Genomic DNA, 134,336 nt, shown 5'->3' with positions numbered 1-134,336 from the left:
GGGTTACAGTGGTAAAATATTAACATTGGCTAGAAAACGTTCACATTTCTGTGATTTTTTTCCAGGTCATAACGATTCTAAATTAAGATTAACTTTAAATCAACAAAAAAGAAATGGAGAGTGGTTTTCTATTTAGGACGTTAATTGTTTTTTTCACTCAACAGTATCGATATTCTTTTTAATTTTGTTATAAAATAATTATTCATGTTGGTCCAGACAATGTCACTATAAAAAGTGTACAAAAAATGGATAACATCGCTGAAAGTGGTTTTGAAATAGCACTTGTAAATTATTTACATAGCTTATTCCAGGCATGTTGCTAAATTTTATACATGGAAGCCAATTTAGAGTTGCTGCGATATACACTTCCTGTTTAATATAGCCTATTAATAGTTGTTGAATCTTTTATCTAAAATATGTAATCCATTAATCATGATATTATAAACATCAGGTCTATGTATCTGAACGTTGTCAATATCTACTTTGTAATTCGAATGTAGATAGCTATAATTAACTCGGCAAATTCCTTATGAGATTTAGGAAACTGCCGAATTGTTAATTTACCAGTATAATTTAAGAGACCCGGCAATGAACGAAGACCGTCTTGTTTCTGCCTCATGTCACGGTTATTCGAGATAACATCTGTTTGGCGATAGGCTGCGATGTAGTGGAGTGTAAACGACGTTTACGCACCACTTTATGAAATATCGTTTACTCACCTTTTTACTAATTTCATTTTCGTTTACCCAATGGTTGTTGCGTTCCCAGCGTTGTTCTACGTTATAGATGTTAATATTGATCTAATTTAAAATCACGCCAGCCACTTTGTGAACGTTTTGTGTCCTCATTACATTCGCCTGCGCGCAGTAGCGTTACCTTGCAAGCAGTGCATTCATTCACTGTTATCAAACAGAAAACTCCACCTTCCCACGTGCTCGCCTCAGACGGACGTTAATCGAACTACCTCAGACCTGAGGCCTAATACTACAAAGCGGGATTTGGGTTTAGCAAGGTAACTTCAGGTTGAACTCTGGGTTGTAGGTGTCACGACGGTGGTTCACTTGTTACCGGGTTACATCGCCACGGTAATTTACGATGCACACATAATTTGCTCCAGAGCCGATTATATTCGAGAGAACACGAATAAAAGCTCCGCTTACTGACCAATCAATTCTGGATTGTAAGATTCCGTGGAGCTCAGTGCTCAGTTCCATTTTCACTTAGGGGTGTACTCACTTTTGTTGTCAGCGGTTTAGACATTAATGGTTGTGTGGTGTTATTTTGAGGGGACAGAAAATGTACACTGTTATACAAGCTGTACACTCACTAAATTGTAGCAAAGTGTAATTTCTTCAGTGTTTGTCACATGAAAAAATATACTCAAATATTTATAAAAATGTGTGGGTTGTACTTCGCATAGAATTGATCACCTAGTTGATTGTGGCCTGTGGAATGTTGGTCCCCTCCTCTTCAATGGCTGTACGAAGTTGCTGGATATTGACAGGACCTGGAACACGCTGTCATATACGCCGATCAAGAGCATCCCAAACATGCTCAATGGGTAACATGTCCAGTGAGTATGCTGGCCATGGAAGAACTGGGATGTTTTCAGCTTCCAGGAATTGTGTACAGATCCTTGCAACATGGGGCCGTGCATTATCATGCTGCAATATGAGGTGATGGTTGTGGATGAATGGCACAACAATGGGCCTCAGGATCTCGTCACGGTATCTCTGCATTCAAAATGCCATCTATTAAAATTGCCCCTGTATTCGTTGTCCATAACAAATGCCTGCCCATTTTGTGTTCATAGAGAAAGTCTTAGATCATTGAGTTCAGCTCATAATAAATGGGGGCAAAAACAAAAGTGTTATGTTTATAATTATGTTCAGTGTATATGTTTACAGCTCTGGAAATAAGACAACTGCACCTTTTTCTTTCCTTTCCAAAAAAGTTAAAAAGGAAAGTTTCCAGTGGTCTCAATTTTAACCTTTTCCTAATTTTGTTAATCGCAAGTCATTCCACAGCATCAATGTTGAGATAAAGGAATAACCCTCCTTTTCCTCAGCAACTGTGTTGCTTTTATATACACTCACCTAAAGGATTATTAGGAACACCAAACTAATACTGTGTTTGACCCCCTTTCGCCTTCAGAACTGCCTTAATTCTAAGTGGCATTGATTGAACAAGGTGCTGAAAGCATTCTTTAGAAATGTTGGCCCATATTGATAGGATAACATCTTGCAGTTGATGGAGATTTGTGGGATGCACATCCAGGGCACAAAGCTCCCGTTCCACCACATCCCAAAGATGCTCTATTGGGTTGAGATCTGGTGACTGTGGGGGCCATTTCAGTACAGTGAACTCATTGTCATGTTCAAGAAACCAATTTGAAATGATTCAAGCTTTGTGACCTGATGCATTATCCTGCTGGAAGTAGCCATCAGAGGATGGGTACATGGTGGTCATAAAGGGATGGACATGGTCAGAAACAATGCTCAGGTAGGCCGTGGCATTTAACCAATGCCCAATTGGCACTAAGGGGCCTAAAGTGTGCCAAAAAACATCCCCCACACCATTACACCACCGCCACCAGCCTGCACAGTGGTAACAAGGCATAATGGATCCATGTTCTCATTCTGTTTACGCCAAATTCTGACTCTACCATCTGAATGTCTCAACAGAAATCGAGACTCATCAGACCAGGCAACATTCTTCCAGTCTTCAACTGTCCAATTTTGGTGGTTATTTCAGTCATAGTAGCTCTTCTATCAGCTTGAATCTGTCGGCCCATTCTCCTCTGACCTCTAGCATCAACAAGGCATTTTCACCCACAGGACTGCCGCATACTGGATGTTTTTCCCTTTTCACACCATTCTCTGTAAACCCTAGAAATGGTTGTGCGTGAAAATCCCAGTAACTGAGAAGATTGTGAAATACTCAGACCGGCCTGTCTGGCACCAACAACCATGCCACGCTCAAAATTGCTTAAATCACCTTTCTTTCCCATTCTGACATTCAGTTTGGAGTTCAGGAGATTGTCTTGACCAGGACCGCACCCCTACATGCATTGAAGCAACTGCCATGTGATTGGTTGATTAGATAGTTGCATTAATGAGAAATTGAACAAGGTGTTCCTAATAATCCTTTAGGTGAGTGTATATACACATATAAAAGCAACATAGTTGCTGCTGCCAAAAGCAGGAAGCAAAGCTGGCAATTGCCGACTGTGTAAATGCATAAGTTATGGTTTATCAATATCACTGCCCCATCATTAAAGTACTAGATCTAACTATAATTACAGTTGTGCACTCCATGAAATGTTACTTAGAATAATTCTTATGGCGTAAGACAATTGTTGCCGTATTCTTTCAGTTGCAACCCTGGCAGTGTAAAGCCTCTTTGGAGCAAAAAAGAAAATATGTTTTCACTTGTGTTTAACATCAATGTGCATTTGAAAAGACTCCTTGGTGGGGAGAAAGATCGCTCAACTGTGACACCTGTGCTGTGTGAATATTTCTGTATGCTAAAAAGGAATTACCTTTAATCAGGGACGTCGTTAGGCCTGTTTTAGGGGGGCTTGCGTTTGAGATATCCCCAGAGTGGCTTGATGATATTAAGGTCAGGATACTGTGATGGCCACTCCAGAACCTTCACCTTTTTCTGCTACAACTACAGGAGGGTTAACTTGTGCTTAGGGTCATTGTCGTGCTGGAAAGTCCAAGAGCATCCAATGCGCATCTTTCGTGCAGAAGAATGCAAATTGTCTGCCAGTATTTTCTGATAACATGCTGCATTCATCTTGCCATAAATTATAACAAGATTCCCTTTGCCTTTAGAGCTCACACACACCCAAAACATCAATGAACCCCCACCTTCCATCACAGTGGAGATGCTGTTCTGTTCACTATAGGCCATGTTGACCCCTCTCCAAACATAGCGCTTATGGTTGTGACCATAAAGCTCTCTTTTGGTCTTGTCACCTCAAATTACAGTGCCAGAAGCTGTGTGGCATGTCAAGGTGTTTTTGGGCGTATTGTAACCATGCTTTTCTGTGGCATTGACTCAACCATGCAGCAAGTTTTTGTTCAAGTATCGTTGTCTTGTGCTCCTTGAAACAACCACACCGTCTTTTTCCAGAGCAGGCTGTATTTCTCCTGAGGTTACCTGTGGGTTTTTCTTTGTATCCCGAACAATTTTTCTGGCAGTTTTGGCTGAAATCTTTCTTGGTCTACTTGACCTTGGCTTGGTATCAAGACATCCCTGAATTTTATTGAACAGTACTGACTGGCATTTGCAAGGATTTGGATATCTTTTTATATCCGTTTCCATCTTTATAAAGTTCCATTACCTTGTTAAGCCGGTCTTTTGATCGTTTTTTTTTCTGCTCCCCATGGCTCAATATCTAGCCTGCTCAGTGCATACATGTGAGAGCTAACAAAGTCATTGACTATTTATATACAGACACTAATTGCAATTTAAAAAGCCACAGGTTTGGGAAATTCACCTTTTCCATTTTCACCTGTGTGTGTCAACTTGTGTGTCTGTAACACAAACATTCAAATAAACATTCAAGGGTATGTAAACTTTAGTTCAGGGCCATTTGGGTGATTTGTTATTATTAATGTTTAAAAATGAGCCAAACAACTATGTGATAATAAATGGCTTCATATGATCACTATCCTTGAATAAAATAAAAAGTTTTAATTTTTTGCATGATCAATCATATTTTAAAAATCAATGCCAAAATTTCACAATTTCTGCCAGGATATGCAAACTTACGAGCACAACTGCATATATCTGAAATGATCGTTTGATCCTCTTGAATGAAACATGCGGCTCTGGTAGAAATTTCCATGTTTGCGAAATGTCATATGATGCAAACACCCCCCCTTTATGTGGATGCGCTCATCACTATATTGCGAAAATCTGGGCTTATTTAACAAATTGATAACCACCGGCGTGCAGGACTGCGGTTGTTAAGGCACCTGCACACGGGCCGCGGTGTTGGTGAAGATCTCATAGACTTTCAATTGGAGTAGGACTACGGGTGGCAAAATGCAAGCAGTTTTTTGAGCGGCGACGTGAGTGGTGCTAGATCCCTTGAGCGCTGCCGCTAATAATATTGCACACAGATGAGAATTGTCAAATAATCTGCTTACTTTGACAATTGCATTACCCATTTAAAATGAACACAGAACATTTTTTTTTCCCTTGGTTTTCATTTTTATTTAATTTACAAAAACATACATCTGCAAAGTAAGAACTTTTGTCGCGGTGCAGTTGTCGCTTGTCGCGGTCCGTCTGCATGTACCTTAAGCCTCGATCAGACCTACAGCATCAATGCGCTGCGAAACACTAGAAGTTCATTCAACTCAATTGGAATGCTGCTATTGGCTTGCAGCAGTGCAGAACGTTTGGTCTTGTTTGCTATAAGTGCCAAAAATCTGACATTCACTGTTCGCTACTACTTTCGCCCTGATTCCACGCATACAATTTGAGGCATACGTTGGATAAATCCAACGCAATCCAAACGTTCTGCAACTGATTCTGCACTGCACTGCTGCAAGCCAATCACAGCATTCCAATTGAAATGAATTAACTTCCTGATCTGATCGAGGCTTTAGTGAAACCAGGTAAACCAGGCATGTTGAACTTACTTTCTAGTATAGGCCTCAGGTGGTAAATACAAATGTTTGGCGACGACCAGTGCTGGCAGCTAGTTAGCTAATTCAAGAAAACAACATTTTAACCATCCGTTAACACCTATGTTGTTAATCAAAGATGCAACCAAATCAAAAACCCGGACTCTCTGAAAATCAGTGGTCAAAAGGTAAATAAAGTAGTTGGTTCAGTAGCTAGCCAGACTGCTAATTGTCTCAAGGTAATATCTCAGGTTACATTGATAGATCCTGTATATGCCCCTGGCAACAGTAACTAGTAAACTAGCTAACTAATATAATCCTAAAAAATACTGTACCAACATTTTGGACACCCACTACACTACAGTAGTAGTGTGAAATTGGCGTCCAGTCCAAGTTAGCTGTTTTGGGAGGAATATCCAGATATTAATTTCATGGATTTATCTTTTTATACAGTAGGTATTCCCTATTTCTCAGCTAAGTGTCGAGAGAACGCACTCCTGGTTAGGCAAGGTTCTGGCTTGTCGAGTGAAAACTGTTGTAAAGAATTTGAAAGCCACACACTGGTAGACTATGTTCCAATTCAATAGTTTAATACCAACATATTCCCTATTTATAGACCTGTATGTAAATAAAGGAAATTATAGTTAAAAATAAAATGTTTTGGGTTTTATCAATGATTCTTTGTTTTAACACGATCCTTTGTGGTCCTTTGTGCTCTGGGTTGGATTTTCTTTAAGGACCTCTGCATTTTGCTTGGCTGCAATTTCTTTGTATCTCATTTTATGAGTGTAACTACAAGTTAAAGCATATGTTCATCACTTAACCTCTTAGTCATTGTTTCACTATAAATCCATTGTGTACAAAGTAAAAACAACAGCAACTTGTGTCACTGTCAAATTACTTACTCAAATGTTCGGGATGATTTTCTTGTGTTGCAGAACCAAAAAAAGTCTAGTAGCAAGTGCATTAAGATTCTGCATAGAAAAGAACTTGCTTCACTTTCATGCAACTTAGCGAAAGTTGCCTACCAAAATCTATAATTCACCCTAAACAGGACATCAATTAGAGAGAATTCAACTGTTGCAGATAAGGATCACCACGAGCTGCCAGAACTGCTTCAGTTTGATCTTATGAATTTTTAGAACTACTGGAGGGATCTTATGACTGTGAAGGCCGTAGCATATGATTCGCCTAATTTTCATACTCAACCATTCAGTGACCTTCTGTCATTTTGGGAGAAACAACTCTTATCTGGATAGAAATGTTTTGTCATACGATACAGTTGATCATTCAGTATAACTTAGTAATGACTTTTGGTGACACTTCCCATATTTTCGACAAGTGGACCCAAGCATTACATACGGTTGGGTATCAAGTTCCGGTTCCAAATTGGAACGTGCATTTTGTGCATTTCAGTTCCAACTGTTTGCATTTCCGTCTCGCATTTTACAGTCCATAAAAGTTGCACTAATCTGCCGGCACCTGATACGCTGAGAGTGGAACTTATTTCATATAACTTAGCTAGACAACTTCATGTATCCTTGGGTTGATTCTCTCCATTTTCTAACACAGATGAGCAGACCTTCAACTGACATATTGAAGGTAAAGGAATTATTTTTGACACTTGTCCTCCTCCTTGAAAACGTTACAATTACTCATCTGAGCATACCACTTTCTTCCACATCTCTGTAGTCCAGTGCCTATGGTTTTTTCAAACCATTGAAATCTGCAATTGCCTTTGTAAGGAGGGGTGTACAGCAACCCTACTATAATATTCCTCTGTGTTGTTCTCGAGGGATTGTTCTTGATGACGGTGTGATCACATCCTGCATTGACATTGACCTAGGAAAGAGTTGCTCTTCTGTTTTTACATACATATCACAGTAATGTCTTTCCCATAAATGGAGATGTAACTTTAGTCACTGTTCCTATTCAAACAGTAGCCAGTTGAGAGTAATCTTTGTGACTGAAGCTCCTGCCATCTGTTAATGTGAACCCTCTTTCAAAGTCACTTTCAAAGTATTTATGTTCTTCCAGACACTTATTCTGGTTTGTGTCACCGGTCTGTTGTATAGTAGCAGGCTTGGGTCTTCCTAAAAAAGTGGAATAGTCTGTTTGGGCCATGTATATATTAATTATTCAATTATTTCTGCTATTATAATCCTGTCATAACTATTTTCAACCATAGAGCTTTTAGATACAGGTGCACCCTGCTACTCTCCCAACTCTTCTTACCCATCCCCAGAGAACCCATAGAATGTTAAAATAAAACAGCATTGGAAATCTTTAACTAAAAAGAGGCTTTGACATACACATTAAAAGGGACTGCAGTGGAATTAATATTGAAATCAATGTCTTATTTTCTGCACTAATGTGACAGTGTGTAAAGCTAGCTAATTCAACCTGTCTTAGTTGGAAGACATCTTCAGTTTTTTTTGTTAGCTAGCTAATAACGCATTGATTTAACAATTTGAAAATGTATTTAAATGGTTCTCTCCATCTCCATTTTTGTGTCCATATTAAATGTAAACAAAAACAATTGACAACCTTTGTCTTTAGTTTTTTAGTGGTAAAAACACTGGGCTACATGTTTTATCTCAATTTTGGTTTGACTGTGGCTCAATGGATTGACTTCACCTCCCTTTTAATCACTGGTTCTTTCTCTGATCTTTGTTTGGTGGGAAAAAAATAATAAAAAAAACATCCTCAAGGCATCATAATTGCTCCCATTCAATGGGAAGGTGGAAGAACCACCATCTTCTATGGTATTGTATAACGTGGGTACAAGACCGATTAAAATGTGATGATTCTCCAGCTGTACCATTTGTGATGGCCCAGAGGGTGATCTAGTAATACATTTTGTTTTATTATAAAATATTTTGCAGAATATCACATAGAGAGGTCCTCCTCTCCTTTCTCAGAGATGCCACTGCTTAAAACATAGCATCTGTAAGGTTGGAAGTTCTCTATAAGTCTACAGTTAAATTACAGTCAGGTTGCGAATATCCTCCTCATAGACACTTGTTTCTAGCGAAGTGGGAATCTTACTGCGCAGGGTGTATAAAGTGCAAAGAATCAAGTTATGTTGAAGTTGGAATTTAAAGCACTTGGAGTGCAGGGTATCCCATCTGCTCAACGCTTCATTCCAGTTTCAATGAACTAAGTAGTTTGAGCATAAAAATTGACATGGAACTTACTGTCATATCTGGATTTCAAAAAGCTCTTGGACAGATTAGCTTAGCATCACCATAAATGCTTGTTTGTACCAGATTGTTTTGAAAAAAAACAACAATAAAATGTTGTATGAATTGTTAATAAAGCCCTTATTTGAAACATCCAAACTATGCTTGTAAAAACACTTAGACAACATAAGAAATTTAAGATTTCTTAAGTCTGACAACGTTCTGATAATGTTACGCTCCAATTAGGCGCTCATTGTCTCAGTTCACAAAACCAATGGGCCATTTTCAGTAGGGCCCCCAGTACTACAAAAATCCTTTTGGGTGCATAGAGAATGAATCTGGGGTAGGGCAGTAAGGAAGAGCTTTTTGAGAAGAGCCGACCTCTCAGCTGTTGATGACAGTGGACCCTGTGTTTGCATCGAAGCCTAAAGCGGGAAAACTGGCCCCCCATTTGCTCAGCCTCCTAACAACCAATCAGAGCTAAACAACAATGACTTTGTTCATCTGTTTGGACAACCATTTGAGCTGCAGCTCGTCATTAAATTAACATCACAGCGGGCTCCCGCCCCAGCTCTGGCTTCCCCGTTCATTGTGATTCACTCGAGGGGAAACTCATTCTTTCAGGGGATACCAGGTCAAAAAGCACGGGCGTTACAGTCTCGTCCTCGCCGCCTCTGTGTTGAATAATGGGATCCGCCACCATGCTACTATGCGAAGGCTCGCGGAGTGGACAGTTGAAAAGAGAGCCCTTTAATCCCTGGCAGCCGTGAAAGACAGAGACAGATTTGCTTTTTGTTTTTGATGTGATGCCACTTTCTTAGCATAGAAAGTAGACTCGGGCTTTTGTCAGTGCCAAGGCAGTTTGTCCATGGCAATAGGTTTCTCATTGAAATGGTGATGATAACCCAGCACAAGGCCAAGGCCTGTGTTAGTAGGTTTGGTAAAAAAAAATAAAAAAATAAACACTACAGGGTCTATTTGTCAAAATGTATACAATGTCTATATGTCAAAATGTTACAAAAGTGCCCTCAAGCTGTGGTATGTACAATAATCGTTACCATAGCAATTTCACTATTGAACCGGTTATACACAGTCATCCTTAAGGGGTTAGAATCACACATTGATCCAACAACAGTTGTGTTTTAACTTCCTTCCTTAAAATCATGGCATTTCGCACAGCATGCATCTTAGTGGGCGTGGCTAATACTGGTATGGTGGACGTTAACGCCCTAGTTGGTCCTGGATTCATATTTGTGTGAGATAACACTTAACTTGAGTTGTTCTTGAAGGCCCATGTAGACACTTTTCAGAATAAGCCGTCATGAATTGAAACTGCATCTCAAGCAACAAAATCTGCACTGCAAGCAGAAACCTACTCCAAAACACTTCCAACTAAGACTGGTGGAGTTAACTTCAAAGAACCTGTCAGTGTTGTATTCCTCGAAATAATGTTTTAATTTTCACTATATACATCTCATTTTCAACTGAGCATATTCTTCCTGTTTGCCTTGTTCCAGTTTTGTTCACAATTGTATCAACAATTGATGACATCATTGGCAACTAACAGGGGCTGTGGGTGTGGAGGATACAGAAAATCATCTGCATTGTGCCAGTTAAGTCACCAAATTCCGCTAGCAGTTTTGTCAGCATGCAGTAAAAAAAAAAAAGAAATCAATGCTAGCACGACCAGTGTTTTTCGAGTTTGTTTCGGCTTGCTTTTGTTGGCTGAGATGCACAGTTTTTATTCATGCATTTGGACAATGCTAATAATGCTACTTCCAGGCTGGGACAAATTTGAATTATGGCTTATTGTGAAAAATTACTCTGTGGGCCTTCAAGATAACTTAAAAAGCTATATTTCCTATTCAAACTCATTTATCGTATGTTTTCATGGAAAACAAGGACATTTCTATGTGACCCCAAACTTCTGAACAGTAATTTATGTTTATGTTACTCTCAGCCCCCAAGGGTTGGGCCCAAGGGCTGGGCTTCAGCCGGTAGCACTAATCCCCAGCACTAATCTGGCCTAGCTACTAACATGCAAAATAGAACAAGTTTGACAAGTGGGACAAAAACGCCAGACATACAGATTCAATTAGACTCACATTGATGCAAACACAGTTGGCCTATTTTATTGGCTATTGTTTGGCTACCTCAGAAGACCTCAGAAAGTGGATTCAAATCCAAAGTAACCACCCCATTGCGCTCCATATTCTTTCCGGCACAAGAGCGCTATTCATCACTCACGCTGCATCCTCTTTCAGACACTCTTGCGAGACAACGTCTTCGACGTGTCTGAAACTCCAGGCAATAAGATTAAAGACCGAATGGAGAGACAAGATAAGACTGAACCGAAGTCCAGTGTGTTTGTATAAAGGCTGTTTCGCTTGTGTGACAAATGGCACTTATGTAAACGTGCATGTCTGGGTCGTCTGTAGCAAGAGCAGCCATCAATGTTTTGCCAGTCGTCATAGACCTACAGTAAAATCAGTAGAGTAGAAGCTTTAAAGTCTATGTATCATACTGTCCGGAAAAAGTCGAAAACTCACTAATATGCTATTTTGTGATTACTATATATGAAGTGAAGCAGTAATTGGACCATTTATGTTAGAAACATCTTGTAACTATTCTTAAAAATTGTTAATGGGATGTATATCAAACATGACTCACTAGTTGATTAAACATGACCTGCCAAGGTCATCTTGGTATATATGTCGATTGGGTTCATCAGATTTCTCCAGAGAACAGAACAGATCCACAGCAAACCAAACCCAATATTGTGCTCCTCTTTTTTATTCATTTTCGATCAGAGCATGTGGCTGAATCTACGAATCTGATCAACTTCGTCGTAATTACTGTACATTTAAAAAAGGACACATTACTGTTTTATTTAAAAAAGGACACAGAGATTGAGTTCATAATGAGCGCTAGCGATGTAGCGCATTTGATGTGGGAAATGTGATACGTCAATGTTGATTTAACTGCGATGTAACATCACTCCTCAAAATGTTCACAGCCTTTATATTTCTATGGTTGGTTGAGGTTGTCATTTTGTTTTTCCTAAATGTCAGAATACAATGGACACAGACTACTGTTTATGAAGCAAAGGCTTATTGAAAGAGAAGACTAATTTGTTGTTTGAAACAAAATAAAAAATCTAAACTCTGCAACATTGCTTATCTTGATATACAGTGGTTATAAAAAGTCTACACACCCCTGTTAAATGCCAGGTTTTTGTGTGATGTAAAAGAATGAGACAAAGATTCATGTCAGGACTTTTTCCACTTTTAATGTGCCCTATAATGTGAACAATTCAATTAAAAAACAAACTGAAATCTTGGAGGGGGGAAAATGAAAACTTAAATCCTTACAATAACCTGGTTGGTGTTTCACACCAAGTCAGTTAAACTTCAGGGATATCAATCTGTCCAGTTAAAGAGCATAAGCGATTGTAAATCAATGTCACTTGTTTTGGTGCAAAAGAAAGTGACAACAGGGGCACTGGAGAGACAAAAGCAAGACAACCCCCAGAAAGGGAATGGTTTTGCTGGTGGTGGCCATAGACAATCGCTCACTGCTTATCCTGATTCTTCTTTTGTTTTGCATTTTGCTAGTGTCCTTGTTACTACTGGTAGCATGTGGCGGTACCTGCAGCCTATTCAAGTCCAGCTCCTCCAGAAGGGCACATCCATACATACCGTCGCAAGAAGGTTTGCTGTGTCTCCCAGTACAGTCTCAAGAGTATGGAGGAGATACCAGGAGATGGGCTGTTACACAAGGAGAGCTGGACAGGGCCGTAGAAGGGCATCAACCCAGCAGCTGGACCAGTATCTGCTCCTTTGTGCGAAGAGGAACAGGAGGAGGACTGCCAGAGCCCTACAAAAGGACCTCCAGCAGGCATGTTTCTAACCAAATAAACATGAGGGGCTCGGCATCCTCAAGTGGGACCTGTGCTCAGAGCTCAGCACCGTGCAGCTCGACTGGCATTCGCCAGACAACACCAGTATTAGCAGGTCCGCCACTGGCGCCCCGTTCTCTTCGCAGATGAGAGCTGGTTCACACTGAGCACGTGACAGATGTGAATGAGTCTGGAGATGCGGCGGTGAACGTCATCAACATCATCCAGCGTGACCGGTTTGGCGGTGGGTCAGTGCTGGTGTGTGGAGCCATATCCTTGGAGGGTCGCACAGACCTCCACGTGCAACCAAGAGAGTATATGGTAAAATATATCTCTTTTGCCTACACAGCCTTGTTATGCACTGACCTGGGATGTTAGTTAATACCACAAGACAGTGGCGTCGTTAGGCCTGGGCGTCGGGGGCTATAGCTCCGAATCTCAAATTGACCCAGAAAAATAAATTAAAAGAATTGCCCCTGATCTATTTATCTATAATTCTGATCGTATATTATGACAATGTAGACGGGAACATCGAAATGTTCTGCATGTACAATCAAAAACCTGTACTTTCTGTTCCGGGCGGGGCGGGGGTGGGCTAAGCCCCAAATGTATTGTGATCCTAGTGATGCCACCCCTTTTCGGATGAAAATCGAGTTTGTAACGATAGGATATGAATCGTTCTTTATGTTGATTTCTAGCTAGTTGTGTTTATAGTTAGTAAAATTTATGTTGGTGGAGTTCAGATTCAGAGGCAGGCCAGCAGTGCAATGCATGGTGCATTTCTGTTGTAACTGATTAACATACAGTGCCCAAGTATATACGGTTAAATATGAGTTTGAACACAAACACCTCAGACAAAACTTTTGTATACCATTTTATCTCTGTTTGCAAAATTGACAATCTCATATCTTACAAACAAAAAGAAGATGGGAGTTGAAAATATGGACAAGACACTGAGAATGGCAGTTATTGCAGAACTAACACGCATTACCACAAAACCACAAATTACACTATTAATAATAGCTAGGCAGCCAATGCTACTGAATTACATAATAGGATGCACTAAAGATATTTCAGGGGTGAGCAAGTTGTAATGTATCTGACAGGTTTTATTTCCGGTATTTTCTGCTTTGTCCAGGTTGATCATGAGTCGTGTCATTCCCTTAAGTAAATCCTTGTGCACACCACGTCATCAGCTCCGAAGGTCTAAGGAAAATCAAACACACATTCCAATAAACCGACATGCCAAGGAACTCAACATTAAGCTCACCTTATTTATAAGGTTCAGTCCTCAAGTTAAGCTTACACATCTCTTTCCACTACATCAAACACTGCTATGGATGGGAGACATCGTAGGTCGTTATTCTGATGAGTGCCCACAGAAAAAAGGTCAATATTGTCAGGGTCCATTTTTGGCTTATTGTGACCAGATATTTTCCGTCCCCTCTTTTTTTGAAGCAGAGTGGGATAGCTGTGCTAATTGTGAGACATGACCTTAATTGTGAGGCATAGCCTTAATTATGACAAATAGCCCCTAAAACTGATTTTAATCACAATCAATTAAATGGAGCGTGCCTATCTTATGATGTGAAAGACAAACTAATATAATATCTTCCTTTGTCTTGCTGTTAATTTCAACTTCAGTCTGTGTGCTTGCTTAAATTCAATGGTTAAGCCTTCGATTTGAGAGTAGGCTGTTTTGTGTTTTTCAATAAATTCCTGCATATATTTTTTGTCTGACTTACCGTCCAAAATACTCTGTCTGGGTGTATGTTTGATGATGGATAACAACTCTGTTCCTCATGTTGAACTTGGATTCCAAGGTGAATTTTAATCAGGATATCAGTATTATTCTGGTGTGATTTGTGTTCTCAATTTTCAACATATGCACACTGGGGTTTCATTTGCTGCACTGGTGGTGGCTGCTAAGTTTCTTTCTTAAGAGGATATACTTAAAAAAGCTGTTATTATTTAAACCCACATCCTTCAACACATTAACACTTTCATTATCCTTTGGACGTGAAAGAAACAGGCAAACTAATTAGTTGGAATAAATGTTGCAACCCAGTAGTTTGAAAACCATACTTGATGAACTGAAATCATCTGAATGGGATTATTTGAATGGGATTATTTGGGAAACAACATTTAAGTTTGAAGAGCAGTGACTGTGTCACTAGCAGCCATCTGGATAGAGCTGCTTTAACTTCAATAAGATCAATGGGATCCATTAGCGCTGCATTGGACTGCCACCAGCTGGAGGTCAGGTGTCCAACATCACTAACCTAGTGGAAGAAAATCCATATGCTCCTTCCCTATTGTCAGTTTTATGAGCAATGCTTTGCCACCAGTATCGTGACTCATCACCAAAGGAAGAGCAGGCATGTAAGAGGATGGGTTCCATTTTTCATAACGTTGTTGAGCACACATTTTCCACTTGCATTCATCAGTATTCCATCAGTGTACATTGTATTGATCCAACAATCTTCTCATTTTATTTTTATGCCTTGGACTTCAGATGAAATAATACCTTTATTTTATAAGGATAAGGTACTACCTTACTAAAATATACACTCCTCAGATTATCCTTTTATATAAGTCTGAAAGATCTCATCAGGAGGCCTTCACGCTACAATATTACTGTAGAAAGAAAATGTTGATGAAGAATTTGCAACATACTGTAGTTATGCTACAATATTTCTTGTGAGCATATTGAGCACTACTATGAGTATTATTAGAATCCTCACCAGTATCAGCTCATCCCCATTCAGTTCTCTTGTCCAATACGTCTTGGGCCCATCTCCATCCACCAGTGTCTGCTTGCACACCATCTTGTTCTCGGTCTCCCAGACTGCAAGACTCTGTGGGGCCATAGGAAGGCATTGAGGGAGTTCTTAGTTGGAGTGCCCTTAAAAACATGCTCAAAACCTGGACAGAAATGTTCTCTCCGCATCATAAAATAGACTATAAGAATTAGAACACTTGTGTATGAAGACAATATGTTGTTATTCCCTTGTTTATCTCATCAGTCATTATGTACAGTACATTGGACACAAGCTGCTTCGATCTCTTTGCTGCAACAGCTTTATCCTCTTCTTGAACCCCCCTTATCTTAGCCTGGGGCGCATATGGGAAAAGCTCAAATTAAATACATTTAGGCTACATGAATTTGGAGCTAAAAAGCCATTTTCCTCAGTGGTCCTTGAAAAGTATTTTAAATTGTGTTAGCCATTTTGAAAGCTTCCCTACTTTCTTGCAATTTTACAATTACAACAAATATATTTATTGTTCATTTTTTCTGCAATTACTGAGTCCAAATATCCCAATTGACTTCAGTTATTGCAATTTTACTACATTTGTGATCAGTTTTTGTGATACAGACGCTTTCATTTCCCACCATGTAAGTTGTCTACTGCATTTGCCTTCATTGCACATCTACACATTTCACTGGTAATATACATATACTGTATGTAATACTAGTAAATTCTCTGCCCTCCTCTATTTGATTTATGGCACATTTAATATTGCCATTTCTACTGCATTTGCATCTACACATTCCACTGGTAATATACATACAGTGGATATAAAAAGTCTACACACCCCTGTGAAAATGCTAGGTTTTTGTGATGTAAAAGAATGAGACAAAGAGAAATCATGTCAGAACATTTTCCACCTTTAATGTGACCAATAATGTGAACTTCTGTCAAGTATCAAGTTTCTTTGCAGGGTCTTGACAGCCACAATCCTGCATGGTTTGTCTAGAACGTGCCATGTCAATTCAAACACTATGGAAATGATTATGCAAGTCTAGTGTTTTTATTCTTTCTGGTAATGTCAACAAGCCCTTAGTAACACTTTTTCTCAAATTATCAAACTATTAAAGGTTTTTTTACAACCAAATTATGAATTACAAAGAAATTCATTCATTCTAATTGCTGGTAAATATAGCTCTTTTCAGTTTAACTCCAAGGACATCTCTTGAACAAAGCTGATAATGTGCTCCTAGCTGTTCTCTATGCTGTTTGATCTTGTCCCCAGCAGATTATGCTGCAGTTCTTAGTCTGTGAGACCCAAATGTTAATCACCATATCAAAGGTGGTGAAAGCGATCAGAGCCTGCTGGGTCCATAGACAGACTATCCAGAGTTGAACAGTAGAGCTCCGCTGCGCTCTGGGGTTTTTCTCAAGCTCTTTCCTTTCTATTAAGTCAATTTGCTACGGCCCCATTCTCCGCTATCATCCGTCTCTGGCATTGACTCAGATGGATTTGTTTTTTCTTTCCCTTCTACCTCTCCCTCTCTCCGTTCCTCTCTCCGTTTTCATTCTCCTGGGCTCTCTCCCTCTCCGTTCTCATTCTCCTGGGCTCTGTAGCTCTCTTTCTCTCCCCTTTCCTGTCCATTCCTCTTCCGGGGAGTTGGTTTGACTGCGTCGTGCCTTTTCTGTATCGTTTAACAAGCTGGTCGACTGAGAGATTGGCTGGCTTTGGATAAGAGCCATTCTGTAAGTATTGCCTCTGAGCAAATAAAATGTGAGTACAATTTTAACTAATAATAAGGCCAGTAATCTTTAAGGCCATTTGAGCTTTTCCATTGCAGACAAATTGTGGATCATATTGATCCTGTGTGTTGTCAACATTAGATTATAAGTATCTGAGTAAAAAGCATTTTGTCATGATGATGTCCATGGCTTGCTACAGATAGGGTGGAAAAACATACAATGAATTCCCGTTTTTCCCAGAAATGTTGGTTTCAGAAAAAAGAAATCCCTGTCTACTTATTCTGCTGATTCCAGGAATCCTTCAAATAGGTTGTCGGGGGGGAAACGGTTCCCATAATTTTGTTGCCCTGGCTGCAGAGCTCTGCCCTGTCTTTTCCTCGCTACAGGCAAGTTCCAAGATCTCTGCTGTCTGTGGATGACGTATCGTCCATCAAAGGAGAGCTGTGAGCACGGCTGTCCCTGCCACAGCCACCCTATCAGCTCAAATAACACAGGCCCATGAAGCCACCACTGCAATGCAGCCATTTCACCCAACTCTCAACATTGATGTGGCTTCAATGAACCAGCTCACTTTGGATGCTCTTATATGTCAACAAGGATCCCTTTTTTGTTGTTTTAATGGACTATCTTTTCTAACGAGAGGAAGGAAACTGCAGTCTTTTATGGCACACAGATCTCCCAATCACCCTGCACGTAGCATGCCCTGTGGCAGGTGAGTAATTCTAAAAGTCGGTCTCTATAGCAACCAGCCGGGCCAAAAGACTCAATTTGTCAACGTCTGTTTGCTGTGAAGTGCAGTGTTCTCCTCGCGGTGTGGCTCTACGGGAGAACCGTTAATATATTTACCAAGGTTTGCATCAATGAAGCGACACCAGGTATTCAACTAATAAAGTGTGTAAATGAAGTATGAGCATGTACATGGCTGTGGATGCAATCTTTTGTGTTTCTACAGCATCAATGGCCAAACTGAAGAAATTTGTGTCAATGTTAATGTAATTTGTTAGCCATCTTTTTAAACTGTGGACGTTTTTAGTCTCAGTGCTAAATGTTCTTTATCACTTTCTCCCTTCTGGCAGAAATGAGATGGCCCCTGTAAGTGAGAAGGGCCCTCCTGATCCCCTCAAATCCCCCGATTAGAGAGCTCTTTTAACCTTGTGCCAGTGTGAAGCAGCCCTCATCGTTGTGCCTCATGCAGATTAGTTTGTAATCCCTTCATCACCCGCTCCCTCCACCCCATCAAATCTTGCAGCCTTGGCCAGGCCCAGGCCTATGGTCCCTGCCACAAGACAAGCCTGGACAATGTCTAATTAAGGACTGAACCTACTATGAAGCTGAGCAGAAGCCGACCAAGGAAATATACTTACTGTGGTATATACTTATTCTGGGGAATAACTGGAACACAGCCTGAGCAAGCTGATCTTAATTTGTTTTACCTTTGAGTTCTGGGGTTCCCATGGCATCCTGAGAGAGACATAGTCAAAGAGCTCTGTAAATAATGTAGATGTTTTTTATTATTTTTGTAATAGTTTTTTTGTTTTACATTAGTTTTAGTGGGTTTGGCTTAAGTATGGTTTGATCATTACATCCTGTGGTCTTGACTCTAAGAGTTGTAGGATTGTGATTAAAAATGTGTTAGCAAGCTGCCATGGCACTGTTTGAACAAAAGAGAATAAAGGTGAGTAAAAGCAACAACAGAAGTGAATAAGCAATTCTGACCATGATCATTTAATGAGCTTCTCTTTAAATGATTGTGGCTGCTCTTGAGTAGCATCACTTAAGTTGGAGGGAAGGAGTGGCTGTCTAGCTCACCAACCATCTACAAAGCTGGACATAGCCAATGGGGATGTGTGCCGAGGCTCAAAATGGCAGCCAAAGAGATGTCTGGGTCTATCCACTATGCTTGAGGGCACAGACTATAGGGGCTATTCTGTCTCTTACGGTCCAACAATGAACAAGAAAATATCCTGCACAGGCTATGAAACTCAGTGCCAAATTCTGATTCTAAAACCAATTAGTTACAGACCACTGATTCAGTCGGTGAAGAAGTATTGTTAGACATTCATTAATATCATGAGGGTGAATATGTAGGTTCGCATGTATTTTTAAGGAATTTTTTACCCTGATGAATAATGATTTATGCATGTTTTCCTTTTTCCATTTGCAATCATCTCACCACTAAGAATGGTTCCAACTGCACACTATTTTCATAAGAATGTTTGTGGTATTTTCACTGGGAAATGACTGTTATTCTTTTCTTTCTTACATGAAGTGGAATCTGTAAGTGTCCAAGAGATGTCTGCTTTGGTTGTCTGTTACCGCTCTGTAAATGTGTCTTTTCTAAAACTGATGACATAGAGTAGCATACCCAGAAGGAAATTAGCTGGGTAGTTAGTGGTGAACACTCTTAGCATTTAAATATGTGACATGCTCTGAGACCTTGAAGTATCCTCTGCTGTAAATGCAACAAGTTACCTTATGGCAAGAGTGAAATAATCAGTCAGACATTTTAAAATACACTTTCCTGCAATTCCTGCACTTTTACATACCTTTCTGCTCATTTGACAACATAAAAGGCAGTCAGAAAAACATTTTGGACATTTCCCAACCAGTTGCAGCTAAGATCAATTCATCCCATAATTTTGTGTAGAACAGCACATAGAATGTTTGGAACCTTGATAAATTAACAAAAAAGGCAATGAAATAAGTAATCATTGTTAATTAGCTTGAACTTACACAAAAGAAATCCAGATATTTATATTTTAGATTTGTTTCTTTTGGAACTACAAAATTTGGTAGAATTTTGGAGTGAATACCACCACCATGCCAACAAGTTGTCTGGACAAGTCGCCAAATAACATAGACTCTCATAAAAACATAAATGTCACCACCTTGGAACCAGGTTCTTCTGGAAAGATGAAAGAATGTCCAAATAGCTTGTTGACACCAAAATAAGAAATTGGAAGAAATGAGTCTTCACAATAGGCAAGCTGTAAATCAATACATGTAAATACATATTACACTACATGGGTTTGGAGGACTGTTCTATAATATCCCCTTATCACTCACCTTATAATCCACCCTACTGCCCCTAACATGACAATAACTTCCATCTGGCTCAGATAGACTCTTCTAAATTAGTAAAATAAACATTTTTAAAAAGAAAGTATAAGAATTTCAGTGTAGCCTATACAGTAGGTATTTCAGCTGGGTAGCTAGCTTGTTGATATTTACCATCCATATTCCTTAAATGGATGTCTGAGGCACAAAGTCAAATTCACAATTTGGTAACGTCGATATACGACACTAGATGCCTTAGTATTCATACTGGGTTCTGTGACCACACTCAAATTCAGTACTGGCAGTTTGTTCCACTCTCATGGAAAATTCCCAGATTTTTAAGGGTGTTTTCTTGGGGTGTTCTGATCTTGTCTTACTCTTATCCTTAACTGTCACACATAATAATTGTATTCGGATATAGTAATGATCGGAAAAAACTTTTAAATATCGGTAATGCCTATAGGCCTAACTCATCTAGTGAATTATTGCTCTGTCACTCAGAGCGCTTATCAGTGATGTTCCTTTCTTACTCAAAATGTTGATGGAATAAAATTATCCAGTCAACTCAAATGGCCATATATTAACAAAACGTGCTAATAAGTTAATGGATTTAGTCTACTTTTTGTTTGGCCACAGTAACTGTTGAACTTTCAGAGGGGCAAAACATTTATTTTCTAATTCCCAGCTCATTGCCACATTTGGAAAATCGCCGTTTACTTTTACATTTTTAATGTTATTTTCTAATAATACATCTTCCAGAAAAAAAAAAAATTCTGGGGTTAGTAATAAAATTATTCAAGCTTTGATTTAATTAGCACACATCAAACTAAGTAGACACCGGTTGAACAACATGAAATAGTGAAAAAAAACGTAATATGATGATATCAGATAGCTGACTTTAGTTGTCATTAATTCACATATCTGGAGAAAAAGTTGAACCCTGAGAAAGTGAAGAATTGAAGCTGAACAAGTGTGGGTGATTGGGAAGTCACGGCGATGCAGAACAGCTTGAACCCTGCACTATAATCCCTTGGGTATTTTTTACTCAAATGTTTCTACTAAGTGTAACTCAAAGTAATTAAAATGTTCATCATGACTTAAAATGTGTGTGATACTGACTTTACTCTATTTTCCAATAAAGAATTTCCAGAATGCTCTGCTTCAACTTGATATTATAGAATTATTTATTATCTTTGTTTTGCATGTACTTTTTACATGAACTGATTAATTAATCTTAGCTGCACAAACATCAAACACATACATTTTTCTAAAGTAATACAATCATGTAGTATTTTGCACCCTCTAATGAAATTATTGTTATAATTAAATCACAAAGCCATCTTCCTTTCAGTACCTCAGCTAAATGCCAATATATTTCTCACAAGTAAGATAGCAATATACCATTTCCTGAAGTACAATACTGTCCAAATAATGCTTAAGAGGGTGTAGAAACACAATCTGTTCCAATGCTGCTTTATACAGACAGAGGGTTTTTAAGTTATCAACAAAATTTGGGACACCTGTAGGAATTGTCAGCATCAACTTTCAAGGCTTAATTTACTTCCATTGCTGCTGATCAGCTGTAAGTTGTTATCCCATTACCTGTTCCCTGAAATGTACATTATTTTTCAGTATTTGATAACCTAAACTCTTTTAAACTCTGTCAGTTTACCACTTACCTTTGTGCCATTTCAGGAAATTCACTAGACTAGGACTACTTAAATATTTATAAAAATCTGAAAAAATGGGGGTGTTCAAATCTTTTGACCATCGTTTAACTATCCCTAAAGAATTAAATTCTGCAAACGTTTATGAACATAAACATATAAATGCTACTGATTGCCTTCATTCCTTTTTGTTCTGTGAACCTATCCAGGTTTACAGGGCATATTTGTTGGTAAGAAAACAATGTATACCGCAAGAGCATGTGTTATTTATCAGGGACGTCACCAGACGTTGGGGCTCAAGCAGATCAACACAGGGCTAGGGAGTAGGCCTTCGGGTGTCCTCTGCTGATTTGTCATACAACCCTGCGCAATTTAATCAGTGCAAAACAAAACAAAAAATGTAATCAGTGCATGCCATAAAAATAAAACGGAGTGTCTATTTGCACCCGGGTAAGAATCGCCACACTGAGGCTAATCTGCTATTTACACTAGTGATGTGCAATTCGCGAACAATTCGTTCGTTTTGAACCAATTTTTTTAGTGACTCGGGACTTTTTTCTAGTGACACGTTCAATTGTATTATTCATTCTAACGTTTGATACCGGATTACACCATGATCATTTGCTTCATACCCGGTTCTCATGCTCAGTTCTCCGATCAACTTATGTGTGCATTCGCAGAGAAAAATAGATCAAGACAGGAACAACATAAAGACATTTTAACACACTATAATTATTAATTTAGTTATTTGCTTCCATCACTAATTTACAGCCACCCAAATAAATGACGTAACGGATAGCTACGTGCATCAACGGTTGCGTAACATAAGTTGATAGCTACGTACATCAGTTGTCACAGAAGGCACGGCTTCTGCTGCATTTCATTGTACTGTATTTGTTCAATGAAGTTGAATCTAAACTAAAAAAATATATATACCAAAGTTGGTCGCTACGTGCCTCAACAGTTGCAGGTGCCAGAGGAGGATTCAATCAAAAAAAGGTAGGCTACATTAAACACAAAATATAAACTTTAACAAAGGTTAGCCAGCAATGATGACAGTTTTCAAAATCTTTATCCAATCAATATGACATTATAAGGACTGTGAAATAAATAATCGTATTATAGCCATATTTGGCACATATCCTTAACAATACTTGTTTAATCCAAGTACTCGACACATCTTTAGTGCTTTCTCACAACAGCTGTTTTCAAACCTTCACTGGTTTTCAATGGGATTTAGATTGGGACCCATTGCTGGACATTTCAGAACAGTCCAGTATTTTGTCTTGAATCATTCCTGGGTGTGTTTGGGGTCATTGTCTTCTATGACCTTTGAAAGAGGCCCAGCTTTCTGAAACTGGGTTCCACATTGCATTCCAAAATACCTTGATATTTTCCTGATTTCATGATGCCATGCACACTTTCCACAGTGACTGAGGCAGCAAAGCAATCCCAAAAACGTCACAGGACCTCCTGAATGTTTGGTTGAGCTATAATTTAGTCTCATGTGTCTTCAGGAGATTCTCCTGTATGAATGTGGCATGTTCAGGTATGTTTTGACGAATTGCACTCAGGCTTTGTTAAGTCTTTCTGTCAGCCGTAGAGTTCTCTTGAATCTTCTACCATCTAGTCGCCTTTCATTGAGTTGGTGGCAGGTGGGGAGAGTTGATACAATCGTACTTTGTGTCTGAAAGTCAACATTAATCTGTGTATCAGTTTTGAGATGCTTCATCCACCATTTAATCACTCCTTTGGAATCCCCCATCAAGGTGTCACTTGCAGCCCCGTCCTGGAAGGTTGGCTACACTGGCGTGGTCCTTAAACCGCTGGATAACATTACGAATGGTGGGAACAGGAACACCAAGGACTCTGGAGATGGACTTGTGGCCTGATTGTCCGTACTTGGCTCAAACTCATATCTTATCTCAGACAATTCTCTGTTTTTCTTTCTTCATGCTTATTGCGGTACACAAACTGACACAAAATATGAGAGAGTAATTTTTTCTATTCAAACTGGTTGATTGAGTGGATCTCATATTGCAGGTCAGTACTGTACACCATTTAGTTAGCTGTAGTTTATGGATAGTTAGCTAGTTTGTTTAGTTTGTTATTTATTCTAGCACAAAAAAAAAGAATGCCTTTTAGGCAGAGACCGGGCTGCATCTGGATGCCTCTCTGCTGATTGCGCAACCAGCAGGTGGGGTCTGCAGACAGAGTCAGGGAGAGGCTGAATATGGAGGTGAAAACCTCCACTAGCTGGTCAGCGCACCCCCTGAGGACACAGCCTGGAATGCAGTCTGGCCCAGGTGACTTCCGAGGGTTCACTCTTTGAAAAGCTCTCCTCACGTCAGCCGTGGCTAGCGTCAGAGGACGGTTGTCCTGGTCATCAGCAGGCCTTCCAAAATGAATGGTTTTGGTTGCCTCAGACTGTGCATAGAAGGTGTTGAGCTCGTCGGGGAGAGAGGCAGCAGGCTGGGAATCATTGCTGTTTCTTTTATAGTCAGTGATTTGTCGCAGTCCACACCACATGCATCTCGAGTCAGAGCTGTTGTAGTTAGACTCCAAATTATTCCTGTAGTCTCTTTTTCCATATCTGTTAGCCATATCTGGACCTTCTCAAAGCCTCCAGGTCCCCAGAATTATAGGCAGAGGCCCGTGCTCTGAGCTTAGCACAGACATTACCATTAACCCAGAGTTTTTGGTTGGGGAAAGTCCTAACATTTACCCTCCGTCCAACATCATCGATTCATTTGGAGATATACTGAGACAGAGTATGTGTATTCATCAATGACCCCATCGGCTGCATCACAGAACATCTGCCAATCTGTTGTTTCAAAGCAGTCCTGGAGAGTGGGAATGGATTCCTTATTCCAGTGATGAACAACCAGAAAAAACAGTTTGTCCTGTTTTAGACGTTGTCTGTAGGTTGGGAGGAGAAGAATGGAGGTGTCATCTGCCTTACCAAAGTCTGGACGGGTGAGGGGTTTGGAGCTGCTCTGTATTTGTGAATAACAATGTTCAAGAGTCTGATCCCCACAGATAAGAAAGTTAATGTGCTGGTAATGTTTCAGCAAAACTTTCCTCATAATAGCCCTATTGAAGTCATCAACAACAATAAGCTGCCTCAGGGTGAGCGTCCTCTAGTCCATTAGTTACTCCATATGGGTCCTCCAGCGCACATGTTTTATTAGCCTGCAGGGGTATGTAATGTAGACTGCTGTGATAATAGCGGAGCTGAATTCCTGCAGCAGGTAGAAGGGCCGTGCTTTTATAGTTAGGAGCTCCGTGTCTGGTGAATAGTGTTTTGAAATGACTGCAACATCCGAACCCCAGCAAGAGTTCCCATAATGTAGACCCCTCGTCCTTTACATTTACCTGACTCTGAAGTTTGTCCTGTTGGTAGATGTTAAAACCAGCTGGTGTAATGGCCAAGCCCGGCGCCATACCAGGTCTCAAGAAACGCCAGCACACAGCAGTTCCCAATTTCCCACTGGAAGTTAATTCAAGCGTGTAGTTTGTCCATTTTATTGTTCAGGGATTGAACATTTGCGAATAAAATGCTTGGTAATGGCAGATTGCAGTATCTTGTCTGAGATCTACATAGGATACTGGCACGTTTGCCTCTCTTCTTCCTTTTTCGTCAGCATATTGGTTAACAAATCAGCGGCAGGACAAAGAAATCACAGCAAGTGTTCCGGTAGGTAGTACCAAAGTGACAGACTGAAAGGCAATGTTTGGTTAGGCTTATAACCTTTGTTCTTTGAAGGAGGGAACTAGGTTCAACTCTTCTAGGGCCTCACACTGTTTGAGTCGCGGTGAAGTGCTGTTCTGAAATTAGTGAATACAGTTGTAACTGTAGCATGGGAGGTGGGGCTCCTGGCCATGACACACCTTTAGCTCCTTATCGATTGTATCTGTTTTCAGATGTGATTGTATTTGTTTTCAGATGTGATTGTATTTGTTTTCAGAGCGCAGTCAGTGGAATTGATACAGAACCCAAGAGCTGTTATGAATACTTCCAAAGAAAGTATTTCTATGATTGTAAATGCCATTTTCAATCAGATGAGCAACACCATTGTATTCCTTCTATTTTTAAGGCTTTCCTACTCAGTGTTCACATAGCGTTATCGTATCCAAGGAACTGTGAGGGGGATTCTTCCCCCAAAGAGCTTTGAAAGAGGCCTCATCTGTCTCATCTGTCAGTGTAATAATGAGCATGAGACCAATTAGTCAGCCTTGTAAATGAATACGTATTTCATGAAAATGTTCCTCCGAGGTAACGTTAGACAGCTCCAAAAGGCAGCAGTGGGCCGCGGAATGCACAAGTATACACACACTTCAAAGCAGTCTTATTTTTTGCCGAACCGAATAAGCGGAGCCGGCTAAGAAGAGCAAATGTCTCTTACTGACTGAATGACTGACAGACCGACTACCCCTTGTTAAATAGCGTAGTGGTTAGAGAAGGGTACTAGTGAACTATAGGTCCAGAGTTCGTATCTCGGCGAAGCAAAGTACGCATTATGAATTATTCCGTGTTGGTGAAAACTTTGCTGGCTGAAACTGTGTACGGTTAGATTGCGACTGTTTCTGGCATGGAATAATTCATCTTCAATCTCGCTAGCAATTGCTCAATTCTTATGATTATTCCTAGGCACTTAGTAGATACTGGTAAGCCTATTACTGGCTAATAAGCTGTTAAAACGGCCAGTGGCAAAAGCAATACAGTTCATAGACGCTATGGTGGAGGTAAATTTAATAAGAAACGTTAGTCAGTTTAACACAATCCTCAATGGAGTCTAGACTGCTGAAACGTGTCATCCCGTGGCGTAGTGGTTAAAGACAGTACCTCTTATGTGGAAGGCCTAAGTTCGAATCTATTGAGAGCAACGACATTTATTAATTATTTCTGGTAGATTCCCCGATTCTCTCGTCTTTTCACTTGATGAAAAGGTTAGTTATCGTCGCCTTCATTGATAGTTATTGTATAAATGTCATTCATGAATGAAAGGAAAAAGTATGTTGTTTTGCAGTGAAAGAAAAAAATATGTTCTTATGCCATGAAATGAAATAGCTTTGGCAGACTCGCTAGCAATTGCTCAATTATTATGACTAATCCAGTAATAAGTAATAAGTTAGTAGATACCGGTAAAGCTTATTACTGCCTAATACGCTGTTAAAACGGCCAGTGACAAATGCAATACATAGCCGCTATTTGTGGTGGAGGTAAACTTGGTAAGAAACATTAGTCAGTTTAACTGTATTTCATTCACAAATGGCCAATTAACTATTAAAACAGCCAGTGGCAAAAGAGGATTTGTTTAGGATTGAGACAAGAAGCTATACTGACACCCAGTGAATGTTCAGCTCTGTGGTGTCGTGGTTAATGACACAGCGTTTCTTGTGGGGGACCCAGGTTCGAATCTCGAGGTGGCAGCGTTTTCTATTGTGGGCCGGCTGAATTAGGCTTGCCTGGTTTCTTGTTTTTTAACCAATTGTATTTAATCCACCAATGCCCCCCCACACCCCAAACCTCACTCTCAGGTAACCCCAGAGCTTTTCCCAGTGTCCTCTGTAGCTAACAAATGTGCCCCTCCCGTTCACCAACCCAAATCCATCCCATCACTGAAAGCACCCCCCACCACTCACCAATCCACAGCACTAATCTGGTAATCACCCAACACAATCGCCACTTCTCTCATGGATTGTGCTTTAAGCTGTTTGGCACTATACTCAAGTTTTCATGGAGCTGGGAGTCAAGAAGGGTTATTGACTGTTTAAACCTTATCTGTTGTGGTAACCCATACACATTTCTTTAACTCTACTCAAACACAGATTTTTATAAATAACAAATATGCAGGCAATGATTTCTGTGAACAGTCAGTAATAACAATGTATTCAATTGCTTGGATTTGGCACTGTGTTCAGAGTTCACATTTTTTAACAATATTATAAACGCAACACTTTTGTTTTTGCCCCCATTTATCATGAGCTGAACTCAATGATCTAAGACTTTCTCAATGTAAACAAAAGGCCTATTTCTCTCAAATGCTCTTCACAAATCTGGCTAAATCTGTGTGAGTGAGCATTTCTCCTTTGCCGAGATAATCCATCCACCTCACAGGTGTGGCATGTATTTTCATACTTTCATGTAATGTATGAGTTGTCAGACAGTATTTTGACAGCACTATAATAACTACACATAATAAAAAATGTATAGTTTAATAGCTTATTAATCACAAATTAATAATGTTATTCACCTAATTTTCCAGTCATTTATAAACAATGTCTATAGTGTTTAATAATAAATAAATTAAATTACATGGATGAGATGTTTAATAAAGATTATAATTAAATATTTACTATAAGTTAACTTTTTGTGTGGCATCATCCAAAATGTTGGCTATTTATACTTCACAAATCCTTTATACATGCCATTGGAAGCCTTTTCAGCAGAATCTGATGTCTTTAAAGTTGCAAAATATTAATTGTCAGTAGGCACACGTATAACATATTTTTAAGAAAACAGAATAATATAACATATTTTGAAGAAAACAGTTGATTACAAAATATATGTTTGTAACAGTGTAATATGAAACTATGCTCAATAAAATACACTTTTTAAAGACTCCACTTTTATACCAAAACCAAAGTCATGTTTAACCCAGAACAAAATTCCTGTGTTATTAAGTAAACTGTGTGATTACCTTCCATTCATGTTAGAAATGGGCAGTTCTAGTACCAAAGCTGAGGTCCTGTTGTTCCGTGAAGGATGGTTGTAATGCAAAAAATTATTACCAGCCTGGTTTACCTATTTTCAAGAAATCTATAATCCAGAATGCCATACAGGTTGGGTCAGGGTACAAAATGTGTGAACAGAAACATTTATACCAAACGTTTTTCATTGTGAGCGGTCCGTCTGGGATCAAGCCTTAATCTCAAATGGAAACTATTTCAAAATGTAGGTTGTGAACTTCTATGATTTTTTACTTAAACCTTGCAAAGCCCACCCGACTGGTAAATCATTATGGTTTATACACTTGCCTTTGTGACAAGAAAGATTTCTCTGAAATAGGTAAACTAGGGGGTTGTCAAAAGAAATCCAAGAATGCTGGAGCGGTGCAGGAACAGTTCAGTGCTACAAATCTCTCAGAGCATTGAGACTACTCTTTCTGGGGTCCACACAAAACATGCTGTTTATGCACAAACTCAGTCCACAATAGAATGACAAGTCAATACAATTCTTATGAGCAAGCAAGAATATCTGAACATAACATTTTGCTGAACAATCCCCTTAATTTGTATTTGTTACAACCTTTTCAAGGCCCAGTAAAGGTGCTGCCAAAAAAGCCATGTGTTAGAAGACTGAACCACTTAATGCATTGGACATGTAACATAATGTAACTCACATATCAATAGTAATGAAGAAATGAGAATCCACTAAAGATAAAGGGCCGGTTTCTCAGACACAGATTAAATCTAGTCTAGAACTAAAAAACAAGCTCAATGGAGTTTTCAGTTGAACTTGATTTATTAGTCATAGACTAGGCTTAATCCGTGTCTGTGAAACCAGTCCAAAGTGTTTTACCAGCAGTTGTGGGTAAGCCATTCGCAAGGTTGACACGTTTTTGAGGTTGACGACATCAGAGAAATATTTACATATTCACATTACAACAATCCTCAAGTCCTTGTAACAGGGATTTCATGGCAAATGTAATCAAAAATTTCTTAATCAAATGTTCTATATATTCCTTTAACATCCTGTCTTGTGTGCTCGTTGTTGAACCACTGGTATGTTCTAAGATGTTTTGAGACCATGAGATGCTGCTGGAATGGCTTTCAATAGCATTTACAACTTTCTGAGAGAAATTACACTGGTCACTCAAACATTGATAACATGTTTATAAAATATAGTCCACACTTCAGACGAGGCCACAATAAAATGCATAACTATTGATTAGTAAAAACATTTGAATGGTAAAATGATTACTAAATAATGAATAAACTATTTACCAATCATTTACTAATGCTTTATTGTGCATAGTTATTTTTAAATGCAGACAGTATTTCTATATCTTGTGGATTAGATATAGTCAATGAAGCTGTTAGACTGAACAAGAAGTTGCTTCAAGAACAATTTTTATTTAGCTAAGTGTAATAGTCCAAAATCAATGGAATACTCAGTCATTATGGACTTCATGTCATATTGTTGTATTGGAATCCTTGACGTGATGGTGCATTACAACACTTACCTTGACCACAGTTTGGAAAACACCCTTTCCACAATACCTTGCATTTTCTGCCATCCACCGTTTCCTCGTCAAACTCCTGGCCAATGATGAAGTTGATCTCGGTGGTGCGGACGCTGGTGGAGGTCTTGATGTAAAACTGCTCCCCGTCCTGACGGATCTCCACGTGGGGCTTGGAGGCAGCGGCCCCAGCCACCTTCCTCAGCATGGCGTTCACGCCTGAACAGCCACAGAACCGCAGAGGGAGACAGGATGGAAGAGGTAGGGGGGGGTGAGTTTGGCCTGATTCAGACAGACAGACACCCCCACCACCTAGATCCGTCTGGGCAACATTTACCCCAAGCACAGGTCTTCGACCTGACCCCTAACTCACCCCCAACCCCGCCTCACTACTCTGGCGTCTCTGGACTTTCTCTTGTGTTAGATAGTGGGAATATTTTTTCCCCCTGTGGCTAACCACAAGAGGAATAGCTTTTAAACAGCAATTGAAGATGGTAAAACAAAATAGTAAAGCATTGTTCTTCTGGAAATTGCTCTGTGTTTTCCAGAGACCCTGATTGTTTGCCAAAAACGATGTGTATTACAGAACATAAATAACATCATGTCAATCTTTGGGTGGAAAGAATGACAAATAAGACATGCTTGTGACTATGGGAGTTGTGTTAACCTATCTGTTGCTGAAAACATTTTGGCAATGCGTTGTGGGTGAAATTAAGTATTTGGCTTGATTTCACCTAGAATAAACAAGAACTCTTGCAAAAGGGTCATATTTCAGTTGGTTTTCTGATCATCTAGAGGCCGACAGTGTTGAAGCAGTGACTGTCCTGCATGGCAGTGTCAGAGGATGACACTCCGTCTGTCCACCCAACTCCATTGTGTTACCCTTCCTGCATAAGGACATGCCTGCCAGGACATGCTGGTCACTCCCTTTACTACCCATCTCATATCATGCCCAAAATGGCTACCGATACAGAAACACTTTGCATTGTTGGCTATCCAAGGAGAAAGATTCCCAGTCTTTCACCTCTCTCGAGCTATCCTCAAAATGCATGGATCGTGAAGGGCTTTAAGAGTCCTTTTAGCGCCTTGTCTACAGATAATTTAAAAGGAGGCCTGAACTTACCAAATATATGCAACCAGCAATACCATGAATCGAGCCCTAGGACAAGGGATATAGCACATGCTCGACACAAAATTATATTGCTAAGCTATTGCAGAATTGCTGCATATTCTTTCCATGTTGCCATAGTCCAAGTTAACAGATGATTATAGGGATATTGATGGAAACAGGTTGGTTGGTGTCAGAATCCATATTAGGCTGATGCACAGATGACCAAGTACTTCTGCAAGATGGAACGAATGATCTGCTGGGGCAGATGTGGTTAATGTGGGCATGACTTGATGAAGCGCTGAACAGATCCCTTGCAATCCCTCTGTACCATACCATCTTAACCCGGAGTAATGCTACTCAATAAGGTCCTTCATGAACTGGAATGGCATTTGCGTCCCTAAGGTTTGCCACTATGGAAAACACTTCAAAATGGCAAATAGTTACACTGCATTATACATTGTTTGGGACCATTAATAATGTACAATGCATTTTTTAAATGCCTCTGTTACCCTTATTTGATTTATTTACTGATTTATTTATTTTTACAGGTAAAAAGCAATTTGGGTTACCTAACTTTCTCATCAACAGGAATACAGATTACTCCTTTGCCGGTTCAGCGTTTTACCAATTAGATGTTCCAACTGCTACTCTGAGTTTCCGTGATGTATTGAAGATCCTATTTTTCTATTATTTTGAATTTTAGTAAGTGAACCAAAGTATTTATCATATTGTATTGTTCAATACAAAAAGCCCCTATGACAAAGATATACAAGGATCTTGAAAATGTCCTCTAGTGACAGACGGTTATTTAGGGAGGGTTCCATATTATACCAAATAATTAGCTATTCACGCACATTTATTATGTCATATATTTGGTGCTTTTTAAATCCACTAGTATGTCACTTGGTGTTACTTAATTTATATTAAGGCAAATAATATTACAAGCAAAATTATGAATGATATTCCATACAAAAATGTATTGTAAAGGACCAGTAACATTACTTTACCATCTGTGTCCACTTTGAGAAATTCTCAAAAACCTTACATTTCTCATAGTTTTTAAAATTATTTATTTAGATGGCCATTGTTACTGTTTCTACTAGTGGCACAGTGCTTTCCTAATGCCAAAAAGTATTATAAACTCTGTGGCCTCAGGGGGTCTAAGCCAGTGCATCTGGTGCAAATGTTCTGCTGCAGCACTGAATCTGTCCCAGTGCTCTTCTAGTAAAAATGTAGTCTCTATCAGAAATAAAGCATAAGATGCACCAAACAAAATTACAATAATTATTTCTGTTTATGCAACCATATTGATTTATGTTAATATTTCATCACAACATGAGTCCAAATACATTGAAATTAATGTATACATTATAAAAAATATAAATTTTCTCTGAAATGCAGAAATCCCACTGCTATTGAAGAATGAACCCGTTGAACTGGGATTTGTTGGGCTGATGGACAAGGAAATTAGAATCAATGCTGATCAGTTCACTGAGTTTGTTTGGTAAAGACTAAACAAGGTCAATATATCATGGGTTACATTTTAAAAATGACTTAGTCAACCAGGAGACATCATAGTGGTCCATTTCAACTCTGGTAATTAATTTACAATTTATAGACTGAACTGTAATACAATTTGTTCTAATTCAAACAAATTGGGTAGAGGGAAATAATTATTTCTGTTTTGGACAGTAATGGCTAAAAGGTTTCTCCTTGAGCCAGTCGGTTACCTTTGGCTTCTTAAATTGTTTAATGGTGCTCTCTCCTCTGAACAAGCACACCCAAACAACCCGTAGGGAATATTATCAGCCAAAACCACAAAATATGGCTTAAGTGGCAAGGTAGTTACAGTCAGGACGCTGAGACCTATTTTAAAGCCTCTTGATTAGCAAGGAACAAAAGCAAGTGTATGAAAAGAAAATGCACAAATGACAGAACGGAAAAGATAGGGCTTCATAAACGGCACAGACACTGCATGCCCTACTTAAACATAAATTAATAACGCTTTTCACATGCAGCCGACGGTAACAGGACAATGTATGCTGTATGCTGTGCATCATTGGCGTCCAACAGACAATGTTCTACACGTCTTGTAACTGAGATCTTTCCCACTGGCGCTTGCTGTATGTTCTCCCTCTCTCCCTCCTCTTTGAGATGAGGAAGGACAATGCCATATTGTTGGACGTGAAGCAATCCACGCCAAGGAGAATGAAAGCTGTTCCTTATTGCACATGATGGATGGTAGGCTAAAGGCTCTTGCAGGGAATTACAGTGCAGGCTTTTGAAAAATGACAGGGAAAAAAACCGAGATGAGGGTGGAAAAAAACAGCAAGAAGGGGCTTACCAAGGGCTTTGAGAAGTTCGTCAAAATTTTCACTGCTCTTCATTTTCCAGGTGCCGGCAAAGTTGGGCATTTCTGCTGACAGTAAGGCTGTGCCTGCAAAAGAAGCTGCTCCGCGTTTTGCTCTTCTTATACCTTCTATCTCTCACTCCCTTCCTCACCGTCCTCTTATCCTTTCTTTTTCACTCTCTTCTCCAAGCACAACCAATCTGTCTCAACCTTTTTTCTTTTCTTTCTCTTCCCTTGTGTATCTCCCAATTTGTAAGATTCACCCTCCTCTTTGCCAATAAAGCCAATTTATCTTCAACCTTTCTTTTAGTGTCTGCTTTTTAGTCTCACTAGTATCTGTCTCGCTCGCCCTTTCTTTCTCTAGGGTCGGCTTTGACCTTGTCTCTGCCACTAGTTATAGCAAGTGTCTTTAATCTGACTCACTATTGGCCCCTCCCCCTGGAAGCCCTACCCCATTATTAAAACAAGACATTTCACACAATCTGTTCTGAGATCAGACAGAATACAGCACATTTGTCTTTGCCTAACCTAGATTGGATTCAGAACTGGAAGGATCAACCTTTGTAATATTTAATGTTTAATAATATATATTTGAAGTATTCATTTTTTAAATAACCTTGTATGGGGCATTTTAATGTCTGATACTTACAGATTATTAAAATTTAGATTGATGGGGTTTTAGTTTTTCATGGCCACTAAATGCTTCAGGCAAACTTTTCTGATGTGGTTGACCTACTGTTGTATGGTTCGAAATGGTATCTGTGGTTTTCAGCTTGTGGTCCACAGTCCACTGGTGGTCTATGTTGGTACTGTAGGTGATCTGTAATTTCTGTAAAGATGGTTTAATAAAAAAAAAAAATGTCTTCCAAAATAATTGCAGTAGCTATAGTAAGCACTTTCACATACATTTGAGCCACCCTTTGCTGGACTCCCAGAAGCTGTTCTTATGCTGAAACCCAGATTTGAACAACATGGCTGCAATCAAGCTCTATTGACTGAGATTTCGTTGTCCCCAAAACAGAAAAGATGGGGACTGCTGCTTTATCTCATCCTATCTTATTTGATAATATATCACAAATCCATCCACTTTCATGATTGTCCATTTCACTCTTAGGATTGTCTTTATCTTTTGTAGAACACTAAGGGAACATCACATCAAGTGTGAGGGTATCATACTGAAACACATTGTTCAAGTCTCAAATATTGTTTTATGTACACATTGTTATGAGGAAAGTGTGTGCCATTTTTATCTTACTAGTAAAGACTTCCATTAAGTAAGTAACACTCAGCTCAAAGGTTTTTCAAACACAATTTGTACAGTAATTAAAATTAAACTGATGTGCTTTTTCTTATTAGTTAAGACTTTTGTGAAATAATTCAAGTGAAACATCTCAGCTAGAAAGTTAAACGTACACTTTTGGATTAAACACTTTGGGATTAATAGTTTTTTGGGGGATTAATAGTTTTCATTTCTTACCCAGTTTGGCACAACGTGCCTCCCAACTTTAAATCCCATAATCAGGCTAAAACGCTTGTATTTTTTTTAACAGCTTAGTGCAGCAAAAGAGAAACTCACCCATCATTTTCACAACACAAACTTTTGTTTTAAATGACTTAATTATCAATGAGCCCCAAATGGCAGAGAATATGGGGAGAATTTGCGCTTGTTTTTAACTTCATGTTTCCAGTTATTTGTTATAACGATGTTTGATTGAAAAAACCTTAGGGTTTTGTAATAAATAAAAAATATGGAGGTAGAGATCAGAGAGTTTAGATCCTCACAGTATGGGCCCCCTAAGCCAGCCATCGCAGGCACCAGATGAGCATTCTTGTGACTCCAAAGCACTGGGCTCTGTCAAGAGCTTCATGCCAGAAAAGTCTGATCAGGCCTGCCAGCCTAGGTGATTAGAGAATAAGTAGGAAATATAAATAGATCATAAAATTAAAATGTCACACAAACAAACACACAATTACATTTTTTGGGGGAGATATAGCTGTATAACACGTTGATGGATTTAAAGAATATGTTGAGCAATTTAATGTTTCCCTAAACAAACAATGAAAATGTACATACTTTCTTATATTTTGTGCAGAGCTGTTTGATTATGCACATGTATAAAATGTATATTTATGAAACACAAAATTAATACACCTCAAACACTATTCCACAATATAAGATGTTTTTAATATAACAGATATTTTAGTTGAGTGAAATGAAATCGGTTCAGTTAGATTACAAAAAAAAAAGAGTGAAAGAGTAAAGGAAGTATAAAGGCAAGGTTGGATTTTTTTTTCTATGTGTGTGGACCCAGTGTTCTCTTTTGACCTAAAACAGGAATATAAAAGTAATGTGTAATTTTAGTAGGACACAGTTTTACCCATGCCTTTCTCAAATGAATGCAAACCTATTAACATCAGCCACATTTAAATGAATAACCTCTGTTATCAGCACTTCCCTTTTAGCATATTGCAGTTAATGCAAGACATCAAGTAATTATAGACCATCATTTCCCAAAGTTGAACATAATGAGTCTTTTGGATGCGCCCAATGACTCCAGTAATGAGGTGAAACCAGATCTGGGAACAAAGACCTGAGGTAGAGATGTAGAGAATACATAGCTTTTGAGGAGAGAATGTTCCCTGTAAAAACATTTAAAGTGCACTTGATTAAGAAAAACTCTGGTCTGGAAGTAAACACTTATAAGAAGAGCATAGCAACAATGACGCACTTCCATTAACAAGTGCTGCTAAGATGAATAAGCTTGAGAGCCTTCTGAACGTAATGCATGTTCACACTGTACCTTAGCCTAGGGCTAACAACAATGTAGTGCGTAAAGACCTATAGAGGACAAGAACCCAAATAAAATGGACATCTGCACACCCGTATGCACACAAGCACACTGAATTGCAAAAATGGGAGAGAGGTTATTCACTGGATTCCTATGTGAACTGTACTAAGGACAACATAAACAGAATAAATACCCACCAAACCCTGCAAGCACTGTTTTTATCATAAAATATTTAGTAGTACCTACTACACATGAAATTGGAACTGAATTACCATAAGTGCAAAACAACATTGCAATTTGTTTTTGTTCTACACCAATTATTGGAATTTATGTGAATTTTGTTATGTATCTGGCCTTGAAGGAACAGAATGCTTATAAGACCAAATTTGCATTGTTGTTTGATACTAGTTGATACTTTGCTCAGGCATTTAAAGCCCATGCGCATGTTATGGCTTGAATTCTAGCTTGAGGTTGAAAACAATGGTATTGCAACTATCCAAGCCTTTGATATTTGCCTCTATCTTTGATGATGTTGAATATTTCTACGAAACAATATTACTATTGTTACTGTGCTGACAACTATATCATTCATATCATGTGTCATGTGAAAATATCATGCTATACCTGGATTATTGCGCCATTGTCATTTTCTTGGGTTGGAGGACCCGGATGAACATATAAGTACCCATACACTGCACACTCAACTACAAGAATTTGATAAACTGACGATTTTGCAAGTTTTCCTATTTACAAAGCATGTAGAAGTCTGTAATTGTTATCATAGGTTCTCTTCAATTGTGAGTGACGGAATCTAAAAAATCCAGAAAATCACATTGTATGATTTTTAAGTAATTCATTTGCATTTTATTGCATGACATAATTATTTGATACATCAGAAAAGCAGAACTTAATATTTGGTACAGAAACCTTTGTTTGCAATTACAGAGATCATACGTTTCCTACAGTTCTTGACCAGGTTTGCACACACTGCAGCAGGGATTTTGGCCCACTCCTCCATACAGACCTTCTCCAGATCCTTCAGGTGTCTGGGCTGTCGCTGGGCAATACGGACTTTCAGCTCCCTCCAAAGATTTTCTATTGGGTTCAGTTCTGGAGACTGGCTAGGCCACTCCAGGACCTTGAGATGCTTCTTATGGAGCCACTCCTTAGTTGCCCTGGCTGTGTGTTTCGGGTCGTTGACATGCTGGAAGACCCAGCCACGACCCATCTTCAATGCTCTTACTGAGGGAAGGAGGTTGTTGGACAAGATCTGATCTCGCGATACATGGCCCCATCCATCCTCCCCTCAATACAGTGCAGTCATCCTGTCCCCTGTGCAGAAAAGCATCCCCAAAGAATGATGTTTCCACCTCCATGCTTCACTGTTTGAATGGTGTTCTTGGGGTTGGGGTCCTCATCCTTCTTCTTCCTCCAAACACGGCGAGTGGAGTTTAGACCAAAAAGCTTTTTTTTTGTCTCATCAGACCACATGACCTTCTCCAATTCCTCTTCTGGATCATCCAGATGGTCATTGGCAAACTTCAGACGGGCCTGGACATGCACTGGCTTGCAGTTAATACAAGTAATGAGTGGAGAACAGGAGGGCTTCTTAAAGAAAAACTTACAGGTCTGTGAGAGCCGGAATTCCTACTGGTTGGTAGGTGATCAAATACTTATGTCATGCAATAAAATGCAAATTAATTATTTAAAATTCATACAATGTGATTTTCTGGATTTTTATTTTAGATTCCGTCTCAGTTGAAGTGTACCTATGATAAAAATGACAGACCTCTACATGTTTGTAAGTAGGAAAATCTGCAAAATCGGCAGTGTATCAAATACTTGTTCTCCCCACTGTAAGTACACATACACTGCACATTCAACTACAGTTTAAACTGAACATGTAAGTACACAAACACTGCACATCCAGCTACAGTATAAACTGAACATATAAGTACACATACACTGCACATCCAACTACAGTTTAAACTGAACATATGAGTAAACAAACACTGCACATCCAGCTACAGTTTAAACTGAGAAACTCACCCCTGTCAAACAAGAAACAAGCATTCAAAATGGTAAAGCATTCATCATTATATGGCAGTTTTATTTTACTATCACTGGAGCCAGACGCACTGCTTGCCTAATCTTTTCAAATTCACCATCATCACTGTACAGGGAAAAACTCCAAGTCATGGAAAGAAATGCAAATGTGTCTGGAAATGACATTAAGCTCAACTATTCTGTCATGGTTAGTTAAGTGGCACAGCCAAACAGCAGAGGCTCACAGAATACTGCAAGCCTTTTCTGAAAAAGTAGTTTGGGTTACTGGAGGTAAACACAGACAAAGTAATACAAATGTCATGTGTTTGTGGCTAATGAGCTAGCAAAAATGAATACTTGTAACATGTTGTGTGTGCCATTCTTTGGGTGCTAATCAACAAAACATTACATGAATATAGTAGCTTACAAGTCAGTATTCTTCTGAGCAAGTGCATTTTTCATTATGCATACAAGTTTGATATTGAATGATTTTTTTTGTCTGGGATGGTTGCATTTTACAAATTGTTCTAGATAGAAATCTGTTAAGGTTGAATGACTCATTTTATATCCACACTGGAAATGTGACAAGATCATTTAAAATTTAACTATCAGGGGAAAAAAATAACAATTCTCTGGTATGGAAGCATATTAGATACTTAACTCTTCTGACCAATAAAACGTGAGGTCTGAGAGAGGAGAAACTTTTAATCTTTGTTTCCCGAGGAACCGAGACAGCATAGGCTTTGACACGCCTTATTTCTGTTTGGGCAGTTCAGTCCTCTCCTGCTCGACTGTTTACTAGTCACAGGTAACAGCGTGTCATTAAGTTGCCTATCTCGGTTCTTATGCTGTGTGTAAAAACGCGTAGGGGAACTTTCAACCAGCATGCTTTGCGATTTGTTGTCATGGCGGTTTGCTGAAGGTAGCTAGCTAGGAAAACGTTTTTCATGTAGCTGTACTTTTTATTGATGTGTTGAGGTAAATCTAATGTATAATATATGGCACATTTTTGCATTATCAAGTTGTTCTAGCTAGTTTAACATATTAGTGTATTTTTGTCTGTAATGTAGTTACTAGTGTAGCTATCGGCTTTACAACTGTACATACTAGGGTAGCGTCAATTCACAATAGCTAAGTTAGCTAGATTGCTGCTGCAGCTATTAGCTTGTTTGGTTTGCTAGATGGAAAATACTAAACGTTGGTTAATGTTATTCGTTTACATTATTAACTTTTAGGACTTGGACGTTAAAGCCGCTTGCAAGATATAAAGAATAACCATGACCACTCAAGTAAGTAATATACTTTACTAAGATAACGTTACTGGCCGCGTAACTAACATTATCTTGTTACTGTAGCTTACTAGTTATGTCTACAACAAACAGCGGGTAATGTGACGCGTTGCTAAACTAGAAACAATTTGGGATTCGAAAACATCGGAGGTTATGTGGAAGCCAGGAGTTAAATTAAATGTGAACTAAGCAGATAGTACGTAGCGCTGAACCTTCTGCATGGAAATCTGTGTAAGAGAAAAACTATATCTTAGTTATATAGCAATAACGTACAATAAACTAAATTGAGAAGGAAAAAAACATTGCTGTGGAATCGCATGATCTACAACAGGCCTACGTTTGGAATGTCAGTTTATTTTTGTTATTGGTCAATTCCTTGCTAAAATGTTCTCCTTCACAAGGTTATGGCCATATCTACAATCAACAGGTTGTTTTTGGTTGAGTTGTTGTAGCATTATGACACCTGGGTTTGAATCCTGCTCACAGAGTGTGGTGCAATTGGCCAGCACTGTCCACATTTTAGTGGTTAGTTATATTGTTGCCTTGTGGCTTGGGCAGATTTGAAGATTGGAGAGTCCTTTCCCTCCGGCTTATAAGGACTATGGTATAGACTTGCTGATTGACCAAGCAGCTTATTAAGAACCAATATGGCATCAGATGTGCTTCAGGGAACAGACATCTTGACATCTACTTTTTCTGCTGGGAGTGGCGTTGATGAGGCAGGGCCTTAATTGCATATGGGGATAAAAAAACAGGATGAAAGTTAGTTGTAGTTTCTGGGGTGTATTCGTTCCGACAAAACGTTTTATTTTCAATATGTCACATTCAATAATTAATGCACACATTGTAATGTTATGCATAATGGTTTGAGAAAGCAACTTGTGAACAATCCACTAACTATGTGCCAATTTATTTTCTTTCCAGTACAGTATTCTGTTCAAGCAAGAACATGGTGAGTATTTTCTAACAAGTCTTCAATATTAGCCTCTCCTTGTTCAAGATTCACTGCCAATTCACATATGTTTGGGTGGCGCTTTGCCCACAGCACACGACGATGCCATCTGGACTGCTGCGTGGGGCAGAAGTGAGAGAGATGGTTTGGAGACCATAGTCACTGGCTCTCTGGATGACATGGTGAAAGTCTGGAAATGGTAATGATGTGTTTATTGTGTTTAATTGAGTCAGTACAGTTAACTACAACAGCCCCCTGCCCAAACAAATACTCATAAAATGCCAGAAAGTACATGGGTATAAATTGGTATCACAGATTGTAGCTGAGCTACCACCTTTTTAAAGTTGACCGATCAAATAATTTAGGTATATAGTTTTGTCGTTTTTATGTAGAATTGCCAGATATTAGCTTATAACCACATGGTCACTAAATTATAGGCTAACTCAATAAAAACAATTATGATGGAAAAGAGAAGCCCTGGAGGGAAGGGGTTGGAAACCCTGTACTAGATGTCAGCCATTAATTGCTGTCTGTCTGTCTTCACTCAGGTCAGATGAGAAGCTGGAGCTGCAGTGGACCCTGGAGGGCCACCAGCTAGGTGTAGTCTCAGTGGACGTCAGTCCAAATGGAGCAATCGCAGCCTCAAGTTCCCTTGACGCCCACATCCGCCTTTGGGACTTGGAGTCCGGGAAACAAATCAAGTCCATGGACGCAGGCCCGGGTAGGACATCATGATTTTGACCCTGTCCCCAGCCACCCTGGGACATGTAGGGTTGATGTTGAAACACTGATCTGTTGAGGTTCAGCAGGTCTCAGTTAGTCATGCTGCCATTTTAAACAAACATGCCTCAACGATTGACCACAATTACAAACCTACAGCCAAAGCTATTGATGGGAACAACATCTGGCCCTTTGGGAATTTTGTTTAGCTGTTGACTTTGTGTAATTAAGGACCAGTGGCACAGGAGTTACATCATACATCTGTTATAAAGTCTTCTGCGTTGGCTGTCGCTGTGTCTTTTCACTGTAGTTACCTCAAAAGGTTTTACCCTTGATTACCTTTCCCTCTCCATTAATTCAAACCGCTTGAGAAACACAGTAGCACACACTAGTGTCCTGGTTTTTACTTTTATGAACTTCAAATATAATAATATACTGAGCAAATGTTAAGGTTTGAATCCTCAATGTTCTCAATGGTTTTACTGAGTTACAGTTTCTATTATGAAATCAGTCAATTATAATACATTTGTCCCAATTTATGGATTTCACATGAGAAATACAGAACAAGGAACCAACACTTCACATTTTATATTGCGTTTATGTTTTTGTTCAGTGTACCATGTTCTACAAAGTTAGCTAGCCCAGTATGTTTTTTCCCCTGATATATATTTTTAAACAGCTTTTTTAAGTGTTTTTTTTTTTTGTCTCATTCTAGTTGACGCCTGGACAGTAGCCTTCTCCCCAGACTCCAAGTACATTGCCACAGGAAGTCATCTGGGAAAAGTCAACATCTTTGGGGTTGAAAGCGGCAAGAAAGAGTACTCCTTAGACACCAGAGGGAAATTCATTCTAAGCATAGCTTATGTAAGAAACTATGTTGTGCTTATTAAGTGTTTGCTAGTTTCAACAATGGGTGTGAACGTTTTAGTATTTAAACAACGCCAAGCTAATTAATGTTACACATAAAATTATGACCATAGTACACTTATTACAAAACTGTCACTAACAGATGCCCATCATCAGGGGGGTTGCGGTTGGTGGGTGTCCCTTTGGTTGATTCCTGGCAATGTGGGTGGATTGATTTCCTGCCTGTTGGGCTCTGTCCGGGGCCTCCCCCGGGTAGGGCCACAGTGTCACCAGACCCCCCCGTCTCAGTTCCAAGGTCTTACGCTGCTATATTATTGTGCTGGGGGATATGAGGAATGCACTTTCTAACTTTTCTCAGTCTCCTCCAGTTTTACATTTTAGGAGGACATGAGGTCCTGGTCCACACCTGCGGAGTACCTGGTTTGGGGGGCCCTTTGCTGTCCCTGTCCTTGTCCACCTGGTCATACTTTTGACCTAGTCTAGAATCAAATAGACTCTGGATTTAGCCCAGAGAAATGTATTTATTATTCCAATTGGACTCCTAATATCTCACCCTGCACAGCCAGAAGAGGACTGGTCACCCCTCTGAGCCTGGGTCCTCTCTAGGTTTCTTCCTAAAATTCGGCCTTCTTAGGGAGTTTTTCCTAGCCACTGAAATCCAACACTACTGTTGTTTGCTCCTTGGGGTTTAAGGCCGGGTGTCTCTGTAAAGCATTCCCAGGGGAGTAAGAGGGAGAGAGGCTGGGAATCAGCAGAGCCTGATTGACAACTGGATTCTGTACAACACGTCACCTCATGTCCTTCCTTCACCAAACAAAACTGTAATAGTATTAGCTGGTTTAGGGTGGGAGGATAGTAATGCGATTGACAAAAACAAGTTTGAGGAAACTACAAGTCAATGCAAACTGATAGACAGATCGATGCAAATATTTAAATGGGGAAAATATCAGGCACTGATAGGTAAACTTTTGTAGACAGAAATTTGAAACTCTCACTTAAAATATTAACTATAGATATTTTCTGGTCGTTTATGCTAGTAGAACAATAAAAATCTTGCATGTGGCCCATTTAACTGTTAGTCAAGTAATCTGTCCATCTGATTTTAACTTTTAGTTCTGTAGTTTTAGTTCTTATATTGATTTCCCAGATATCTCCTAATTGTCACATGAAGGCTGCAGCATGAGTTTAGTCTGGTGCCCATTTGATGTTATAATTTGGACAAAAACATCCTACATGCGGCGATTCATGTGGAGAAAAAATTATAATTCTTATTGGTTTTACCTGTTTTAGTAGATCGGTTCTGCTTACCAATTAAAATTCTTGTTAGATTCTAGTCCCAATGCAGATTAAACCATTCAAACATTTTACATTGTAATGCAATGGTCTTTTGACATGTACTGTATCTTACTGGCATTCCTACTTTTGGCATAGAGCTCATAGCAGTGTATTTTTATTCAGCTTCCCAAAAACTCAGGAGTCATGCAGAAAGGCAAGACATTTGTTGAGAGCCATGGCAAGCGTTAAATAAAATGTTAGTGAGGAGCCAGGTGTGCAGAGACCATTTCTGTCCAGACCGTTTGACCCCGTCCCACCAGGTAGCCATTGAATTAGCCAGGTGTGCAGAGACCATTTCTGTCCAGACCGTTTGACCCCGTCCCACCAGGTAGCCATTGAATTAGCCAGGTGTGCAGAGACCATTTCTGTCCAGACCGTTTGACCCCGTCCCACCAGGTAGCCATTGAATTAGCCAGGTGTGCAGAGACCATTTCTGTCCAGACCGTTTGACCCCGTCCCACCAGGTAGCCATTGAATTAGCCAGGTGTGCAGAGACCATTTCTGTCCAGACCGTTTGACCCCGTCCCACCAGGTGGATCTTAGTGATTTGAGCTGTAGCCTCTCTCCCTCTTACTCCCCTGGGAATCAGCAGAGCCTGATTGGACATCTAGTTTGTGCTAATCTCAAAGCTTGTTAAGAAGGAACGTTAATGAGGGTAAAGTGCACATCCATGGCATCGGCTGAACTGTCGGAAGAAGCAATAAAGCAAAAAGATATCTGCATTTTCTTATAGTCATTGGCTGTTATTGGGGTTCATATATTAGTGGGTGACTATCATGATACGCAACTTAGAAATCATGTAATTGTAAAAGTACAAAAAAAGAGTAAAATACAATGTAGACTGTATAGCTCAAAACCAGCTTCATGGCTATCAGAAATCTAGGTCTGCTTCAATTTGGTTTGACTTTTCCTATTATCTTCTCCCCCCAGAGTCCAGACGGAAAGTACTTGGCCAGTGGAGCTATAGATGGAATCATTAATATCTTTGACATTGCCACTGGGAAACTACTCCATACGCTGGAAGGTATGTTGTCTTTGTTTCTTTTCTCTCTCCCTCCCTTAATTCTTTGGGCCTCTCTGTGTACCTCATTGTTTTGCTACATGAGTCAAATTGCTGAGCATAATGTCACTTGTCTTTGGGTTGATTAGGTTTAGATCTCACAAGGCATTATATCTCCAGGGTATGTGTTCATTTATCAGACCTGTGTTCTCTCCTCTCTCTCTTTCTATAGGTCACGCTATGCCTATTAGATCACTGACGTTCTCGCCAGACTCGCAGCTCTTGGTCACTGCCTCAGATGATGGCTACATCAAGATTTACGACGTGTAAGTTCACTGGGGGTTAAAAGTGAAACAGCAGTCACATGATCTCTCCATTCAAATGGCCACGCTCCTTCAAAAACACCTTAAAGAGGGATCTCCCCTAAAAGTGTCTCAGACCACCACCAAACACAATCCCAATTCATATGAGGTTCAGGTGTGCAGCAGGTCGTTTGGGGGAGTGATTGCACTGCTCCGTTTCAATGGGCTTAAATGTGATGTCATTGTTTTACTCTTTTAAACCAATAATTGGTTTCCAAGATGGAACTTTTCCTGTGGAAGGAGATTTCAGATGGATGATCATGTGACTGCTTTCCCCTATTAAAAGCCACCTGACCCCAATGCGGTCTAGTTTAGACTCATTTTTGGCCACAGTGGCATTGAATGACTATTAAGTCGTCTTATATCTGGTCTGAATTGCCTTAATTTGAAGGCATTAATGCATACATTCAATGAATTTGTTGATCTTTGGGGCTTTTTTTCTGAGATCCAAGTGAAATGTCAAAGCATGTTCAGCACCCTGCTGACTTCCACCCTAGAATCACCCCAAGGTCTGCCAGACCTTTTCAGATGTCAACAGTTGTCAGAAGGCAAGCCAGGTCCCCATTCACACCTTTAGGTTCTGCTGTTGCTATCACGTTTCTTTTTTGGAAGACAAAGAACTGCAAACCATTACTATAGCCAGATAAACAGCCTATGTAGCTGTTGGTAGAGCCTGTGGTTTCCAACACCAGGGTTGTGGGTTTGAATCCCACGGGGAGGCAGGTTTGAAAATATATTCACTCACTTTTGTTGTGGATGAATTCATTTGCCATATGACTTAAATGGTAGAATGTAGAAGAAAAGTTCATGCAGCAGCCACTGGTGGTGCCAGGTAGCTAGTTATTAACTCATGGAAATCTTTTTTTTTACAGGCAGCATGCCAACTTGGCAGGCACTCTGAGTGGTCACGCGTCCTGGGTCCTCAATGTGGCCTTCTCCCCCGACAACACACACTTTGTGTCCAGGTACTACCGGCGTTTCCATGTAAACAGTCATTGTTTATGTTAAAGGGATAGTTCAACAATTTTGGGATTTGCCTCATTTTTACTCATCTGTAATGGCATCAGGGTGGCCCTGCTGACTGAGGGGTGAATGAATGTTCCCTTTTTTTGGTCTTTTATAGTCAGACCCCAGATTATTTGTTGTCATTTGTTAACAGATGACAAGTTTTAACTCGAACAACATAACCATTATTGTTCTGTCTACATTTCTTTCATCAGTCCAGTCATGAGAGATCTGTTAGTTTAAAGTATGTTGGCCCCCCCCCCCCCACACACACACTAGAAACGACAGGTTTGAATCCAAGAAGAGGTGTTAGATTTATTTTCTGGGAGGATGACATTATTTTTTGCCTTTGCTCTTGTCAGCTCATCAGACAAAAGTGTTAAGGTTTGGGATGCCAGCTCCAGGGCTTGTGTCAACACTTTTTTCGACCATCAAGACCAGGTGAGAACATTTACTTTCAATGGCCAATGGATTTTTTTGTATTTTTTAATCCTGTTGTCTCGTAGCTGTTTTAAACATGCGGTATGAGACTTGCTATTAGCAATTAATTTAACTTAATTTTGGGCTGAATGTACAGTATGTTCTTTATGTGCATAATCTACAAGAATAACTGCTTTTTTAATATCACATCAAATCACATTTTAAAAAGTAAGACTGTGTCCTCGTTAGTCTCACCAGTTACAGAATGGTTGCCATATTGAATCAGAGTCTGTAAATTGTAAAATAATATAAAGAAAGTAACTTTTTGTTTTTGAAGAAGACCATTAACTTGAATTCAGACAATGGCATTATTGTAATTCCTTTATGATAGTCTTGCTGGAATCTTTTTTTCTTTTTTAATTAGGTGTTACGTTTTAAGACCCTCCCCCCACAGGCCAGTTGGTGTTGCTGTGTTTGTTTGTCACTGTTTTCACACAAACAGCCCCTTTGTGCAAATGCATTGATGGTAAGACCCAATTCATTTTGGTGTGCTGCCTAGTAAATACGTGAAACCGGGAACTGGCCGACGTTAGCACTGGAACACGCATCACCAAGCAGTCTTCAGACCCTTGTAAATATATAAACGTTTTTAGAAGCAACTTTTCACACGTTATTCAACCTAGCAGAAAATACCTTTTCTTGACACGTATTGGTGTTGACCTTAATTCACTGTATGGTTTACATCTAGTTTGGTCACAAGAGAAAATGAGGAAAGGGATTAAAGACTTGGGTGTCAGTTGTGCGCGGTACGGCTTCCTTCCCATTTTGGTGCGACAGTGTCTGGCCACTCAACACAGAATAGGGGAATCAATGTGGCTGTTTCTCCCCTCATATCCCGTCAGGTCCGCCTGTTGTGTCTCAACACTGGCAGCCTGAATAATCCCAACTGTCATTAGATCTCCTCTGCCAACGCCTGAAGGGAGGATTAATCTTTTCTGCGAGAAAGCTGCAAATCCAGAGACGCGGTTCTGAAAGGAGAAGAGATAAGAGGCAGTTGAGTGTCTGGTCGGCTTCCTCCTGAACGAAAGCTGCTGAGAAGTGGAAATGATGTGGTCAAATGCGGAGGCTTAAACTGTGTTTCTTTTGTAGCCGTATGTCTTGTTCACTAATTGGGAAATTAGTTTTGACTTGCCATAATGGATGTAGCTCTGCACTCTGGGCCAGAATGTCAGATGTCATTTCAGGGCGTGATGATTATTGACGCAGCACATCCCTTGGCCTGTCCCACTACCATTCTTGCTTGTTACAAAAACTGCAATCAGTTAACAGTTCAAAAAGATTTTGCCTGATACCTGAATGGTGCAGACACATGCCACCTTCTGTTAAAAAAAAAAAAACTAATACCACGTTGGTTTTGAACTAAATGCCTGAAGTATTTTAAGTTATCTGCACATTTCAACAACTGTAGCCATTCCACAATGTAACTGTTGCTTCAAACATTGTTTTCATTTGTGGCCTGTCCAGGTTTGGAGTGTGAAATACAACAGTAAAGGTTCCAAGATCGTGTCGGTTGGAGACGACCGGGCCATCCATATCTACGACTGTCCCCAGTGATTCATTGGCTCTCATTCCAACCACGCTGCAGTACACCCAGGACAGGCTGAATACCTGCATAAGGCTGAATACCTGCATAAGACTTCAACATAGCTCATTACTGTGGTGCAGCTCAATGTCCTGATTAGTTTTTCTTTCCTCTCCGATCTGGAAACATACCTGGCGTTAGCGGTCACCAGTCCAGCTGCTTTTTCTGAAGGTGAAAGCTCAGTTCAGACCACAGGTTCCAAGCTTGTTCCATTGAGGGTATTGGTTTTCACTCCTGTCATTAATTAGTTGGCAGCCCGCTTCAGCTGGTTATCTAAACTGGACATCAATCTAAGGGAACCACCTCCCCAAAAAAAGTTTCAATTTGGACTAAACTTGATTTAGACTGAGAGTCACCCTGTCCATAGCCTGTGTACTATATTCATCCACTGAAATCAAAAATATTATGGAGGGGGAAGTTCAATGCCATTCATTATCTTGCAATTAATGACATTTGTTCAGAGTTAATAAAAAAACTTTTTTTTTATTGTTGTATCTTCATTTTCCCACTTCATGTTTTAGTTTGTTTATAACTAAGGTGGATGATATTAAAATTAATTTCAACATTTCCTCTAAATTATATTGAAAACCGAATTTCTTAAATGTGAACTATTCAATGTTCCTCTTCATAAATTGAGAAACAAAGAATGTAAACCCTAATCCTTAAATAAAATAACAGGGATGTTTCCCAGACAGTTTAATGTTTAGAAAACAAATGACTGTAAAGGATTTCCATCAAACAGCACATGAATAGAGTTCGGTTCAGAGCAGACGCTGGGCACACATTTTCAGAACGTCCATCTCGGGTTGGGCCCCAGTTTCTCATTACATGTGCTCAGTCTTGTAACCCAGTGCTCCCTCTAGTGACAAATCATCAGTACTGCACATTGAATAGAAATTCCCACTTCAGAGCAAGTGATGCTGGTGTTTTAAAAGAAAAAACTGTGCAAAGTGACAATCATTTGCACTTGGTATTTGACATTTAGCATGTTCAAATAACATTTGTGCAAATATACTGATGTGAATGATTTAAACCAAACAGTGTAAAAAGAACTATAATACAAACATGTTTCTTCCTGAAATAGTTGATGATAATGACCTTTTCTCTGAGGAAAATTCTTAATCATTAACATATTAGGTTTTTGGGATACTTCACAATTAAGCCTGGCACCAAATATCTCCGAGCCAAATGTCTTAAATTTGGGGAATGTATGAATAGATGGGCAAATCTGACTACAGAACAAACTTAATTTCACAAATGTACAACATAAATCCATCTACAACTCTTACAGGAAACAGGAGGATACGTTAAAAACAACAATTTCACAAAATCTGCACAATATTCATGAAATGTACAAATCATAAATATAATTGTTGTCATTTAAGGTGAAACGCCATACCATGTTTCAAAAGGACAAGGGAGCTTTTATGAGTTTCAAACTCCTCTCTAACCAATGAACTGAACACTTGTGTGAATGTGTAATATGGTAGTTTGGAGTACAATTGACATTTTTAGAAACGCGTATAAACAATAACTATACTGACAGTGCTAAGATGGAAAACCACACAAGTGGTTCCCGACTTGCCTCCAGTTGGCTCATGTTGGGCTTACTGCTGATGCAACAGTTTAGCAGCCAATGTTGCAGATGGCTGCGAACAGACTGAACTAATTGCCTTGCATCGTGATATTTAATGGTATTTAATTCCCAGAATGCATTACTGTATAAATGATCATTACAACCCGTCTTTATGGTATATTGCATCAGGAGTAGGTGGTACTGTCTGTACATTAAATAGAGGCAGTTGGTCATTCATTATGTATAATGGAGCTACATTATCCACCAACATTTCCCCCTGCAAGAGTGTTAGGCATATTTACCAGGTATGAAGGATGAATTAATTCTCAATCTTTAAATTGAATGTCTACCAAAGTTAACTTCTCCTTCGCTAGACAACTCTTACAGACTGACAAAATATATACACATATATTCCTTGAAAACAAAAGTAACAATTTCTCCAGTTACCTCAAAACACAATGATAAAATTCCCCAGCCTCCCATATGTATAGACATACAGTAGCTCTCAAAAGTATTAACCCCTCTGTGACTTTTCCAGATTTCAATGTTACAGCATAAAATCTAAATGGATTTAATCAGTAACACTAGAAACCAGCCATGTCATTGAATCTTCAAATTGTTGTAAATTTATTTACAAATATAAAACAAATAGTGAATGTGTAAGTGGTCACCCCCCTTGCTGTGGCACAGCTGAATGAGCTTTGGTACAAACAATTGTCTTTAGAAGTCACATCATAATTTCAAAGGAGTCCACCTCTGTACAATTACACATATCAAATGATTTCAGGTGAAATACACCAGTCTCTGGGATGACCACCAGTTGGTTAGTAGAATAAGGCACTATATTAACTGTAAAACATTATATGAATATAAACTGTACAACCTTCTAGAACAGGCCATCTCAAAAACAGAGTATCCAAACACTAGGCAGGGAGGCCAACAAGAGGCATATGGCAACTATAAAGCAGACACTGTGCATACTGCAACAACATCCCAGGTGCTGTTTGCTTCACAAAAGTTGCCTTTATGGGAGTGTCAAAAAGAAAAACATTTTGCTGGGAGTTTGCCAGAAGGCATGACAGAGATTCTGAGATCAAGTGGAATATGATTCTATGGGCTGATAAGACCAACATAGAGCTTCTTGTCCTCAACGCAAAGCGCTATGTTTGGTTCAAGCCTTACTGCACAACCATCCCTCCCATAAAGCATGGTGGTGGCAGCATCCTGTTATGGGATGTTTCTCTGAAACAGGGCCTGGAAAGCCTGTGAAGATGAAATGGATGCAGCAAAGTACTGACAAATCCTGGAAGAAAACCTGCTGAAGTCTTGGTAGAAGTTTCATCTTCCAGCAAGACAATTACCCCAAATATAAAGTGAAAGCCACACTAAAATGCCTTAAAAACATGAAAAAGACTGGACCTCAATGCATTTGAGAATATGTGGAAAGAGTTGAAAATTGCTGTTTACCACAGGTCCCAATCCAACTTGAAAGATTTTGAATAATTTTTTAAGAATGGGCAAAAAAGTGTTACGTCCCAATGTGCACAGCTGGTAGAGACCCAAATAGACTCCCAAATATTTACTGAAAGGGGTGAACACATTCAATTATTTTCTGTTTTGTATTGTGTAATTTATTTAATTTGCATAATTTACTATTTTACATTATGGACTTTGTGTTGATCAGTGGTGGAAAAAAAAACTCCATTTAGATTTTAAGTTGTATCTCAGTAAAATGTGGAAAAGTCCAAAGGGGTGAATTCTTTTGAGAGCCACTGTATGCATGTGCGTGTTTGTGTGTATATATTTATATATGTTAATATATATCACTCCTCGCCCCCATATAGCTGATGTGTGGTGAGTCTTCTGGCATGAATGGGTGCAACCAATTGGTGGTGGATGATTTTGCTGCTTACTATGTAAAGCGCTTTGAGGAAACCAAAACAGGTAGAAAGGCGCTTTATAAATCAAATTCATTATTATTAAAACATCACAAAGGCAAAGGAAAGCATTTCTAAAAGGCAAATCTGAATCGTTTATATGACGGACCAGGTATCCCCAGCTACTAACTCTGGTCTATTTCTTGTTGTCCCTTTGACTTTTACCAGTGTCTTGAGTCGACCAGCTCAGGCCGCAAGCTGAGTCTCTTAAGGGTCTCGTATCCCACAACAATGACCACGGCTGTGGGCGTGGAGGAGATGATGCGGGCTGACAGTCCCTTGGTCATCCCCCAGGGTCCTTCCTCTTTCAACAGCTGCTTAAAGGTTTCGATAACAGACGACCTGCCCTCAACCTTAGGACCCACGGTAAGAGATGTTCATGTAAAAAAATAAATATAGAACATACCTTCTAGAGTTCAGTGAGAAATATAGAGATCTAGGTAGAAACCCACAAAACAGGAGTTTCTTTAGTATTTTGACAACTAAGTGGTTAAAGTGAACATGCAGAATGTCTGTTCTTATACACGGCAATCCAGAGTGTCTAGTTACAGGCATGGTATATGAATGGCCATAGACCACTGCTCTTTATGTATAATGCTTAAATGTTATACTTTTACCTGGACTCTGGCCCGAACAACATCCATTGGATTTGTGATTGTGGAGGCAGTCGCCGCTGCCATTGGCCCAGCTATGGCTTGCAGAAGGAGGTGTGGACAATCGCTGGGTGCTAGTTTGGAAAGGTTCTCTGTAAGAACATAAGGAAAATGTGAAATACGCATCTAATGCTAAATTCAAGCTACAGACAATTACATCCCAAATACATTTACATAATTTCTTGGCATACACAGACATGAGTATTTACCCAAAATACTATAGAATGTAATATCCTGGAAAACAGCTAACATTGACTACTGCTTGCTTAACATCTGCCTACTTTGGCAGGTTACAAGTCTCTTACCTGCATAAAAATGATAAAATGGCCACCACACTGCACTGTTTGGGATGTAGGTGAGGAGAGAGGCCACGTATCCCCTGTAAAATCCCCGGAAACCATCAGCGGCGCATATCTGCACCACAATGTCCCTGGTTTGTCCAAAAGTCAGTTTGCCCTTGGACGTTGCCACTGCTGTTGCTTTGGGCTTGACCTTAAAGCGGCTCAGGTGCCCCCCCTGTCCTTGCATCATCAGCTGCTGAGAAACCACGTCTATAGGAACAGTAATGGTCTGGGCCACCAAAGAGGCTGCCCCACCCGCCACCAGAGACTTCACTGTGTTATTGCTTGAGTACTGGGACACATACTTCCTGACCAGTTCATACGTTGTGACGTAGGCCTGGCCTGATATCAAGGTGAAGGTGTTGACCATGAAGCCTCGGTATAAACCTTGCACACCTTCTGCTTTTAGGATCTTGTAGAAGGCGTCAAAAGTGCCAGTGTAAAGGGACTTGCCCTTCTGAACCTGCAGCCGAGTGCGGATGAGGGTGAACGGGTAGACCGTAGCCCGTGTGGTCATGGTCATGAAAATGCCCAGGGAGTAAAACTTCTTTTTGTCCAGGTCTTCCCATTCAATAATCCGGATTGTGCGTTTCTTTTTCTCCATCCTGCCTGCTGGGCTCCACAGCTTTTTGTTAAATGGACCACACCCTCCACAAAACCTGACGAACAGAGACAAAGATGTTGAGGTAGACATGTCATGACAAGTTTTTAAGAAAGATAAGACCATGTATAATAGTCTCAGAAACCTAAAAAGTTTATTTATATTTTCATCTATATAACACTGCACCAAGTGTCTAGATAACTTATTCAACTTAGTGTAGCAAACATCATTCGCGGTAGCTCTCAGACTAGTTAGCTTTCTTAAGTAGGAGCTGTCAAGTGTAAAGTTAATGCGGTTGGTTAATACATAATTCTACCGTGTCAGAGAGAAGACAATTAACTTGGACCTAAATGGTTAGTTGCCGAAAACAATGTAATACTGTATAACTGTACTTAGGAACTCCGTTTCAATTAGCTAACTAGCAATAATATGGGTTAATGTGAGCGACCTGCTTGAGTTAGAAGTGGCAACAATGTGTCAACGAATAACAGACAACGCAGGCTCTTTTGAACACATTGTAGCTGCATCGTAGGATGTGTTGATAAATAATGGTATAGTATATGGCAAACAAATGTGTATTCGTAAGAATATGCTAAACACATTGGTTTATCATTCAGCTCGTTCGAACAAATCAGGGAAACGTGACTAACCGTGTTAGAGAGCCATTTTCGAATCTCGAGACGTCATGTATATGTTGCAGAAACTATGTTGTAACTGACGTAACATTCTAATAACCTTCAAAATGTCACTATCCGTTGAAAAGGCCCGTCGACTTTTCATGCCTCGGCCTAGCTCGAATATTTGATGTTGTAAAAGTAATCCGGTCCATTCGTCAATGTGTACGGTCACCGCTGCCTGCATGAATATTGACAAAAGGTGAAAGTTCATACAACGTGACTTAAATTGACCCAGTATAATATTTTTTTTTAATAGCGATTTTTACATATTGGCATTGCAAAGTAATCATATCATTAGTGACACTGATTGTGATGCAGAATAATTTTTGTTTTAATAATACGTCCTACACAAGCATTGTCATGACGTCAGAAATTGTCATGTGACCAAGCAGAGTAGTCATTTTTTTGTTCTCCGTCGCTGACAGTGATACATACTGAATATATTGAATAATAAGACAATTAGACAGCACCCTTTGAAACGTATGTGTGCTTTTGCGTAAACGTATAGACCCTCAAGACTATTTTGGATATGTCACTGTTATGTTACTTAGCTCCACTACCAATTCCTCACTCTGCAACTATATATCGTATCCTGATAAATCTAGCTATGTCGTGGAAAAGGCATAATAATGATCAAATTCTCATGTAGATTTTTCTGACAGTATTTGTACTTGGGACAATACTGATGCCTAATGGGAGGGTGTGATACCCATGTGAAGCTAGCAACAATAAAGAATAGTGAATCCTGGAATCTTCTTATAGCCTTCAAAATGAAGGGCATCTAACCTCCGAATCGAGGTAATGCCAATGGTTATAAATAGTCGAATCATGCCGTGTTTGGACTAGAATGTGTTGGAATGTTGTAATGTAAATTCAACCAAATATAATGTATTGTCTATTTTATTCCACCAAAACCTATATATATATAACTTTTTGTTAAACTTGAATTATTATTGAACTTGAATTCTAAAGAGTATACATTAATACTAGCATTGTTGCTCTTTTTGTGGCACTTCTAAAATAAGGCTATATAAGCACGCTATTATGTATTATACATATGTAATTAACATACATGTGCAGCCAAAACTAGAAATGATGTTGTTTATGCAAAAATTATGCGTCGTCTAGCCTTAATTGAGTTTCCAACTGCTAATAAGGTAACTGCTTCGCAGACACAGTGTAAATAGTCATGGATTGTCACACCTGTTTTCAAGTTTAACCTAATGAGGATTTGCTTACACCCTTTACACATTTAAATCCAAGGCCAACCATGATAAAAATGTGAATAGTTTGGCTTTATTTAATAGAGCATAAATATGCCGAATGCTTATTGTGGGTCATTACATGTTTATTTTCTGTAGTCCAAGAATAAAGCTAAGAAGCACATTTTTGTGTAAATTCTTCAGAAGTTTTAACAGTGAATGTGGATTTCCACATGTATAGTGGATTAATTTCTCACAGTTAAAGTTGTGCTACTGAATCAGAGCTATGATGCTTATATTTACAAAACTTCTGTGTGAGTTGTAATCTGTGTTTTAGTCCAAAGACGGCATGATACCACCACTAGTTATGCTTTCCTTGCTTTAACTGGTACACTTTTATTTTGAAGACAAAACACAAATTCAGCTTTTGTTGCTTATCCTTATTGTGGCTTCCTTCACATAAATATGATCAGGGAGAGTTGAAGTCGTGTATATTTCGTAAGTCATCATGGCGCTCACTTCCTCAATAAAAGGTAAGAGTAGTCTACAATGAAGTTCTTATATTGCATAGTGGATTCTTATTTCACCCAATCAGCTTGACAGTCATTTCCATAATTCCAGGATTATGAAACATTAAATTCTGAAATGTCTCACGTCTACTTGACGCTTCACTGTCCACGGTAAGCAGGTAATATACAGTAGCAAGCTAGCTATTGAGCTATTATGCCATTCACATGTAGCAAGATTTAAGTCGCTAACAGTTGTATGTAACGTTCAGGTTAGCCATTTATTTTCCCACTACGTTACAGTAGTAGTTGCCCCCGAAAAGCAGCGAGCTATCCATCCATATATAACTAGTGACGATAGATGATTAAAGGGGATTTTTTTCACTCCCAGTATTTTATTTTATTAGGTATTACCGAAATGATTAGCATAGCAAACGTGACTTTAGTTAAATTATTTTAGTTGGCTAACTAGAAAAGTTAATAGCATTTGCTTTCTGACTGAGTAAAGTAAGTAGCCAATAGTAACTTGTTATGGTAGCGAGGTACCCGCTTTAGCACGCTAGCTGTTTAATATCGAACTAGTTTGACCACTCCACACTGGACCAAGCCATGATGATACGCAGATTTGAATGAAGCGATGGCCTTCTCGAGTTAGTTACAGCACATCTTGTCTTTTGTATGATGGTTTAGCTTACTCGCTGCTGTGTTTCCAGACCGACAAGTGTTTTTACCTAAGTATTATTACTAGGCCAGTCCACTGTAATCTTTGAAAACATTTGACATGAGGTTTGGGACGATAAGCAGGACACGTTACCGCCCTTTACTCTACATTACAACCCCGTTTCCAAAAAAGTTGGGACGCTGTGTAAAATGTAAAGGAAAACAGAATGCAATGATGTCGAGTGCAAGAGAACAACGGCAGGTATTATTATTAATGATGTGCAAATCATTTAAACCTTATATTCAATCGAAAATAGCACCAAGACACCATATCAAATGTTGAAACAAATGTTATTGTTTCTTGGAAAATACATGCTAACTTTGAATTTGATGCCAGCAACACATTTCAGAAAAGCTGGGACATAGGCAACAAAAGACTGGAAAGGTGTAATGCTAAGAAACTAAACCTGGTGCATCTATCTACGTTCCTACTCTCACCTATGGTCATGAGCTTTGGGTCATGACCGAAAGGACAAGATCCCGGATACAGGCGGCCGAAATGAGCTTTCTCCGCAGGGTGGCCGGGCGATCCCTTAGAGATAGGGTGAGAAGCTCGGTCACCCGGGAGGAGCTCAGAGTAGAGCCGCTGCTCCTCCACATCGAGAGGGGTCAGCTGAGGTGGCTTGGGCATCTTTTTCGGATGCCTCCGGAACGCCTTCCTGGGAAGGTGTTCCGGTCCCGTCCCACCAGGAGGAGACCCCGGGGAAGACCTAGGACACGCTGGAGGGACTATGTCTCCCGGCTGGCCTGGGAACGCCTCGGTGTCCCCCCGGAAGAGCTAGAGGAAGTGTCTGGGGAGAGGGAAGTCTGGGCATCCCTGCTTAGACTGCTGCCCCTGCGACCCGGCCCCGGATAAGCGGAAGAAGATGGTATGGTAAACCTGGTGCAATATCACAATTACAAATGTGCATACCCTTGGAGAACTGGTAATATATGTACCCTTTGTAAAGAAAACATGAGTGAGCAGACAAAACACGTCTTATTTCTTATGGGATTCACATTGAACTATAGAATAGCATAACAGAAAAGCACAATCATAAAGCAAAACATGGCAACAAAGAAAAAAATGAACTGACCCCTGTTCAAAAGTCTGCATACTCTTAGTTCTTAATACTGTGTATTGCCCCCTTTAGCATTAATGACAGCATGCAGTCTTTTGTAATAGTTGTCTATGAGGCCCCAAATTCTTGCAGGTGATATAGCTGGCCATTCATCTTGGCAAAATGCCTGCAGGTCATGCAAAGTTTTTAGTCGTCTTGCATTAACCACACGTTTGAGATCTCCCCAGAGTGGCTCGATGATATTAAGGTCAGGAGACTGTGATGGCCACTCCAGAACCTTCACCTTTTTCTACTGTAACCACTGGAGGGTCAACTTGGCCTTGTGCTTAGAGTCATTGTCGTGTTGGAAAGTCCAAGAGCGTCCCATGCGTGGCTTTCATGCAGAAGAATGTAAATTGTCTGCCAGTATTTTCTGATAACAACATGCTGCATTCATCTTGCCATCAATTTTAACAAGATTCCCTGTGCCTTTAGAGCTCCCCCCCCCCAACATCAGTGAGCCACCACCTTGCTTCACAGCGGGGATGCTGTTCTGTTCACTATAGGCCTTGTTGACCCCTCTCCAAACATTGCGCTTATGGTTGTGACAATAAAGCTCTATTTTGGTCTCGTCACACCAAATTACAGTGTGCCAGAAGCTCTAAGGTGTGTCAAGGTGTTTTTGGGCATATTGTAACCAGGCTTTTTTGTGGCATTGACTCAACCATGCAGCTCATTTTGGTTCAAGGATCGTTGTATTGTGCTCCTTGAAACTTCCACACAGTCTTTTTCCAGAGCAGCCTGTATTTCTCCTGAGGTTACCTGTGGGTTTTTCTTTGGATCCCAAACAATTCTTCTGGCAATTTTGGATAAAATCTTTCTTGGTCTACAGACCCAGGGATCTCTTGGTATCAAGAGATCCCTGAATTTTCCATTTCTTAATAAGTGATTGGACAGTACTGACTGATATTTGCAAGGCTTTGGATATCTTTTCATATCCTTTTCCATCTTTATAAAGTTCCATTACCTTGTTACGCAGGTCTTTTGACAGTTCTTTTCTTCTCACCATGGCTCAATATCTCGCCTGCTCAGTGCATCCACTTGAGAGCTAACAAACTCACTGACTATTTATACACAGACACTAATTGCAATTTAAAAAGCCACAGGTGTGGAAAATTAACCTTTTATTGTCATTTTGACCTGTGTGTGTGTGTGTGTCACCTTCTGAGTCTGTGACAAGGCCAAACATTCAAGGGTATGTGAACATTTGATCAGGGCCATTTGGGTGATGTCTGTTATTATTATTTTTTTAAAGGGCCAAAACTACTTTTTTTGCATGATCAGTCACATTTTGCAAAATCTGCCTATTTTTTTCACAATTTGTGCCAGGATATGCAAACAATTGGCAACAGGTCAGTATTGTGATTGGGTGTAAAAAGAGCATCCCAGAGGGGATGGGTCTGTCAGAAGTGAGGATAGGAAGGTGTTCACCACTCTGTGAAAGTCTGCTTGGACCAAATAGTGCAACAATTGAAGAATAACGTATCACAATGTAAAATTGCTAAGGGTTTGGGGATCTCATCATCAAAGGTACATTATATCATTGAAAGATTCAGAGAATCCAGAGAAATCTCTTTATGCAAGGGAAAAGGCCGAAAACCAATATTGGGTGGTTGTGATCTTTGGGCCCTCAGGCAGCACTGCATTAAAAACAGACACAATTCTGTAGTGAACATCACTGCATGGGCTCAGGAACACTTGTGAAAGAAAAACCATTGTCTGTGAACACAGTACGTCGCAGTGTCCAGAAATGAAAGTTAAAACTCTAACATGCAAAGAAGAAACCTTAATTTAACAGCTTCCAGAAACGTTAGCGCCTGCTCTGGGCCCAAACTCCTTTTAGGTGGACTGAGGCAAAGTGGAAAACTGTGGTCTGATGAATCGAAATGTGAGATTATTTTTGGGGATCATAGACGCTGCATCCTCCGGACTAAAAATAGGAGGGACCATCCGGCTTGTTAGCAGCGCAGTACAGTTCAAAAGCCAGCATCCGTGATGGTATGGGGGTGTGACCTGCACGTCTGTGAAGGCACCATTAATGCTGAACCATATACAGGTTTTGTAGCAACATATGCTGCCATCCAGACAATGTCTTTTCTAGGGAAGGCCTTCCATATTTCAGCAGGACAATGCCAAACCACATTCTGCATGTGTCACAACAGCATGGCTCTATAGTAAAACAGTCTGAGCACTAAACTAGCCTGCCTGCAATCCAGACCTGACCCCTATTGAAAGGATTTGGTGCATTATGAAATGACAAATACAGCAAATGGGACAACATTCCACTTTCAAAACTACAGCACTGGTCCCCTCTGTTGCCAAATGCTTTGTGTTTATATAAGAAGAGTAGATACACAGTGGTAAACATGACCCTGTCCCAACTTTTGTTGTGTTGCTGGCAACAAATTTAAAATGGACAATAACATTTCTCAGTTTCAACATTTGATATTTTGTCTGTGTACTATTTTTAATTAAATATAGGGATATATGATTTGCACATCATTACATAGTTTTTATTTGCATTTAATAAAGCATCCCAACTTTTGGAAACAGGGTTGTATATGGATGTTTATTTCCTTGTGTCCCTTGTCTTTTGTTTATCATGATATTGGTAAATGGGCCGAAGTGGTGGTTTTGCTGGTGAAAGTAGGTGGTTGGGTTAGCGTTACTCTTGTTTTCAACAAACAGATGAATATCAATATTCTGACTTACTTTTCACATGGTGAAGTGTGATCACTGTGTTTAAATACATGCCAGCTTTGGTTAAAAGCCATACAGGAACCAATGTAGATCAAAACACATGACCTTCCTCATTATTTCACATCCCAAATAAATGGAATGCTACTTGGTCATGGTGAGTGAAGTGAGTCGAACTCTGAAAAGGGTGAAAGCTGAACAGCATAACCTGTCAAAGGGTTCTACATTTTCATAGGCTGTCCAGTAAAATAAATCACACATACGCAAACGCTATTCACAGAAATGCCTGTACATGCCTGTGTCTTTTATTTAGAAGGCAACTCCCAAAAACACCATTAATCTGAGTTGATCCTGGGTAGGCAGTGATGTGATGTTTCTGTTTCCCCATACAGAGGAGCATCCTTTCAGCCACCTGATTGACACACTGAAAGACGGTGACCTGAAGTTTTTCAATCCGCAGAAGCTGAATGATGCCAAATACGGTTAGTATGGCTTTGTTAACACCCTGGGAAGAACAACCGTGGGCTAATGCTTGCATGTAGGCTGTGCATCAAAAGACCAAACCAGTGACCTTTTACTCAATGTTTTTGTCATTCGTAAGTAGGGTCAGGTGACATAAACAACTAAAAAGCCCCCATTTATAGGTGTTAGATTCTGTTCAGGTAGCATGGTGAAAATGATAACACTTTTAAATATAATGCAGTTTGCACAGGGTGTTTTCTAATGTTCTCTCATTCCTTTCTTTTCTATAGACAAGCTGCCTCTAGCCATTCGTGTCCTCTTGGAGGCAGCTATACGCAAATGCGACCACTTCTATGTGAAAGAGGAGGATGTCCACAACATCCTAAACTGGAGCCAGCAGCAGAATGTGGTGGAGGTGCCTTTCTCCCCTGGCAGGGTCCTGCTTCAGGACTTCACGTGAGTCTTTTCCTCCTCCACCTCTACTTGTCCAGGTCTTTTTTTCCCACCATTTGCTGTGTAAGTAACCTGTTTTCTGAGGTAGCAGCAGTGTCCCTGTGTCACAGCACAGGCTGGTTTTCCTGTGTGCCCTACTTAGCAAAGTTGCAGAAGGGCTGTGAACCTTTAAACATTTCAAAACTACAATTGGATTTCGTGAAATTTTAATAGACAGTGTGTTTTGCTTCACAAAATGAAAATTGCAATAAAGTCTGCTGTTATCACAAAACATAGTGTATAACCTAACAAGAAAATGGGTTTTAAAGGTCAGAAAGGCAGAGGAATATTTCAGTGTGTTTTTGGAGAGATTGTGAGGTACAGATGACAATAGCCTGTTCGGCTGCACCCTTGTTGTGCTGACAAGTGTGTTTAGTCTTCATTCTGTTGAGTCTGGAATATTCTAGTCTTTTCCTTGACGATGGGTCCTGCTTTAAGGAAGTTGTGAGACATAGTAACCGAGGTTACTGCTTTTGCTTACCTGTAGATGTAGTGCACTATGCTGACACAGCCTTCCTGGTGGATCATCTGTCTGTCTGCCCCCCCCCCCCCCCCCGTTTGCTCGGTAGGACAGATTCCAGTTAGTGTTGCACGATATTGAGAAAATGTGATATTGATCATGAAAATTGCCAGATCAATATTCATTTCAATATTCTTAAACATATGTAAAAACACAATCTATGGGAAAATGCATCAAAATTGATTCATAACATGTGAAAACAGGTTTTCTTACAACACAAGGGTTTATTTCAACTGACAGTCATATTGGACTGGTACAACATGAATAAATAAAGACCATGTCTACAGAACAGGACATGTTGTACTGGTGGTACAGCAGACCTGCCAACCCTGTCCAACTTCTTAGAGTACCAGACACATGTTGCAAATTGGGGTTCAGAACTGCCTTTTGCACTTGCATTTGCCTTCCTTGCACATCTATACATTATATTTAATACGTTGTACATTTGTACTGTCTTCTTCTATTTGCACTTCTGGTTTGCATTTCGTTGGTCTCATTGACCAAGTTGAATCGTATCTTACGATATGCCCCCAAATGTAGTCTCTACAGTCGAGGAACACTTGTCAACTCTCAAACAGCGCCAGTCACAGGTTTTGGCTTTTTAGACATGATACCTAATCAACACTAAAAGCAGTCATTAAAAAAAATATGAGAACAAATTATTGCATGGACACAGACTGCAAACATGCTACCGCAAAGGGAATCTGAACGCTGATCGCTAGCAGAGTCCGGTGTTTCAGCCTATGTAACTTTGCCCATTGCCACTGTAGTTAAAGCTGCAATTATTCAGTAAAAGAAACAATTACAGCATTTTGCAATTACTCACCGGCAGAAAGCAATTCCGCACCAATGCCCGATAGAGAATTAAGTTCCAAATAATAATATAAAAAATAGAATTACCTATTCCAAAAAAAGTTATTTTTAGCCTTGCTTACGTTAGCTTAGAGTTCCTATAGAGCTAGTCTTCTTTCGTTTCTTTGCACTTTTCGTTTTGTATGCTGTAATAGACGAGAGGAATTGGCAGTTTGTCATCCTGGTCTCTAGCTGCCATTATAGCTTCTTACAGTAAGTACGCTCCTTATTGCGTACTTATGCTATATCAAGCGTGCCGCACAAGCCCTGAAAAGTGAAGCCAAAACGTCTCGATCGCCCCCTGGTGAGTGGTCCCAGTATAGGTCATAATCCCCGCCCTCCCCATGTTATTCAATGGGACGCGAGACCAACTAAACAATTAAATTACCCTTCAAATATATTTTTTCCGAAGCTGGTTTCTGTCATTTACTGTAGTTTGTATCACGCTAATGTAAATTCAAGAGTTTGTTTTTAAAATAAGTTTGTTTTTAGTTAGTTATTTAATGCTCTAAAAACGGTGGTGTGACGTCGTGATTCACAGCTGTGATTGACAGCTATCTGAGCCGAGGAGCCACTGAATCTTCGGAGGACTGAGGAGATTGGAACTTTACATTTAATCTCTAAATTTCTATAATTGATATAATTTCACACGGACATAATGGGTTGTTCTGCAGTACATTGTGCTAACCGATCTGGCATTTCCAATCGATCTTTGAATTTTTTTCGGTAAGTGAAATTTATAAGCTATTTAATTAGTAAATAAATGTAATGGGCTAGCTAACGTTAGCTAAAAGACAACAAGCCTCGTTAATAGCCATGTTAATAGCTAGCAGGTGATCGTTAGCTAGAAGTTACCAATTATTTTTGTATTAGGCCTATTCTAAATTAAGGTTAAACATGATGTAAGTTAGGCTATAACATATCGTCTAGGTTTAACAAGCAAAGGTTGTACTGTACTTGGACTTGCGATTGATTACGGTATGCGCATTCTGCGAGGGAGAGTGAGGGCGGGGCACAGAGGTGGGGCCGTTGATTTCGCGGCTTTACGGCTTTACTTCCTTCTCGCTACTGCGCATAACTACTGCGCAGAACTGGTCCCAAGATCGCTATCTGCGCAGACGCAAGTCCAAGATGTCAGCGCCGTATCAGGACACTGGTGGCTTCATTTTTCACCAATGGAAAAGAGCGAAAGGGCGTCGTCCATTTTATATACAGTCTATGTGCTATATATTTCATCCAGGAAAAAATGTTGTTCACAAAATAAGCCAAGAAGGAAAGCCTGCCTCGCAGAAAGCGATTGGCTGGGACGGGATTTCAGGAACAGAATTGTCTGGAAAGTAGCGGCAGGCTCCAAAAATTTGACTTTTCACTGGCACTGTACTGTCTGTGTTGCTAAACAACTCTTAGAGGGCCTCGTCACCTTACACAAGGTGTTTATAAGGGGAGAAAATCGGAGTTTATTTACTGAACAAATCCTACTGTACCTAGTGGAGCTTTAACTGGAAGCCCTAAGTTTTCCAAACGGAGGACCTGAAGGATACGGGAGAGTCCTCATGCTCTGGCTTGTCGTTTGTGTTCGCCATGTTTATTTACGAGACTGCGTTACATGTTCTAGGCTACTTTAGTTGATAAGTTACGGCCCCGAGATCTGTCTCTGGCGTAAACTCTTTAGAATGTTAGTTTCACACACAAAATAAGTAACATGTTGTTTAAACTAGACTATATTAATCCGGATCACAACGCGTACCGAACCGAACGGTATGGATACGTGTAACGTTGCACCCCACTAACGTTTCCTCTTCCATCTCTGTTTCGTTCCCTGAGCCACACTCATCCTCTTAGTTTTCTGTCCTTTTCTTTCACTCCTCTGACTAATTTCGCTGTCGAAGTATGCACACGTCACATAGGGTATGTTCGTGTTGTGGACCCGTGCGCTCACACTTGCATGTGACAGGGCAATTGGCCAATGAAACATGATCATTCTAGAGCAGTTTCAAGCGGGCTCTGAATTGAACACAACTAAGCAACAGAGCCAATGGACGCATTTCTCCACGAAGTAAACAGAATAGTGCATACTTTACGTAACATTTTCAATGTGCTATTGCGAAAACCATATCGAGTCAATATATCGTGTACCCCTAATTCCAGTCGCTGTGGAAGTTCTTCAGTTTATCCATCTCCTCTGTTGCAAAACAAACAGCAGTGAAGTCTTGTTTGGTTGGTAATACTTTGAAAATTGAAATGAGAAAGTTGTGATAGGCTTTTTGATTTGTGATACAGTGAAGGTCGTAACTACAGGCTCCGTACCTAACCATTTGAAAAGGACGCAGTGTGACCCAAACCGTTAACTGGTGCTGTAGCCCCTCTCTCGCAAAATAAAGAAAACAAATAAAAGTTTCATACAAAACCCTAAATGCACCAAACCCTTAACTTAGGTCTCAGCAGTCATACGCAATGACAACCATATAACGATGCATTGAACATCCATTTATTTTTTAATTCATTAAATAGAGGCAGAGTTTAAATGTTAAGAAAAATTTAGATTTGTGACATCCCATGGATTCTTTTGGTATGCTTTTTTTATTTAGCTTTAATAAGGAAGCTAAATAATTAAGCCTCTGATGTCTTTGGTCAGTTCTCCCCAGACTGTTCTTCTCACCTTGTTCTCGGCAGCTGACCAATAACAGTGTTTCTTGTTATAGGAATGGATAACAATATTTCTCTGAACTTGAAAATGGACCTTGCTCTTGGCTATAGCACCATTGCACTACTATCTGGTTATATGAGGGAATCCAAATTAGTTGGTTAAACTAGCCTGTTGCTAATAAATTGCCACTCTTTGGTTCTTCCACCACAAAAAACGAAATAGGCTCTATGTCATCCATGAATTTTTATGGGTAATTTGCTGGTGCCGGTTCAGTGATTAGAACCAGCGTTAGTCACCATTAAACTGCTGTGTTGCCTTTGAATAATGCGATATATTAGGTTATTGTGATTCAAATCAATTTGTGGTTCACTACAGAAGGTGGTGTAAGTGCACTGGGGGTGACCATCACGTTCCTTGTTAGACAAAAATATCAGTCATATTATAACTCATCATGTGGTCTAGGGTCACCTATTCCGGTGCTGTATTTTCAACCAGTTGCATTGAACCAATAATGTACTATATTAACTATAGATGACCCAATAGGGTGCTCTGTGGAAGCTGCCTTAGTGCAATTTTGGTATTCATCTTCAATTTTAATTTGGGACTCTCAACTAGTGATGGCCAAACGAGGCTTCATTAGTGTTATTTTAGCATCAGGATATTATGCTGGCAGCACTCAGATGCAAAGCATGTAGAGGTCTGTAATTTTTATCATAGGGACATTTCAACTGCGAGAGACGGAATCTATAACAAAAATCCCGAAAATCTGATTATGATTTTTAAATAATTAATTTGCATTTTGTAGCATGACATAAGTATTTGATCACCTACCAACCAGTAAGAATTCCGGTTCTCACAGACCTGTTCGTTTTTCTTTAAGAAGCCCTCCTGTTGTCCACTAATTACCTGTATTAACTGCACCTGTTTGAACTCGTTACCTGTATAAAAGACACCTGTCCACACACTCAATCAAACAGACTCCAACCTCTCCACAATGGCCAAGACCAGAGAGCTGTGTTAGGACATCAGGGATAGAATTGTAGACCTGCACAAGGTTGGGATGGGCTACAGGACAATAGGCAAGCAGTTTGGTGAGAAGGCAACAACTGTTGGCGCAATTATTAGAAAATGGAAGAAGTTCAAGATGACGGTCAATCTCCCTCGGTCTGGGGCTCCATGCAAGATCTCACCAGGAAGGTGAGGGATCAGCACAGAACTACACGGCAGGACCTGGTCAATGACCTGAAGAGAGCTGGGACCACAATCTCAAAGAAAACCATTAGTAACACTACGCCATCATGGATTAAAATCCTGCAGCGCACGCAAGGTCCCCCTGCTCAAGCCAGCACATGTCCAGGCCCGTCTGAAGTTTGCCAATGACCATCTGGATGATCCAGAGGAGGAATGGGAGAAGCTCATGTGGTCTGACAAAAATAGAGCTTTTTGGTCTAAACTCCACTCGCCGTGTTTGGAGGAAGAAGAAGGATGAGTACAACCCCAAGAACACCATACCAACCACAAAGCATGGAGGTGGAAACATCATTCTTTGGGGATGCTTTTCTGCAAAGGGGACAGGACGACTGCACCGTATTGGGGGAGGATGGATGGGGCCATGTATCGCAAGATCTTGGCCAATAACCTCCTTCCCTCAGTAAGAGCATTGAAGATGGGTCGTGGCTGGATCTTCCAGCATGACAATGACCCGAAACACACAGCCAGGGCAACTAAGGAGTGGCTCCTTAAGAAGGATCTCAAGGTCCTGGAGTGGCCTAGCCAGTCTCCAGACCTGAACTCAATAGAAAATCTTTGGAGGGAGCTGAAAGTCCGTAGTGCCCAGCGACAGCCTCAAAACCTGAAGGATCTGGAGAAGGTCTGTATGGAGGAGTGGGCCAAAATCCCTGCTGCAGTGTGTGCAAACCTGGTCAAGAACTACAGGAAACATATGATCTCTGGCAAACAAAGGTTTCTGTACCAAATATTAAGTTCTGCTTTTCTGATTTATCAAATACTTATGTCATGCAATAAAATGCTAATTAATTACTTAAAAATCAGACAATGTGATTTTCTGGATTTTTGTTTTAGATTCCGTCAATCACAGTTGAAGAGTACCTATGATAACAATTACAGACTTCTACATGCTTTGTAAGTGGGAACCTGCAAAATCGGCAGTGTTTATCAAATACTTGTTCTCCCCACTGTAGTTAACAATCTAGTCTGTAAAAAAGAACAGACAAAAACAACATTGGAACGGATATTAAACATAAATTAATGGACTAGATAAATTACATTGCCTTATATATTTCAATTATGACTTATTTTGAAATCTGAGTTAACACTGCTAGCATTATATCCTGCTGATAGAACAATGGTAATGAAGCCTTGAATGGCCATCCCTACTCTCAACAGTAAGTTGGGAAACTGAGTAACTTAAAAAATGGGACCCTTACAAATTCCCGTACCCAGTGGAATTGTCAGCATAGTTTGCTGTGCAAGCGGGTGCCAGTCTTGGTTCACCTATGTGTTATGTTTTGTTCTGTGGTGGTTCCTCCATATGCTGGATCTGATGGTGGTTCCTCTATACAGTGGCATCCCTGCCATGGTGGACCTGGCTGCAATGAGGGATGCGGTGTCCAAACATGGAGTGGACCCCAGCCTGGTCAACCCTGTGTGCCCCACGGATCTCATCGTTGACCACTCTCTACAAATTGACCTCAGCAAATGGTGGGCTTAAAGGATACGTCCTCCAAAGTTATATTTTACTTTATTATGGCTGAGAAACCTTCTGACCTCAATAGTGTTGGGATATCATGGTAATGCTCTAAGTTGGGATAACATGGTAATTTTCTTCTTAAATTGTATTTTGCTCTTTCTGAAGTTATCCTTTGAAATGACCCTGCTCTTTTTGAAACGATTGTCTGAAATGTTCCTGCTTTTGCTGAAATGACTCCATCTGTCTGCAGTGCAATACAGAATGCCCCCAACCCAGGTGGAGGGGATGTCCAGAACCAGGGACCTCCACCTCGATCCTCCCCTGCCAGACCCACACCTAGGAGGAGTTCCCATTGCGGAAGCGAGAGGTGGAGCTGCAGCAAAGGAAGCTGTGCTGATACTCCAGCTGGCCCGGGCAGACCTGCCCCTGCCGTCCAGCAGATTGAGAACACCCCCCTTCTCTGTCCCTTCCACCTGCAACCTGTCTCAGAGTAAGATACTGTAGCCTTCACATCCGTGGGTTGTACTGCTCTAACAACAGTGGGTACTTCAGCCGAATTGGTGTCCTTGTGTGTTTTTTGTGTGTGGTGTTGTGAAATTGGTCCTAAATTGAATTAAGTGGCATTAGAAAGGTCTGAAGTCGTAAATTTAACTTGCTGAAACCTTCAGACACCCTGGACTGACTGGGTAACTCCGCAATTTCCTGAGTCACTAGGAATGAAATGTTGTTACAATATTTAGAACAATGGTGTTACTATTGACAGGAGTCTATAGACTTGGGTGTTTGCAATCAGAAGAACTCTGGATGTAATGTGGGAAACGCTGGTCTGGAGTCCTGGTGGGGTGAGATGTATATTACAGAGCCTGCCTGCTACCCTGGATAAGAGTAAGGATAGGTGCTTATTTTCAGTTTTTCTCTGCAGACCTGAAACTGTGCTGAAGACCCAGGAGATGGAACTAATCCGAAACAAAGAACGGCTGCAGTTCTTTAAGGTATGGCAGTTAACTCTCCCCTCCCTAAAGTAAACTCAACATTTATACAGTACTGTAACTATTGTCAGCTGAAAGCAGCACCTGTATCTACACCTGCCAATACCATTACGTATTTACACTCACCTAAAGGATTATTAGGAACACCTGTTCAATTTCTCATTAATGCAATTATCTAATCAACCAATCACATGGCAGTTGCTTCAATGCATTTAGGGGTGTGGTCCTCCTAAACTCCAAACTGAATGTCAGAATGGGAAAGAAAGGTGATTTAAGCAATTTTGAGCGTGGCATGGTTGTTGGTGCCAGACGGGCCGGTCTGAGTATTTCACAATCTGCTCAGTTACTGGGATTTTCACGCACAACCATTTCTAGGGTTTACAAAGAATGGTGTGTAAAGGGAAAAACATCCAGTATGCGGCAGTCCTGTGAGCGAAAATGCCTTGTTGATGCTAGAGGTCAGAGGAGAATGGGCTGACTGATTCAAGCTGATAGAAGAGCTACTATGACTGAAATAACCACCAAAATTTGACAGTTTAAGACTGGAAGAATGTTGCCTGGTCTGATGAGTCTCGATTTCTGTTGAGACATTCAGATGGTAGAGTCAGAATTTGGCGTAAACAGAATGAGAACATGGATCCATCATGCCTTGTTACCACTGTGCAGGCTGGTGGTGACATGGTGTGGGGGATGTTTTCTTGGCACACTTTAGGCCCCTTAGTGCCAATTGGGCATCGTTTAAATGCCACGGCCTACCTGAGCATTGTTTCTGACCATGTCCATCCCTTTATGACCACCATGTACCCATCCTCTGATGGCTACTTCCAGCAGGATAATGCACCATGTCACAAAGCTCGAATCATTTCAAATTGGTTTCTTGAACATGACAATGAGTTCACTGTACTGAAATGGCCCCCACAGTCACCAGATCTCAACCCAATAGAGCATCTTTGGGATGTGGTGGAACGGGAGCTTCGTGCCCTGGATGTGCATCCCACAAATCTCCATCAACTGCAAGATGCTATCCTATCAATATGGGCCAACATTTCTAAAGAATGGTTTCAGCACCTTGTTGAATCAATGCCATGTAGAATTAAGGCAGTTCTGAAGGTGAAAGGGGGTCAAACACAGTATTAGTATGGTGTTCCTAATAATCCTTTAGGTGAGTGTACATAATACACTATTTTCTTTTTCTCTTGAAGTGGTGCTCAAAAGCGTTTAAGAATGTGAACGTGGTACCCCCGGATGTGGGCGCCGTCCACCAGGTGAACCTGGAGTATCTGTCACGGGTGGTGCAGGAGAGCCAGGGCTTCATCCACCCAGACAGCGTGGTGGGAACGGACTCCCACACCACCATGATCAACGGACTGGGCGTTCTCGGCTGGGGTAACAAACAACCGTGTTTACATTTCACTAATTTAGCATTGCTACACAGAGTGACATGCTTTTGAAATTGGGCTTAATTGTCTTGCGCAGGAGCCGAATGTTAGGTTTTTCTCCTTGCCAGCATGTGGATTTGATCCAGCAATCTTTGGGTGACTGTTCAGATGCTCTAACCGCTAGGTTAGCTGATGCCCTTGCCTCAACAAGTTCAGGTTCATATAGCATAGGAAAATACTGCATAATTACCCACTTGCAGTGCCTTTTGAGTAGCTACAGTAGCTTGCAAAAGTTCTCAGACCCCTGACAGAACAAAATGTAACATTTGAGAATTGATCAGGGACTACTTGTTCCATTAAGTCAACTCCACCCGCTAGTCTATGCCCCCTCAATGTAATACTGTTCCCAATAAACCACATCTTGCAAACGTTGATTGCAGTCTATGGAGTGAGGTTTTATTGAAATCAATCCATGACTATGTTACAGTGGTGCAATCTGTACTCATTACCCTCAGTAATTGACCTCAGCTCCAACTTTACAATGGATGAGAACATCCATTGGATGAGAAAAGTAGTCAAAACACACCTTGTCCTAGACAAACATCAGACGCTTTGTTGATTCATTAAGGAACAAGCAAATAAATGGTCATGGATATGTCTACCATATCATTAAACCACTAGTCCCATGCTTAAAACGTAATGTTGAGGAAGGGCACTCTTTAATTTTCCTGCATGCCCTAACCTAATTTTCTGTCTCACAGTAAACTCCTACTAAATTATTTTCATGACAACTTGGGCTACAAGTAGAGTACTATACATTTCACAACCTTTTTTGTTGTTGATGAAGATACATTTAAGAAAAAGATCTGTAAAGTAATAAATTAATAAAACATGAAATTATAGAATGCTGTAGGTACATAAATGGTGTCAAACTTGCCTTTCATGAATATTGGTTGTCTATCAAGCAGTGATATCAGAGACACCAGTAAAATCCTTGTCAGCTGCATCCACTCTGAGCACAAATGAAGGACTTTGCTCGTTGCTGGAACAAGCCTTGTAATGAGTAGGATTATCACACACCTGAAACGTCATATCTCTGTCCAGTCACTAGGGCTATCCTCTCTCAGATTTTTTTTTTTGCACAATGGGTGTCTTTGTCATGACGTTAATGTGTAAAATAAAATGATGCGCCAAAGTGAGGACATTTGAGGTTAAGTGTTTTGTATCTTGTCTGTCAGGAGTGGGAGGGATTGAGTCTGAGGCAGTGATGCTTGGACAGCCCGTCTCCCTGACCCTTCCCCAGGTGGTTGGCTGCAAGCTGGTGGGCTCCATCAACACCCTGGCCACGTCCATCGACATTGTTCTGGGCATCACCAAGGTAGGCTACGGGATGGCTAATAAATACAATGCGCTGGAGCTCATTGGAGGGTACCTCTGAAGTGTTCTTGTTTTCAGCTTCGCAGGTCTAGAGCATCAAACTACCTTTAGGCCCATTTGTCTTGGTATTTGGTTTGTATTCTCAGCATTGTATTGTCATAGTATAGCAAATGTATTATTATTATTTTTTTACTGAATCTTTTCTTTATATATGACTTTTCCTGAGTGTTCTTTGTTTAGGTCATTTTTTTATGAGTAAGCACATCATGGGCCTGTATAATCCAGAGTCGAATTCCTAGTATGTGTACACGTAATAGGGTTGTGTGTCTTTCTATAGCCAGACTAACTTGCTCAAGACATTATTGGTCTCTAAAAGCACCTTAAGTTGTTCAATAGCAAGTGTTTCAAGGACAAAGTTTGGAATTGTCAGGGGAATTGTTTAGACTACAAGGGTCTCCACACACCACTTTTAACAGGGACATAACCAAAGCAGACCTTTGGTATGTCATTCTGACACAGTGCCGGCTAAAACAGTTCACCATTTCACCTTGGTGAAGCTAGTAGATACATGGTTCTATGTATAATGATAAAGCTCATAAAGCCATTCTCATCACATGTACTGTAATATGTTGAAATCTAACCACTGCACATTCATTTGGGAAAATACTTAACTTGTTGTTTTATTTCCATATCACAAACGCTCATACAGACAAAAAAATCATGAACTGTTGGTAAGGTAAGCTTCTGTTTTGCTCAGTGTATTAAACGCACAGCCAATAGTTTGATTCAATGTGTTCCCCATCTTCAGCATCTTCGTCAGGCGGGAATAGCTGGGAAGTTTGTGGAATTCTTCGGTCCGGGTGTATCCCAGCTATCCATCCCAGACAGGACAACCATCGCCAACATGTGTCCTGAATATAATGCCACTGTCAGCTTCTTCCCTGTCGACCACGTCACCCTCAAGCACTTTAGACAAACAAGTACGTCAGGAAGCTCTGTCTCCTGTCCTTGTCTAGTCACTGGCAAATCTAATGTTAACCCAACTCCAACTGATGTGTAACATTTTCCACATTGAAGGGTATTTGAATTTGCGTGTTTTCTGAATTGACTGGAATTTTAAATTTAATTCACTTTAAATTAAATCCACTCTAACTCACTGGTGTGACAATCAGATCTGAAACCATGCTAGTTTGTCACCAGCAAGGCTGAGGTGGGTGAGTTGTTTCCACTGTTGAATAAATGGCATAAAATGTTGATGCAGTGTTTTCCTTTTATCTAAGACTTTACTGAGGAGAAACTTGAATTACTGGAGGCTTACCTGAAGGCTGTGAAACTGTTCAGGAGCTATGAGGACTCGTCAGAAGACCCACAGTATTCAGAGGTAGTCTTTCTGTCTTTTCAAGTTGTCAGCAAGTACGGGAAAACGTGCGGAGAACCCTGTCAAGGAATATTGTCTCAAACTGTTCAGCATTATACAGTTCCATGATCAGAGGCAGAGTGACGTTGTCCCTGTTTCTTTTCAAGGTGGTTGAGATTGACCTGAGCTCCATGACGCCCCACGTGAGTGGGCCCAAGAGGCCCCAGGACAGGGTGGCCGTCAGCAACATGAAGGAGGATTTCCAGAGCTGTCTCAACGAGAAGGTAACTCACCAGTCACACAACCCCAGTCAACAAAGCCCACAAAAATGTACCAGGGTTTAGTCTTTCTGTGCAAAGCTAATCGAATTCGGCTGTTTGTGTTGGATTAAAGGCATCGAATGAATTGAGTGGACAAATTGTTGACTTCAATCAAAAGTTTTATTCTATTTTGAGTGTTCTACGTTATGAATTGGATTTGTGCACAGAACACTGGCTGTCATGAATGACTCCGTAATGCATCTTTAAGTAAATAATATATTTCTGTCTAGGTGGGTTTCAAAGGGTTCCACATCTCCAAGGACAAGCAGGACACCCTGGTGCCATTCCTACACGCCGGTCAGGAGTATGAGCTGGCGCACGGCTCTGTGGTCATCGCAGCCGTCATCAGCTGCACCAACAACTGCAACCCGTCCGTCATGCTGACTGCAGGTGAGGCGGGACACGTTCCTGTATTCTTATCATTTAAAATCCAGAATTTATACATTTTTGGCCAGTGCTTTGTTTGGGAAAATCAGGAATTCAGCCAACGTTATGACCGGACCTGCCTTGTTGAGTTCTTGCTTCTTCGATTGGCAGGTCTGCTGGCCAAGAAAGCGGTGGAGGCGGGCCTTTCCGTCAAGCCTTACATCCGCACCAGCCTGGCTCCCGGCAGCGGCATGGTCACCCACTACCTCAACACCAGTGGAGTACTGCCTTACCTCAGCCAGCTAGGGTGAGGAGGCACAAACCCAAACGGGGTTATGCAGAAATGGCTCATTGAGTATTCAGCAGTAGAACATTTTGATAACTTTACCTATCTGACTCAGGTTTGAGGTGATTGGTTACGGATGCGCCACTTGTGTAGGAAACACTACACCTTTACCAGAACCAGTCACTGAAGCCATCAAACAGGTAGTTGAACAAAACGGTCTAAACTTGGCTACTGCAGAACTCTGAGCAACTAGGCTGACATATTTAGGAAGTAAAATCCAATGTTGTATGTTAACTAGACTTAAGTGCGGACTGATATGAACTTTTGACGATGGGGGTGGCTAGAGAGAGTTACAGGGATGAATATAAGGTTATGTATGTAGTTCTTACTCTCCTATTGCACCTCTGTAGGGGGACCTGGTGGCCTGTGGAGTGCTTTCTGGGAACAGGCATTTTGAGGGACGCCTATACGACCAGGTCAAGGCCAACTACCTGGCTTCCCCGCCTCTAGTAGTGGCCTACGCCATAGCAGGCACTGTCGGCATTAACTTCGAGAAGGAGCCTCTGGGTTAGTGGAACCACTGCACGTTATTTGAAAGGTCCACTGTAGTCAATGGTTGCACCATTTAAATGACCTAGCTCCCAGGGGCGGAAAACTTTGGAGGGGACAATAACGTTACATTTTCTCAAGAGAAATTATTGAGGAGACACTAAAAGTAGTGCTGTAATACTGTTTTTGTTTGCACCATTGGTTTGCTCACTGCTGTAGATCTGCAGATTCAGCTATTTATTGTGTGTGAACCCTTCCAACATAAAACAAACTGGATTAACCTCACAATAGGTATGTGCATTGAGTGCCTTTCAGACGGTTGACACGAACAGTCACCTTGCCAGCTAGGGAGCACTACATACACTGCACTGCAAGCTTCTCATTGACTCGAATTCAAAAAGCTGCAAACACTGGTTGATGTTACTGTAGCTAGCTAGCAAATGTCAGCTAACCACTAGCTAACAAAGTGTGACCTGTAATTCAATGCAGTGAAAATTAAGACAGGTGAAGGTTAGAAATGTATTTTATAGTATTGAAGTAAAATGTCTAACTTATCCTTTGTTTGAACTACTTACTGAAAGCCACCAACAACAGACTGTCAGATTCCCATACATGCACTATACCTGCACGATGTGCCACTGCTGAGGGCTGGGGGGCAGGGGATCAAACCTCTGTGAGGCAAACGGCATTGCACACAATCTATTGAAACTTAAAAACGTGCTATTAAGTGTCTAAGGTCAGCACAAGTGGTTTCATTCATATTATCAATATTATTGAAATTACATAGTTATGTTTACACTGATATATTGGGGGATAGATTTCCGCCTATTCTAGCTCCTCCAAAATCAACAGTTGGCAAAATGTAATCTAACACCGTCTGACGTTGCAAAACCAATCATAATCAAAATGTGGTGTGCGATGCTGCTCTAACTCCTCTACCAACCCTAAAACCTGCAGAGTTGACGTTGCTGCTATGAATTTTGTCAACTTCTATATATCTGATAAGCAGCATTTGCTTTTGGCAACCAACCAATTTTGATTTCAGGAAAGTTATGCCAGCGGCTTAGTATGAACAGAAATATTCAATAGCCATACATGCACATACTTAAAGGAATGGTCTGGAATGGTTTTACTAATTAGCTAGCCAACAGTTGAATTAGCTAGTAATTTGTAAAGGAATGCTGGCTAGCAAATAATGCTAATAGACTAAACAGAACTTTCAGAAACGGCTACACTGATTTATGAAACATGCCTGAGTGGGATCCGGGAGACCTGAATGGAGGATAATAAGAAAATAACTGTTTATAACCTGTCCCTCTGGTTTAGGCGTGACCTCTGAGGGTAAGGAGGTGTTCCTGAGGGACGTTTGGCCCACCAGGGAGGAGGTGCATCACATTGAGCAGGACAAGGTCATTTCCTCCATCTTCACAGAGCTCCGTGCCAGAAGGGAGGTGAGGATCTGCCCAGTTTTAAAGAGACAATTCTAGTTGTGGATTCTATTAAAAATAGAGTTGAATGACGTTGCATTCACAGTGCATTTTGTCATGCTTTTCCAGAAAGGAAATTTGTTTTGGAACAACCTTGAATGTCCAGAATCTGTGGTTTTTCCGTGGGATCCCAAATCCACGTACATCCGCTCCCCTTCCTTCTTCAAAAATTTGGTGAGACTTTTTTTCTTTTTAAATGAAACCTTTCTCTGACATTTACAATTAATAATAAATAAGATTTCATTGTAACAATCTTGGTAATAATCTGTGTAGATACAAGGGAATAGAGCAACTACAAAAACCTGGACACTTGCTAGTATAACGTAAATGTATTAAAGTGTAAAACTCAGACTAACACAGAAGTTGAAAAGCACACACGAATAAAAGTGATGCTGTCAGAGCGGTTTGTAGGTTTCTTCTTTTTTTTTTTATGTGAATATATTCAATGTTTAATCTCTGCATTTTGAAACCTTTTGGAGTACTCTATGACCTTACCTTTCTCCCCCCCAGTGTAAAGAAGTCCAGCCGCCCCAGTCAATAGAGAACGCCCACGTCCTGCTGTTCCTGGGAGATAAAGTGACCACGGACCACATCTCCCCCGCCGGGAGCATCGCCAGGGTCAGCGCCGCTGCCAAGTACCTGCTGAGCCAACGGTGAGAACCCTAAAATGTGAACGTTTCCCGAGCATGCAGACGACTTCATAGTTTTAACAGGAGCAGTTAAAATAGTGAGAACTTTGAAATGTTACATACTGTAGTTTTACCACAGGAGCACACGTTCTTTGGGAGACGTGCAGTTGAGAAACGCTTCTTATTGACCTTTAAACTCTGGGTCCTCCCTCAGGCTCACACCGCGAGAGTTCAACTCGTACGGCGCCCGGAGGGGGAACGACGCTGTCATGACCCGAGGGACGTTTGCAAGCATCAAGCTGCAGAACCGATTCATTGGCAAGCCGGCCCCGAAGACCCTGCACATTCCATCAGGCCAGACGGTCAGTGAGAGACGGTGGTGGGGGGAGGCTCTACACAGAAGGGAACGAGCAACGTGTTACACACAACTTTCTCCCAAGTTATATATATATATATATATATATATATATATATATATAATTTTTTTTGTGCTGTTAGTTGGACGTGTTTGAGGCTGCAGAGCGCTACCAGAAAGACGGGGTTCCCCTCATCATCCTGGCAGGGAAGGGGTACGGCTCGGGAAATTCCCGGGACTGGGCGGCCAAAGGACCCTACTTATTGGTAATAAAATGCATTATTTCACGTTAAGGGTCTTGTTTACTGGTTACCTCCAAATATAACTGGAATCAGGAAAGAGAACAATCTTGGTGACACTTTATGAAATACATTTGAGAATGAAAGGATGCAGTTATAGCCGAGTGTTGTTTCACAGGGAGTGCGTGCAGTCATAGCAGAGAGCTTTGAGAACATGCACAAGAACCACCTGGTGGGCATGGGTGTCATGCCTCTCCAGTTCCTGCCCGGCCAGAACGCTGATTCACTGGAGCTCTGCGGGAAGGAGAGGTTCACAATCACCTTACCGGACGACCTGTCCCCAAAGCAACAGCTGACTGTCAAAGTAGGAGAAACGTTGCCTCTACTAATTAAAAGCCTCTACTAATTTGCCATTTCTAGTTCAAATGGACGCTTTATGTTCTTCCCATTGCCTTTTCATTGAATGACATGGTGTTTGTTTCCCCTTTCTCTCCCTCTGTTTCTCTAGACTAGTTCTAGAAAAACCTTCAGTGTAACAACTCTGTTTGACAATGAGATGGATTTGGCCTTCTACCGCCATGGTGGGTTGCTGCAATACGTGGCTCGGACTTTGCTCTAAGACCGGAAACTGAGCTTTAAAACTGAGGTCCTGATTATTTTCTGTGTTCCCGATGATGGGTTTATTCATGTTCAACTCCAACCGTCTATTTGAACTGGCAAAAATAGGCCCTGCTAAGCTAGCCTGCTCCAGCAACGAAGACACAGCTATTGAACAGATGGACCCTTCCACGTCTTAACAGAAGCTGTAGTGTTTTGAACAGATCATGACCAGTCCATACTGCTCCGCTATAAACCAGAAAAGTTCAGTCTGGTACGAATCAGACGAGTTCAGACCAACCCAATGTTATTTCAGCTCCAAGACCAGATGAGACCGACGCAATCCACTTTAGACTAGACCAACCTATTCCAAAGGGAGGAACGTTCTGAACGTTGCAGTGCGCAAGTAAAATGTATAGAATGGACAAGAACTGACCTGAGTGTTGTTGGAGAGTTCCAATTTTTTAACAGATTCCCGCCATTTAAATAAGCACTTGAACTTTCTGACCTCATTAGTCCATTTCAGTCCAGTTTGATCCGGACACCAGATTGATCTACTTCTGCCGACAGTTTGTTGACCTTTGTGCCCAACTCTAATGCGACGTTTCCCTTTAGTCCTTGGATCTTAACATGCAGATGGGATCATGTTTGAAAAACGTAATTGGTGCTGAGGCAGAGAAGCATGAAAACATCCTTCCTTGCTATGACTCTTCCCATGACACTTTGTGAGGTTATCTTTAAGATGCATACAATCTACAACTGTGTGTTTATATAGCTCTGATAGAATCTAGTTTAGAATGATCTACAGTATCTCATCACATTGCTTGTCAGGTACCGGTATTGTCAAAGTAGTGTGCAACCATTATTTATGTGTAGGTAATGACTATGGTTTGGCCTTCAGCATGTTATGGCTTTGTCTGCTGCACAGACATTGTTGCATCAGTCAGCTTACTCAAATAATGGCACTATATGAAACTTAATCCATCCAATATAATGAAGACACCTGGAATGTGTTTTTGAACATTAGCCTTTGAAAACATACTTTAGAGAACATGATTGTGTCTGCAGTTTATTTAAGTGGGAGTGGGGTGTTTGTAAACCTAACCTTTTTTTAAATGTATTTTATATTTTTTCTTTCAAGAGTGAACAGTGCCAGCGTGTTGCCGTTTCACATTGCCAAAGCGAGTTTAACTGGAGTACAGAGATGTGTTTGGTTCGCTTAAATGTTTGCTACAACGGTTTGTACTGAATAAAGGTTTCTCTGAAAATGTCTTCAATAGACTTCGAGATACAGTTCATGTGTCTAGGTATGGCTTTAAGCAATGGGTTATCTAACGTTAAGGGCAGTAGTCACGCTAACAGCATTCCCAACCCATTGGCCCTATCAATATCTAGGAGTGCAAAGATTGTTACTTTAATATGTACCTTCACTTTATAAAACATCCCATTGCAGAATAAAGGTCAAAATGTGGATTAAACTTGATTTGAACATATTTTCTAGTTAACAGATGATTTGTCCTTTTGTAGAAAATGATCAAAAACAAAATCTACTAGTTCTAATTTATTGGTCTGTAAAAGGTTCTGTTGTTTCTATTTTGTGTTTGTATTTACAAAACAGTGCTGATTGCGTGGGAGCTTTATCTTTTTTTTTTTTTTACAGCTGTTTACCTGTTCTTCATGACAGAGGTTTGAAAACAAACCACAAAATGCAGTACAAACTGCAAAATGCTGAGAATTTTGGAAAAAAGGGTCCCTAAAATCTCTGTTTACTACTAATATTTTGCTGTGGAAATGTAATCTTAACTTAGTAATGACTGAATGACAACACGGTCAACTGGTTTTTAAACATTATTTCATTCAACATTGTTTAATGCATGTATTTTCCATTGACTTGTTTTAGTGTCATGAGGTTATCTGGGTAACAAATCTATTATTCAGGCATCCTTACCCTTTGTTTTTGTTTTTTAACTGGTTGCCTGTGCCTCTGTTTGAATGTTCCAGTACTTTATATGCTCTGAACGCAGCCTGTAGTATGATGTCATTAATGTTGTGGGTGCCTCAGATATTACCAGTGTACCCACATCTTGATGTCATTGGTGGTCAAACTTTACAGTCGTTCATTTAGCCTGATTTCAACTATTTGGTTACCTGTGTTTTGTTTTGATTGGGGAAGTCCAGAGAAGTCCAGAGAAGATGGTTCAATAGGGTGCAATTTTGAAAATCTTTTTGAGGTCAGATTGTGGAGGTCAGATTTGATAGTCATTTAGAACGAACCGGTCATCAAGTCAACTGTATTAATGACTATTTGCAAAATTCTGAATATTTCACCTGACTGAGTATACTACACCTTTTATGTTAATGCAAATTGTCTTGTGTGTGCCATTCTTTAGGCTTGACTTCACAGGTATGTGTCATTGACTGTGGAATCGAATATACTTAAGGACACAGTAACTTTGTAAATGTTAATCAGTGTATCTTGTAGAGTGGCCTCGCATGTTGAAAGCAATTCCTTTTGATGTTAATTTCGAAAATTAGGAGTGATTTATTATTTAACTTGTTAGCAGGAAAACACCTGCTGGTTTTTAGTTAGCAGGAAATTACCTTTATAGACATTTAAGGGAAAATTACATTTGTTTTAATTATAATCTGAAGGAAATTAAGTTGAGTGACACGTTTGGTTCAGTTTCTCAGAGACTGATTTTATAACATGAAAATACTTATGGACCCATGGTTAACATACAGAATTAAAAGACATCAAGGTAGTTTTTTGTAAAGGTAATGTATTTGACTTTCATGTATTATTTTCCCTTCCCCTTTCTGGTGTCCTACTAAGCGTATTGAATAACAATTCTTTACATGGTAATTCTATGACAAGGAGGCAGTTATTTTATCTTGGTAGAATAAACATTCCCCAAACGGCTTAAAAACAATCAGACACATGCTCTTATAGTTCTATTCAAACTAATACATGCAGATGGTCCTCAGCGCTGGGCTTACCTCCTGAGAGCTGACACATTGTGTGTTTGTCTGGTCCAGATGCATGCTTATCCCCACCCAACAGTCAAGTCATTGTTGAGGTTGTCATGTGGTTGACAAGTACATTGGAAACGTCAGGGAAGTGGGATTCATGTTCTGTTTATCTATACGACACACGCTTTCCTTAATATAGAGACATTGAATGAGTACACAGTATAATTACTAAAGCACACAATGGTCAAGGCACAAGTCCACATTCCTTGTTCTACCACAGTTAATTATTTCTCAGTGCGGAAAAATAAATACATTTCTTGTTTTGGTGTCTTTAGCAATGTTCAGTTGCAAACAGTCCTGTTCAGAGAGCTGTGGATATTGGGCATGTAGTTGTCTGACCTTCATCTCCCCACAACTGAGGTTCTGAACCCAGGGATCCCACTGCTTTCAAGGCAGAGTAATGATAAGGGTACTGTCTAATTCCAGAGGAGAGGCGACATTTTGTATTCAAGGGTCTTTTAAATAGTCATGGGAATGAAAGGTAGGTTGGCTCAGGACTGGAATGTGTTATGGGGTGAACTGGTTGATCCCTCCCTCCAAATTGCCTTTTATATCAAAGATTTGAGAAAAAATGGTGTCCCACCAACTGCTCTCTGTATTAGAAAATAACATATGAGAAATTTTTATCAGTTTTCTGGAAGTACCACAGCACTGAGACTGCCCTGCCTAGTGTCACCAGTGACCTCTTGATGTCTGCTGATGATGGCCTGTGCTCAGTCCTAATACTCCTGGACCTTAGCACTGCATTTGACACCATTGACCACAACATCCTGTTAGACAGAGATAGGCACTGGGTGGGGATTTCTGGTACAGCGTTTGAATGGTTTTCATCGTACCTGTCCAACAGGAGGATCTGTGAATAACTATGTTAAATATGGTGTGCTCCAGGGGTCAGTCTTGGGACCTATTTGATTTTGCTTGTATATGCTTCCACTTGGACATGTTATTCAGAAACACTGTGTCTCTTTTCATGTTTACGCTGATGACACACAGATGCACAGACCCTGGAATGCTGAGTTCACTTACTGACTGCCTTTGTCATGTCAAATAATAGATGTCAAATAATTTCCTCCAGCTGAACTCAGACAAAACCGAGATCCTGGTCATTGGATCCCAGCAAATGGCAAAGCAAATCCTGCCATCTGCTGGTTCCCTAGTGGATCTTATCAAGCCTGTTTGAACAGCACACCACAAAACTTGTGTAATCGTGTTTTTATCATCTTAGAAATATATCAAAAATATGATTGACATTAACTTTTAAGGACATTTAACATGCTTTTATCTCATCACACCTGGATTACTGCAACAGCCTTTTTACTTGTTTGAATCTGCCCAATTCCAGCCTTGCTGAAGCATCCCCAGATCATCAGCGATCATCCACCAAATTTCACAGTGGGTGCGAGACACTGTGGCCTGTAGGCCTCTCCAGGTCTCTGTCTAACCATTAGATGACCAGGTGTTGGGCAAAGTTGAAAATGTGACTTGTCTGAGGTGATGACCCTACTCCATTCCTTTACAGTCCAATCCTTACGATCTTTTGCAAACTTCAGCCTTGCTCTTCTTTGCTTCTCATTGATGAAGGGCTTTTTTCTAGCTTTGCACAACTTTAGCCCTGCCCCTAGGAGCCTGTTTCGAACCATCCTCACTGTGCAACCTAATGCACACTGTATCCCTCTGCCAGTAAAGCCAGAATTGAAACCTTCCTTTCCTCACTCAAAGCTTTTCTTTTCCACTCTTTTGTCATGATGAATAGTTATTTTTTTATTCAAATTATTGAGGTACTACTTTCACTGTATCCTGCAAGAGGATAGTGATGACCACAGCATTAGTTTTTATACTTTTCCTTGTTAAATTAGATTTGTTTCAGATCACCTAATCAATACCTCATTAAGTAAAATGATTTGTTAGAATCTAACAGACACTGGAACGGAATGGATGCCATACATGTAGAGATGCTGATTTAAGAAAAATTCAGAGGGGTCACTTAATTTTTTCCAGAGCTGTAAGTGTGAATGATCTAGTTAATGTAGCGAAGTGAAACAAATAGTGTATTGATCTGTAAGACTGAATCATGACAGACATGGTAAATAAGTTAAAAACACATTTATATTTTAGATTCTTCAAAATGGTCACCCTTCGCTGTATATGACACTTTACACACTCTTGGCATTCTCTCAATCAGCTTCATGCGACATTTACCTGGAATGCTTTTCCAGCAGTCTTGATATAGTTCCCACTTATGCTGAGCTGCTTGTTGGCTGCTTTTCCTTCTGCAGTGCAAGTTTTCCTAACCATCTCAATTGGGTTGAGGTCGGGTGATTATGGAGGCCAGGTCATCTGATGCAGCATTCCATCAAACACTATCCCCTGAATATTTCCTACAATACATTCACTGTGGCATATAGAATAGTTTTTTTCTGTATATATGGGTGAATATGTATTTCATATCCATTGAGTTACATTGTGGCCAATGGAATGGGTGGAGTAAAACACTAGTAACAATTGCAATTACATAGTGCCCCTTGATTTTCCAGCATATAATCACTCTATAGAGTCTCCTGAACATTTTCTACAACACATTTACTGCGGCGTATAGAATACTTTTTGCTGTATTAGCCAATGTGTATCCCATGTACAGTATATTAGGGTTTTGCCTAGGGGGCTGAAGACAGAGTGGAAAATATTGTGTGTTGCTGGATGTAGCACACAGTGCTCATCCAAACATCATTTAATTTGGTTAGTAGACACTTCTGAACATTTCCTACAATACAATCACTGCAGCGTATAGAGTAGTTTTGGCTGTATGATTCAGTATGTTTCCCCTCTACAGTATATTGTGATGTGTTGCAATGGGGACTAAGGAGGTGGAAAATATAGTGTTGCTTGATTTGGCACACACTGCCCATATAAACCTAATGAGCACCTGCAAATTAACAAGAATTATATAAGAATTTATTAAATAAGTTTTCAACAATAATTTAATCTCCATTTCTTAATGTACTCCACCTTAAAAAATCATTAATCTCATGTAAATTATTATTTAAACTGTATTTTTCTTTAGTTTATTTTTGTAATATGTATATATTCCTATTTTCATCTATATCTTTACAATATACACAAAGCAAAGCGACAAAAAGTATTAATTTCATATAATAAAAAACGAGATAATATATCATTTTCTAAAATTGTGTTATTTTATTTTGAAGGCAAAATCCGAAAACCGGAAGTGATATTGTTGCTACCGAAACTCTAATCGTGTCAGCATGACGCCTATAAAAATGTATATTGCAGAAGCCAGGGAAGTGCATCCGTTTTTATTTCTGAGCGATCCAAAATTCCAGGTGTAATTTATTTTTAATAACGTACACTCTCTTAAACCTGTAAATAACAGCAGGGAAGTTCACACTCGTAACAAGGCAGATCTAATTTTAAGCTGTATGATAAAAAAAAAAAAAGAATCGGGAAGAAACATGGGAAATATATTTGTTTGGTGGCCTTAACAACAACAACAAAAATTCGTTGCTAACGAAATGTTCAGCAACTGAATTTTTATTAAGAAATGAATACACGATCTAACCAACCCAACTGACGTGGTTTAACCGGGTGCGACAACGTCCCCATGTCCTCCACAACACAAGGCGGCGAAGCTGAGGCAATTGGCTCTGTCTAAAGTCAGGGTGGCCGCTCTGTACTTGTTGAGTCAATGGGCACCGGGTAACAACAGACGAGGTGTGTGACATTTTACACTTTTAAATTAGCTTGCTATCCCGTTTTATTATAGAAATGCACATATTGCTTTGCATAGTCATATACCAGGAATTATTATGTTAACTCGTTAGAAAGCTAAATTTAGCGTCGGAATAATTGGGGAAGCTGCTGAGGTGTAACGCGCGTTAGCTAGCTAAAAGTTGCTGCTTCATGGTAGCGTGAAAGCTAATGGTAGCAGATTGCTAGCAAGCATACTTAATTCATAGACAGGGTGGGCTTGTTGACAAGGTACATTTCTATTTCTGCCAAAACCAGTTAGTCTGTCGGTACATGCATTTTGTTATGTATCAACTAATGGTCCCAATTATATTACCGTTAGTAAAATGATTGCAAATGTCATGATTCTATGACTGACACTTTCAGTTTCACTCTGCTGCTGTTGCTACAGTACGATTCTAGCAAAACGCTAACTACAACTAACGATGTTTGTCAATTTGATAAGCAAGCAAAAGTTGATAATTGAGTGGAGTAGGTGAGTAATTTGTTTATGTAGGTAAATACTGTTTGTTTTCCACAGGATTTGAAAAGAACCTGCAAAGATGGTGAGCATCATCCAAATTGTATCAACTGTTGTACTGTAATGTAATAGAAGAATGTGACATGGAAGTAGCCAACGTCGATATACCTACATTAGTACACTTAGATACATACAGATGTACACTTAGATACATACAGTTTGTTAAAGAGGCACCGTAGAATCCTTCCTCTTCTCTTACCAAACTAAACCGGAATATTACCTGGGTTTAGGTGGGTTGTGTAGCATAAATGACGCTAAAAAACATTTAGCGTCATTTTTGCTAGTATTAAAGTAAATACCGTACATATGGCCCCTTTAACCAGCAGAGCAATTAAACTGTTTGTATTAATATTAGCTACCAACTGTAGCAATGTAAGTTACTTTGCTAATTTGGTATTGTTGTTTACCTTTAGTCTCGACGATATGATTCAAGAACAACCATCTTCTCGCCTGAAGGTACTTGACAAACCTCTAAATGTACAGGGAAACCATTTTAAAAGTATCCTTTATGGTCTAACCTTATCTGAAACGATATGATGGAGCAGATGAAAGTAACTGGCTAGTTTTTCTGTCAAGTTTTTACCAACACAATCGTGATTTCTAATGGGAGGGAAACCTATCTTCAATTTCCTGTAACACCTCCGTTTGCCATGTCTCATGTAATGTTTTCAGGACGGTTATACCAGGTAGAGTATGCCATGGAGGCCATTGGCCATGCTGGTACATGTCTGGGGATTTTGGCCAATGACGGAGTGCTCCTGGCAGCAGAGAGAAGGAACATCCACAAACTGCTGGATGAGGTGTTTTTCTCAGAAAAGATCTACAAGCTCAATGAGTGAGTTGCTACTTCCTTTGTGTTTATTGTCAGAACCAAATCTAGCTAAACACCCTTATATTGTGAACTTTTGTGTTGCAGGGATATGGCCTGTAGTGTGGCTGGAATCACATCAGATGCCAACGTACTGACCAATGAGCTTAGGCTAATAGCACAGAGGTGAGCAGTGGGCGGGCTAAGATGAAGAAAGACTGAAACCGGATGGGCAAAGCATTGTGTCAGTCATTTACTGATAGAGAGAGAGGGGGGGGGGGGGGGGCGTAGCATACTTCATAGTTGTGTTGCATGCTTCTATTATAAAGCGTTTTGAGATCCGAACAGACTTGTTTCCTTTACTAATAAATATTCCTTTCCCACTTGACTGCCAACAAAACTACAATGTCTCTCTGGGAGGTAGCCTAAATCTTTGCACTGTTTCTTGCTCCTAAATTGAAGCTAGTGGTGAAGTAGCCTTGTTGAAACAAGTCTGTAATTCTTATTCTGTCTTCACACAGATATCTACTACAGTACCAGGAGCCTATTCCCTGTGAGCAGCTGGTCACTGCCCTGTGTGACATCAAGCAGGCTTACACACAGTTCGGAGGTAGGTTAATTGCTTGTTAGCTCACCAGTGAGTCCTCTTGGAGGTCCTGGTAAGCAAATAGAGTGCTGTCTAAATTCAAACGCTGTTATGTTATTTACAGCTTCTCAGTACTGTAATTTAAACTGAATTTGTCAGTTGTAAGTGGCTAGTGTAAAGAGCCCTCATGATTATTGTTTACTGTTTAAGGTTAATTGTAAATCTGAAATGATAGACAATGTTCTTTTAAATATCTGTTTGGTTTGACCACAGGGAAGAGGCCGTTTGGGGTGTCTCTGCTGTACATGGGCTGGGACAAACACTATGGCTTCCAGCTTTACCAGAGTGACCCCAGCGGTAACTATGGCGGCTGGAAGGCCACCTGCATCGGCAACAACAGCGCTGTAAGTCACTCTTTTTCAGTTTCTTCTCCCAATGTAGTTTTGACTTGTTTTACATGTACAGTGGGGCAAAAAAGTATTTAGTCAGCCACCATATGTGCAAGTTCTCCCACTTAAAAAGATGAGAGACCTGTAATTTTCATCATAGGTACACTTCAACTATGAGAGACAAAATGAGGAAAAAAAATCCTGAAAATAGGATATTTTTATGAATTTATTGGTAAATTCCTCAGTAAAATAAGTATTTGGTCACTTACAAACAAGCAAGATTTCTGGCTCTGTAACTTCTTTAAGAGGCTCCTCTGTCCTCCCCTCGTTACCTGTATTAATGGCACCTGTTTGAACTTGTTATCAGTATAAAAGACACCTGTCCACAACCTCAAACAGTCACACTCCAAACTCCACTATGGCCAAGACCAAAGAGCTGTCAAAGGACACCAGAAACAAAATTGTAGACCTGCACCAGGCTGGGAAGACTGAATCTGCAATAGGTAAGCAGCTTGGTGTGAAGAAATCAACTGTGGGAGCGATTATAAGTAAATGGAAGACATGCAAGACCACTGATAAACTCCCTCGATCCGGGGCTCCACGCAAGATCTCACCGCGTGGGGTCTAAATGATCACAAGAACGGTGAGCAAAAATCTCAGAACCACACGGGGGGACCTAGTGAATGACCTGCAGAGAGCTGGGACCAAAGTAACAAAGGCTACCATCAGTAACACACTACGCCGCCAGGGACTCAAATCCTGCAGTGCCAGACGTGTCCCCCTGCTTAAGCCAGTACATGTCCAGGCCCGTCTGAGGTTTGCTAGAGAGCATTTGGATGGTCCAGAAGAGGTTTGGGAGAATGTCATTTGGTCAGATGAAACCAAAATATAACTTTTTGGTAAAAACTCAACTCGTCCTGTTTGGAGGAGAAAGAATGCTGAGTTACATCCGAAGGACGCCATATCTACTGTGAAGCATGGGGGTGGAAACATAATGCTTTGGGGCTGTTTTTCTGCAAAGGGACCAGGACGACTGATCCGTGTAAAGGAAAGAATGAATGGGGCCATGTATCGTGAGATTTTGAGTGAAAACCTCCTTCCATCAGCAAGGGCATTGAAGATGAAACGTGGCTGGGTCTTTCAGCATGACAATGATCCCAAACACACCACCCGGGCAATGAAGGAGTGGCTTCGAAAGAAGCATTGCAAGGTCCTGGAGTGGCCTAGCCAGTCACCAGATCTCAACCCCATAGAAAATCTTTGGAGGGAGTTGAAAGTCTGTGTTGCCCAGCGACAGCCCCAAAACATCACTGCTCTAGAAGAGATCTGCATGGAGGAATGGGCCAAAATACCAGGAACAGTGTGTGAAAACCTTGTGAAGACTTACAGAAAACGTTTGACCTCTGTCATTGCCAACAAAGGGTATTTAACAAAGTATTGAGATTAACTTTTGTTATTGACCAAATACTTATTTTTCCATAATTTACCAATAAATTCATTAAAAATCCTACAATGTGATTTTCTGGATTTTTTTTCTTCAAATTTTGTCTCTCATAGTTGAACATTTTCATATGATGAAAATTACAGGCCTCTCATCTTTTTAAGTGGGAGAACTTGCACAATTGGTGGCTGACTAAATACTTCTTTGCCCCACTGTCCACTGTTAGAATTTTTACATATGATATAGCTGAACATACATATACAAAAGTATACAACTATTTTCAGTAATGTATATGACATGCGTTCCTTCAAAACGTGTTTTTGTTTACAATCGTCAGAGCCATAGTGGTGTCACTGCGTAGTTTACTGTTAGCAATTTGATGAAAGTGTTTTCATTCAAGTGAAGATAATTATTGGAATTGTGACCTTCCAAAACGTTTAGGCTACAAAATGTTGCGTAAAGTGAGGCTGTGGAATCTAAAGTCTGTTGGGGCGAGTTAAGCAAATAGCCAGCGATAAACTATCTTAGCTAACTAGCTTCTCTAGACTTCTGCATCCAATAAACTCAGTGATATGTGTTGATACGTTTTGGCTTTTAGTTCCATTGCTGAGATTTGCGAGTGTACAGCACTGCTACCTCCAAACGTGCACTCGCTCTTTTCTCGCACAAACAGCCATTGATCCAACGTTAGATTAGAACCATAGATATAAAACGTTCTATTATGATTAAGACGATACCCACTACTTATGTAGTAGCGCCCACGTTATATTGGTCGGCGGGTAACTGAATACTGTCCGAATAACATGCTATTCGGATAATAATGTCCAATGCACATTCCTGCTTCTCACATTAATGTTGGTTAATGTTGGTTCATGGTGAGAATCGCATAAAAACAATTCCAGCATTAATTGCAGGTGTTTTATAAAAACAAAAAGTTTTCTTCATCTTCCACAATGCACCCTTCAAAACAACTTCAGATAGCTGTTATAAAATGTGAAGTGTTTTTACAAAGTGTCTATAGCAACGCTTGTTTTAACATTGCAATCAAAACACAGTGGTTTCACTCTTCAGTTTAGAAAAACTGCAAAATATTTTTCATAATTGATCATTAAGAACACACAATGCGTGTCTATTAAAATAAATGGTGGTTGACTGGGGATGCATTTTGCTCACTTGTTATTGTAGATAAATATAAGATTCACCAACACTGACATACATGATTAATCAATAACACTCTAGTAGTTGCTGCTCAACCATAAACACCTCAATATGTACAAGTAGCCCCTGGTTTGGCATTGATAACGTTATGATAATGAGCAACTCAATTTTGCTGTTGAGATCAGCAATTAATCTCTTCAAAACATCCTTTCATGTGATTAAGCCAAACTGAAGCTCTCTGAAAAGCAGACTGATTCTGCCCCACATATTGACTCTCCATTTTTTTTTATATCTGGGGGCTGCATCTCATGTAGACCTTGACTAATTGATAATATCATAAGTTGCTAACAATCTTTTCCTATTGATTAATTGTTGCAGCCCTTCATGCTTTATCTACTTTGACAAATGGCAATCAACAGATAGAAAACGGGTCAACTGTGGGCTACAACCACAAATATGGTATTTTTGGCAGCCCTTGATCCCCTTTGAAAAGCACCATGTTTCTGTGGGGCCTCAGTGGGCCTGTGGTATAACTAGATGTTTTGGTTCGGTGTGAAGAATCAGTACATAAACAGGTACCAATGCCATGGTGCAATGTAGCTAAAAAGTACTATTAGCCTTCAGCTCGCCCAAATGCCACTCCTGCCTTTAAAATGCCCCAGACACCAGAGGGTGCTGCTGTGCCACTGAAGGCTGATGCATGTTGGAAAGGAGTCCACCATTGAAAGAGATTAAATGGATTAGTGTTCACCGCACATGATTGTAGCCAGCGAGGATTCACGTTGGAACCTTGATCAGTTTCTCTAACTGAATTTAAGAAAGTTCATAGAATTCATAGAATGTTACTTGGATGTCCCAAGGATAGAGTTTCTCATGAATACAATGTGAAATTTCAGCAGTGCAGACCAGCAATATCTGTGCAATTGTCGTAAATGCCCCCCTTTATGGGGACCTAGTTTAGCTCACAGTTTCCCCCGAGCTCTAAATCAGTGATATACATTGAAATGTGGGTGCTAGTTGCACGTAACTGTATGAAAGGATTTTGTCTGTGTTGTCTTTCAAAGGCTGCAGTGTCCATGCTGAAGCAGGATTTCAAAGAGGGAGAGATGTCCCTGTCGTCTGCTTTGGCCCTGGCCGTTAAAGTGCTCAATAAGACCATGGACGTCAGCAAGCTGTCCGCTGAGAAAGGTGTGTTGAGATAATGTGTGACAGAATCAAAACGGAATATTACTCATCAGTTGTTATCCTCTTACCCTTTGAAAAGTGTAATATGTAGTCTACTTAGTCTGTTTTTTGGGGGGGCTGGCATCCATGCTGTCATGTGAATACTGTTGTTAACACAATCTCAAAACAGTTCATTTAAATTCTGTCTGGGTCAGGTGGGCATATTTGAATGTCTCCTGTTATCAACATAACTAGTTAGGTTCTAAAATACAATTTTAGTGTAAGGCTTTCACTGGGAATAATTCAGAGAAATGTTGGACAGTTTGTGTACGTAGAATGGATTCTTAAATTAATGAATTAATTAATGGTGTCAAACAATTTTGTTCTCAATAATCCATGGTATTAAGCCCTTCGAACTAACCAAAAATGTAAAAAAATAAATAAATGGGATTTTTAATTTAGCCTTTTTATTTATTTTTTACCCGAATGGGATTTATTTATTTTGTCCTTCTTTTAGTGGCCACCCTTCAGTAGCATTCTGTAACTCTGTGTGTTTCTGTTTCGATGTAATACAGTGGAGATCGCCACTCTGACCAGAGAAAACGGGAAGACTTGCATAAAGGTGCTGAAGCAGAAGGAGGTGGATGAGCTGATCAAGAAACACGAAGCTGAGGAGGCCAAGGCTGAGAAAGACAAGAAGGAGAAAGAGCAAAAGGAGAAAGACAAATAAGTGTTCTGTGCTGTTTCTGTAAAAACAAAATCTGGTTTTCTAAATTGTTCTCTTCCGCTGTTATCGGTTGTATTTCTTTAAATAAATGCCCAATACTTTGTTTTGACTCTGGCATCTGCTAAATCGTGATTATTTCAGCCACATCTGTCATTTTCTTAGTAAGGACTCTCTTACAGCCCCCACAAAGCACCTTAGCATAATATTTGTCACAGTACAAATATGCACACATTTTGGTCAACACCAGTGTTTTAGAGGCACATGCAGTGAGCTGCATAAGATGTAAGTGCTGAGGACATTTCCATGAAGTTTCATGTCATTTTGAGAATCTCAGTGAAATCTACTCTTTCAACACATGCATATTCTAACAGCTGGAGACAAGCCCATGTACAATTAGTATCTGTAGGAATCAGCGGAAATTAGATCAAATTATGATTATGGTCATTTTTTAGAGCAGTTATTCTATCTATGATCTTGTAGCTAGATTACCAGAAAAAGGACTTCTGAGAATTTATTTTCTCTGACAGATATCTACTGTAACAAACTCTATTTGAAAGGTTATTGGATAAAGTTGAGTGAAGATTGGTCAGAAGGCACTGACTCACTGTTTTCTCCATCTGGGATTTGTGGTGAGAACCAGAGTTGCAGATGGGTGTCTGCTCTGCTGAAGGCGTGTTGTGTAAACATATTTGTGCAAACCAACTGGTCAGAAATATCTGGTATTCAATTCTACCGCAGAAAACATTCAGATGCAAAAATGTGTCACCAAACTGCAGCAAACCGAATGAAACCAGGAGGGACCGTTTAGAAAACATTTTTGAAAGGACATTATTTCAGGCATTTTAGCTTTGTTGTATTAAGACCATAGGGAAAAAATTAATGTTGGCTGAATAAGCAGAGGGCTGTAATCAAATTGGAACTGCAGGGGCTTAGACCACTGGAACACCCTAGGCCAAAGAATACAGATTTTCTATTGGAAAACATACAGGTTGCTCTCCTTGTTTCATTCGGTTTGCTTCTATTTGGCAAAAGTTTTTGATTCAGTGTTTAGTTTTGCGAAATGAATCCTCCTGTTGTCACAGTAGTTCTACATCAAGCTAGCAACTTGAGTGTGACTTTTGTAACTCAGCCACAAAATGTGTTAGTGACACAATGCATAGAAATAATGAAGCTTAGTGTTAGTGATGTGTTGATTCTATTTTTTACGTTTCTAAACATTTAATCATCTGATAGGTGAAAAAAACACAGTTTCAAACTTTACACTTAGCAGTAACTGGGATTCATTCTTAAATTATTAGCATACATGAGGTAAGAGGTCAAGCCATGAAATTGTGATGACACTAAACTGTGGAAAATGGCATTAACTGTTCTCCTAGCAGCAGGATATTATGCTGGCACCACTAACGCAGATTTCGTTTTTTCATAATAAAAGCCAAGGAGGAAGTGTCTGGGGAGAGGGAAGTCTGGGCATCTCTGCTTAGACTGCTGCCCCCGCGACCCGGCCCCGGATAAGTGGAAGATGATGGATGGATGGATAATAAAAGCCATCACTGAAATGCATTGCAATGTGCTTAATTTGGTAAATAAAATTCACTAGGGCAGTGTTTCCCCTTTCGGTCCTGAGGAGCAGGATTGGGAAACACTGCACTAGGGTATCCCTTTACATTGTCAATTCATGGGAGAAAATACAGGGTATAGCCAGCAGCACTTTCTTACCAACCTACTCCATTGGCTCCAGTTCAATACATTTTATGCTTTAATATTGTGGTTGAAATTATTTCATTTTAATCTTATATAATTATTCTATTATTTGCCATTTGCATTCATTAGGAAAAAAATCCTATCTTTACACTTTACCATATTCAGAACATATTACATGCTATGTAATATATTGACATTGGCGCTTATATTCTGATGGTTTCCTCATTACAATACGATTATGATATCATCGTTAGTACTGCTGGCAGAATACTAGTGAAAATGGCTCACTTAAAGCAGACCATACGGCATGCCGTCCTATATAAAGTTAAGGAAGATTTAGTTCACTGAAACATGGCTTAGAAACCACTGACTCATTATATATTTGTATTTCATCTGGGATAAAGAATGGGATGGCCTGTCTATGATCTATTTCTGCTGTTTACTCATGTTTTGCAGCAGTATGGTCTTGACTTAGCAAACCTTTTTGTTGATGATTTGTATAGTGCAGGAAATGGAGTAAAGCTAAAATCTAGTTTTTGCATACATTTATTTTATGGTTTGGAGGTGGATATAAACCATTTGTGCATTTTCACACATGCCCATGTAGGGCATACAGTATGCCTTATTGTTAACATACATGCTAGGTTTTTGTAGATTTCTATAAAATATACTTCTTTACCTCATTGTTCTCCGCAATTTCATGATATCAAATTCATGATAGCGTCATAACAACCACTCTCAAAAGAGTTGAGACAGTCAATGTTGAGATGCAGTGGATATAAAAAGTCTACACACCCCTGTTAAAATGCCAGGTTCTTGTGATGTAAAAGAATGAGACAAAGATAAAAAAAACAACTGAAATATTTGGGGGGAAAAGAAAAAAAAATAACCTGGTCTTTTTGGGTAGGAGTCTATTAGCATGGCACATCTTTATGTGGCAATATTTGCAAATATTTGCTTCTTTGCAAAATTTGCACACTCTTCTTTTGCTCCAAATCTATCAGATTGCGAGGTCTTCTCCTGTGCACAGCCCTCTTCAGATCACCCCACAGATGTTCAATTAGATTCAGGTCTGGGTTCTGACTGTGCCATTCCAAAACATTAATCTTCTTCTGGTGAAGCCATGCTTGTGTGGATTTGGATGTGTGCTTTGGGTCGCTGTCAAACTGAAAGGTGAACTTTCTCTTTATCTTCATCTTTCTTACAGACGCATGAAGGTTTTATGCCAAAATTGCCTGGTATTTGGAACTGTTCATAATTCCCTCCACCCTGACTAAGGCCCCAAAGCATGATGCTGCCACCACAATACTTCACTGTGGGTATGGTGTTCTTTGTGTGATGTGCAGTGTTGTTTTTGTGCCACACATACCTTTTGGAATTATGGCCTTGGTTTCATCAGACCATAACACATTTTCCCATGTGCTTTTGGGACACTTGGTGTTTGTTTTTGCAAACTTCAGCCAGGCTTGGATGATTTTCTTTGTAAGAAAAGGCTTCCATCTTGCCACCCTACCCCATAGCCCATTCATATGAAGAATATGGGAGATTTTTGTCACGTAGCACACAGCCAGTACTTGCCAGAAATTCCTGCAGTGTTCCTTTAATGTTGCTGTAGGCCTCTTAGAAGCCTCCATGACCATTTTTCTTCTCATCTTTTCATCAATTTTGGAGGGACGTCCAGTTCTTGGTAATGTCTCTGTTGTGCCATATTTTCTCCACTTGATAATGACCATCTTCACTGTGTTCCATGGTATATTTAATGCTTTGGAAATTATTTTGTACCCTTTCCTGACTGATATCCTTCAACAATGAGATCCCTCTGATGCTTTGGAAGCTCTCTGCGGCCCATGGCATTTGCTCTCAGATGCAGCTAAGAAAATGTCAGGAAAATCCTACAAGAACAGCTGAACTTTAGTTGTGATTAATCAGAGTCACATTAAATGATGGCAGGTGTGTAATGACTTCTATTTAATATGAGTTTGAATGTGATTGGTTAATTCTGAACACAGCCACATCCCCAGTTATAAGAGGGTGTGTACATTTATCCAAACAGGTTATTGTAAGATTTTTATTTTTTATTTTTCCCCCTCGAAGATTTCAGTTAGTTTTTCAATTGAATTGTTCACAATATAGGTCCCATTAAAAGTGGATATAGGTATATAGGTCCCATTAACTTCTTAGCTGCTATATAAACATATCGCTATGAAAAAACAAACACATGATAGATTAAAAGAAGTTTATTCTTTTTTTTCCTTAGACAGAAAAAATATGAATTGTCATTGAATGATTATTATCTCTGTATGTCACTGTAAACAAAAAAACCTAGGCTATAAAAAAGAAATAGTCAACCAAGAAAGATACATAAAAATATAACTCTGAAGTTGAATGGACAATATCCTAACAGCTTATCATCACGGCTCATTCAATAGCTTTGGAGAGTCAAGATCTACAGATGCAAAAATGAAAACCCCCTGCACATACGATTCCAAGCACATATCACTATTGACTGTGTTTCTCCAAGACAAAAAGCTCTTTGTGAATGTATTTGTATATTGCAAAAAGGGGAATGTATTTGTAGCACTTTCCGGAAACTGGTTTTGCGATAGTGTGTGTCAAAGAGAAACTTAAACCAGTTTCTTAATTCATTCAGTATTACTGTTAACAGGAATCTTTACTTTCAATTCATACTGTTAAAAGCAGAACCATTTCTTTGGCAATTCTGTCCACTGCAAAACTAACTAGGTGCTGGCCACCTCCATGTTAGACTGTAATGCACTTTCACTCAATTTGACATTGTTATACCGTGAGCTTGTGTTGTGACCTTTCCCTTTAGGGGTTGGTTTCTGTTTTGCCCAATTGCTTATCTACATTAGGTGGGGAATATTTTACATTAAGTGGGAAACATTTTATAGTAAGACTAATGTGTAAGAGAACATTGCACTCTTCCTAGGCACAATAGGGCCCACCACAAAACTCCCAAGATAGTTTAATGTTGTGAGATGGTCGCATTGGGTGTGGCAGTACTATCTGTAAAAGGGCTGTACATTGAAAGACCAAAGACAGAACATTACATACAGACAACATTATGAATTTTAACTTGAATTTAAACCAGAAACATCACCCTCATTCTTCTGTTGCTTCAATGTATTTGAAAACAAATTGTATTGCCTTTTTTTCCTTATTTAATTATAAGCACCCAAGTGTCAACTCATTGAACCATGTTGTCCTGTAATCCAGCAACTTGTTTGTTTATGGTCTCTAATGTGACTAATGACCCAAGTGGGAATGGAATTAATTTGTTTAAGGTTTTTCCAACTCCATCTATCTCAATGTACCTTGCCTAGCTCCATAATGCAGGTGTTAGCTATGCCAGGTAATTGCGATCTCAAGTAAGGACGATACACATCACTGTAGCGAAGAGCTGACAGCTAGATTGCCATGACCCAACATTCCAAAATATGAATTCCTGCCAAACAAATTTTTTTCTCAAACAGGTTGAATTGGACACATTCAGGTAGGCCCCATCCGTTTTGAGTCATTCATTTTGACAAACTGACAAAACAATGTGTCCATTAGAAACCTGGTTCGACACAGCGTTATGCAATAAAGGATTTGTTTAGCTGAATGAACACACTGCTGCACTCATACTTTTCTCTCCGGGTGAGTCTAACACTATCACACCGTAGTGATGTTTCTGAATCAGAATCAGGCGTGGACATGCGTCAGCCCAAAGAGCCGAGCTGGTGAAGCACTCCTAGGAATGATGCCTTGACACGCCTAAACGTTTCATTACACACAAATACAGATGCAGTGAATGCGGTCGTAACACAAAGATTAGTTATGTACTTGTCATATGATAGACAAAACAACCAGCAAAACAAGTGATTCATTCAACCAGACCCAAGCAAATATCTCAGGATAATTCCCTTTGCGTTGCCATATCTACTAAACAAGCCCTGCTTTGTACAGAAACAACATGTACATGAAAGACCCAAGTCAGGATCCTTGATATTCGGTGCAAGCTGTCAGAGGGGAGATATGCAGTTTTTTCGAGCACCAACCACCCCAAAGTTTTCAAGTTGGCTTGTCGAGGGAAGCAAAGAAATGCAGGCGGCCAAACTGAAAGGGTGATGAGAAAACAAGATTTGGGACCAATCGGGTGATAACTCGGTCCAAGTTCAACCCCTTCCCGCTACACCGTTGCGCTCATCAGGGGCGGCTGCATCACCACGGAGATCCTGGCATCAGCGAGCAGCATTCTCGTCTAATTTAGAGTCTACAAAATTGGGACAACCTAGTCATTGATGGTTGGTGGTTTGGAACTTTGGGGTTAGGGAGAGGACACGGTTTGACATTGGGGAAAGAAAGGCATCTGGCGAAAAGGGTTCTGTGGGGAAGGGAAGATGGGCGATTTCACAACGTTCCCGTCACTCCTCATCAGAGCTGCTGTTTTCCAGAGAGTAAGCCATGAAGACCAGGTCCGACCGGGCTGGCACCAGAGGGTTGCCCGGCTTCACCACCTCAAAGCCAATGTAGTGGAAAGCCTTGATAATGGATACTGTTCAGAGAGAGCAAGAAAGAATTAAGTGTGAAAAAAGAAAGATCAGACAGAGGAGTGTTGATGAATGCAGCAGATTCAGGTCAGGATAGGCAAGAGGTGTGGCTGTTCTGCCTTGGGCACAAGATTAAAGAAGCATCTAATCTGGCACTTCCAATAGAGATGCTTAAAAGCTACAGTAGTGGATATCAAATGTAATGTTGTTCTTTTCATGAATACTTCCCATGGTTTTAAAGGAACTGCAGTCCTTGATTTCAAATGTTTCAGTGTTAACTGCTAACTGGGGCAGCCCATGGTATATTATATGGATTCAAATTAGCATGTTATTTCTAATCACAAATTCTGAGTCCATTAAAGATGCATTGTCCCCTTTTTTAATCTAGCCTCATAAACTATGGATAACTGTAAATGCAAGAGCCCAAACTAGCAAGTAATTAAATTGGAAAACTGACCATTTCCCATAAAACATTCATGGTCTTAACACTCCCATTTGACCTGCCATGCTTTGATCGAACACAAGGGCATAATCTGAACGCTTTAGGCAGAACAAACAGAAAACACTGAGGAAAATGTGGCACACTTACATCGATCCTCTCTGGCTTTATCGAACCACAGGAACACATAGTTTACTTTCAGCTTTTCCTCCGCAAACTCCAGCAAGCTGGTAAGTCTGGATGGAACAAAAGAAAAAAAGAGAGAACTATAAAAGAAAGAACATGACAGCGAAGTTATTGATTAAGAAATAGAACAAGGGGGAGACAGAGGGAAACATATGACGCACCGTGGGTTTTTACATAAGAGTGTTGACTTACATAACACTGCAGTGCCATCTGAATGAGCTCTGTGGCTTTGGAGGAGCCATTGAATCAATGTTGTGGAAGGACACTACTGATGTGCCAAGGTGATACCGAGCTGACACTCATGGCATATTAAATGACGATGCAACATACACAGGCTCCATCTTAATTTGAGCCGGTTTCACTGAATTGCTGCTGCTAATCCTGCATTACAAGGAATTGACAAGCACTATGTGGATTTGATTACATCTGCATCTTTTGTGGGGGTTCATGCATTTTTCATTAAGGTAAATCCAGTGTGATATTTTAAACCTAAAATAAACCAGATTTGGGTTTCCAGCTATCGCAGGTAAACTCCAGAAACCAAAGAATGATCTTCTTAAGATCCAAGACCTATAAAGGCTCTCCTATCATGGTACATTTCTATTAAAAAGAAAAGTGGACCGGAGAACCATATAATAGGTTCACCAACATAAACTAAGGAACTAATCATAAAAACTATAATGCAGTGAAGTTGTTTTTAGCAGGGCATTATAACAGGTAACTTCCATGATGAGCTACATGGGCTTCAACTAGAAAGCCAGATGTCCTTAGGCTATACTTCATGTGGTCAGAGTTTAACTTGCATGTGAGATGAGTAACCTAACAGTTCATTGGCCTTTCTGTCACGGGTTGCCTGCAGGCGTGCTGGTCCGTCTTAACGAGGGGTATGCGTCTCAGGGTTGCATGTGACACCCCCGTGTTTGTCTGTCTGTATGGGTCAGTCTCAGGGGTCAGTCTCAGCTCACCCCTCTTTGCTTCCCTCTGCCAGTGCCCCGGCGGGGATTTCCAGAAACAGGCTGTCTGAAGCGAGGGCTGTTTCCCAGCAGGCTGTGCGGCGCTCGCTCAGCTGGTAGTGGAAGATCAGGATGGGGTGCGTCCCATTGACAGGAGGGGCCTGTGTTACTGTCAACCTCTCGTCCTATAAGAGAAGGACAATAAGGTAAATTCCCTAAAAGTTGTGTGCTTGCAGCAAACAAATCTACTCAGAATCACTAATTCACTAATTCCATCTACACAAACTCAGGAAAGACAGAATACACATCTGTGAAATTGACATACTGTTATATTGACATACATACATACATATAAAGGGGTGTTAAGCATATACAATGATCGCATTTCATGACAGAAACCAGATGGTAATGAGTACTTAATATTCAGTAGTTCATTCCAGGTGAAAGAAATTAGCTTTTTTGTCACATTCCAGAAATCAACAAACACATAAAACACAGAAGCAGCTTCCAAAACACAGTTCTGTTGCTGCCTCACTGGGCGCCAACAGCAGTTAATTTTTTTCCACATAGAGCTCATTTCAGACAACAACAGTATGCTTGGTGTTTTCAAAAGACTGGCGGTTAGACTACTGTATGTGATGTCCAGGAAGTTCTCCAGACCTTTAAAGAATGCATTCCACTTATTTTAACAACTCAGTTGAGTTTCCACAAAATATTTGAGGTAAGACTTATTTCAGCATCGGTCAATTAAATTGGGCGCAGAATATGAGCTCTATCTGCTTTGATACAGAATGTGTTTCATGTCGCTCCTCTTCCTAATAAATCAAACATTGAAGTCATTTAGCAGAAGCTCTAATCCAAAGTGACTTCCAGCGAGGACTGCATACATGTTTAGACTTTTATAAACATACAGGCCCCGCCCGCTGGAATTGAACCCACAACCCTGGTGTTGTGAGCGCCATGCTTGGCCGACTGAGCTCTCTCTCCCCCCTGTAGCGGGTGCCTAATAAAACAGTACGTAACAGTAGACCGTGTAGGCGGCTGCCAGCCATCTGCTGTCAATGAAAGGCCTCTTTCTTTCATCTGACAGTCGGGCGAGGATGTTGATATCACAGGTGTGACTGATCGGTCTGACCTGCTTAACCCCCCCCCCCCCCCCCCGAGACATCACATGTCTGGGGAACAGGCAGGTATGTGTGTGAGTGGGAGTCAGGTGCGAATACACTACTGGGAACGTGCCACACTTGCTAGAGCCCCATTTCTCTGGTGGGTAAGCACACTTAGTTTAAAAAAAATGTCTGAATTAAGATCATATTCAAATATTTGTATGCACAGTACATCAAAGCTAGAGAATAAATAAAGTGCTATATTTTACGAGCTAAATTGACTGAGAAGTTTTAAGATATATTATTTAGCTGGTAGTTCCGACCTATTTTAGATGTTTCTAGTATGGCAATGAACTATAGAACAGTAATGACTTGCACTGCCGTTTTGGACAAAATACGCTGGTTATTTATTTCTCAGTCCAGTTTCTAAACGCTGACGTGGGCCGATCAGGGTCAGAGGACGTGGGTGTCATATACACCAGGTTCTCTCAGCATGAATACTTCAATGATTTCTTCTGAAATACATTTCCTCCATCCCAATTCCTTGTGACATCCAATTCTCCATTATGGCCTTGCATCTTTGCAGCAACTCTCTGGCGTTTCCATAAATCACTGAATGACATCCTGCATCATTCAGTATCACGTAAGACGATGCGGGGCAAGCGCAGAATGGGATCAGTGAACATGTAGTGATCGGTGGCGCCATGCGATTCGCAGGAAATGTAGAGCGGGTCATCGGGTCTCACCTTGTGTAGTAGCACGCCCGGAGTTTGATCCCTTCCAGTCCCTCGCCCACCCGGGATCTTCAAGTGTGGGTGAGGGGCATCAGGAACACCACAGAGGCCCTGGAGCCTGGTGCCTGGAACAGTGGAGCCAGGAGGCCACTAACGAAGAGCTGCGGAAAGAAGGGGGGGAAGGACATTCATTACCATGTCACAGGATACAAGAAACCCAAAGCAGGAGAACTTGACTAATTGGTTTAGAGGGTATGACAAGCAATCTAGGTACGTTCAAGATGAATGCTTCCATTTTTATGTTTTAGGATGCATTTAGGATTTGCCTATAGTCATTCACCAGGCAGGTGTCGTTGGACAGCTGTTAAATTTGTAGAAGAAGCTACAAGTACATTTGTTGAGTTAAATGTCTGTACAGTTTTTGTTTGATGAGGATTATTATGGGGTGAATTCAGTGTTCCAACATTATGAACAGATCTGCAGTTAAATGTCGGGGGGTACCTAACCTTTCTGAGATACCGTTACAATAGCACTAAGTGGTGTAATAAAGACAGTGGGACAACCCACATGCCTCTTGGTTGCTACTCTGCACGGACATTTATCATTTTATTACACCAAATGGAAGTGGACGGCTAATGAAAACCAGGGGAACCAAGCACTCAATTAATGAAAGTGCCCGGATCTCAGTAGATTGATGTATTTCATTGGTTGCCATTAAACCAGGCAGCTTGTTGCGTCACTGGCCCTTTGCGCGCCTGACCTTAGTGCTAATCAAGTGCTGTTCCACAAATAGCACGAAATAGCAGCGCCTCTGTAACAACACCTTCTAGAGCCAAATGTAGAATGCGACAATTAGGTGTTCAAAAGTCATGGTGTGCCATCAAAACTAAATCGAATCGCAGCAACCTCAACCTATAATGTGGCAGACAAAGTCATAAAGAACTAATTGACTTCCAGCAGTCTGAACTGAAAAGTTAACTCTGCCCCCTGTCTCTGAGCAGTTCATGTTCATCAACATATAGCAGTTCTTACCAAGAACAGATTGGCCTATTTTTTTTTGTTACATCTAATCAGGGCTTGAATAACAGTGCATGGTGCCATAGCATGCTGAGGCATTGCTTTATTAAAGGGTATTTCGCAAACAAACAGCCCTTTTTGAAATGCTCATGTTTGATGATCGTTGGGTACGGAATCACATTGGTAATGACCCGCTTCTTTGGCTCCATGATTTCCATGCTTTTCTAGCCCAATTACTATTCTCAAGTAAGTTCCAAAATGTATTCCCCACAGATTGCATATGCACAATCCGTAACCTCTTTGAACATCCATTTCACTCCAACAATTCTAGCCTTCTTTTTTGCCTTTACGTTTTTCATTGTTCTGGGATTTTACAGCTATTTAAACAGAGTCATTCAGCAGCCAAATGAGCCAGCTCTACAAAAACAATCGGAATGCTTATACTTGTCATTGTCTGCGGATCTGCTCAACTTCCTGTAAATATATCACACTCTAGTAGCTAATGAGTTCAGTACATTCACAGTCAGTACCTTGAGCTTCAAGACAGGCATTTAAAATATTAATCAATAGGGAAGATTGGATTTTTTAATAGATTAATATTTCTTTCACAATATATTGTAGAATTTTGACAGTATTGCTTTTTATATTTTCCTTTGCTGGGTGGCTGTATCTGCATAAAAAAACTATTCAAAGCTTTTACTCCTGCTTGATCTAAGCCAATTTGTTTTAAGCCTGCTTATTTCCACGACTGTTCTAATTCATTTTCTCATGGCCTTCTGAAGCAGATATTCCGTGCAATATATTTAGAACATTGACTCGCAACACAATCACAATAGGGAGTAGCAATACTATATCTACTGCAAGAATTGCAATGTAATCCAATTGTGAGGTCCCTGGCAATTCCAAGTCAGTAAATCTCAGGCCTTTCTACTAGAATCAATATCACTGTCCCTGACCTAAACCATAAACAATGTAGATGATTACAGTTTCAGAGTTGGCCAACTCTCAACATATCCAGTCCTGCAAATGTTTGAGTTGCAATTATTTTAAATGGTGTTTTAGAGCTGGTATGGATTAAATACACACATTTACTGCAGCTCTTCGTGAAGTCAGTTGTCTATGCCAGAGGTTCTAAAACACCTGTCCTCAGCCATGTATTTGACTTTAAAGCAAAGCAGGATGAGGTATTTGAAAGCTACAACCAAAGTGCAAAACATTCAGGTGGGGTCACCGAGGAAAGGTTTGAGAAGCACTGTTCTATGTTATATGGAGAAGTTGTATCTTCAAAGCAGTTATAATAATCAAGCACTTGAAATCTTGCCACACCACGATTGGCCTTGAAACGCTGTAAGACCAGCCTCATACCAATGGCAGAGGAAGAAATGCACCGTAGAGAGAGATAAAGAGGATCAGACTTGTGGTGGAAACGCATGCATCACAAACAAGCGCATGATCTGTAAACACCACTGTAAATAGCCCCGCTGAGGCCTAGGAACACGTCTCTGGTGTTTTGGAGTTACAGCCCAGTCGCAAGGAATAACTCACACTCCCGATGGGGCTTACAGAAACTTTGAGGGCGGTCACATTCACTCTGGAAACCGCCTCTCTCTGTGTGTGTCTGACTGACTGACTGTCTGACTGGTTAGCCATGTGTTTTCAGTATATAAAAAATAAAAATAGTGACTTCCTCATCTTGTTAGCAACTTTCAGTGGTATAAAATCAAATCAAACCAGTTTGCAGGAGTTACCCGGGGAAAGGTTGAGCGGTATTACCAAGTGGCCGGTCAGATTTTTCATCCATAAATGTTTTCCATCCAAAATGTGCAGGGCAAATTTAGCTGCGTAACACATTCTTTGGGCGTATCCCAGGGACTTGGTGTGTTACTTGGATAGGTTCATTTGTTGTTATGACTAGACACATGATCACTCCTGCGTGTCACGAGAAGATTCCAAAAGTTCCAGGAAGGTCACAGCTCCCGAAAATGTTTTGGTCACTCAGCCTTCTTGGTCCTGCCAAAAACGGACTCACATTCCTCTTCATGGCTGCCAAGTTAATCGGCTGCAGGGAAGACTACGCGTGCCTTCGGAAAACAAGTTATCTGGGTTCGTTATTCAGCAACAGCAGCCAAATTATTCCACAGGCAGCTCTTGGGGGAAGAGCTGTGGTTTGGGCTGCCCTGGCAACCAGGCAGGTAGCCCCTGACGACTCAATCGGCATAGCGACGAAACTACCCTTGAAGCATGAAAGGAGCAGTGGAAAACACTCATTATGCTAACTAAGATGGAGTCATTATTTCACCAGCACGGTCCTGGCCTTTTTTACCTGACACAGCCAACCCACTCACAAATGGAATTTCACCCGTAACAGCACCAGTGTTGAGCTAATGTTGTTTCCATAACATTATTAGGCCAAATTAGCACGACACAGGGAAAGAGGATTTGGTACAGTAAGGGTGCCGCACTTTTTTTCTTTCACTGGAACAAGGAACACAGGGAGGAAAATGGCTTATGTTAAGCAGGACAGGCAATAAGGCCAAGGTTGTTTTAGTGGACTGGCAGAAAGATCCGGTACCTTTTTCCATTCCCTTTTATAGCAAAGTGCCTCGCTGGAGACGCCAACTTGTTGTGAAAGTCAACACTCTCTCCCACTGACATTCAGATCCAGTCCCCCACTACTCCCTCCCTCTGACATTCAGATCCAGTCCCCCACTACTCCCTCCCTCTGACATTCAGATCCAGTCCCCCACTACTCCCTCCCTCTGACATTCAGATCCAGTCCCCCACTACTCCCTCCCTCTGACATTCAGCTCCAGTCCCCCACTACTCCCTCCCTCTGACATTCAGCTCCAGTCCCCCACTACTCCCTCCCTCTGACATTCAGCTCCAGTCCCCCACTACTCCCTCCCTCTGACATTCAGCTCCAGTCCCCCACTACTCTCTCCCACTGACATTCAGCTCCAGTCCCCCACTACTCCCTCCCTCTGACATTCAGATCCAGTCCCAAACTACTCGCTCCCACTGACATTCAGCTCCAGTCCCCCACTACTCCCTCCCTCTGACATTCAGATCCAGTCCCCCACTACTCCCTCCCTCTGACATTCAGATCCAGTCCCCCACTACTCCCTCCCTCTGACATTCAGATCCAGTCCCCCACTACTCCCTCCCTCTGACATTCAGATCCAGTCCCCCACTACTCCCTCCCTCTGACATTCAGCTCCAGTCCCCCACTACTCCCTCCCTCTGACATTCAGCTCCAGTCCCCCACTACTCCCTCCCTCTGACATTCAGCTCCAGTCCCCCACTACTCTCTCCCACTGACATTCAGCTCCAGTCCCCCACTACTCTCTCCCACTGACATTCAGCTCCAGTCCCCCACTACTCTCTCCGACTGACATTCAGCTCCAGTCCCCCACTACTCTCTCCGACTGACATTCAGCTCCAGTCCCCCACTACTCTCTCCGACTGACATTCAGCTCCAGTCCCCCACTACTCTCGCCGACTGACATTCAGCTCCAGTCCCCCACTACTCTCTCCGACTGACATTCAGCTCCAGTCCCCCACTACTCTCTCCCTCTGACATTCAGATCCAGTCCCCCACTACTCTCTCCCACTGACATTCAGATCCAGTCACCCATTGCTCTCTCCCTCTGACATTCAGATCCAGTCCCCCACTGCTCTCCCCCTCTGACATTCACATCAAATCCTCTACTACATTTCTCCTCTCTCTAGCAAATATCCATGGACCCTGCCAGCATGCCCAGGGGTCACAGGTCATCCTCAAAGGGCAATGTCGTCAGGTTTTCAAAGAGTGCTAGGCTGAATAACCAGGCGAAATATGTAAGAACGCGGGCAGACGTGTATATTAACCCCAGTCTACCAGAGAGCATTGGCAAGCACACACACACAGCCAAACATCCTTTCACACTACTGTAAATATTTTGTATAAGTCCTGAAGCAGCAGCTGTGACCTAGCCTGCCTCATTGCCATAGTGGTGAAGCATTGCTCATGTCTGTGTGGTGGGCCAGGCGCCGAAACGACAGCATGCTAACTGCGTCATGCACCATGTATTCTCCCGAGACTTGTGATAGGGGAGAGATTGCGAGAGAGGCATAAATCACCAGAACTCAGACAGCTTTAAGAGACGCTGCATTAACATTTGTGCAACTCTAATAGAGTACAGTGCAATGAGAAAGCCCTGTATGTCTTCAACAAATACTGTAATATGGCCTGCTAAAGGTGTCGGTTCAAATATCATGACTTCTGCAGTTTTGAAACCTGTTTCTTCCTGTATATTTTTCATTAGTATTTTTTGTAACCCATTTCTCATCCCTTCCCAAGTTTCATCATATTCAGGTGTATCTAAGTCCCTGTCTCATCACACAAACTTCCAATAAATGCAGGAGAGTTAAAGATTGTGGAAAACCTTCCTCCCACGCATTAGTGCAGAGCCGTTATGCTCCTCCCCCCACATAAATTCTCATCCAACCAGGAAGTCAAGTCAAAGTGTGAGGGCACACTTTATCCTTTGACCACATCCAAGGAATGCCATGCTGCAAAACAGGATACTGTTGCCTTGTCTGTCCTCCAGGAAGGGCATTACAGACTAGCTCAGGCCAAACCACCTCTTATTTGGGTGCCTTATCATCTAATCAGTTTACGGATGAAACCTGATATTTCTCATTTAGAACAATTGTATAACTGTATATATAACCATATATAATGTACATGTACCAAATGGATAAACAAATCATTCCTTTACAGGAAACAGACGATTACCATTAACTGGATGGTTAAGGTTTTAAGTGTTGGCACAATGAAATAGGAGTTCTGGAACCTGAGCTGCGTGTGCTCAGACCCTCATATGAAGCCCATGTGACTTGGCTCTTGGTCACAGCACTGCAGCTTTGTTAAATGTGCTGGGACAGAAACAGGAAGAGGCCATGTGACCCTTCGGCCTCTATGTCACTGCCAAAATGCACAAAGTCACGTTGCCCCCACCTACAAACACACCTAACTTTGTTAGGACAACAGAAAACAGACACCAAAATCAACAACCTCCTGCTAAAAGTCTGGCATAAAGGGGTGTTAGTCATCTTAGTTTACAGTATTGGTGGTTTATCGATACCATGTTGAAAGAATTGAACACGTAATTACTTCCAAAGTTTGTACATTAGGCTAGGATTCGTCAATGACTTATTGACTGTTAGCGCCGTGACCTACCCGGAAATTCATGGAATGTTCACAATTTGTATTGGTCAATGTGAGATTCCATGTCAGTCATTGTTTAAGTAGCTGCCAATGACCTGCTTTACTATAGTTCATACAACAACCCTAAAAACTCCCATCCTGAGCCACTAGATGCATGGGCTTTCTGTTTACAGGCATAAACATCCCACCTCATTTATGCTTAAACTTAGATTTTCGAGAATGCTGTGTATTGTATGAAGGGTTTTACCCAAGGGCTTAACCCAGGGAGTTAGACAGTTTGGTTTTATCATAACAAACAGTTGGTTGGGAGCGCATCATGACCGTGGGCCACAACAGTGTCATTAACTAGCCTGAACCGGCTACTTACATCACCTTTTATATAACCGCTTCCATAATCCACTTCATCAAGTTGCATTCAGGATGCCATCTTAGGAACCAACAGTGCAGCACTAGTCGATCCCTTGAGGGGATCAGTGTACTGTACAGCCTCATCTGATCTATTCAAAGTGTTCCCCAGTCGCTCTTCTTAATCGTATTAGAGTACTTGAGAGTAAGATGTCCCAAGTAAGTTGTAGCTCTGTTGGAAGTAGTACGTCTGGATTCAATTCCCCATGAGGAGCCCAGTACAAAAATGCATGCACTCACTACAGTAATTCTGAAAGAGCACCTGCAAAAAATTTACGTAAACACACTATTAAAAACCATTCCTCTTAGATTTTCAGTGGTGTTTCAGCCATAAGCTAACTTAAGCTAGTCCAGCCCTTGGGGCTTGGTCTGTTATGTAATCGCGTTTGCCTTTGTGATGGTTTGTAGGTCAGCTGATGCCTTTTGCTGACAGTGTGATAGACTCACAATCGATGTGCTGCACATCAGCTAATGAACAGACCCTGTGCTTAACTGCACACGCCAATCTGTCATCGTGCCCGTGAGCAAGACACTTAATTGCTCCCATGAGTCGTTTTGGATAAGACGGTGTGCTAAAAATGCATCCCTGAGAAATACACAGATCTGCTTGTCTAATGAGGATGGACAACTGAAAGAATACTCTAAAAGGATATCATTATAGATGTGTCAAGTAATGGTGTGTGAGTCAAGGAGAATACGTTTCGACTGCACTATAGCTAGGCAACCCTGTCGAAAGCTGAATTTCCCATTTAATTAATGTATAGTCGAAGTAGGCACAAAGTGCCATGAGAACAAATGTTCAGGGCAACGGGACAGACTACAATAAAAACAACAAGTCTATTTATATTTTAGGTTTCCATTTTTATATTAAATAGATAAAGGCCTATGTTTTGTTGAATTTGATTTCAGTAAATGTATACGCTTAGTGCTCAAGCCAATAAGCAGTAAAACATAGTATGTGGTCTAGGGTTATGCATACAAATACAGAGGTACACATTCTGTGCATTCAGCAGATTTTTTATGGTATGTGCCAAGTATGTGATACTTATTGAAGGTCTAGATCTATTTTACATGCATATTCTTACTATACATTAATTACATGTTCTGAATACAAATATAGTCGAGATGCAGAGAATGAAAGCAATAAATAATAATGGTAATACAGATAAAATATGTTTATCAGGCTACTGTGTTATTATGAAAATGTTCTTTTTAGGGCAAAATTAAAGTATTAAGATTTAAAATCAATTGTTAGATCAGCAAATGTCTAAATCTCAAAAAAAATAGTATACATGTATTTACAAGATTCTGTAATTCAATGCCTACCTTTCCTCGGTATTCAGCATGATACCGTCGAGGAAATCGAAAACTTTATGTCCTTTCTGACAACCAAAGCAATGACTATTTAACAGAAGCTCCACGGAGAAGTGCACCATCCGTAATAGAAAATCTGAATTAGAGTGAACTCCGATGCGGCTGCAGCTATAGAATAAGGCTTAAATTCGCATACAGCGTAGCCGTATACACCTCTTCTGCATCCACTTCAGAATTTACGCTGGAGAGGGGCTATTTATATTCCAATCCACACGACCCATTGAATCATGGGTATTTCAAATGAGGAAGTAACGTGCTAGCTGGACTGTGGGTGCGTTCCAGGTAAATAAATTGTGTACAGTCCTGTACTTCTTTCAAACGTATGGCTTGCTGCAGCCACATGCATTTCCTTAAATTTATTAGTTATTGTTTATAAGCAACGACCACTTTTTTTTAAACACATTTTATTTAGTCAATAGTAATTATTCTAAAAAATACATTAAACTTGCTTGCCATAATATGTACAATGAGGGTGTACCTGGAGAATTACAGAATGGGTCATATAGCTTTTACACAAGTGTGTGTCTGTAGAAACTACTCGTAACAATCATAACATGTTATTTACACCACAGAATGCATTATATCTGACCAAAGCCTGGGCTCTATTCCCTTTATAGGTAGTAGAGGGAATAGATCCCAGGCTTTGGTTAGAAGCAGTGCACTATAAAGGGGAATAGAGCCCCGGCTTTGGTCAGAAGTAGTGCACTGTAAAGGGAATAGAGCCCCGGCTTTGGTCAGAAGTAGTGCACTGTAAAGGGAATAGAGCCCAGGCTTTGGTCAGAAGTAGTACACTGTAAAGGGAATAGAGCCCCGGCTTTGGTCAGAAGTAGTGCACTGTAAAGGGAATAGAGCCCCGGCTTTGGTCAAAAGTAGTGCACTGTAAAGGGAATAGAGCCCCAGCTTTGGTCAGAAGTAGTGCACTGTAAAGGGAATAGAGCCCAGGCTTTGGTCAGAAGTAGTGCACTGTAAAGGGAATAGAGCCCAGGCTTTGGTCAGAAGTAGTGCACTGTAAAGGGAATAGAGCCCAGGCTTTGGACAGAGGTAGTGCACTGTAAAGGGAATTGAACTGAGTACTGGAATGGAGTGAAATACTGTCCTAAGAATACTCTGCTATGTGTCTTATTCCACAGCAACGTAACACTGCAAGGTGATCTATTTGGCTACTAATGTGTACACTCCACTTTTTCCAGAAACCGATCAGATACACGTGATTAGTTAGATTTCCCCCACTTCAGATCCATACAAATCTAGGTCACACAACTGAGGCTTTGGGACAACAGCTTGCAGCACTTGAACTTGAAACCTTGCAGCATTCTGTCAAATTATCTGTTTAAACTAAGGTGTTTACCACTTGTCCTGTTTATCACTTGTCCTTTTTGACACTTGTCCTGTTTACCACTTGTCCTGTTTGACAATTGTCCTGTTTGACACTAGTCTGGTTTGACACCTGTCCTGTTTACTACTTGTCCTGTTTACCACTTGTCCTTTTTGACACCTGTCCTGTTTACCACTTGTCCTGTTTACCACTTGTCCTTTTTGACACTTGTCCTTTTTGACACCTGTCCTGTTTACCACTTGTCCTTTTTGACACTTGTCCTTTTTGACACTTGTCCTGTTTACCACTTGTCCGGTTTGACACTTGTCCTTTTTGACACTTGTCCTGTTTGACACTTGTCCTTTTTGACACTTGTCCTTTTTGACACTTGTCCTGTTTACCACTTGTCCTTTTTGAAACTTGTCCTTTTTGACACTTGTCCTGTTTACCACTTGTCCGGTTTGACACTTGTCCTTTTTGACACTTGTCCTGTTTGACACTTGTCCTGTTTGACACCTGTCCTGTTTACCACTTGTCCTGTTTGACACTTGCTTAAGGCTTCAAGATGGGAAATGTTCCCAGAATTTTTTTTTACTTGTGTAGACATTGTGAATTTGTCTAGACGTTGTTACTCAATATTTTGCTTCTAGGTTTCCAATATTAGATAGACGGAGACAGATCTGTTTTTGATGTTGTTGCAATTCATGACTGTGAAATCTTGAACTCTTAATTATCCATATTATATTGTTCTTCACAGATGATGTAATCAAATAATTCTTAATGTTTTCAAAGCAGAGTAATTTACTTTAGGTACCCTATAAGGTGATAAAGCTGTAACAAAATACTACTGTAGCTCAAATCTCAGCTAAATCCAGTGTAGTCTTACAGAACAGACTGACCTTCTCAACCCTGTGGGGTCACAGAATTATACATGAGATGGCTGGTGAAAAATAAAACTATTCTCACATTTCAGCTTCTGTACCAGTCTCAACCCTTCGCAGTGTGGACTGCCACTGCTAGGCCAATATTTATTTGTCCTCTGTTCCCCTCCCATTGAAAACTGACCCTTTTCAGTGCATTACCTTCTGACCTTCTGGACGAAAGAACTGCACAATGTGGGGAATAGGGTTTAATTTAGAACACTGACGATTTTCCTCCCCCTCCAGTGGGGATGAAATATTCATCAGCTCTACATGGAGAACAAAGCCTGGAAGATTTAAGCAAAAGGAGTTCTTGCGCCTGCTTTTACCAGATGGAGAGGTTAGATAAGAGAACATGAAAACGAAATCTTGGCCATAGAGCCTGCATGGGACATTCTAAGGAAAGCAATTGCAGAGAAGAGGTGGTAGCGAAACAACAGTGTGGGATTCATTCTGTGAAGTGATAGCTCTGATCCATACGAGGACCACTGTTCTGTCTACCAGTTGTGTTTGAATTTTCAGCAAAATGTCATGACATCACGTGACAATGTTAGGGTTAGATTTAGGAATAACATTTATTGGGGTTAGGGTTAGAGCTTAGGGAAAATAGTTTTTTAATGAACAAAATAAATGTTGGTCCTGAAAAGATAGTTCAGAGTTGCGTGTTGGTTGTGAGTGAGTAAGATACCGGCCTATCCCATCGCTTCACATTCCCTGGACAGTCTCCTTGATCTAATTAAAGTGTCCATTGTATCTCTTCCCCTCTGGCGCTCTTCGTCGGTATGTCCGGGAAATGTATATTTACTGGGCCAGGTAATCACAACAAACATTGAGTGCGGTAGAAGTGAATTGCACGCTGGTTTGATTGTCCTGATTGTATAACGGGATGACACTGGCAGGGACCCACTACAGGGATGTTGGACTACGTGTTCCACTTCCAAGGATGTTTGATTTAGGGGCGAAGTTCTGGAACAAACTCAGAATCCAAATCCTCCGTTTTGTTCTAAAACGCATTTGATGTGCTCACTCTCCCCCTTCTCCTATCTCCCTGTCTGTTATTCTCCCCCTCTCTCCTATCTCCCTGTCTGTCATTCTCCCCCTCTCTCCTATCTCCCTGTCTGTCATTCTCCCCCTCTCTCCTATCTCCCTGTCTGTTATTCTCCCCCTCTCTCCTATCTCCCTGTCTGTCATTCTCCCACTCTCTCCTATCTCCCTGTCTGTCATTCTCCCACTTTCTCCTATCTCCCTGTCTGTCATTCTCTCCCTCTCTCCTATCTCCCTGTCTGTCATTCTCTCCCTCTCTCCTATCTCCCTGTCTGTCATTCTCTCCCTCTCTCCTATCTCCCTGTCTGTCATTCTCTCCCTCTCTCCTATCTCCCTGTCTGTTATTCTCCCACTCTCTCCTATCTCCCTGTCTGTCATTCTCTCCCCTTCTCCTATCTCCCTGTCTGTTATTCTCCCCCTCTCTCCTATCTCCCTGTCTGTTATTCTCCCCCTCTCTCCTATCTCCCTGTCTGTTATTCTCCCCCTCTCTCCTTCCCTCTCTCCTCTCTCTCTCCCGTCCCCCTCCATCCCTTTCTCCTATCTCCCTGTCTGTCATTCTCTCACTCTCTCTCTCCTTCCAACTTTCTTTGATAGATTTTCTTTTACATTTTACATTCTTCTCTCTGATTTGTTTGCTTTGGAAGAGTTAGATTTTTTCCACGTCTCATTAAATACAATGTCAGTATCCTAGTATTCCGTCCATGTTTGGGAAAATATTTGAAACATCCCACACATCATTGTTGTTAAACCTTTGAACCTTTAAAAAACATTTGGATTCAACCGTCAATTGTATATGACAAGACGGAAAACGTGGTATTAACCCTCAATCATCTTTTTTGAGAATGTTTTTTTGCCTGTTTTGGGGAGGATTTTTGAGCTCATGAGCAAGGCCGTTGTTGGGTAAAAAAATTTATCTGTTCACGCTCTCTAGGCATCAGGCTGTTGGGATTAGACAGCTGGCCCCAGAACTTTTGTATCTGTTAATGCTGACCTTTCAATGGAGATCCAGTACAGAGCTAACTACCTTCTGGCTAATGAATTCCCAAACACTGTCACTGCCTCAAGTCACTTCCTCAAGAGAAAGTGCCCTTGGCTGAAATTAACACCTTATGCTGATTGTGTGGCAGGAATGAGGCCCAAGTGGGTTTACCTCAGGGTGTCCATACACATTAGTTTTCAATCCTAGTGTGGACTAGAAAAATCCCCTAATCCTAGACTCAATAACCTAACCTATATGCCTATACCTGACAAACCTTCAGCTCTAAACCATTCCCCAAATGCTTCAAACTTACACCAATTCTGACACCAACATGAATTGTGATACCCCAAACCTTATCCCTAAGCCAGAAATAATGTATTTCTTTTGGTATAGCAGTTAAACACCTTGTTTTCCTTGTGAGTAGTAAAACCAAAATTGTACAGAGACACACAGACAGGCACAAAGCATTACTAAGGCTAGTCCCCAACAACGTACCTAAATAGGTACATGTTGTTTAGACGTTCTGAATTAGGTAAGCAACATTATATCATCAGGAACTAAATGCTTAACTGTAAGCCAACAGTAAGCTGATGCTATATTAGTACTTATAGCCTGGTAATAATGTATTGTACAGCTCAGCTGGCAGAGCACAGTGTTTCCAACAACAAGGTTGCAGGTTTGATTCCTGTGGGGGACCAAAAGGGTAAAAAAAAATATATATATATATATATGTACACACTACTGCACCAAAGTCGTTTTAGATGTGAGCATTAGCTAAATGATTAAAATGTAAATAAGATTAATTATTCATATATGCCCTGGCAGCATACACATGCATGAATAAGTAAGAATTCAGTGACGTGTTGTTTAAAGCAAATTTAAATAATCTCTAGAGAAGGATGTGAATTTCCGTAAGGCTTCACTGAGCCTTAAGGAAGACAGTAAAAAGTTGCAGCAATGTGCTTAGCGCATGTGACCACTGACTTCCCAAGGGGAGCGGGGCGATCCATGCCGCCGCATTCTGTCAAGGCCTGTGATGTTCCGGCCTGTTGCACATCTGGCTACTGACTCACCCACCGCCTGTGGAACCAAGGTGCTCTTCCTATCTGGGGAAAAAAACCTGGCCCTTGTTTCACTGCTTTGTTATGTAATCCCCCTCCCCTTTTCTCCCTGGTCCAATAGAAAATGCTAGACCACTCAGGCACAAACACACACGCAATAAAATGCCGAATCAAGACAGAACCCACTCAAGGGTTCACGCATTACAGTGAAATGCATATTTAACAGGACTATGTAACCCGGCCGGCATCGATATACTTCTAAGGCTGAGGCCCACATTTGTGGAAATAAGGTCCAGACCCATTTCTTAATGCTTTAGTGACATTCATCATGCAGCATTGTGATAAAAATGTTAAGGGTTTCAAAGGAGAGAGAACAATTATGTTTGTGGTTTGAACGTCTGTTGTTATAAACAAATTAGGCAGTTTCACAACGAAGGATTCAAACATTCAAGTCGCATTCTGGGTTCTGAAGCATTTACAGATTCATAACATCATACGAATTGCAAATAGGAGAAAAAGCACCAGTTTTAAAACTAATGAGAATAAGCTTTAGAGCATCACTTCAAAGGTCCTGTCAAAACCTTGAATGACAGGGCCTCCTAAATGGGTATGAGGACAGCTGTCAGCCTGTCATGGACTCTTGTTGTATGGTACTACTTCCTTAGCACAGACCCAGGGTAAACATTTACTGGACTCTAAGTGGCAAAGGCATGACTATTGTGATGAGAACAGACTCTGGATCAGTTCCCAGGGGAGACTCCGGCATGGAGCTTGTTTATGGTATTGCATTACCTTCTCTACCTCCAGTTCACACATTGCTCTCAGTTGACTTCGCTGGGAATTGCTTATGCAGGGATTGCTTTCAGACACAGAGCTATATTGTATGTTGACATTTACAAAGATCTTTCCATGTAATTGTTGCATGAACGTTGAAATATAATTGGTTTTGCTAATGTCTTCAAAGTCAAAGAATTTAGTGGGCGAGAGTAGGGTAAGATGAGCCAGCTGGTAAGTTTACCCACCCCTGTGTCTAGACAACTGTAACAGATATTTGCCACTCTAAAAATCTGTGGGGCAAGATGAGTCAAAGGCTCTGGGGTCAGTCGATCCAATGGTTCACTCTGGTGTATTAAAAATTATTACAATATAAAACTGCATACCTGACCATTTATTTCTTATTTTAATTATTGTAGAAAAGCCACAAAACATTTGTACATCTGTGATGTGTATCTGTCATTGCATAATGTATTATCACAGATGTCATGAGACATTAGCACTATCATTTCTAACACAGACATTTTACCTAAAAGATAGGTTACGCTGGCTGGCTTTACAACATTTGGATCTTGGAACAAATAGATGATTTGATTGGTTTATGTTTTCTTTGAAATTATTGAAATATGACTGATAATCTGCAGTAATAAAAAGTATGTGATGTGAGTTTCCAGTAGTTGAGATTCATATTTTATGAATTCGTTTTTATCCTTTACACATTGGTTAGTGTCCCTTAGATTGGATAATTACCATGATTTAACTGAAGGGTTGTTTCACCTCCTACAAATATTACAACATCCTGATAGATAAAACTTTATCTAGTTGTTTTTACATTTCTAAAAGTTACCTTCAAGGAAATAAGCAAGACTGTTTGGAAAGGGAGAATGAATTATTATATTATATTTGAATAAAAAATTATTAATAAATTGTGTTTCGGTTTTTATTTGAATTAAAAGGATTGGTCAACTTACCCCTAACCTGGGGCAAGTTTAGCCGCAGGTATAATTTTTTAGCAATCATATTTTCAAGCCCTTTGTCATAAGTGTATTGTTGTCTTTTCACCTGACAAGGGAAGTCCTGAAATAAAGGTAGATATATAAGATTTATTTCTGACCCTTTCTCCCCAAAGCTGTGGGACTACTAAAGTAAAATTTGACTCAACCCCACTCTCCCCTACTTTTTTCCCAAAGAATATTTACTTTAAAAAGTTTTTTTATTGATATCACAATTAAAAGTAGTTAAAATCATACCCAAAATCTAAATGTTGACCAGGAGTATGCGTCCAGTGAGACAGAGGGGAAAATGGAGAGAGATGACAAGCCAGCACATTCTGCCTCAACAAAAAAACGGCAAGTGAGAATAAAAGTTTGGAGCCTGTCCAAAACGAAGTGCTTGAAAATGTTCATGATTGTAGTCCATGCCTAGCAGTACAGCTGAGTCATTGTGCCCAGAAGTTTGAATCCTGGTCACAATGACAGTGCTGAAGGCAACACCTGCAATCTCAATTTTGGTTGTTGGCTAAGTAATATGTTTTCCCCAAACGTCTATGTGCATATACTTCCTGTTGAAGCCAGCAGTATTAAACCCCAAAGACGCAGCGTAAAATGTAAATAAAAACAGAATGCAATGATGAGCAAATCATTTAAACCCTATATTCAATAGGAAATAGTAAAGATAATACATATCAAATGTGGAAACTGAGAAATTTTATTGTTTCTTAAAAGAAATATATACACTCACCTAAAGGATTATTAAGAAGGAACACCATACTAATAATGTGTTTGACCCCCTTTCGCCTTCAGAACTGCCTTAATTCTACGTGGCATTGATTCAACAAGGTGCTGAAAGCATTTTTTAGAAATGTTGGCCCATATTGATAGGATAGCATCTTGCAGTTGATGGAGATTTGTGGGATGCACATCCAGGACACGAAGCTCCCGTTCCACCACATCCCAAAGATGCTCTATTGGGTTGAGATCTGGTGACTGTGGGGGCCATTTCAGTACAGTGAACTCATTGTCATGTTCAAGAAACCAATTTGAAATTAATTGAGCTTTGTGACATGGTGCATTATCCTGTTGGAAGTGGTAACAAGGCATGATGGATCCATGTTCTCATTCTGTTTACGCCAAATTCTGACTCTACCATCTGAATGTCTCAACAGAAATCGAGACTCATCAGACCAGGCAACATTCTTCCAGTCTTCAACAGTCCAATTTTGGTGAGCTCGTGCAAATTGTAGCCTCTTTTTCCTATTTGTAGAGATGAGTGGTACCCGGTGGGGTCTTCTGCTGTTGTAGCCCATCCGCATCAAGGTTGTGCGTGTTGTGGCTTCACAAATGCTTTGCTGCATACCTCGGTTGTAACGAGTGGTTATTTCAGTCCAAGTTGCACTTCTATCAGCTTGAATCAGTCAGCCCATTCTTCTCTGACCTTTAGCATCAACAAGGCATTTTCGCCCACAGGACTGCTGCATACTGGATGTTTTTCCCTTTTCACACCATTCTTTGTAAACCCTAGAAATGGTTGTGTGTGAAAATCCCAGTAACTGAGCAGATTGTGAAATACTCAGACCGGCCCGTCTGGCACCAACAACCATGCCACCCTCAAAATTGCTTAAATCACCTTTCTTTCCCCATTCTTACATTCAGTTTGGAGTTCAGGAGATTGTCTTGACCAGGACCACACCCCTAAATGCATTGAAGCAACTGCCATGTGATTGGTTGATTAGATAATTGCATTAATGAGAAATTGAACAGGTGTTCCTAATAATCCTTTAGGTGAGTGTATATAAACAAGATCCAGAACCGCTGCCAACCTCTCTGGGCCCAAGCTCAAAACTGTCCTGTGTCTGATAAATCAAAATGTGAAATGTCCTACAGACTTAAAAGGAGGGGGACTATCCAGCTTGTTATCAGTGCACAGTTCAAAAGCCAGCATCCCTGATGATAGGGGTGCATTATTGCACATGACATGGGTGACTTGCACAGTTGTGAAGGCACCATTAATGCTGAACATTATACACAGGTTTTGGAGCAACATATGCTGCTATCCTGACAACGTCTTTTTCAGGGAAGGCCTTGCATATTTCAGCAACACAATGCCAAACCACGTTCTACACATATTCAAAAATACAACAGAGGAGACCCCGAACTCTTGAGCAGCTGAAATCCTGTATCAAGTAAGAATGGGAATACATTTAATTTTCAAAACTAAAGCAAGTAGTCTCCTCTGTTCCCAAATGATTACAAAGTATTGTTAGAAGACTTGATGGAACACAGTGGTAAACATGCCCCAGAAATGTGTTTTTGGCATCAAATTCAAAAACACAAGGGCATCAAAAACATGGCCCTGTCCCAACGTTTTTGGCATCAAATTCAAATGGACATATATTTTTCCAAAAACAATATAAATTCTCAGTATAACGTTTGATATGTTGTCTTTGTACTATTCTTAATTAAATATAGGGATAAATGATTTGCACCTCATTGCATTCTGTTTTTATTAACATTTTACGCAGAATTCCAACCTTTTGGGAAACGGGGTTGCATAAGATGGCTTAGATATGTATTGGAGGACAGGTGTCCACCTTCAACCTTCCCAAACCAGCTATGAAATTGTTTGCGATGAGACACGGCCATTATCACAAATTGGAAATATGGAAAATTGGGAGGGGCAAAAATGGAAGTAAAACAAATTATAACAAGAAAAGCTGTATTTCCCATAATTCCTTAGTGTGAACCAAAAATTGGCATGTGTTCCATAACTTTATTTAGCATTCCCATCCTCACACTCACATCCTCATTCTAGTTGAAACTCTATTTTAGAAGAAACCTACACATGGTCATTGTGGCATTTTCCCATAGCAGAAAAGGAGCTAATGATGACCAGAACTTGTCTTTCCCTGCAGCTTCCATCACCCTCCCTGTTTGTTGGCCTAAATTGGCCTTGCAGTGCTCTCTGAATGATCTGGAGGCCTTCGTCAACTTCCTGTTTCGAGCCCTCTGCGAGCAGTAAAGGTGAAGGAAGTGCAGGGGGTCGTGGGAACTCGCTCAATGCCACAACCATCCCGGCAAAAGCTCTTTCCAGAAAACAACACCATTCTCTGAAAAAAAGCTGCACAAAAAAAGAAAAATCCCAGAGGAAGCTTGATAACAATGAAGTTTTAGGTCAAACCAAGGCACTGTAGTGATCTTGGGTGGGAACCCAGAGCCTGCAGCACTATGATACTGTGCTGTAGCCTGGCCTACATCTGTTTCTCTAGCCATTCAGGCTCATTGACAAAAAAATAAACCCAAGTTCCCACGGTGACCATTCCCACGGTAGCTGCAGGTCTTCCTATTTACTTGTCATGTTGATCTGCTTCCTCCCGGACTGGGCAGAGACGCAGTACAAAAATGGATTGTATGTTTGTCTTTTCTTATCTTGTTCTAAGTTGGATTTGGCCCTGTTTGACTGTTGGATTTGACTGTTGGATTTGGCCCTGTTTGACTGTTGGATTTGACTGTTGGATTTGGCCCTGTTTGACTGTTGGATTTGACTGTTGGATTTGGCCCTGTTTGACTTACGTTTTCTATTTGTCTGGATTTTGCTGTTCATTGAGTTGAAACTAAGAGCTATGGACTGACAAGAGGACATAGATTTAAAAAAAATAGCCATGAACTGTCATTTTGGGTTCACTCAAATTCTGAGCAGAACCTACGTTAACCTTATTTGAACAATTCTGAAGCAACAACACATGATTGCTGACAATTTACACCAACACAGTGAAATAAACCAGAGTTAGATATACAGATATTGATTTTGCTATAAGTATTTGTGTCCCGGTCAACTGGTAGACTTCAGACTCTACAATGCATTTATGCACTGCAATTGTGATACAACATATAGCTTTGGTGAGTTTATGTGCACAAAAACAACCATTAATATCGGTAATTAACCATTATTCCTTGTGAGAGTTAACGAGGTACAACACAGAATTCGATACCCAGATCCTAATCCAGCCCCTGTGCCCTACAAACATGCTCAGAGTCCTTCATGGTCACATGTTGCTGAAACTCAGAGGACGATTTCCACAGACTGTTTAGGGGGTTAATAAACACATACAATTTGACTTAAATTATGCAATTCACTTGTATCCACTAATAAAACCAGCATGACATTCTAATTTACAAATCCCTCCTATCTTTTAAGAAGAAATAAACCTCATCAGTAATTGAAAATGTAGACTTGTTTAGAAGTCAAGTCACAAAATCCGATATTAATTAGTTATGGCTATCCATACTTTTGTGTGAAATGGTGCAAGCTCAAAAATAACACGATGCCTTATGGGATTCCACTCTGCTTGTGGAAGCTGCATCGTTGCACACACTCAAAAGGGGCAAGTGGAAGTTGTTATTAGCTCCTACACCCTTGACAAATTTCGTTACCTCAGCTTTGGGAAGCGTGCAAATGGTGTAGGCACAAATGGATGTGGTGAGGTTAGAGTGGATGACGGAGGAGTTATTTTTGGATTTGGCATCAGACAACCTGATTCCTCGAAAGTCTTTTCAATCACGGCTTGAAAAAGACCAAATTAAGAGATGAGCCTACCACCTCTCCCGGGAAGCCTTGCATTTCTAATCTAGGATTCATCGCACTTGGATGTCTAAAGGGCCAACATGGTACTTAACCTAACGTTCCCTTTTGGTCAGTTACTCGGTACAGCTAAATGGGTTTAAGTCCAATCCTTCCCAATGCTAACTCTGAGGATATTAGCCACAACCTCGGGACCACCAAGACCCCCCCCCCCCCCCCATATATATTTTTTATTATATATTGTATTGGCTGGTCACCGCCTGTGCCGTCCTTTGCCGTCTTTGTTATTGTTGTTTGTTTATGTCAAGCCTGGTAAAAATGTCAGTCTTGGAATTAAAGTATCTTTATGTAAGTCACCTGTGTGCCTGTGTACTGCTACCCGCAAGAACCATGACAAATATGCATTAATCCTTCATATTATTACTCATATTATCCACATAATAGTGAAGATATCAAAACTATGAAAAAAGACCTGGAATCATGTATCAACCAAATAATTTTAAACAGATCAGAATACATTTAATATAGTAGATTCTTCAGTAGCCCCCCTTTGCCTTGATGACAATTTTGCAAAATGTGTGCATTCTCAATTTCTGAATTGCATTAGTAGTTGTTTAATTTCTTTAATTTCTTAATGCGTTTAAGACATTCAGTTGCGTTGTGACCAGGTAGTGTTGGTATATAGAAAACCATCATAATGTTGGTTCTGTTGAAGTCCATGTTATGGGAAGAACAGTTCAAATAAGCTAAAAGAAACAGCAGTCCATGATGACAGGTCAGTCAATCTGCAATATTATATATATTTTTCAAGTACAGTCTCACAAAACTATCAAGCGTTATGATGAAACAGGAAAGGAACATACACAGATACCACTTGTGTGGTTCCCACCGCGAAGCATGGAGGAGGAGGTGTGATGGTGTGGGTGTGCTATTCTAGTGACACTGCCTGTGATTTATTTAGAAATCAAGGCACCCTCCACTAGCATGGTTACCACATCATTCTATAGCGATAGACCGTTCCATCTGGCTTGCGCTTAGTGGGACCATCCTTTGTTTTTCAACAGGACAATCACACAAAACACACCTTTAGGCTGTGTAAGGGCTATTTGACCAAGAAGGAGAGTGGTGGAGTGCTGCATCAGATGAACTGGCCTCCACAATCAACCTAACTCAATCCAATTGTGATGTTTTGGGATGAATTGAACTGCAGAATGAGGAAAAAAAATTATAACTTTATTTATAACTTTCTAAAATGTATATTTATAAGTGCTCAGCTGTCACGGTAAGGTGAGCAGCAGCGCCACCATTCTGTGCACCTTCGGTTTCCCAACACATATGAACACATCCCGGACTTGTTCTGTCACAGGTCTTCAATCATTCACACCAGATCCCAATTCCTATCGTTTGTATGTGTTTAAAGGTTTCCCCTCTGCTCCCCACAGTGTGGATTATTGATGTTGTCATGTTGGATGTTGTGTGTGTTGCTGCCAAATGTAAGTTCCTTATAACTGTTGCTACAATTTTTTTTTCTGCTTTAGTCAGCCATTTCTTTTCATAGTGTTTGTTGTGCTCTGTGTTTGTTTGTTTCTTGTTATTAAAAAGAACTACACCAACTACCTCTGCCTGCAACCTGGTTCCTTGCTCCTGCAACACCACCATTCATTACATCAGCATTATGTGGGAACTCCTTCAAGACTGTTGGAAAATCATTCCAGGTAAATACCTCATGAAGCTGGTTGAGAGAACACCAAGAGTGTGCAAATCTGTCATCATGCCAAAGGGAAGCTACTAAAATCTAAATGTTTAACACTTTTTTTTGGTTACTACATGTCATAGTTTTGATTATTATTCTACAATGTGGAAAAATACTCAAATTAAAGAAATACCCATGAATGAGTAGGTGTGATAATGAGACAAGTGTACATTAACAGATGTTTGGACACCTATTCATTCAAGGGTATTTCTTTAATTTTACAAATGTCAATATATATTTTAGGGCTGTCGAAGTTAACATTTTAATTTTTTGAGCCACAGAATTATCCGTAGTTAGCACTTGACTTTAGCAAGAGCAGTCAAGATCGGAGTACCTGCCCAAACTTATTGTTTACCAATAACCACTCTGGGGAGATCTCAAACGTGCGATTCATGCAAGACGACCAAAGACTTTGCATGACCTGGAGGCATTTTGCTAAGACAAATGGGCAGCTATAACACCTGCAAGAATTTGGGGCCTTAAGAAAAATCTTACAAAAGACTGCATGCTGTAATTGATGCTAAAGGGGGCAATACACAGTATTAAGAACTAAGGATGTCCAGACTTTGGAACAAGGGTCGGTTATTGTTATTTTTTTTTGCCATGTTTTGTTTTATGATTGTGCCATTCTGTTATGACCTACAGTTGAATGTGCATCCCATAAGGAATATAAGACATGTTTTGTCTGCTCACTCATGTTGTCTTTACAAATTGTACATACAGCTCTGGGAAAATAAAGAGGCCACTCCTAATATTTTTAAATCCGCATGTATGGCAGCCATTCCATTCCAGTGTCTGTTAAATTCCAACACAGGCACACCTCATTTTACTGAATGAGGTACTGATTAGGTGATTACCTGAACCAAATCCAAATTAATGAGAAAAAGTGTAAAAACCACTACTGTGGTCGTCACTATCCTCTTGCAATAGGACCAGTTGGATGGCGAAAACAAGTAGTACCTCAAAGGTAATTTGAAATAACTATTCAGCATGACAAAAAAATTGAAAAGAAATACTTTGAGTGAGGAAAAGAAGGGTTCAATTCTGTCATTACTGGCAGAGGGATACAGTGAGCGTCAGGTTGCTTCCATCCTGAAAATTTCAAAGACGGCGGTTCATAAGAACAAGGTCAAGCAACAGACATTGGGGACAACAAAGCTACAGACTGGCAGAGGGTGAAAATGACTGTCCACTGACCGAGATGACCATCAACCCATTTGAATGTCACTCAACAACTGTAGGATGACATCAGGTGACCTAGAAAAAGAATTGCAAACAGCAGCTGAGGTGAAGTGCACGGCGAGGACGGTTTGAAACAGGCTCCTAGGGGCAGGGCTGAAGTTGTGCAAAGCTAGAAAAAAGGCCTTCATCAATGAGAAGCAAAGAAGAACCAGGCTGAAGTTTGCAAAAGACCATAAGGATTGGACTGTAGAGGAATGGAGTAAGATCATCTTCTCTGACGGATCAAATGTTCAGCTTTACCCAACCCCTGGTCATCTAATGGTTTGATGGAGACCTGGAAAGGCCTACAAGCCACAGTGTCTCTCACCCACTGTGAAATTTGGTGGAGGATCAGTGATGATCTGGGGATGCATCAGCAAGGCTGGAATCGGGCAGATTTGTCTTTGTGAAGGATGCATGAATCAAGCCAAGTACAAGGTTATCCTGGAAGAACACCTGCTTCCTTCTGCTCTGACAATGTTCCCCAACTTTTTTCCAGCAGGGCAATGCTCCATGCCACACAGCCAGGTCAATCCAGGTGTGGATGGAGCACCAAATACTCTAAATGACAATATTTTTATTTGGAATTTGGGAGTAATGTTGTCAGTAGTTTAAAGAATAAAACAAAACTGACTACGCTTTGACTACCTTATGCCATTGCCTATTCAAGTAGCATACCTTATATATTTGGTTGAATAATTTAATAAAGACAAGTGTTTGAGTGTGGCTAACCATCCATCAGGAAATCTAATGTGTACAGGCCCCCATCTGAATCCCATTCTAATCACATTTCAGCTTAACATCAAGGGACGATACTTTGAATGACTTAGGAGTGATTCAGTGTTGGATCAGATGCCTGCACACCCAGCAGCTCTCCAGATTAAAGGGGCTGATATATGTTTTATACACCAGCCTGATATAACAGTTGTTGTTCCTTTTATCAAGAGAACAAGAAGTCGTCCAAGAAGAGCAAATGTCTCTTACTGAGTGATTGACTGACTGCCCCTTGTTAAATAGCGTAGTGGTTAGGGAAGTAGACCAGTGAACTATAGGTCCCGAGTTCGTATCTCCTTGCAGGTAAAGTGAAGTAAGCATTATGTATTATTCCATATAGATGAAAACTTCGCTGGCTAAAATCTCCTGTGACTACATTATAGTAAGCCTGAAATAAAACAGTTTACAGTTATACTCCAACTGTTTCTGGTGGCAGGATAGACAAACACATTTGCTGGCTACAACATAGGCTGCAGTTGTTACGTTACAATGAGCCTTAACTAAAACTGTATACAATTATATTGTGACTGTTTTTGGCATGGAAAAGTTCATTTTCAGTCTAGCTAGCAATTGCTCAATTATTATGATTATTCCTAAGAAGTTAGTAGATACCAGTAAGCCTATTACTGGCTAATATGCTGTTGAAACGGCCAGAGGCAAAAGCTAACAGTACATATGCTCTATTTGTGGTGGAGGTAAACGTAATAAGAAATGATAGTCAGTTTAACACAATGCTCAATAGTGTTTAGCGACTGGTGCAATGCGTAATGCCGTGGCGTTACAGTGAAAGACAGTGCCTCTCATGTGGATGGCTCAAGTTCGAATCTATTGTGAACCACATTTATTTTATTTCCGTGATTCTCTTGTCATTTCACTTGATGAAAAAGTTAGTTATCATCACCTTTCTTGATAGTTATTGTATCAATGTCATTCACAAATTAAATAAAAAAGTATGTTGTTATGCCATGAAAGAAAAAAAATATGTTCTTATGCCTTGAAAAAAAATAGCTTTGGCAGGCTCGCTAGCAATTGCTCAATTCCTATTACTATTCCAGTAAGTTAGTAGATACTGGTAAAGCCTATTACTGGCTAATAAGCTGTTCAAAAGGCCAGTGGCAAAAGCTAACAGTTCATACGCTATTTGTGGTGGAGGTAAACTTAGTAAGAAATGTTAGTCAGTTAATCAATATCATTCACAAATGGCCAATTAGCTGTGCTTATGCATGCACAAATGGCCAGTGGCAAAAGAGGATTTGTTCATAGACACAAGAGGCTATACTGACACCCATGGAACATAGAGCTCTGTGGTGTAGTCATTAGCGACACAGCCTTTCACATGGGTGCCCTGGGTTGGAATCTCAGGAGGGCAATACTTTTTATTGTGGTCCGGCTGAACTAGGCTTGCCTGGTTTCTTGTTTGTTCAGGGCAATTTTTGTATGTTCGGGGCTGACATTTAAGGGCTGTGGTAACTTGCATTTATTTAATTCTAAGTCATGCACTCTATATTTCACAATAAAAAACAATATGTCTTTTACAGTGATTTCAGGGTTGCAACAATTTTAAGGCGTGTCAAATTAGGAAGAAGAGCAGTTTGGCCCGTTGGTGTGACAGAAATGTGTTTCTGGGCATCCGAGCCGGTGTGTTGTGATTCCCTACGTGGTCTTTAATCTTTGTGATTCTGTAACAAAGCCACTTACAGGAAGCTATGCCAGATATGTCCGGCCGGTCATGCCCTTCCCAGCAGAGCCGCTTGGTGAAGAATAACACTGTTTCACTGAACAATCCCAATCGCCACAAAACAAGGCCGAGCTCCACAACGGGGGGTTTAGCCAAGTCCACATTTGTGCCGACTCCGGGGAATTCTTTCCATGCTTCCCTCCTGGGTGAGTCACCATATGCCTGACTGCGCCCGGGCAAAACAAGGGTCACCGCAGTTATGAGTTATGAGGGTCTGGTAAAATGCCCAGTGTTTCCGTGTCAGAACAACATATTTCCGTTTTTCTTCTCCAAGCTTGTGGATGGATGGTTTGACAATGCACACATCAACCAGGTTTCAGGGTATCTGGGGTCAGTGTAAAAACTGCAACCGTGCTTGAATGGAAACTATCTATCCCATTTCATTAAACATATTAGCTGAACGTGAAATCTCTTTCATGGTATCCCCTGGATATTACTTTTTATTGAATGAGGAAAATCACCATTCTTGTCATCACACATCTATTTGATTTAGAATTGTTTATATTTCTATTGGACCAAGGAAGTTTTTAAAAAGAAAATGAGTGGCTCAAACCTTTTGTCCTATTGTGCCCAAGTGCCTGTGATAAAAGAGGTTTTTCAAAAGCAGTGTCTTTGTGGCCTACGTGCAGTGTGTGTGTGTGTGTGTGTGTGTGTGTGTGTGTGTGTGCGTGCGTGTGTGAGCGTGTGTGAGCGAGCAGGGTGTGTCTACTTAAAGACCTAACATGCTCTCAGAGAATGTTACAGTGCGTGCTGAAGAACATGTGTGCCAGACCCTACCCAAGAAAGCCACACACACACACACACAGACACACAGAGCAAGAGTGAGTGAGTGGACTGGATGCCCATTGGCCTTTGTCCTCCATTACAACACAGGGTGTGTCTGTGTGTCCATCAGCAATGGTTGCATCGAAAAAAATAGTTGTCTATCTGTCATACTCTCATGTGAGAGCGAATAAAAGAAACTGGCATTCAATCAAAGGCACATTGTTTATGAGTGCACCACACTTGACTGTGCACCTTAATGTGTGCATACTTGCCAGTCTGTGTCTCTGTGTTTCTAAGTGTCCACAGTGATAAGCATGATATATTCATTTCCTGTGAGTAGTTGTTATTCAAAAACGTGTGTGCGTGTGTGCCACAATTATAGGAAAATCTAATTTCTTGGTGTAAAATCGAGCTGATAAAAAAGTTTTTTATAGGCTTCTTTGCTAATATTTACCTAGAGTGCCAATAATTCTGGAGGGCACTGTTTATACACAATCAGTGAGCATGGGCTTGCTATCATAAGAGGCTACCGCCGGCAAGACCTGGCTCTCCAGAGAATACTAAATATGCACACTGCCCACAAGATAAGGAAATTGAGCTGCACTTTCTAACCTCCGGTCTAATGTATGATCACATACTGTGTTTCTAAAGATCATTTCGACCCACAAAGAAATCAAACTTTGAACTCTTGTATCTGTAATGCATTGATCACACCTACAGCCTCATTCCATTAACTTATGCATGCATAATTTTGCTATGTTTTCAGCATTGCTACCATTTTCACCTAGCCATTTCTGCATGCAATATAATCCATACTGGGAGCGATGCAGGGAATGGACGGAAAAAAGTGTTTTGGGCCCTGGAGGGTGTTTTAATTTGAAGGAAATGATAAGGAGAATAATCATAAACAAAAAACTAACAACCTCCAAGGGTGGCTGTATCTTTTCTGAGGCAACAACCTGGTGGTGGTTTGGGATGAATGTTTGTGGGTGCTCACCCCTGTATTTCGTTCACCCTGCTCGGTTCATGTGTTGCTGGCGCCCTTCTGACTTCAGGGTGCTCCTCTCTCCCTCCCCAACTGCCTTTTTTCCCCAGACTTTGCCTGAGCAGCTCCTGGGTAGACCTCTTTATAGCTCCCCTGATGAGGTCCAGATGGGAGGAAGCTTTGCAGGGGCTGGGTTGGCCCTGCTGGCTGCCCCCAGAAAGTAATGGAACTTACCATTCTTCTTTTGGGAACCTGCCATCCATCGTTTGGGAACTTGACATCCTTCTTTTGGGAACTTGCCATCCTTCTTTTGGGAACTTGCCATCCTTCTTTTGGGAACTTGCCATCCTTCTTTTGGGAACTTGCCATCCTTGATTGGTGCGACACTGATGCAGCAAATGGGTGCATTCCCTCCACAGTACGCACTAGACAGAACACTCTGAAACTGCCCTCGCAGTGTAACGCTGCAAGGCGAGCGCAGTGGTGCACAAATTAACTTTTCAAAGACAAAATGTTATTATTACACTGTTTTCTTCTTCCAATAATTATTCAATTATAATTAATTCCAGAACTAGCACCTATTTTTCCTAAGGAGGAATAGCAATATAATTTAGTCAACATTTCTATATGTTTAGTTGAACCATTCAGTTTGTACAAGTTAACACATAAAGGTGAAATTATTTCAAAACACCAAATTAACGTTGTGGAATGTAGCATACCGGGGTTGAATGAATAAAAACAGCAGTGATTGAAAAAAAAATCTGTCTCAATATACATAAAATGAAAATATGCAAATAGTAATACTACTGATATTAGTCATTTATTTAATATTTTTTTGTGTAATTTCCTTCCTGCTCAGAGCATTTTCCACAATGTTTGTGCATATTCCTAACAGGAATATGCACAAGGGTGGGACCTAACAGGATGGACATTTCCAGGCTAAGTTGTGAGTGAGCAAAATTAAGTGACGGATGTTTAACTATTGACCAGGATTTGAACTTCAAAATGAAACAGATTTCATGCATACCTATGAGCTGTTTTTTCTCCACCTAAAATAAATACTAAATTTGACCGAATGTGATGTGATTTTGGAAGAGGGCTTTTTAACTGAAGGAGAACTCATACAACTAAGGCAGTGGGAAATGATTTCAAGGGCACACAAAGTATTAAATATAATAATAAATAATATTGGGAAAAACATTTTAAATGCGAGAAATGTCACCTACATGTACTGACAAAATGAATATAATTCCCTTTCAATATCAACATGTTTGTGTTTTCAAGGTAAAGAATGGTTACACTATGTTTTGAGAGTCCCCATTTCCATCTGTAGATGTTCAAAAGATAGTCTGTTGATACTAATACTATCTGTTGATAAGCAATTGCTTTCTAAGGTTTAGGGTTAGGGTTAGGGTAAGGGTTAGGGTTAAGGATAGGGTTAGGGTAAGGGTTAAGGTTAGGGTAAGGGTAAGGGTTAAGGTTAAGGTTAGGGTAAGGGTTAGGGTTAGGGTTAGGGTTAGGGTTAAGGTTAGGGTTAAGATTAGGGTAAGGGTAAGGGTTAGGGTAAGGGTAAGGGTTAAGGTTAGGGTTAAGGTTAGGGTAAGGGTTAAGGTTAGGGTTAGGGTAATAGTAAGGATTAGGGCTAGTAGATAGTTAAAATGTAACAGTCAGAGGAGAATCTGCTCTAGTATTAAAAAACACTTAATAAACATTCAAACTTGGCGCAGTCTCTTGGGAGCAGTTATGAGGGAAATGTGAAATGATGCCCAGTCTCTCCTCTTCGCCAAAAAACTGTTTGTTTTGCATAATACTAGGCTGTCAGTATTGTCAGTTGTAAGCGATCTCTTTCCCCCATATGTTATAAGGTACAGGCCTAAGTTAGAGATCAGTGATGGGAAAAGTGGAGAGACTGGGAATCTGAGGGTAGAGACGTTTATGGAGACTTCTGACTCATTGCTGAGTTCTGGGTCTGAGTAAAAGAGATGTCATTTCAGGTGTTTCTTGTGTTTAATTCATTAGATTCTTATTTCTTTTTAAATTAAAAGATGAAGGTTCTATCCGGAGGTCTGGTTTTAGTGTTTGTGCCGGTACCAAATTCTGGTGATGGCTCTGGTATTGGTGTTGAGACCTGTTGTGCATCTCCTTTGGGAGGGGTCCCGTTTGAATAGCAAGTTGTGCAGTTCATGAAGAGGTGTCCCTGGTTCAAACAGGAATTAGAACCCCCTTCCTCTGAATATTCCTTGGCCAAACTCCCACAACAGTCCCCACATCGGATAACGGGGCAGTCTGCAATTAGGTGTTCTAATGAACTGCAGTTTCTGTAGCATGAGGTGTTGCAGCTGAAGGACCAAAACTGAAAGTAAAACACACAAGGTTGAGAGAGGGGAGAATAGTAGAGCGTTGTTTTCAATCTGGGCTTGTGTTGCTGCAATTTACCTAATTTCCACATAGGGAATATGTTATACAGAATTATTCTGTAGCCTACCCGGTTTCAACCTTTGCATGCCTCTTCATAAAGTGAATTTGGAAAGACTTTTCAGACTCCTTAAATTTTCCCCCATTTGGTATGTTACAGCCTTTTTGTAAAATGTATTTAAAATGTATTTATTTTCTCACCAATCTTCATTCATTACACCACAATGACCAAGCAATGGATTTCTTGGAATTATTTGCAAATGTATTAAAACCACTGCAAATTGAACGCTTCTGTTACTCACTCAAAACTTTCCTTTGAAATTTTTTTGGAAAGAAAAGAAAAAGGTGCAATGGTCTCTTCATTTTTTCCAGAGCTGTAGACTTCTAGGTTGTCTTGGTTGTATGCTTCAGGGCGATGTCATGCTGACAGAAGATTCCTTACTTCAGTCTGAGGTCCTTTGTCCTCTGGATCAGGTTTTCTTCAAAGATCTCTCTATTTTGCTCCCCTAAATCCTTGCCAGTCTCCAAGTCCCTGCTCCTGAGAAGCATCCCACAACATGATGCTTCCACCATAATGCTTTATAGTATAGATGGTATTTGCCAGGTGATGAGTGGTACCCTGTTTTCGCCAGACATAGCGCCTGCCATTCAGGCTGAATAGATTGATTTTGGTTACATCAGACCAGAGAACCTGGTGGTATGCAATATACCAGGCGGTATGCAATATACCTTTAACTCAGGAGCTGTCTTTCTGAAGGGTTTTCCCATCTCTGCAGATAAACTCTGTAGCTCTTTTGGAGCTATAATTGGTTTCTTGGTCACCTCCCTGACCGAGGTTCTTCTTGCCCTTAGTTTGGACGGACATCCTGATCAAGAAAGTTTTGGTGGTTCCAAACTTATTGTATTTCACTATTATGGAGCCCAGGGTGCTCTTAGGAACTTTCAATCCTTTAGAATTTTGTTCTAACATTCTCCATATCTCAACCTCAATGCAATTCTATCCCAGATGTCTATGGGTATTTCCTTGGATTTTTACTCTGGCATACACTGATGTGAGGGAACTTAAATTGACAGGTGTGTGCCTTTTTAAATAATGTCCAATCAATAATATAAGTCAGAAGTGGACTCCAATCAGGATTTAAAGAATTCTCAAGGATGATCAGAGGTTGCATCTGAGCTCAGTTTGGAGTGTCATCACATACAAGGGTCTGAATACTTACGTTCATGAAGTAATTTCTATTGCTATTCCTCCTAATTAGGAAGTCTGAATACTTTCCCGAAACCACTGTATACAATAAACTGTACATCTTACATTTTTTATTCTAACTCTTCTGATTGTGGCAGTGGTGGTGTAAAATATGTGAAAAATAATGTTCTAGTGGGAATTGAAGAACTACATTAGCTCCAGCCATTTCCTTCAAGTCAATAGCACCATCTACTGAACCACTACATTTTTAAGATGGGACAAGGGCTGATAAGATGATTAAATTATAAGTTTGTAATAAGAGTATTTTGATGCAAATTGATTTGGAACAAGCACTTTTCTGGAGTTCCTTCTATCAACAAAGTAACATACCTTTATGCACTGTTTATGTACTGTTTTGTGTGTTTTTACTTTATTCATTTAATAAACACTCACTACCCAGAAAAAAAAATATTTCAACATTTTCAGGTGGCATAAAACTCATACTGAACAAAACAGAAATAGTCCCCATGAGGAGAAACAAAACGTTTTTTTACAGATGTATTTTACCATGTATTTTTTGTGGAAAGTTAGGTAGAAGAGAGTTTTTTGCCCTCAAAAGCAGTGGTCCAGGTTGTGTCCTTTCTGATAAGGACCATATAAATTAGGTGCTCTAGGTAAAACAGGATGAGGCAGAGTCAGCATTTTCAATCGCTAGTTTGGGTTAGGGTTAGGGTTAGGGTTAGGGTTACTTAACCAATCAGTGTAATTTGCCAGATCTCTAGGGCCAGACACGTAGTTCACTCAAGTTTGTATGGATGTTAGAATGTCAACTTTCAAAAGTGGAAGTTGCATTACACTCTCTTAAATCCCCCGAAAACTGCGACTTCTTGTTTTAGAGTGGGATGTGCATGGGGTGAGGCTTGGAGCCAAATAAGATCCATGTCTCTTTATTGGCACCAGCAAGACAAAAAAAACAACACAGTGTAATATAGTCCTATAGCACCCTCTTCAGGGGAATTGTATCCATATGGGGACTATCCACTAGTTGGCCACTAGAGGGCAGAATCCCTCATTTTGACTCTGGGTTCTCTCTGCACTCTTCCTAGAGAGATAGATCGGTGCCAAAGACATGATCACATACTGTAGCTCCTCTGCAGATTCCTGAATTGCAACTCTAAATCACTAACCTGAAGGAGAAAAGACAGTGGAAGAATGTGGAAAAATAGATAAAAGAGAAACAAAAAAGCTCAGGAAAGTGACACATGAGGTAATAATGCATGACATACGGCCAAAGAAATTCATTTTAATATTAGAAAGAACATCACTGCAAAGAAACTAACATGTTAAAAGCTTGTTAAATGGGTTATTTCTTTTTTAGATTATTTTCGTTTTACAGATTTAAACCTAGTTGATCCATCTGACACCCTGCCAAAAAAGCATATCTAGCTTCAAGTCTCCATGGAAAAAATTATGCAGTGACTAAGAAGAGCAATCTAGCCCTAAATCTTTTAGGGGAGCTAGGTCATGACGGCAGGCTCATAATTACATCACCAACAGCCGTCCGTCCCCCAGTCTCGCTCATTCCCTCTCTTTCTAAAGCTAATGATGTGAGGGTGGGAAGGTGAGGCTGAGTCCCCCTACATTTTAAAATACATAAAATCTCTCCCTCTGAAGATGTTCTTTTCCAAAGGGATTTTCAATTAGGGTCAACTACAATCCTTAAAAAATCGACAGATTTTTCCCCTTGTCAGCTCAGGGATTCAAACCAGCGTTTTTTCAGTTACTGGTGTAACACTTGGCTATCTGTTGCTGACTTTATCCCACTGCACTTGATCCTGGTCCCAAGGCTAGTGGGTCACTGTGTCTCATAGAGAGCATGAGCTCTCTGTGAATGAATGCTAAGACTAGCTTGTTGTGACCTGGGTTTATATACCACACAGGTTCCTTTACATTCACCAGACAGGCAGCCCTTCAAAGCAGGTATGCAGGGTAAAATTGATCTTTCAAGCCTGATCATATTGTTAGAATAGTGAGTGATCAGAGGAGTGGGTACATAAAGCACTCTAATGGTGTCAGTGAAACATTTGAAGCTGAAGGCACTCAGAATGCCAGGGGGTGATTTAATGGCCCTGGTATGCGACACCCTATCTTCATGTAGGGGCAGTTGATGAGTAACAACTGGAATTTCACACATAGGGTCAGCCACTCCTGCTATTTGCATCAAATTAAAGAATGCGTTATTAAAATGTTGGCTGCATTCCATAGTTTAATATTTTTTCCTCTGATTGTAGCGCCACAGATTTGAGAGATCATAAAAAGCAAAACTGATCCTAGATTGGTTGCTTTGTAAATAAGGGGCTCTGGTTTTGACTTTTGAGCCCAAAAGCAGTGTAATGTTTCTTGTTTAATACCCAACTGGTGCAGAAAGGTGTTGTCATTGATTTTCCAAAGAGGCTCAAGGTCAGAGTGAAAACTGTAGAAGCACTAAGAAAAAATGTCAAAATAGTGAGAGGGTGGCCTAGGGTGGTCATAGTAGTCAGCTGCTGTCTCCAGTACATATGCACTGCTATGGCATTGGCTCAAATCTCTTCCAAACCATTCAGCCACTTTCCTGGCAAACAAAGCATGAAAATAGCCACACATTATTTTTTTAGGTTTAGCAAATGCTCTTATTCTGAGCATCTTACAGTTTAGTGCTATATTGGACCGTCACATAACTCGGTCATAGTACTTCGGTCATATGCACATTTTCTTTAACAAAGTAGCTATTACCTAAATCAGTGAAGTGAGAAAAGCCAAGTGTAAGTCGTCCTTCATAACTGTAGCACTTCTTTTACACCTTGAACTCAAGGGAAACACCTATAA

The 134,336-nt window shown here is 40.4% G+C and overlaps 6 protein-coding genes across 13 annotated transcripts; 3 read left to right on the top strand and 3 right to left on the bottom strand.

Moving 5' to 3' along the window:
• Nucleotides 1-13,586: 13,586 nt before the first annotated feature.
• Nucleotides 13,587-34,051, bottom strand: crabp1a (cellular retinoic acid binding protein 1a). Its single transcript, XM_010884307.4, has 4 exons — nucleotides 33,644-34,051; nucleotides 30,229-30,407; nucleotides 15,470-15,583; nucleotides 13,587-13,931 (listed from the first exon to the last, which is right to left on the bottom strand). Exons 1-4 carry the CDS (start codon nucleotides 33,711-33,713, stop codon nucleotides 13,881-13,883), a joined length of 414 nt encoding a protein of 137 aa, XP_010882609.1. The 5' UTR covers nucleotides 33,714-34,051; the 3' UTR covers nucleotides 13,587-13,880.
• Nucleotides 34,052-39,231: 5,180 nt separating this feature from the next.
• wdr61 (WD repeat domain 61) lies at nucleotides 39,232-48,562 on the top strand. 3 transcript variants are annotated; one of them, XM_010884311.4, is made up of 11 exons: nucleotides 39,232-39,292; nucleotides 39,720-39,773; nucleotides 40,698-40,725; nucleotides 40,819-40,924; nucleotides 41,274-41,446; nucleotides 42,161-42,309; nucleotides 44,578-44,671; nucleotides 44,880-44,973; nucleotides 45,882-45,974; nucleotides 46,377-46,455; nucleotides 47,959-48,562. In XM_010884311.4, exons 2-11 carry the CDS (start codon nucleotides 39,762-39,764, stop codon nucleotides 48,046-48,048), a joined length of 918 nt encoding a protein of 305 aa, XP_010882613.1. In that variant the 5' UTR covers nucleotides 39,232-39,292; nucleotides 39,720-39,761; the 3' UTR covers nucleotides 48,049-48,562. The 3 variants fall into 3 exon arrangements, with proteins under 3 accessions (XP_010882613.1, XP_010882612.1, XP_010882611.1); XM_010884310.4 differs by lacking the exon at nucleotides 39,232-39,292 and adding an exon at nucleotides 39,310-39,406; XM_010884309.3 differs by lacking the exon at nucleotides 39,232-39,292 and adding an exon at nucleotides 39,317-39,462.
• A 418-nt stretch (nucleotides 48,563-48,980) lies between these two features.
• slc25a44a (solute carrier family 25 member 44a) lies at nucleotides 48,981-58,441 on the bottom strand. Of its 3 annotated transcripts, none has more exons than XM_010884316.4 (4): nucleotides 58,357-58,441; nucleotides 52,548-53,242; nucleotides 52,207-52,334; nucleotides 48,981-51,942 (listed from the first exon to the last, which is right to left on the bottom strand). In XM_010884316.4, the coding sequence occupies exons 2-4, from the start codon at nucleotides 53,185-53,187 to the stop codon at nucleotides 51,751-51,753; spliced, it is 960 nt and encodes a 319-aa protein (XP_010882618.1). In that variant the 5' UTR covers nucleotides 53,188-53,242; nucleotides 58,357-58,441; the 3' UTR covers nucleotides 48,981-51,750. The 3 variants fall into 3 exon arrangements, with proteins under 3 accessions (XP_010882618.1, XP_010882617.1, XP_010882619.1); XM_010884315.3 differs by lacking the exon at nucleotides 58,357-58,441 and adding an exon at nucleotides 53,835-54,057; XM_010884317.3 differs by lacking the exon at nucleotides 58,357-58,441 and adding an exon at nucleotides 53,920-54,057.
• ireb2 (iron-responsive element binding protein 2) lies at nucleotides 51,877-79,192 on the top strand. Of its 3 annotated transcripts, none has more exons than XM_010884314.4 (22): nucleotides 51,877-51,955; nucleotides 60,479-60,568; nucleotides 60,839-61,004; nucleotides 67,643-67,780; nucleotides 68,020-68,259; nucleotides 68,692-68,761; nucleotides 69,961-70,144; nucleotides 71,376-71,515; nucleotides 72,323-72,494; nucleotides 72,795-72,895; nucleotides 73,039-73,155; nucleotides 73,422-73,581; nucleotides 73,729-73,864; nucleotides 73,959-74,043; nucleotides 74,254-74,410; nucleotides 75,719-75,843; nucleotides 75,949-76,053; nucleotides 76,390-76,532; nucleotides 76,723-76,870; nucleotides 77,007-77,129; nucleotides 77,281-77,466; nucleotides 77,611-79,192. In XM_010884314.4, the coding sequence occupies exons 4-22, from the start codon at nucleotides 67,656-67,658 to the stop codon at nucleotides 77,719-77,721; spliced, it is 2,628 nt and encodes an 875-aa protein (XP_010882616.2). In that variant the 5' UTR covers nucleotides 51,877-51,955; nucleotides 60,479-60,568; nucleotides 60,839-61,004; nucleotides 67,643-67,655; the 3' UTR covers nucleotides 77,722-79,192. The 3 variants fall into 3 exon arrangements, with proteins under 3 accessions (XP_010882616.2, XP_010882614.2, XP_010882615.2); XM_010884312.4 differs by lacking the exon at nucleotides 51,877-51,955 and adding an exon at nucleotides 55,509-55,596; XM_010884313.4 differs by lacking the exons at nucleotides 51,877-51,955; nucleotides 60,479-60,568; nucleotides 60,839-61,004; nucleotides 67,643-67,780 and having other exon boundaries at nucleotides 68,170-68,259; nucleotides 68,533-68,761.
• A 4,851-nt stretch (nucleotides 79,193-84,043) lies between these two features.
• psma4 (proteasome 20S subunit alpha 4) lies at nucleotides 84,044-91,401 on the top strand. Of its 2 annotated transcripts, NM_001303800.1 has the most exon segments (10): nucleotides 84,418-84,458; nucleotides 85,015-85,039; nucleotides 85,428-85,470; nucleotides 85,687-85,849; nucleotides 85,931-86,008; nucleotides 86,344-86,432; nucleotides 86,682-86,812; nucleotides 90,461-90,584; nucleotides 91,136-91,176; nucleotides 91,179-91,267. In NM_001303800.1, coding segments are annotated over 9 exon segments (702 nt in total). In that variant the 5' UTR covers nucleotides 84,418-84,458; nucleotides 85,015-85,036; the 3' UTR covers nucleotides 91,209-91,267.
• Nucleotides 91,402-96,447: 5,046 nt separating this feature from the next.
• Nucleotides 96,448-109,149, bottom strand: oaz2a (ornithine decarboxylase antizyme 2a). The gene is given in 6 exon segments (XM_010884319.4): nucleotides 96,448-97,546; nucleotides 98,131-98,216; nucleotides 99,132-99,304; nucleotides 100,972-101,052; nucleotides 101,054-101,120; nucleotides 108,917-109,149. Coding segments are annotated over 6 exon segments (648 nt in total). The 5' UTR covers nucleotides 109,027-109,149; the 3' UTR covers nucleotides 96,448-97,415.
• Nucleotides 109,150-134,336: the final 25,187 nt, after the last annotated feature.

The sequence above is a fragment of the Esox lucius genome, chromosome 19 (genome assembly GCF_011004845.1).
Source record: "Esox lucius isolate fEsoLuc1 chromosome 19, fEsoLuc1.pri, whole genome shotgun sequence".
Classification (NCBI taxonomy): Eukaryota; Metazoa; Chordata; class Actinopteri; order Esociformes; family Esocidae; genus Esox; species Esox lucius.
This window is presented reverse-complemented; position numbering and strand designations above follow the sequence as displayed.

What these genes read in the sequence shown, in the direction of transcription:
- crabp1a (XM_010884307.4), bottom strand. Translation starts at nt 33,713, where the DNA reads ATGCCCAACTTTGCCGGCACCTGGAAAATGAAGAGCAGTGAAAATTTT. An exon ending in CGAACTTCTCAAAGCCCTTG is followed by an intron (nt 30,408 to 33,643) that starts GTAAGCCCCTTC and finishes GTGGCTGTTCAG; the next exon opens with GCGTGAACGCCATGCTGAGG. An exon ending in ATGGGGATGAGCTGATACTG is followed by an intron (nt 13,932 to 15,469) that starts GTGAGGATTCTA and finishes GATTTTCCTTAG; the next exon opens with ACCTTCGGAGCTGATGACGT.
- wdr61 (XM_010884311.4), top strand. An exon ending in ATGGTGAAAGTCTGGAAATG is followed by an intron (nt 40,925 to 41,273) that starts GTAATGATGTGT and finishes GTCTTCACTCAG; the next exon opens with GTCAGATGAGAAGCTGGAGC. An exon ending in ACTACTCCATACGCTGGAAG is followed by an intron (nt 44,672 to 44,879) that starts GTATGTTGTCTT and finishes CTCTTTCTATAG; the next exon opens with GTCACGCTATGCCTATTAGA.
- slc25a44a (XM_010884316.4), bottom strand. Translation starts at nt 53,187, where the DNA reads ATGGAGAAAAAGAAACGCACAATCCGGATTATTGAATGGGAAGACCTG. An exon ending in ATTTTATCATTTTTATGCAG is followed by an intron (nt 52,335 to 52,547) that starts GTAAGAGACTTG and finishes ATGTTCTTACAG; the next exon opens with AGAACCTTTCCAAACTAGCA. An exon ending in TTGTTCGGGCCAGAGTCCAG is followed by an intron (nt 51,943 to 52,206) that starts GTAAAAGTATAA and finishes GTGGGTCCTAAG; the next exon opens with GTTGAGGGCAGGTCGTCTGT.
- ireb2 (XM_010884312.4), top strand. Translation starts at nt 55,572, where the DNA reads ATGGCGCTCACTTCCTCAATAAAAG. An exon ending in CCTTACCTCAGCCAGCTAGG is followed by an intron (nt 73,865 to 73,958) that starts GTGAGGAGGCAC and finishes TATCTGACTCAG; the next exon opens with GTTTGAGGTGATTGGTTACG. An exon ending in CTTCCTTCTTCAAAAATTTG is followed by an intron (nt 76,054 to 76,389) that starts GTGAGACTTTTT and finishes TCTCCCCCCCAG; the next exon opens with TGTAAAGAAGTCCAGCCGCC.
- psma4 (XM_010884318.4), top strand. An exon ending in AACCATCTTCTCGCCTGAAG is followed by an intron (nt 85,471 to 85,686) that starts GTACTTGACAAA and finishes TAATGTTTTCAG; the next exon opens with GACGGTTATACCAGGTAGAG. An exon ending in GCATCGGCAACAACAGCGCT is followed by an intron (nt 86,813 to 90,460) that starts GTAAGTCACTCT and finishes TGTCTTTCAAAG; the next exon opens with GCTGCAGTGTCCATGCTGAA.